This window comes from Cetorhinus maximus, chromosome 4, assembly GCF_964194155.1.
Source record: "Cetorhinus maximus chromosome 4, sCetMax3.hap1.1, whole genome shotgun sequence".
Taxonomy (NCBI): domain Eukaryota; kingdom Metazoa; phylum Chordata; class Chondrichthyes; order Lamniformes; family Cetorhinidae; genus Cetorhinus; species Cetorhinus maximus.
Genome location: NC_135882.1, coordinates 143,455,785 through 143,599,963, shown reverse-complemented (window position 1 = coordinate 143,599,963; position 144,179 = coordinate 143,455,785). Strand labels below are relative to the sequence as shown.

At 44.6% G+C, this 144,179-nt stretch overlaps 1 protein-coding gene across 2 annotated transcripts; it reads left to right on the top strand.

Moving 5' to 3' along the window:
• Positions 1-40,157: 40,157 nt before the first annotated feature.
• LOC144679950 (CMP-N-acetylneuraminate-beta-galactosamide-alpha-2,3-sialyltransferase 1-like) lies at positions 40,158-139,313 on the top strand. Of its 2 annotated transcripts, none has more exons than XM_078540950.1 (7): positions 40,158-40,401; positions 95,057-95,819; positions 123,159-123,352; positions 128,355-128,534; positions 129,127-129,172; positions 135,628-135,747; positions 138,348-139,313. In XM_078540950.1, the coding sequence occupies exons 2-7, from the start codon at positions 95,553-95,555 to the stop codon at positions 138,519-138,521; spliced, it is 981 nt and encodes a 326-aa protein (XP_078397076.1). In that variant the 5' UTR covers positions 40,158-40,401; positions 95,057-95,552; the 3' UTR covers positions 138,522-139,313. The 2 variants fall into 2 exon arrangements, with proteins under 2 accessions (XP_078397076.1, XP_078397077.1); XM_078540951.1 differs by lacking the exon at positions 138,348-139,313 and adding an exon at positions 138,147-138,340.
• Positions 139,314-144,179: the final 4,866 nt, after the last annotated feature.

Below are 144,179 nucleotides of genomic sequence, written 5' to 3'. Positions count from 1 at the left end.
GTGCGGCACCTTGTCAAAGGCCTTCTGGAAGTCCAAGTAGATAACATCCATTGGCTCCCCTTTGTCTAACCTACTCCTTACCTCCTCAAAGAATTCTAACTGATTTGTCAGGAATGACCTCCCCTTGATGAAACCATGCTGACTTTGCCCGAATTTACCATGCACTTCTAAGTATTCTGAAATCTCATCCATATAATGGACTCTAAAATCTTACCAACGACTGAGGTCAGGCTAATCGGCCTGTAATTTCCGTCTTTTGCCTCACTCCCTTCTTAAACAGCGGGGTTACATTAGCGATTTTCCAGTCCTCTGTGACCCTCCCTGACTCCAGTGATTCCTGAAAGATCGCCACTAACGCCTCCACTATCTCTTCAGCTATCTCCTTCAGAACTCTGGGGTGTAATCCATCTGGTCTAGGTGATTTATCCACCCTCAGACCTTTCAGTTTTCCTAGCACCTTCTCCTTGGTAATGGCCACCATACTCACCCCTGCCCCCGACTCTCTTGAACTTTGGGGATGTCACTCGTGTCTTCCACTGTGAAGACTGTCGCAAAGTACCTATTCAGTTCCTCCGTCATTTCTTTGTCCCCACTACTACTTCTCCAGCGTCATTTTCCAACGGCCCAATGTCCACTTTTGCATCTCTCTTACCCTTTATATATCTAAAAAAACTTTTGCAATCTTCTTTTATATTACTGGCTAGTTTACCCTCATATTTAATCTTCTCCCTCCTTATTTCTTTTTTAGTTGTCCTCTGTTGGTCTTTGTAGGCTTCCCAATCCCCTGGTTTCCCACTGCTCTTCGCTGCATTGTATGCTTTCTCTTTAGCTTTTATGCTGTCCCTGACTTCCCTTGTCAGCCATGGTTGCCTCGTCCTCCTTTTAGTATGCTAGACTAGAAAGGGGAAGTCTAGTAGACTAGAAAGGGGAAGTTGGCCAGTGTCTGGCTGGATAAACTTGCATGGCCTGGAAATCATCTCAGCTCCAGGACATCACTGCAGGCTTTCCTCAGAGTAGTGTCCTTAGCCCAACCATCTTCAGCTGCTTCATCAATGACCTTCCCTCCATCATAAGGTCAGAAGTGGGGATGTTCGCTGAGGATTGCACAATGTTCAGCACTATTCACAACTCATCAGATACTGAAGCAGCTCATGTCCAAATGCAGCAAGACCTGGACAATGTCCATGCTTGAGCTGACAAGTGACAAGTAACATGGACACCACACAAGTGCCGTGCAATGACAATTCCAGCAAGAGAGAGTCTAACCATTGCCCCTTGACATTCAATGGCATTAACATTGCTGAATACCCCACTATCAACATCCTGGGGGTTACCATTGACCAGAAACTGAACTGGACCAGCCATATAAATACTGTGACTACAAAAGCAGGTCAGAGGCTAGGAATCCTGTGATGAATAACTCACCTCCTGACTCCCCAAAGCCTGTCCACCATCTACAAAGCACAAGCCATGAGTGTGATGGAATATTCCCCACTTGCCTGGATGAATGCAGCTCCAGCAACACTCAAGAAGCTTGATACCATCCGAGACAAAGCAGCCCGCTTGATTGACACCCCATCCACAAATAGTCACTCCCCTTACCACCAACATTCAGTGGAAGCAATGTGCACCAACTGCAAGATGCACTGCAGGAACTCACCAAGGATCCTTAGACAGCACCTTCCAAACCCACAGCCACTACCACCTGGAAGGGTAAGGGCAGCAGACACACGGGAACACCACCACCTGGAAGTTCTCTTCCAAGCCAGTCACCATCCTGACTTGGAAATATGTCACCGTTCCTTCACTGTCACTGGGTCAAAGTCCTGGAACCCCCTCCCTTACACCACTGTGGGTGTACCTACACCATATGGACTGCAGCAGTTCATGAAGGCAGCTCATCACCACCTTATCAAGGGCAATTAGGGACGGGCAATAAATGCCAGCATTGCCCTCATCCCAGGAATGAATTTTAAAAAACCAGAGAACAGGACTGACTGCCTTAAAAACAAATTCACATCAACTTATTATGACCTGGGACACGTAAGGTAATCGTTGGTTAATAGTGGCGTAGGGCTAGTGTCACTGGACTCATAATCCCAGCACTATCGTTGGTGGAATTTGAATTTGATTAATTAATAAATTTAATTGATTAGTTTCAGTAGTGGTGCCATTAAACTATCATTGCTTGTCATAAAAACCCATCTGGTTTACTGATGTCCTTTGGGGAAGGAAATCTGCTGTCCTTACCTGGTCTGGCCTACATGTGATTCCAGACCCACAGCAAAGTGGATGACTCTTAACTGCCACCCGAAATGACATAGGAAGTCATTCAGTTCAAGGGCAGTTAGGGATGGGCAACAAATACCTTGTCAGTGACAGCCAGATCCCAAGAAAGGAAAAAAGTTGTTTCACTGATTCATTTGCGATATATTATTGTAAAGAAAGGACACTGTCTTAGAAAATGATGTCATCTAAGTACATTTTAAAATTGTAGTAATTTTAGAAATGCAATAGCTTGAGAAATTTAAAAATGTAAACTGCATTTGCACAGACCATGCTGCTAAAACAGGATGGTGGTGTCAGGGAGTAACTAAAACTTGTGAACCACGTCAACAACTTCTAATATCTATAAAAGATCGATGAACTAAGTCAATAAATGTAACAATGGGTGACTGTTGGACCAGACCAAAGAGGGAAGAAAAAGACAACTGGCGGAATTGTCCCAGATTTGTACTAAGTGCGGTAGCGGGTGGGAAAAACAACATTTTACCTGTCGGCCGCAATGTGGCCTTCTCATGCTGTATCCTCCCAATCCCGCAGCATAAATTATGTGTTCCTGGGAGACATGCTGTTTTGATGATGGGCAGCCTGTCGTTCGTCCACCATGTCATACCTCATCGCTCCCTCACGCCAGGCCATATTCAAAATGCAACTGCACATACACCTCTCGGTGTTTCCAGCCCAGGACTACTGCATGGAAGACATGGCCCCGAAAGGCAAGAAAACTGCAGCCCCCAGGTTTAATGATGCGTCCCTCCAACACCTTCCGGAAGCAGTAGAGGCCCGCTGTGATGTCCTCTAACCCCGCTCTGACCAGAGGATGGGCAGCAACATCATTAATGCAACTTGGGAGGCAGTGGCAGCAGTGGTCAGTGCCAATGCCCTGCAAAACAGCACAGGCACCCAGTGCTGCAAGAAGATGAATAGTTTCATCCGTTCTGCCAGGGTAAGTCACTCTTCTCATCACTCTCAACTCACGCACTCACAAACCCATTACATATCCACAGGGATCTCACACCTCAAGGGACTTTCACGCACAACCTCATGCCTTCCTCAGACTCATATCCTCTGGAACTCGTATCCTTATCTCGTCCACCACACAAACATTCCACGTAGTGCCATGTGTCCTGCTCACGCTCTCTCCATCTGTTTTCATGAAGAAGAAGCCTGCTCCCATCAGCAGGGAGAGGTCCTAGACTGGGAGAAGGGTGGCCCACTTAAGACCCCTCACTTACTTTAAGGAGCGTGTCATCGCGCTGACTGGTGATGTGGACTGCGCCTACGACCAGGTTGGTATCGAACACCCTTGTGAGGATCCTGCATGACATCATCCTTCTCTCAACACAAATGGGAGTGCTCTCTCTCTCCTGCTCTTGACTGAGCTGACATGGCACTAATTATCTCTATTTTGGTGCACAGGGAGCTTTGCCAAGGGACTGACAGCCTTATCCAGCCAGTCCCTCAGCTCCATCCACGTCCTCACCTCCAGCCAAGAGGACACCTCCTCCAAAGAAGAGCTGGGAAATAGCCGCCATCACAGCACTTACCCACACCCCCCACCAGCGCAAATCTGGGACCTAGATCTAGAGCTGTGTCACCACACAGACACTTGTCTGCAGCAGGGAAGGCCAAGCTCCCCAGCACTCAGAGGACTGCTGGGGAAGGGGCATCTGTGAGGTCCGAGTCAGATGATGACCTTCTGGATTCCGCCCTCCAGCTCATCCTGGAGAGCAGGCTGAAGGCGAGGGAATGTCACACAGATCTATTGGAAGCCCTCAACAGAGTGGCAATCAAGCTGGAGAAGTGCGTCCGCCTGCTGTCTGATGAAGTGCTTCTGATATCTACGGATACGAAGGTCTCTATGGGAAGAATGGCAGGCATCATGGAGACCTTGGTCCAGCTAAATGTGGAGATGCGTGCAGACCTGCACTCCATCGTGGGAACCATGGGTGAGCTCCTGCAATGACAATGCAAGAGGGAAACGGGGCACCTCAAAGTCCCCTCACGGGGTTCTTCCTCTCAAGGAGTCAGGCCGGGCACCCGAAGGAAGGAAGAGCGGCAGCAGGACAACTCTGTCAACCCTGGGTCATCCGCTCAGGAATCTCAGAGGCTGTCCTCTCCCTTCAAGTCCCTTTTGCCTGTGACCCCCAGAACCTCATCTTCTGTCACCGCAGAGGGAGCAGCTGGTCCACAGGAGGACAGCCAAAGCAAACCAGGGCCTCCAAGGCCTCGGCTTTCCAAAGGACCCATGCCAAAGGCATTGGGGCAACAGGGCCAGCTATTGCACAGGCTGTCTCCACCCCTGCTGCAGATGAAAGGGCAGCAACTAGAAGAAGTGGTAGGCCTAAAAAAGTTAAGAAATTCTGATCACAAGTGGTTGCACGGGTGAACACATTATGTCACTTTGAAATCTGGAAATATATTCACTTTCACTGAATCATGTCTTTCAGCTTCATCGACTGGCATCACGATTCCTCCCATTGCATCCCACAGCAGCATGCAGCTGCCCCACAAGTGGTTGGCAGTGCCTTTTGGAGCCTCAGGCAAGCACTCTCCCACACACATGGAACCTTCATCCATCACATTCATCTCAATGTCCCGAGCATTTTCAATGTTTCCTGCTTGGGTTCTCTTTCAGTTGTCCATCTGGGCTGACCTGCATCTCTGCCCACCCACTGATCACACTCCCAGTACCTAATCTCGCCCACCACGACCCTCATTTCACTTTCGATTTAGCCAGCATGGTAGTAATACAGTTTCTCTTTCGCTCCCCCGTCCTTTCCCCTCCCTCAGTCACCCATTTCCTTTTCCCCACCCCCCTGCCATCACCTTCAAAATCCCCTCTGCCACCTGCCAGCCACAACCTTTTTACTTCTGGGATATCCAGGTGAACGTTCCTTCCCGAAAATCCCACCCCCATTCACATTAACCCCCCACCCGACATCCTCCTTCACACCCACAGGGTCCGGGCCTGCCTCCAAATCCCCACCAACTACCCTCGCTGTTCCTTCTACCAACACCGTCGAACCCTCACTCTCCCACCCTACTACCTCAGTCTACCCTCGGTCATTCCCTCGTACCTTACCCACCCTCAATTTGCTCCCTAGGAGGTAGTCATGGACTCATCAGAGCCCTCTCTTTCATGTTTACCTGGACAACCCCCCTCTAGACTCCTCCCCACCTTGGAACCCCTTCCCTCCTTGGAACTCCTTCCCCCAACACCGGACTTCCCTCCCACCCCTTGGTCCTTCTCCTTTCCTAACTCCTTCAGACACCTTTATTCCTTTCTCCACCCTTATTACTTCTTTCCACCTTTCTCCTTCCCTTCCTGACTCCTTCAGGCATCCTTACTTCTTCATCCAGACCTACTCCTTCCCCTCTCCGCACTCCAACCTCTCTCTCGACTCCTTCCCCTTTCCGCACTCCTTCCCCTCCGGACTCCTGCCTCCCCTTGGACTCCTTCCCCTCTCTGCATTCTTTTCTCAACCCGCCCCCCCGAAATCCTGTCTTCCCCAGACTCCTTCCCCTCTCCACAGTCCTTCCCCCCACCCGAACTCCTTCCCTTTAACCTTCCCTCCGCCTTACATCTACCTCCCCAGTTGCTGTCTTCTCCCCTGTTACCCCCTCCTCTGCTGTAGTCCTTTCCCCCCCCCCAACCTCCCTCTCCTGACACCATTCCCCCCTTCCAACCTCACCCCCCAACAGCTTTGTCCCCCCCAACCTCACCCCACCTGATAGCTTTGTTCACTCCACTCCTGACCTCAGCGCTCCCTACAGCTTTGTCCCCCACCCTCCCAACCTCACCCCCACAACACCTTTTCCTCTCCCAGCCGATCTGGACCTTTGTCTCCCACCCCATGTACATCTTCCTCTCCCAAACACAGCTGGAACTCCCTCTCTACCCCCTTGATCATCATCTGCTGTGAGCAGACCCTCAACGGTGACCTTCCGCGAGCTGCTTCGTGGCGGAGCCATGTCCATGAGAATCCACCCAACTTGCCATGGGTGTTCCTCCAGGGTCCCGTTGCTGTTGGGCTCCAGCATCTTCTGCTCCTCGGATATCTGTGCTGTGAGCAAGGTCCTGGCAATAAGCCCCAACTTCTGCATTTCACACTTGTCAAGACATGTTCTGCACTGGCATGTTTTCCCACCGACGCGGGCGGACGATCCAGCGGTGGGGCGGGAAGAAGAATGATTCCGACGGTTTGGGCTTATAATGATATGCAGATGTATTACAATGAGGTTCCCAGTGCCTGAAGGCGGGGAAAGTGGCCTGTCATTGGCAGGCTGAGCGGATGATCGCAAGCTGGTTTCACGACGACGTGAATGCGATTTTTGGCCATCTCGCCATATTGTCTGCTCATGCCGCCAACACGCCCAACGCCAGCGGGCACGGAAGATTCTGCCTGATATCTCTGCAAGAAGCTGGATAGGAGCAGGAAGTGCTTATGAGTGGGATTAATGGGTAGCCCTTCACTGTACAAATAGAGCTTTTGCTTTTACAGCATTTGTATTAATTTTGTAAGTACAAATACTTCTTTGAAAAGCTCCCACTGTTTGTAAATTTACTCTTAACAGTCAGCCCAGTTTACTGTGATCAATTCATTTCTCATTCTTCTGAAGTTTCTTTTTAACTTAAATTTGAAGTTGTTACTCTTTTCTCCTCCTTTGAAATTTGATATCAGATTCAATCATACTATGGTCATTATATGCAAATGATCCCTTACAATCAGATTGCTACCTAATTCTGAATCATCACTCTTCATTAAATCAGGATGGCTTGTCAGTTCTAAGGCGTGTACACTGTTCCTGTCAGCTGTCATCCTTTCCAGCGATTCATTGCATTGCGCTTCAGCTTGTCTGCTTCTCCCAGCCTGTGAGAAAATTAAAATCGCCACATAATAACCACATTATTTCTGTTACATGCTATCCTGATCTCTGTATTTATACATGCCCCATATACCCTTTACTATTAGGATGCCTGCAGTGGGATCGATTTAAGAGACTGTGGGCGGAATTTTCCTTGCCCGCCGGAGTTGGGTGTGTTCCGTGGTGTGAGCGGACAATATGGCGAGACCGGTTTTACAATGGTGTGAAACCAGTCCGCGATCGTCTCCTCAGCCCACCGATGGTGGGCCACATTTCCCACCATCGGACATCGGGAACCGAATTATAATACATCAGCATATCATAATTCCGCCTAACCGCCAGAATCGTCTCCCCCCCCACCCCCCGGCCAGGTCATCCATCCGCGTCAGCGGAAAACACGCCGACGCGTTTCACAACAGCACATAAGTGATGTGCACTTTGAGGGCAACCTGGAGGTGAGTACACAGTAACGCTGTGCAGATCTCGCCAGGGTCGCTTGTTGGACTTCAAGCTTGAGGGGCACTGAGGGTCCGGGGTTAAGGGCAGCCCTGTTGTTGAGGTGACTTGTTGAGGTGGGGGGCAAGGGCAGCCCTGCTATTGAGGCGACTTGTTGGGGTGGGGGGCAAGGGCAGCTCTGTCGTTGAGGTGACTTGTTGGGGTGGGGGGCAAGGGCAGCTCTGTCGTTGAGGTGACTTGTGGGGTGGGGTGTGCATGGGTCTGCCATTGAATATAGCGCACAAGTATTCGGGGTGGTGGGTGGTGGGTGAGGGACGTGGCCACGCATTAGGGAAACCTGTATAAAGTGACCATTCCTTTGCAACTCAGACAGTTCAGGTGCAGCCACATTGATATGATTGGAGTCGAGCCTCTAGCTTATCTGCCCACTCAAGCAATGCAGAGGCATCAAAGAACCATCAAGTGCTCCAGAGCTTTTAACCCTCCACCCCGCCACCGTGCAGCCCCCCCACACCCCTGGCACAGGCTGCACAGACACATGAGCATTTCAGTAGCCGGCAGAACAGTTGGACTCCTGCACACGTTGTACAATCTCCTCGCTAAAGTGGGCCATGGAGCAGTCACTGCTGGAGGTGCTCACAGCCCCTTGCAAAGTCATCATCCTGGTTTGGACCAGTCTCCCCCAGGGTTCAAGCTAACAGTGCAGCTTTGCAGTGAGGGTTAGGAGAATGCCTGCGCCTGTACTGAAAGTACAGCATGCAGCCCAATGGGCAAAACTGCCGCTAATTGGTCAGGTGGAGTGGGGCGGAGATGGTGGGGTTTTGGGCAGCCATGCAGCGCACTAATCTCTGGCCATCCAAGTGATGGCCAACACTCTCCGGGAATCGCTAAGGGGCCTTCACACATAACTAGGACAGGTTCTTAGTGCACCCATGCTAACCATGTGTCTCTCTCTTTAATCCTGCAGGAGGACTACATCAGGATCATGGAGCCTGGTGAACTAGCTGTTTGCCTGATGGCCTACAGAGAGCAAAGACTACAGAGGGGAGAGCGACTGAGGCACCTGGCTGTGTAAAGGCAGGAGCAGCAAGCTCAGGAAGAAGCTGGGGCTCCCGCACACGCCACCGAAGAGCCACAGCGAGCCATCGTTGGTCAGCTCCTAGCTACACCCAGAGTCCATAGACAGTGCCTGTCATTCCTGCAGGTGACCGAGAACCAGTGTCGCCAAAGGCTGCACATGTCTAGGGAACTGGTTCCACTCATCGCTACTGCAGGATTTGGTGCCACGGGGACATGGAGGGCATCCACTGCCAGTGACTGTGAAAATGACAGCGACGCTCAATTTCTACACCAGTGGCTCCTCTCAGGGCTCCACACGTGACCTCTGTGGGATCTTACAAGCCTCCACCCACAAATAAATCAATGAGGTCACGGATGCCATTTTTGCGAGGGCACACAACATTGTGCATTTCACCCAGGACCAGGACAGTCAGGATGCAAGAGCGATTGGATTCCCCCAGATCTCAGGTTTCCCACAGGTGCAGGGTGCGATCGACTGCACTCATGTGGCACGCTGATCTCCGTCGCAACACACGGTGGACTACATCAAGCGCAAGGAATTCTATTTGCTGAATGTGCAGCTGGTGTGCGACCACCAGAAACGCATCCTGCAGGTGTGTGCACGGTTTCCAGGGAGTGTGCACGATGTCTACATCCTCAGTCGGTCACAGATCCCTTAAGTCTCAAAGGGTCCGCAGAAGCTGCAGGGATGGCTCTTCAGGGACATGGGCTAACTGCAGAGGCCGTGACTGATGACACCCATGCGGCGGCCTCAGACTGCAGCAGAGCGATGGTATAATGAGGCTCACAACTTGGTGGAGCAGACCATCGGGATCTGAAGATGAAATTCTGGTGCCTGGACCGGCCTGGTGGAGACCATAGAGGGTATCACGCATCATCGTCACCTGTTGTGCCCATTACAACCTGGTGCTGAAACGGGGAGACGAGCTGGCTGAGGAGGAGATGGAGGAGCTGGAGGTCTCTTCCATTGAGGAACGCCAATGGGGATGAGAGTGAGGAGATTCTCGGAGGGGATGATGACGGGGATGAGGCCCTCGCACTAGCTAGATGAGGCAGGCCCACTTGGGAGGCCCTCAGAGCTGCTAGATTTGTGGAGGATGATGACTGCATGTAGTGAGGTAACGCCATAGATCCTCGCATTGCACCTGTGAACATTTGACTCCAGTGTGGCTTATGGCAGCGCGGAATCCCTCTGTGAGAATGCTCCTGTCATGGAGACGCAGTGGACGCCCTAATAGTTGCTAGATTGAAGGAGGATGATGACAACATGCAGTGAGGACGCTGAGAAGGCTTGACTCCTGTCTGGCCGAGGACAGATCGCTTGTGCTCTGAGATCAGGGTCATATCATAGAGGCGCAGCCATGAAACTTTAGAAGCATCTGATGCTTTGTCCACCTTCAGCACCTGGGCCCTTCAGGAGCTGGAGCACAGCATCAGTGGCTGAGGTGCAGGCATCAGTAACGTGTCCAGGGAGTGTGAGGCCAGAATATCACTTCAGTCCGGAGGCTGCACAGAGCACAGGGAAGAGGCCCTGGAGAGAGACAACTGCCTTTATCTTGTGTAGAAAGGTTTCACATCTGAGTGACAAGAACACTGCTCATCGTAACAAGGAGCCATAGGCAGAGAGACATTCTTGGGAGTTATTGACAATAGTGAACATTATGTACAAGTGATAGTGCCCAGGCTATGCAACTAATTCTCCTTAACTGCCCTAACCCTGCTGCTACACCTTGGTGCTCCCCGGAAATCCACAGGGCAGGTGGGGGCATCCTGCTGACTGCAATGCCCTGTCTGCGATGACCTTTGTGGGCGTCCTCTAGAGGGCCGAGACTTGGAGGTCCCCAGTCTGCTTTCGGGGTCCTGCTGTGAGGCAGTGGCACCCTCCTTGGCCTGTGGAGCTGGAGCTGCAGAGGTCACAGGAAGAGGGGATTCGGATGGGCCGGACACTCTTGGAATCACTTGTGTGGACGGCCCTGGAATGTTCTCCTACTGGTCCTCCTCCCTGTGGTTGCATGAGGGCACCAGGCTGACTCCTTGAGGAGAAGGGTAGCTGGAGTGAGATCGGGCTGCCTTGCACCCCTCTCACGTACACACTGTTGGAGGCGATGGAGTTCAGCTCGCGCAGCAGTGCAGGAGCGACGCCCTGGACCAAGGTCTACATGGCAGCTGCCATCCTGCCAGTGTTGACCGTGTTGCATTGCAATGCCAGTGCTACCACTTCAGCCTGACGGCGGACTGACTCTTCCATTGTGCGTTACAATCTGAGGAGTGCAGCGGACATCCCTTCCTGATGTTCCCGAGCTTGCCTTTGCAGCCCCAGGAACTGAGCTATGACTGAGTCCAGAGGCTCATCATCTGACTTGGACTCAGCAAATTTCTGGCCTCCAATGCCAGACACCTGGGAATGCCCTGTGCTGCCTGATGTGGATCAGACAGTGTGATGTGCTCACCAGATTGTGATCCTGAGGCTATTCTAAAGCTAGGTCCCACCGAGGTGTGTGTCTCTGCACTGGTGGAGGGTGTGGGTGAGCGCTGTGACGGGACTTCAAGGAGGGTGTCTCCAGATTCCTCTTCCGAGGTGTCTTCGGGGCTTGATCAGAGGCTCTGTGTCGTGGACTCTGTCGACTGTTTGTTAGATGTGCCTGCGAAAGCAAGGGGAGATAATTAGTGCATGGCAGTGGCCTGTGAAACAGGACACATCACTCACAGCATGGTTGTCTGATGGATGTTGCACTGCTGGATCCTCACTTGGTAGGGCACTGCCAACTTCACTGTCAGCACAGGACTGATCCAGATTCTCACTGGACAGCTGGATAGCTCTGTTTTCAAAGTGAAGACCTTGATCTCAGGCTTTCTTCCGCTGGTCTGCGACCTCTCCTGTTGTTGTGTACCAGCTTGTCCTGCATGAATAGAAATGGAGAGAGTGTAAGTAGGATGCCTGGCCTGTGTGGGTGGTTAGTGGTCCCATGGGCGGGATGAGGACAATGAAGGTGTGTGTGAGAGAGTGATTGGTGATTTCCCTTGAACTTGCAGTGAGTGAGGTCCCTGTGGATATGTGATGGGTTTGTGAGTGTGAGTTGAGAGTGATGAGAAGAGTGACTTACCCTGGTGGAACGGAAGAGATCATTCATCTTCTTGCAGCACTGAGTGGCTGTCCTTTTTTGAAGAGCATTGGCACTGATCACTGCCTCCCAACCCGGGTTGGCGCTGTTGCTGCCCATCCTGTGGCCAGAGAGTGGGTGGAGGACATCCCAGTGGGCCTCCATGGCATCCAAAAGGTGTTCAAGGGATGCGTCACTGAAGCTGGAGCTGCAGTCTTCTTCAGTTTCAGAGCCATGTCTTCAGTGCAAGAGTGGTGGTCAGGAAGCACTGAGATGTGTGCTTGCAGCTGGACTTTATATATGGTACCTGGGAGTGCATAAATGATGTGGTGCGTTTGGGACAATGCAGCCTGGTAAAAGTAGGGAAAATCCCAAGATATTCTATAAGTATATCAATGGAAAGAGGATAAACAGGGAAAGAGTAGGGCCAATTAGGGACCAAGGGGGCAATCTATGAGTGGAGCCAGATGACATCGCTAGAGTGTTGAATGAATACTTCACATCCGTCTTCACCCAAGAGAACGAGGATGAAGGCATCAAACTCGGGGAGAGAGACTGCGAGGTTCTTAAGAAAATTGATATAGGGAGTGACAAGGTATTGGAGGTGTCGGCAGGCTTAAAAGTGGACAAATCTCCAGGTCCAGATGATTTGTGTCCCAGACTGCTGAGGGAGGCAAGGGAGAAGATCGCAGGGGCTCTGACCCAAATTTTTAATTCCTCTCTAGCCACGGGGGAGGTGCCAGAGGATTGGAGAACAGCTAATGTGGTTCCACTATTTAAGAAGGGTTGTAGAGATAAGCCAGGAAACTACAGACCAGTGAGTCTCACATCAGTGGTAGGGAAACTATTGGAAAAAATTCTGAAGGAGAGAACCTATCTCCACTTGGAGAGGCAAAGTTTGATCAGGGATAGTCAGCATGGCTTTGCCAGAGGGAGGTCATGCCTAACAAATTTGATTGAATTTTTTGAGGAGGTGACCAGGTGTGTATATGAGGGTAGTGCAGTTGATGTAGTTTATATGGATTTCAGCAAAGCCTTTGAGAAGGTCCCACATGGGAGACTTATAAAAAGGGCAAATGCACATGGGATACAGGGTAATTTGATAAGGTGGATTCAAAATTGGCTTAGTTGGAGGAAACAGAGGGTGATGACAGAAGGCTGCTTTAGTGACTAGAAGCCAGTGTCCAGTGGCGTACCACAGTGACCTGCCCCAAGTCCCCTATTATTTGTCATTTATATAAACAACATAGATGACTATGAGAGGGGTAGGATTTGTAAGTTTGCGGATGACACAAAGATTGGCCGGTTGGCTAACAGTGAGGTTGAGTGTCTTGGGCTACAGGAAGATATAGATGGGATGGTTAAATGGGCAGATAAGTGGCAGATGGAATTTAACCCTGAAAAGTGTGAGGTGATACACTTTGGGAGGAGTAATTTGACAAGGAAGTATTCAATGAACGGCATGACATTAGGAAGTTCTGAGGAACAAAGAGATCTTGGCGTGTGTAGTCCATAGATCTCTGAAGGCGGAGGGGCATGTTAGTGGGGTGGTGAAAAAGGCATATGGGTCACTTGCCTTTATCAATCAAGGCATAGATTACAAAAGTAAGGAGATCATGTTGGAGTTGTATAGAACCTTGGTGAGGCCACAGCTGAAATATTGTGTGCAGTTCTGGTCGCTGCATTATAGGAAGGATGTGATTGCACTGGAGGGGGTGCAGAGGGGATTCACCAGGATGTTGCCTGGGATGAAACATTTAAGTTATGAAGAGAGGGTGGATAGACTTGGGTTGTTTTCGTTGGAACAGAGAAGACTGAGGGGGCGACCTGATTGAGGTGTACAAGATTATGAGGGGCATGGACAGGGTGGGTGGGGAGCATCTGTTCCCCTTAGTTGAAGGGTCAGTCACAAGAGGACATAAGTTCAAGGTGAGGGGCAGGAGGTTTAGGGGGGATGTGAGGAAAAGCTTTTTTACCCAGAGGGTGGTGAGGGCTTGGAATGCACTGCCTGGGAGGGTGGAGGAGGGGGTTGCCTTACAACCTTTAAAAAGTACCTGGATGAGCACTTGGCATGTTATAACATTCAAGGCTATGGGCCAAGTGCTGGTAAATGGGATTAGGTAGGTAGGCCAGCTGTTTCTCACGTGTTGGTGCAGACTCGATGGACCGAAGGGCCTCTTCTGCACTGTGTGATTCTGTGATTCTGTGATTCTGTGAAAACCCGCCACCGCGGCTGGCAGGTAAAACATTGTTTTATTTGGCCGCTACTGCACTTAATACAAATCTGGGATGATTCCACCCTGTAAGTGGAAAATCACTGAAGGAAGCGATGTCACTTCTCCCATGACCTGAGAGTTGCGGGTGTAGACTGACCGAGTATGACATGTATAGAATGTGCTCTTGTACTTGTGGCGTGGAAATATGTTCTAGTTCAAGTTATAATAAAGAACCCACATATTTGTTGCTTATTGTCTGTATTCGTGTGACAGTCATACACTAAAGGAGCAAATAATATAACATAGACAGCTCCTACCGGAGTTTTGAATCCTTTACTGTTCTTTGATTCTACCCGACCTGTTTCTCACACCTTTCACACATTCTGATGTCCTTACTTTCCGCTCCTGTGATTTTGCCTTTTATCAGTATTGCGATTCCATGTCCTTTCCTATTTTCCCTGGGTATTCTGAACATCCTATAGCCTAGAATATTTAGTTTTGCTCATTGCCAGCTTTGTAATCAGATCTCTTTAATGGCTACTACATCATACTCTTTATGTTGAATTTATGCTTCTAGTTCATTCATTTTATTTCACATGTTATGTGCAGCAGTTTATATGGCCTGTAATGACTCAGTAGTTGAATGCCCTGTGGTAAGACATTTTGGGTACAGTGATCTCATGGCATAATGGGTAGTGCCCCTAACTCTAAACCAGAAGCTCCAGGATCAAGTCCCACTTCAGGACTTGATGGTCAAGGAAGTGTATTCTTACAGTTGAGTATCAATCTGCAAATCCTTCCAACATATGCCAATAGCAGGAACTAAGACTGGGAGAAATTCATAGTCAGCCATGTGAAAGAAAATTTGTGCCTCTACCATCCCTATTTATAGCTCTGGACTGCAACATACATGTAAAAATGCATGTTGACACAGCAACTTGGATCCCTTGGGAGGCCAGTTGGCTCAGTTGTCTGGATAGCTAGAGTGGATAAAATTGTGCCAACAGCATGGAGTTCAATTTCCCCCTTCTAGCTGGGGCGGATTTGGGACCTCGCCCTTACCCTACCCATGGTGGAGTCATGGCATTGCAGGTCGGACCTGCCTTCAGGCAGAGAACTGAAGAAGAAGGCATTTGGGCAAAACATTTACTGCAGTAGCGATATGAGCAACCACGGCCATAAGTTAACTAGTTGTGCAGTATGACCCACCAGTGCTGAATTTATGCCAGAGTTAATTGGGGAAATGATCTGAATATCACACAGGACAGTGGTGTGGCAAAGCCAATCATTTATTTTCAATAATTTCTAAAGGGAATTCTACCTGCATGCAGGGTTAATGGTTCAAATAGTCAATATGTATTGTCAGGTATGGCTCAGTTGGTAGCACTTTCACCTCTGAATCAGAAGACTGTGGCTTCAAATCCCTCCCCAGAGACTTGAGCAAGACACTCTGGGCTGGCACTCCAGTGGCATGCTGAGGGTGTGCTGCATTGTGAGAGGTGCTGCCTTTCAGGTGAGACGTTAAGCTGAGGCTCATCATACTCTCTAAAGTGAATGTAGAAGATCTCATGCTACCATCTTCAGCTATTTCATCAATGACCTTCCTTCCATCATAAGAGCAAAAGCGGGGATGTTTGTTGATGATTGCATAATGTTTAACACCATTCACGACTCCTCAGACACTGAAGCAGTCCATGTCGAAATGCAGCAAGACCTGGATAATATCCAGGTTGGGCTGACAAGTGGCAAGTAACATTCGCACCACACAAGTGCCAGCCAATGACCATCTCCAACAAGAGAGAATCTAACCATTGCCCCTTGACATTTGATGGCATTACCATCACTGAATCCCCCATTATCAACATCCTGGGGATGACCATTGGCCAGAAACTGAACTGGACTAGCCATATAAATACTGTAGCTACAAGAGCAGGTCAGAGGCCAGGAATCTTGCGATGAGTAACTCACCCCCTGACTCCCCAAAGCCTGCTCACCATCTACAAGGCATAAGTCAGGAGTGTGATGGAATACTCTCCACTAGCCTGGATGAGTGCAGCTCCCACAATACTCAAGATGCTTGACCCCCATCCCCATGACAAGACAACCTGTTTGAGTGACACCCCATCCACAAACATTCACTCCCTCCACCACCAGCGCACAGTGGCAGCAGTGTGTACCATCCACAAGATACACTGCAGGAACTCACCAAGGTTCCTTAGATAAGATAGCACCTTCCAAACCTACGACCACTACCATCTAGGACAAGGGCAACGGATAGATGGCAACACCACCACCTGGAAGTTCCCCTCCAAGTCACTCACCATCCTGACTTGGAAATATATCACCGTTCCTTCACTGTCACTGGGTCAAAATCCTGGAACTCCCTTCCTAACAGTACTGTGGATGTACCTACATCACAGGAACTGCAGTAGTCCAAGAAGGCAGCTCACCACCACTTTCTCAAGGGCAATTAAGGATGGACAATAAATGCTGGCATAGCCAGCGATGCCCGCATTTCATGAATGAATAAACAATATTTTCTAAAGGGGAGTTATTCTGGATGTCCTGAGCAACAAAAGCAGCATATGATTTAAATGGAGAGAGATTGCAGAACTCTGCAATACAGAGAGATCTGGGTATCCTGGTACATGATTCACAAAAAAATTAGTATGTAGGTACACAGGTGATTAGGAAGGCAAATGCACTAAAACCCAAAAATACACAAAAACAGATACCTGATCATTAACACATAGGATCTTGCCATGTGCAAATTGGCTGCCATATTTCCAGCAATTAGGGATGGGAAATAAAAAATGTTGGCCTATCCAGCGACGCCCATGTCCCATGAAAGAATTAAAATAAAGGTGAGGTGGCTGGAAGGCCATTGAGTTAAATGGTAGCCATTCAATAGTTTGTTTAAAAGGGTGAAAATGCAAATTAATTGCTAGAGACTTTCCACTGAGGCAGTGAGCTCTCAGGTTGCTGGAAGAGAGAGGGGCCATTGGAGTTGTGGTCAGTCTGGTTGACAATAAGGTAATTTCTGCATCTGAGGTGTTTGTTATTGAGCCAGTGTCAACATGCGGAGGCCTCCTGTACTCAGAGGTGGACTGGAGCAGTGTTAGGAGCAGCTTTCTCAATAACGGAGGCAATGCCCTGATGCAGAGGATGCAAATGTGCAGGATGGCCAAGAAGGTGATACTCACAGCATAGTGTGAATCACCAAAGGTTCAGCTTCATGAACGTGTTTCAGCAGCAGTGCCACTGACGGCTGCACCGATTGAGGCAGGTGCTGGATGATCTTTTAGATTCCCTCTAGAGGCAGACCTCAGGGCATGGAGGTTCATCCTCTACCAGCAGTTGTCAAGGTGGCAGTCACCTTGAACCTTTTGGCAACTGGCTCCTTTCAGGGGTCAGCAGGGGACATCCGTGGGATCTCACAATCAGCCACCCACAGCAACATTATTTAGGTAACAAATGCACTTTTTGAGAGGGCATCAGACTTCATCACATTCGCCACAGCTGCGGCCAGTCAGGCACAGAGGGCTGTTGGGTTTGCTTCTATGTCATAATTGACCATATCAGGGTTGCCATCAAGGCCCCATCATCTCAGCCTGGAGCATTCATCAGCAGGAAGGTGTTCCACCCTTTATACATTCAGCTGGTGTGTGACCATGGTAAGCATTTCCTTCAGGTGTGCGCTCAGCTTGCTTGCTGCCACCCTTCCATGACAGCTTGGCATGTTGATACAGTGACCTCTTGCACCCAGTGATGAGACAATCTGGCTACAGCCACATTGATGGCTAATTGGGGCCCTTTAAATGGGGCCCACCATGTCTACTACCCAACTCTTGATTGTGCTTGACATCCTGAATTGGACAGATACCATGAAGGCAATTCACTAAATGATCATCTCCTGCAAATTCAACTGGATGTTATGCAGCAACCTCAAGCAGGGTCAGGACCTGGAAATGTTCCTGACATAGGGCCCTGACGAACTTGGAAAAATCCTCTGAATCAGAAGTATGTGGGTTCATGTCCCACTCCAGGAGCTAGCACAAAATTTCAGCTAACAATCCAGTGCAGTACTGAAGGAATGTGGAATTGCCAGAGGGGCTGTCTTTCATTTGAGAAGTTAAACTGAGGCCCGACCTACCCTTACAGGTGGACATGAAAGACCCTGTGATACTTTTTGAAGAAGAGCAGAGTTCCTTCTGTTGTCCTGACCAATAATTATCTTTTAACATCACTAAAATATAGATAATCTGGGATCATGGTGCTCATTAACTAGTTATTAGGTTTCCTATACTAACAGAATCACAGAATCATAGAATCACACAGTGCAGAAGAGGCCCTTCGGCCCATCGAGTCTGCACCGACACATGAGAAACATCTGACCTACCTACCTAATCTCATTTACCAGCACTTGGCCCATAGCCTTGAATGTTATAACGTGCCAAGTGCTCATCCAGGTACTTTTTAAAGGATGTGAGGCAACCCGCCTCTACCACCATCCCAGGAAGCGCATTCCAGACCGTCACCACCCTCTGGGTAAAAATGTTTTTCCTCACATCCCCCCTAAACCTCCTGCCCCACACCTTGAACTTATAGAACCATAGAACCATAGAAAAGTTACAGCACAGAAGGAGGCCATTTGGCACATCTTGTCCATGCTAGCCCGAGGACACCCAGGTGCCCTTTCTAATCCTACCTTCCTGCACCCGTCCCATAGCCCTGCAGCTTACAGCACTTTAGGTGCAGATCCAGGCACTTTTTAAAGGAGTTTAGAGTTTCTGCCTATATCACCAACTTGGGCAGCGAATTCCAGACACCCACTCCCCTCTGCGTAAAAATGTTCTTCCTCATGTCCCCCCTACACCTTCTGCCACTTATTTTGAATCTATGTCCCCTGGTTCTAGAATTCTCCATCAAGGGAAACAATTTTATCCTGTCCACTCTATCTATTCCCCTCATAATTTTGTACACCTCAATCAAGTCACCTCTCAGCCTTCTTTGTTCTAAGGAAAATAGCCCCAACCTATCCAATCTCTCCTCGTAGCTACACTTTTCTAACCCTGGCAACATTCTTGTAAACCTCCTCTGCACTCTCTCCAGAGCTATTACGTCCTTCCTGTAATGTGGTGACCAGAACTGCACACAATACTCCAGTTGTGGCCTCACCAGTGTTTTATACAATTCCAACATTATATCCTTACTTTTATATTCTATACCTCTGCCAATGAAGGAGAGCATTCCATATGCCTTCTTTACAACCTTGTCTACTTGAACTGCTGCCTTCAGGAACCTGTGTACTTGTACGCCAAGATTTCTCACTTCATCTACCCCTCTTAGTATATTCCCATTTATTTTGTAATTCCTGTAACTGTTTGACCTCCCTAAATGTATGACCTCACACTTCTCTATGTTAAAATCCATCTGCCACTTTACCGCCCACTCTACCAACCTATCTATATCGTTTTGGAGATTATGGCTATCCTCTGCACTATCTACTACTTGGTCAATCTTTGTGTCATCTGCAAATTTCCCAATTGTGCCCCCCACGTTCACGTCCAAATCGTTAATATAGAACACAAACAGCAAGGGTCCCAACACCGAGCCCTGTAGAACACCACTTGAGACAACTTCCCATTCGAAAGGACATCCATTGACCATTACCCTTTGTTTCCTGTTACAAAGCCAACCTTTTTTCCAGTTTGCCACATTACCCTGAATCCCATTGGCTTTTACTTTCCTGACCAATCTGTCATGTGGGACCTTGTCAAATTCCTTGCTAAAATCCATGTACACAACATCCACTACACTACCTTCATCAACCCTTCTTGTCACTTCCTCAAAGAATTCAATCAAATTTGTGAGGCAAGACCTTCCTTTAACAAATCCATGCTGACCATCCCTGACTAGTCCATGCCTTTCCACATGACAGTTAATTCTATCTCTCAGGATTGATTCTACTAATTTGCTCACCACCAGTTAAGACTAACTGGCCTATAATTGTTTGGCATTTCCTTTGATCCTTTTTAAACAATGGAGTTACGTTTGCATTTCTCCAGTCCTCCGGTACCTCCCTTGTATCTAGTGAAGATTGGAAAATCATCCTCAGAGCATCTGCTATCTCCTCCCTGACTTCCTTCAGCAGCCTCAGAAACAATCCATCTGGCCCTAGTGACTTATCAACTTTCAAGGATTTCAACCCTTCGAGTACTTCCTCTCTCTTTATGACTATCCCGTCCAATACCTCGCAATGTTCCTACTGGACTACTATATCTACATCCGCCCTTTCCTTTGTAAACACAGAGACAAAATATTCATTCAAAACTTTTCCCACAGCCTCTGCATCTACACACAAGTTTCCATCTTCATCTCTGATAGGTCCCACTTTTTCCTTAACTAACCTTTTAGCATTAATGTACTGGTAAAACATCTTTGGGTTATCTTTAACGCTAATCTCTTTTCATGCCCTCTCTTTGATTTCCTTATTTCCTTTTTTACTTCGTCCCTGCACTTCCTATATTCGTCTAGGCTATCTGCAGTGCTTAGTTCTTTGTGCCTATCGTACGCTTTCTTTTTCTGTTTGATCTTCCCCTGTATTCCTCTAGACAAACAGGGAAGTCTAGATTTGGCAGTACCACTCTTATTTTTGTGGGGGACATGTCTACTTTGTACAATTAGGATCTCGCTTTTTAGTGCTTCCCACTGGTTTTCCACTGTTTTATCCTCCAGCAGTGCTGTCCAGTCCACCTCAGCCAAGTCCCTTCTCATTTCTGCAAAATTTGCCTTGCCCCAGTTCAAGACTTTCACTCCTGCCTTATCTCTGTCCTTTTCCATGGTAATGCTCAATCTAACTGAATTGTGATCACTGTCCCCGATACGGTCGCCAACTGGCACTTCACCTACTTGCCCTTCTTCGTTCCCCAAGACTAGGTCTAGAATTGAATCTCCTCTCGTTGGGTTTGTCACTAATTGGTTGAAAAAATTTTCCTGGACGCACTGCATAAATTTTTCTCCCTCCAGTGCCCCTTATATTTTTTGAATCCCAGTTGATATTAGGATAGCTGAAGTCTCCTACTATTATTGCCCTCTTGTTCTTACAAGCAGAAATTTGCCAACATATTTGTTCTTATATCTCCCTTTCACTATTTGGGGGTCTGTAGTATACTCCCAGTAGTGTGACTGCCCTTTTTTTATTTCTAAGCTCAATCCATAAAGCCTCGTTTGTTGACCCATTTAGTATATCATCCCTTTTCACAACTGGAATTGATTCTTTAACCATTAGTGCTACCCCCCCTCCTTTTTTATCTCCTACTCTATCGTGTCTGAAGACTCTATAACCAGGGATATTAAGCTGCCTGTTTTGTCCCTCCTTTAGCCAGGTCTCCGTTATAGCAATGACATCCTGCTGCCATGTGTCTACCTGTGCCCTTAACTCATCTACATTGTTTGTAATACTCCTTGCATTGAAGTATAAACAGTTTAACCCCGTCAATTTCCCTTGCTGGACACTTTGTAAACTTTGCTTCTCCTGTAACTCCATGTCTATCACAACATCCCTAATGTCCTACCTTCATTTTTCTGATCTGAAGCTGACCTATCTGATCCTACTCCTGGGATCCCATCCACCTGCCACACTAGTTTAATACTCCCCAACAGAACTAGCAAAAGCCCCCGCAAGGACATTGGTTCCAGTTCTGCCTGGGTGCAGCCTGTCCGGTTTGTACAGGTCCCACCTTCCCCAGAACTGGTCCCAGTGCCTCAAGAATCTGAATCCCTCCCGTCTGCACCATCTCTTCAGCCACGTGTTCATTTGGTCTATCCTCTTATTCCTGCTCTCGCTAGTACATGGAACTGGGAGTAATCCTGAGATTACTACATTTGAGGTCCTGCATTTTAATTTATCTCCTAACTTCCTGTACTAAGCTTGCAGGTCCTTATCCCTTAGTTTACCGATGTCGTTGGTACCAATGTGTACCACGACCACTGGCTGTTTACCTTCCCTGCCCTGAATGTCCTGCAGCCGCTCCATGACATCCTGGACCCTGGCACCAGGGAGGCAACATACCATCTTTGATTCACGTTTGCAGCCACAGAAGCGTCTGTCTGTGCCCCTAACTATTGAATCCCCAATCACTATAGCCCTGCCACTTGTTTTCCTTCCGCCCCTCTGAGCAGCAGAGCCACCCACGGTGCCGTGAACTTGGCTGTTGCTGCTTTCCCCTGAGAGGCCATCACCCCCAACAGTATCCAGAGTGGTATATCTGTTAGAGAGGGGGATGACCACAGGGGACTCCTGCACTATCTTCGTGAAGAGTCAGTCCCCTCGTGACTGACCCTTCAACTATGGGAAACAGCTGCTACCTATCCACCCTGTCCATGCCCCTCATAATCTTGTACGCCTCCATCAGGTCGTCCCTCAGACTTCTCTGCTCCAATGAAAACAACCCAAGTCTATCCAACCTCTCTTCATAAAAAATGTTTCATCCCAGGCAACATCCTGATGAATCTCCTCTGCACCCTCTCCAGTCCAATCACATCCTTCCTATAATGTGGTGAGCAGAACTCCACACATTACTCCAGCTGTGGCCTCTTCAAAGTTCTATACAAGTCCAACATGATCTCCCTACTTTTGTAACCTATGCCTCGATTGATAAAGGCAAGTGTCCCATATTCCTTTTTCACCATCCCACTAACATGCCCCTCCACCTTCAGAGATCTATGGACACACACACCAAGGTCCCTTTGTTCCTCAGAACTTCCTAGTGTCATGCCGTTCATTGAATACTTCCTTGTCAAATCACTCCTTCCAAAGTGTATCAAATCACACTTTTCAGGGTTAAATTCCGTCTGCTACTTATCTGCCTATTTGACCATCCCATCTATATCTTCCTGTAGCACAAGACACTCAACCTCACTTTAACCACCCGACCAATCTTTGAGTCACCTGCAAAGTTACTAATCCTACCCTTCACATAGTCACCTATGATATTTATATAAATGACGAATAATAGGGGACCTATGGTACGCCACTGGATGGACATGGGCTTCCGGTCACTAACGCAGCCTTCTGTCATCACCCTCTGTCTCCTACAACTAAGCCAATTTTGAATCCACCTTATCAAATTACCCTGTATCCCATGTGCATTTGCCTTCTTTATAAGTCTCCCATGTGGGACCTTGTCAAAGGCTTTGCTGAAATCCGTATAAACTACATCAACTGCACTACCCTCATCTACACACCTGGTCACCTCTTCAAAAAATTCAATCAAATTTGTTAGGCATGACCTCCCTCTGACAAAGCCATGCTGACTATTCCTGATCAAACCTTGCCTCTCCAAGTGGAGATAGATTCTCTCCTTCAGAATTTTCTCCAATAGTTTCCCTACCACTGACATGAGACTCACTGGCCTGTAGTTCCTTGGTTTATCTCTACAACCCTTCTTAAATAGCAGAACCACATTAGCTGTTCTCCAGTCCTCTGGCACCTCCCCCGTGGCCAGAGAGGAATTAAAAATTTGGGTCAGAACCCCTGCAATCTCCTCCCTTGCCTCCCTCAGCAGTCTGGGACACAAATCATCTGGACCTGGAGATTTGTCCACTCTTAAGCCTGCCAACATCTTCAAGATCTTGTCACTCCCTATATCAATTTGCTCAAGAACCTCGCAGTCTCTCCCCCTGAGTTCCATACCTTCATCCTCATTCTCTTGGGTGAAGATGGATGTGAAGTATTCATTCAACACCCTACCGATGTCCTCTGGCTCCACCCATAGATTGCCCCCTTGGTCCCTAATGGGCCCTACTCTTTCCCTGTTTATCCTCTTTCCATTGATATACTTATAGAATATCTTGGGATTTTCCCTACTTTTACCATCCGGAGCTTTCTCATATCCCCTCTTTCCTCTCCTAATTGCTTTCTTAAGTTCCATCCTGCACTTTCTGTACTTCACTAATGCCTCTGCTGATTTGCTTCCCTTGTACCTGCTAAAAGCCTCTCTTTTCCTTCTCATCGTATCCTGAATATCTCTGGTCATCCATGATTCTCTGGGCTTGTTACTCCTTCCTATCACCCTAAAGGAAACATGTTGAGCCAGTACCCTCCCCTTTCCATTTCGAATGCCCCCCACTGCTCCTCTGTAGATTTCCCCACAAGTAGCTGTTCCCAGTCTACCTTGGCCAGTTCCTGCCTTATTTTACTAAAATCCGCTCTCCCTCAACCCAAAACATTTTTTTGAAACCTCTCTATTTCTTTGTCCATTACAAGCTTAAATTGTACCATAACAAAAACAGAAACACCTGGAAAAACTCAGCAGGTCTGACAGCATCTGCGGAGAGGAATACAGTTAATGTTTCGAGTCCAAATGACTCTTCATCAAAACTAAGGAAAAATAGAAAAGAGGTGAAATCTAAACTGGTTTAAGGCTGGGGGGGACAGGTAGAGCAGGATCCAGGGCCAGTGAAAGGTGGAGATTGCCAAAAGATGTCATAGACAAAAGGACAAAGGGGTGTTGACGGTGGTGATATTATCTAAGGAATGTGCTAATTAAGGGTAGAAAGGGATGAGCAAGGTACAGATAGCCCTAGTGGGGGTGGGGTGGGGGGAATGGATCGAAATAGGCTAAAAGGTAGACATAAAACAATGGATGGAAATACATTTAAAAATAATGGAAATAGGTGGGAAAAGAAAAATATATATAAATTATTGGAAAAAGGGGGATTGGAAAGGGGGTGGGGATGGAGGAGAGAGTTCATGATCTAAAGTTGTTGAACTCAATATTCAGTCCGGAAGGCTGTAAAATGCCTAGTCGGAAGATGAGGTGCTGATCCTCCAATACGCATTGAGCTTCACTGGAACAATGCAGCAAGCCAAGGATAGGCATGTGGGCAAGAGAGCAGAGTGGTGTGTTGAAATGGCAAGTGATAGGGAGGTCTGGGTCATGCTTGCGGACAGACTGAAGGTGTTCCGCAAAGCGGTCACCCTGTCTGCGTTTGGTCTCTCCAATGTAGAGGAAACCGCATTTGGAGCAGCGAATGTGGTAGACTAAATTGAGGGAAGTGCAAGTGAAATGCTGCTTCACTTGAAAGGAGTGTTTAGACCCTTGGATGGTGAGGAGAGGGGAAGTAAAGGGGCAGGTGTTGCACCTTCTGCAGTTGCATGGGAAGGTGCTGTGGGAGGGGGTTGAGGCGTAGGGGGTGATGGAGGAGTGGACCAGGGTGTCCCGGAGGGAACGATCCCTGTGGAATGCCGCCGGGTGGGTGAAGGGAAGATGTGTTTGGTGGTGGCATCATGCTGGAGTTGGCAGAAATGGCAGAGGATGATCCTTTGAATGCGGATGCTGATAGGGTGATAAGTGAGGACAAGGGGGACCCTATCATGGTTCTGGGAGGGAGAGGAAGGTGTGAGGGCAGATGCGCAGGAGATGGGCCAGACATGGTTGAGGGCTCTGTCAACCACCGTGGGTGGAAAACCTCAGTTATGGAAGAAGGAAGATATGTCAGAGGAACTGTTTTTGAAAGTGGCATCATCAGAACAGATGCAACAGAGGCAAATGAACTGAGAGAATGGGATGGAGTCCTTATAGGAAGTGGGGTGTGAGGAGTTGTAGTCAAAGTAGCTGTGGGAGTCGGTAGGCTTGTAATGAATATTGATGGACAGTCTATCACCAGAAATTGAGACAGAGAGGTCAAGGAAGGGAAGGGAAGTGTCAGAGATGGACCATGTGAAAATGATGGAGGGGTGGAAATCGGAAGCAAAATTAATAAATTTTTCCAGGTCCAGACAAGAGCATGGAGTAGTCATCGATGTACCGGAGAAAGAGATGTGGGAGGGGGCCGGAGTAGGACTGGAACAAGGAATGTTCCACATACCCTATAAAGAGACAGGCATAACTGGGGCCCATGCAGGTACCCATAGCCACACCTTTTATTTGGAGGAAGTGAGAGGAGTTTAAGGAGAAATTGTTAAGTGAGAGAACAAGTTCAGCCAGACGGAGGAGAGTAGTGGTGGATGGGGATTGTTCAGGCCTCTGTTCGAGGAAGAAGCGGAGGGCACTCAGACCATCCTGGTGGGGGATGGAGGTATAGAGGGATTGGACGTCCATGGTGAAGAGGAGGCGGTTGGGGCCAGGGAACTGGAAATTGTTGGTATGATGTAGGGTGTCAGAGGAATCGCGGATGTAGGTGGGAAGAGACTGGACAAGGGGAGAGAGAATGGAGTCAAGATAGCAAGAAATGAGTTCCGTGGGGCAGGAACAGGCTGACACGATCGGTCTGCTGGGACAGTCCTGTTTGTGGATTTTAGGTAGGAGGTAGAAGCGGGCTGTCCGAGGTAGGGAGACTGAGGTTGGAAGCTGTGGAAGGAAGGTCTCCAGAGGAGATGAGGTCAGTGACGGTCCTAGAAACAATGGCTTGATGTTGTGGTCGCTATCATTAAAATGCTCCCCCACCACCGCCTCAGCCACCTGTCCGGCTTCATTGCCCAGAATTAGGTCCAGCACTGCACTGTCCCTTGTTGGACCCTCTACATATTGACCTAAAAAGTTCTCCTGTACACATTTCAAGAAATCCACTCCATCCAAACCCTTAACACTATGTCTATCCCGACTAATGTTGGGAAAGTTGAAATCACCTGATACATTTACCCTATTGTTATTGCTTTTACACACCTTTGCAAATTGTGCACATATTTGCTCCTCAGTTTCCCGCTGACTATCTGGGGGCTCTGTAATAAACACCTAAGTCCTACAGTGACTACACTACATAAGTATTAAATTGTCTGTAAAGTACTTTAGAAGCTCCTGAGGCCATTGAAGGCACTATAGAAGTCGAAAGTCTTTCTTTTGGTGGCTGTACACAGAAAATATGCAATCGAAGGTAATAACAAATACAAACAGCATTGAATATCTTTCGAAGAGTAGAATACTGCAGATGCTGTACATCTGAAATAAAACAGAAAATGGTAGAAATACTCAGCAGGTCTGGCAGCATCTGTGGAGTTAACATTTCAGGCCTGTGCCCTTTCATCACAACTGTAGTATTAGGGCGTTCAGGTGTGTCAGGATTAATGTGGGACCGGGGAAACAGTACCACCCATGTTATGATGTACAGAGTGACATGCGAATAGTAGAGTGTAGAAGAGACTCTGGTAGAAGTCAGCATGGAGATAGCACCTACTCAGGACTGTATCCTATATATATGCATATAGTTATGTGTTGTTAATAAATAATTATTGTTCAACCATATAAATCTCTAGGCCTCTTCATGGAACAACATACAACCTTAAAACATGGTGGCAGCAGGTGAAGGATCCCAAATTCTCTAAGAATGAAGATGTAAAGAAACTGCCGTCTGACCTGAGAGAAGTGTATCTAACTTGGACACCTCACCTATACAGCTGGAGGTTGCCTAAGAAGCTCCATTACAGGCATGGAGGCTGATGGGCAGAAGAAAGGGCCACAGTGTAGTGTAAAAAGACCACTAGAGCATGTGGATGTCCATCGCGAGACCCGATTGAGAGTTCAAAGGACCTGGCCAGATCACAAAAGGGTGAGCAAATTCTAAAAAAAAAGGTTGAAATAAGCTTTAAAATTCGGCACAATAACCAGACAGCAATGGCAGACCGATTGCTTTACCGAACGCGGCTTGAAGTATACTGCTCCAGGATATAGAATCAGCACCATAGCTATACGCAAATGGAAAAAAAAAAATAAAGAGAAGTCAGAGCAAACGAATTGGATTCAATTCAATTCTCCGAGCTTAGAAAGGCAACTAACTGGCCAAAACAATTTGCTCAAAAGATTTTCTGCAGAATCGCTGAAGTTTAAAATGGCTCCTCAACCGCAGCAGGAGCCTACCAAATCCTGACAAGCATGGGGAGGGACAACAAGTGATCATTGCAGCGCCATTTTTAAAAAATATGCTGAAAACAGCCATGGATGGTAAATCAACACTGCCAAACCAATCAAGGCAGGTGGAAGGGCCAGACCAGGTGCAAAATTGGGCGTTATGGGGAAGAAAATTTTAAAGATATATAATGGCATTAGGCTTGAATAAGAAAACAGATGCTGAACAAGTGAATACACTATTAGATTCAATAGGTCCAATAGCCAAGGAATAAATGAACCTGCTGGCAACTTTCCAGGGGTCATGAAGTTCTTTGGCACCTGCTTTAACTGAAGAAGCAATAGAATTTTGGAGCGAGCAAAATTTAACAGGAGAGTCCAAAAGCCCGGGAAACCCATAGGCACTTTCATAAATGAGTTTTACAGATTGCCTAAAGGCTGTGACTATGGTGACTTTAATTCGCAGCTCATAAGAGACTGAATAGTAGTGGGAGTGGCAGATGATACACTTTCGGATGTACTCCAATCTAAAGAAGATCTGACTTTGGAAAAAGACATCCAAATCATTAGACAATTGGAAATCTGCCAGCAGAACCATTTTGTGTGGCAAAGTTAAACCATGATACAGAGCAACCCCAGCAGCCCAGCTCATAAAGCAACAAAAGGGCCCGGAAAACAATACCCAAGCAAAACACAAGATGGTGGCAGACCATGTCAGCGCTGTGCTGCCAAGTGACTTCACAGACGTGAGCAGTGTCCAGCAATCGCTGTGCAGAGCTGTCACTGCAACCACCTGGGACACTTTGGAAAGATGTGTAGGTCCAAAACCTCGAGATGTGCAGAGGATCCTAAACGAGTCCATGAGATAGATGTGCCGCACCAAGAAGAAGTCTAATAATGCTTCTTGGGAGAAATTAGGGATCCCAGAATCACATTTTGGAATGCTGACATATCTGTAAATGGTCACCTCACAAATTTCAAGTTAGACACAGGAGCCAGTGTGATGCTCCTTTCGGGTCAGGAACCATGGTTAAAAGACTTCTGACCATGGGCAACAGACACACCACTGTATGGTCCCAGAGGAATCTAACTACCGGTCATAGGCATGATTCAAGAGCTACTCCAGTATGGCAACATAATCGAAATTCTGTATGTTATCCGCAATCAACCCTTTTCTCTCCTGAGCGAGATGCCTGTGTTGCCCTCAACATCCTCAAAATGGCAGAAGACATCAAAACAACCATTGGAGTCAACTATACTGAACTGGAGACTGCTAAGAGGTCCACCAGTGTTGATGATCTCGACTGGGACTTCAGTTCAGAATTGTCCCCACTCTTTGCAGAGGCAGTTATTCCAGCTTCTTTGCAGATGGCAGAAAATACACTTCTTCAGTCAGACCAGCCAAACCTCCAGATGACACCAACATACTGAAAAGAGAAGATACAGAGGAGAAGGAGCAGCAGCAGCAGGTTGAGCCTCAACTTCAGAGTCAAACAGTTGCTCTCACAGAACCAGGAAAAGCAACAGCAACAAAGCTGGAGCTTTAAACTCACACGCATAACATGAAGTCAATCCTGGAGCAGAAAAGAAGCAACCACCAACTAACCAAGTGTGGTGGCCTAGACAAATAGGGAACCCACTTAGTACTAAAAGGGATAATGGAGAAATTGAATTAAATGCCTAGACCTAAGAGAAAAATACTGCAAACTTGAAGAACAATACCATCTTATCTGATCACAGTAGTAGGATGAGTCCTGAGACGTTCCATGTTGTTCTTTCTCAGGCCGAATGTAATCAAAGTTGTGATAACCAAGTGCGTAGGCACCACACATGTTGTGGTGGGAATGGAAATTAACTAAAACATGGATTGGTCAGTTAACGTATGCAAATAAATGGATTGAGATGTGCAAAATTTACTGATTGGCTGTAAAATGCTTTTAAGCAAGTGTTTCTGTATTCTGCTTTGAGATGGTACAATAGCTCTTGTTGTATTGTTCTCCCTGTGCACAAGTAATAAATGGGGTTTCTATGTATTAATGATGCCTTGGTGTGATTAATCCCTGACACAAGAAAAGAATTTGGGGATGTGCAAGTTTACATGAAGAAACAGTGCACAGCATTAGAAGCCAAACCACAGGTTGACTTCAAGGATGAGGAACATACAAACCTTCAACTTCCAGGAAGAGCATGGCGGACCCAACCAAAGAAAACCCGAGTCCACTCTAAGAATGTTCAGAATTAGAACAATTAGAACATTAGAATTAGGGAATGTAAGGGAATTTTTTTTTTTCTATTTTTAATATTGTTGAAAGTAGAGCCGATCTCCCTGAGGCAGCACTTAGCCTCAGGGAGATGAATGTGCTCTTTCGTGCGCATAGCGCCTCCCTGCAGACATCACGCTGGGCAGGCCTTAATTGGCCCACCCACATAAAATGGTGCTGCGCCTCCGCTCGGGGGCGCCGATCGGAAGTGCGCCCGCAAGCGCCCGCCCATCAACTCCCCCCCCCACCCCCACTGCTGGGGGGAAAATTCTGCCCGTGGTATCTGGCCAAGGAAGACAGATAGTCAACAAAGAAAAATACAACACTAAGGAGCACAAGAAATGAACCAAGTGTTGACACCCGAGTATTGAAACACCAAGTACTTCAACTCCAGGCCAATAAAATCAGCCCAAAACATTTGAGACAACCACTCCTCCAAACTTGAAAACAACGAGATCTGGAATAGTTGTAAAGCCCCCAGACCATCTGAATCTGTAAAGTCAGGGACTTGGGGGGGAAGGGGTAGCATGTAAATATATTTTGGTAATGACTTGGGGGGAGGTGTAGTATTAGGGTGTTCAGGACTGTAAGGAATTGGATGGGACTGGGGAAACAGTACCAGCCACATTGTGCTGTAGAGAATCACGTGGGAGTGGGAGATTGTAGGAGAGACTGCAGTAGAAGTTGGCATGAAGATGGCACCTAGTCAGGACTATATCCAATATATATGTATATTGTTATGTTATTAATAAACAGTTATTGTCCAACCGCACAAGTCTCTAGACCTACTCATGAGACAGCATATAACCTTATAGCAAGAACGATGAATGTTAACGATGAAACATTAACTGTTTTTCTCCCCACAGATGGTCTATAATCATTCCATTAATTATTTTTAAATTGTTTTACCGATCCTTTCGCCCTTCCTACCATGCACACTTAGATTTTGATCAGTGACTTTGATTTTCAAAATTCACCAACTGGACATTTACCCATGCAACTGTACAAACAAATGATTACTCATTTCACCTGAGGTATGATCTGTCAGGAAATCATAACTGTTTAGTGAAAAGTTCATTCATTTCTCTAATAATGATAGCAATCCTCATGGATCATATCTTACAGATGATGTCCCAGGCATCGCCATCACCATCTCTGGGTATGTCCTGTTCCAGCGGCAGGACAGACCCAGCAGAGGTGGCGGAACAGTGGTATACAGTCGGGAGGAAATTGCCCTGGGAATCCTCAACATCAACTCCGGACCCCATGACATTTCATGGCATCAAGGAAACCTCCTGCTGATTACCACGTACTGCCCAACCACAGCTGATGAATCAGTGCTCCTCCATGTTGAACACAAACTGGAGGAAGCACTGAGGGTGGCAAGGGCGCAAAATGTATCCTGGGTTGGGTCTTCAATGTCCATCACCAAGAGTGGCTCAGTAGCACCACTACTCACCAAGCTGGCCAAGTCGTAAAGGACATAGCTGCTCGACTGGGTCTGCAGCAGGTGGTGAGGGAACCAACAAGAGGGAAAACATACTTGACCTCATCCTCACCAACCTGCCTGCTGCAGACACACCTGTCCATGACAGTATCCATAGGAGTGATCACCGCACAGTCATTGCGGAGACAAAGTCCCACCCTCACATTGAGGATACCCTCCATTGTGTTGTGTGGCACAACCAAGTTGCTAAATGGGATAGATTTCGAATAAATCTAGCAACTCAAAACTGGGCATCCATGATGTGTTGTGGGCCATCAGCAGCAGCAGAATTGTACTAAAACACAATCTGTAACCTCATGGCCTGGCATACCCCCCACTCTACCATTACCATCAAGCCAGGGGATCAATCCTGGCTCAATGAAGAATGCAGGAGGGAATGCCAGGAGCAGCACCAGGCATACCTAAAAATGAGATGTCAGCCTGGTGAAGCTATAACACAGGACTACTTGTGTGCCAAACAGCATGAGCAGCAAGTGAGAGACAGAGCTTAAGCGGTCCAACAACCAACAGATCAGATCTAAACCCTGCAGTCCTGCCACACCCAGTCGTGAATGGTGGTGGACAATTAAACAACTCACTAGAGGAGGAGGCCCAACAAATATCCCCATCCTCAATGATGGGGGAGCCCAGCACATCAATGCAAAAGATAAGGCTGAAGTATTTGCTGCAATCCTCAGCCAGAAGTGCCAAGTGGATGATCCATCTTGACCTCCTCCGGAGGTCCCCAGGGTCACAGATGCCAACCTCCAGCCAATTCGATTCACTCCACGTGATATCAAGAAACGGCTGAAGGCTCTGGATAGTGCAGAGGCTATGGGCCCTGACAATATCCTGGTAATAGTACTGAAGACTTGTGCTCCAGAACTTGCTGTGCCCCTAGCCAAGTTGCACCCGTACAGCTACAACACTGACATCTACCCAGCTATGTGGAAAATTACCCAGGTATGTCCTGTACATAAAGCACAGGACAAATCCAACCCAGTCAATTACCACCCCACTATCGATCACCAGTAATGGAAGGGGTCATCAACAGGGCTATCAAGCGGCACTTGCTTAGAAATAACCTGCTCACTAATGCCCAGTTTGGGTTCCGCTAGGGCCACTCAGCTCCTGATCTCATTACAGCCTTGGTTCAAACATGGACAAAAGAGCTGAACTCCGGAGGTGAGGTGAGAGTGACTGCCCTTGACATCAAGGCCGCACTTGACCGAGCGTGGCATCAAGGAGCCCTTGCAAAACTGGAGTTAATGGGAATTAGGGGGAAAGCTCTCCATTGTCTGGAATTATACCTAGCACAAAGGAAGATGGTTGTGGTTGTTGGAGGTCAGTCATCTCAATTCTAGGACATCACTGCAGGAGTTCCTCAGGGTAGTGTCCTCGGTCCAACCATCTCCAGCTACTTCATCAATGACCTTCCTTCCATCATAAGGTCAGAAGTGGGAATGTTCGCTGATGATTGCATAATGTTCAGCACCATTTGCGATTCCTCAGATACTGAAGCAGTCCATGTCCAAATACAGCAAACCTGGACAATATTCAGGCTTGGTTGACAAATGGCAAGTAACATTTGCACCACACAAGTGCCAGCCAATGACCATCTCCAAGAAGAGCGAATTGCCCCTTGACGTTGAATGGCATTACCATCACTGAATCCCCCACTATCAATGTCCTGGGTTTACCATTGACCAGAAACTGAACTGAACTGAACTGAGGCCATGTAAATACTGTGGCTACAAAAGCAGATCAGAGGCCAGGAACCTCACCTCCTTACTCCCGCAAGCCTGTCCATCATATGTAAGGCACAAGTCAGGAGTGTGATGGAATACTCCCCACTTGCCTGGATTAGTGCAGCTCCCACAACACTCATGAAGCTTGACGCCATCCAGGACAAAGCAGTCCACTTGATTGGCGCCACATCTACAAACATTCACTCCCTCCATCACCGATGCACAGTAGCAGCAGATGTGTACCATCTACAAGATGCACTGCAAGAATTCACCAAGGCTCCTTTGACAGAACCTTCTAAACCCATGACCTCTACCATCTAGAAGGATAAGGGCAGCAGATAGATGAGAACACCACCACCTGGAAGTTCCCCTCCAAGTCACTCACCATCCTGACTTGGAAATGTATCACCGTTCCTTCACTGTCGCTGGGTCAAAATCCTGGAACTCCATTCCTAACAGCACTGTGGATGTACCTACATCACATGGACTTTAGCGATTCCAGAAGGCAGTTTAGCACCACCTTTTCAAAGGCAAAAAGGGATGGGCAATAAATGCTGGCCCAGCCAGCGAAGCCCACATCCTGTGAATGAATTTTTTAAAATGAAATGAAGAAATGGCACTTCTCAGACAAGTCTTCACCCTATTGGAAACAGCATGCACCTGAACAACTCTTTGTGCAGTGAACTCACAGTCTCCCAAGAATAGGCTGAATTATAGAGTTACTTAGCTAAAAATTGCATAGTGCAATTTCTTTGGGTACAAAGATGTCAATGTATGTTCCTATGCCCGATCGAGGTGAGGCAGACAGCATGCAAACTTTGTGCTGCATTGTCACCTCAGTGATTGCAGTGTGCTGTCCAGCTGTACTGCTGACTGGCTGCACACTCTGGTGTGTGGGTGGCTAGCATAACTTACAGCTAAAAGTAAAATACTGCGGATGCTGGAAATCTGAAACAAAAACAAAAATTGCTGGAAAAACTCAGCAGGTCTGACAGCATCTGTGGAGAGGAAGCCTGAGTTAACGTTTCGAGTCCATGTGACTCTTCATCAGTGTGTTATAACTTACAGCTAGCCTGAACATCTTAAGGGCAGCTCACACCTCTTGAAGGGAAGGTACATTCTTACTGCAGCAGATCATGCAACAAAAAGCGTTTTGAAGAAGGAATAAGAGTACCAATGAACCAGCAGACCAAAGTGAGGGCTCTTGGGTTCTCTGATGCAGTGCTGGAGAGCTTAGTCCAGTTCGTGAAAAGGAGGAGACTTCATATATCCAAATAGGGGCAGGAGGCTCTCAAGCCACGCATTGTGAAGGGAGGTTGCAGATAGCCACGGAGGTCAATTGAAGGAATGTGACCACAAAGACCTGGCAGAAGTGCAACAAAAAGTGCAGTGATCTGTGAGTTTTGATCATTGAAGTCACAGATTACCCAAAAGTGGTTGAGGAGTCATAAGTAATTTATTGAGAAGTAATAATTCAAATACAACACATAGAACACATAATCAGAGTAGACATTATGAACTGACGACCCATAGCAAGTGAAAATAGTTTGCAGGTCCCATTTCTTACAGACCTCATGCAAGAGGTCAAGGTCAGTGATGCACCTTAAAATACTATCTCCCACCCACCTCAGTCAACCTCACTTGGTGCTCAATGCAACACACCCCCCGTTATTCACCTATTAATAATCCTTAGCGATCAGGCTACTCGACAGAATGCCTCATCAGTAAAACTTTCAAAACAAGCACTATTGGCTGGTGGCAAGAAGGGCCCTCCCTGTAGATTCTGCATGCAAACATAGAGTTTCAGTGCCTCTGCATGGTGCCCTCAAAGTGGCTCTGATGGGGATGAGACCATCTGCCACCTCTTTCTGGAATGTATCTTTGCAAAGGAGGTATGGAAAGAGAGGAAGTGGCTTATGCCAAGGTTCATCCCATATAGCGCCGTAGCACAGGGCTCTACGGGTGTTTCCAGTGAAGCGCATCGAAAGCATTGGAGGACTATCAACTCGATGAAAGATGCTCTTTAGTCTGCCTGCTTCTTGCTCGTCTTCTAGTGCAAGAAGCCATCCAAAACCGAGCGTTGGAAACTAGGACTTTCCAAGGCCCAGGACTACGTGCTGAGGGATGCACTAAAGCTTGGGGCAACCGCTGCAAGGGCTCAACGGAGAAAGGGCACAGTCTAAGGCCCTCCCTCTGTTGCATACTGCAGGGCTGGGAACAGTACAAAATCCCTTGGGCTATATGCACCAGAGAATGTTTGACATGAAATATAAATGTGTACTATTATATGACCTGTAGTGAGGCACCACATTTACTGTATTGAAAGAAATTGACCTGTATGCACTTTGTGTAATATCAAATTTGAACTGTTATGTAATGTACCTTCACAAATTTTATGCATAACGTATATTTTTTGGCAAAAAAGAGACCTGGCACCACAGAGCCCTATTTCTCGTCCCACAATTTTTAGCCATTCCTCTGCATTCTTACCATTTTATAGTCAATGCACCAGTTACATTATGACATGAAAGTAACTAGTATCTATTTCCGGCCACTGTGCAGCATGTGGTGAGCAGCTCACTTCCCCAAGTCAGAAATGTGTGGGTACTTCCTGCCTCCCAGATTGGGAGGTTTAGCCAGCCCACTACTTCCTGAAAACAGATGTTGTCAGGCCAAATGTGTAGGTCACAGGGTGGCTTGCAATATGCTTTGTATATCTAATAAAACAAAGCTGACAACATGCACTTCTGGGCCAACCCTAAACACCCAATGCAGACATTTTTGTGCTCAGAGTTTCCTGTATTTATTAATTTAATTTAAAAGCAATACTGTATCACATTTTTCAAAAACAAAATCTCCGGAATTTGTAAGTTTAAAAGCATTGAGTTCTGTAAAGGTAAGATACATTCAAAAAAAGATATTTGATGTGCAGATATATTTTGCTCTTACACCAGATACGTATTACTGCTTGAAAAGATAATTCCAGGTGGAAGATTTGGTAAACCCCTGATAATTTAGGAGGAGCCAGTAAAAATACTTAACATTAATTAAAGAATGCTGTTTTTAAATTCCTCTATTAACAACATCTCTCTAAAGTTTTCAAAACCCTGTTTGATTATCACTGATCTTTACCATCAATCAATTTTTTCTCTAGAAAATTCCATAAAGGTTTGATTCTGTCTCTCCCTCAAGTTTCTAAATTTTTGTCTAAAAGCTTCTAGAACTAGCCCACATACATTGAGCATAGAAGTCTTAACTGCATCATAATCTGCAAACTGTTCATCAGAAAGAGTCAAATGAACTTCCAACGCTTTTCCTACAAACACACTTTGTAATAAGATCATCCAAATTTCTTGTGGCCACTGTAACTTCGTAGCAATTTTCTAAAAAGAGACATAAAACATTTCAACTCCTTCCTCACTAGATTTGGGCACTAGGTGAACATTCTTCGCCAAACCAAAATGGACAGTTTACAGTACAACTGTTTACAGCTCAGTACCTTCAAAACTTTTCTGTGACTTTGAGAGACTCTGTCTTTGTATTGTAAACTCAGCCTTTGCTGCCATTGTCTCCAAGTGTAAATATCTTGCATCTTCTTCTAAGCTTTCTTTTGATCTCTAACAATCAAACCACCCAGACTTACTGTCAGGCAGGCTGCAGGCCAGGTCACATGACCTCCTTTATTTACCCTAAATTTAAAGTTACAGTCACAAAATATAATACATGTACAAATCTCATAATTGTAACAATGGAGGCACAAGGGTTTAGAAACAAAGAACTTCTATAAAACACTGATTTGGCCTCATTACATCCAATTCTAGGTACCATATTTTATGAAGGATACGAAGGCATTGGAGTGGGTGAGGAAAAGATTTACAAGAATGGTTCCAGGGATGAGAGACTTCAATTACGAGGATAGATTAGAGAAGCTGGGACTATTCTCCCTAGAGAAGAGAAAGTTGAGAGGAGATTTAACAGAGGTGTTCAAAAGCATGAGAGATCCTGCCAGAATAGATCAGAGAAACTGTTTCTATCGGTGGAAAGATTGAGAACTGGAGGACACCAATTTAAGGTGAATGGCAAAGGAACCAAAGGTGGCATGAAGAGTAACTTTTTCATGCCGTGAGTGGATAGGATCTGAATTGCACTGCAGGATCTGGTGCATGCAGATTCAATTATGACTTTCAATGTGGTGTTGGGTAATTAACTGAAGAGAAAAAAATGCAGGTCTATGTGGAAAGGGCGGGGGAGAGGGATTAGCTGAGTTGCTGTGGCAGAGAGCCGACCTAAACTTGATGAGCTGAAGTGCCTCTTTCTGTGCTGCAATCATTCTATGATTATAAATCTAAATTATATATAGCCCTGCAGAACCCCATTGGAAACAGCCTTCTTATCACAAAACGCACATTGGATTACTACCCTTTGCTTCCTGCCACTGAGCCAATTTTGGATCCAACTGCACCTTCCCCTCCGATCCCATAAGCTTTTAATTTTTTTGAACAGCCTACCATGTAAAACCTTGTCAAAAGCCTTGCTAATCTATGCAGAGTACATCAAATGCACTAGCCTCATCAATCCTCCTTATTGCATTTGATAAAAAATCAATCCATGCTGCCCCTGATTAACTGTGCCTTTTCACATGATGATTTATACTGCCTCTCAGAATTTTTTCCAATAATTGTCCCACCACTGAGGTTAGGCTGACTGACCTGTAATTACTCAGGTTATCGCTTCCTCCCTTTTTAAACAGCAGTACAATGTTAGCAGTCTTTCAGTCTTCTGGCACCATGCCTATAGCCAGAGAAGATGGGAAAATGGTGGTCAGGTCATCTGCTATTGCTTCCCTTAGCAACCTGGGATACATGTCATCTGCGTCTAGTGATTTATCTACTTTCAAGGATGCTAAACACCTAAAGGTTTCCTCCTTCATTATGTTTACCCCATTCATGTTGCACTCCTCCTCCTTGACTACAATGCTTGCTTCATCACTCTCTTTTGTGAAAACAGAGGATAGGAATTAATTAAGAACCATGCCCACATCTTCCATCTATAAATACAAGTTACTCTTTTGGATACTGATTTGTCCTACTCTTTCCTTATTTGCATCCTGCTCTTTATGCATTGATGAATATCTTATGGTTTTCCTTGATATTGTTTGCCAATATTCTTTACTTTCCAAATTTTCTGTTTACTTTTACCCCTGCACTTTCTTTGATCTTCTGACTTTCTGCAGCATTGAGTGCTTAGCATCTGGCATAAGCTTTCTTGTTTGCCCTGTCCTTATCTGTGGGAGATCTTGTAGTGCAGTGATAGTGTCCGCACTTGTAGGGTAGCTTCAAATTGTACTTCGGAACTTGATCTGAACACAGTAACAAGGGGAGCGTGGTGCTTCTTGTCTCCATGCTGAGGAACGATCCTGCTATTTGCTTTTAATGAAATGGCCCGCCTTTTGCTGTAAGGTGTATACATAATGTGGCTAAGCAGGTTGATTAGCAGAAGTACCTGGAGGCAATAAAAACAAAAAACTATCGCGGATGCTGGAAATCCAAAACAAAAACAGAATTACCTGGAAAAACTCAGTGTTCAGATCAAGTTCCGAAGTACAATTTGAAGCTACCTTACAAGTGCGGACACTATCACTGCACTACAAGATCTCCCACAGATAAGGAGTAGGACAGGGCAAACAAGAAAGCTTATGCCAGATGCTAAGCACTCAATGCTGCCACTATGCCTGATGGCAGGCAGTAAGAGTGGGAGAGTTTCCTGGTCAGCTATGCTGCAGAAGGCAACAGTGAACCACTATAGTACTTTGCCAAGCATAGTCATGGACCAGTCCAATGGAAGTCCATGGTTGCCAATGCCCTCTTAGGCACCTGACAGACAGCTCTTTGTCATCCAGCAGGGGTCTAGATTTGGGAGCCCCATGCTTTTTCTTTGTGGAAATGTGGGCTTGGAGACGCTTCAGCACTTAAGATATTTGGTGAAAATTGCCTCCAGGTACAAAAACAGAATTACCTGGAAAAACTCAGCAGGTCTGGCAGCATCGGCGGAGAAGAAAAGAGTTGACGTTTCGAGTCCTCATGACCCTTCAGCAGAGGTCATGAGGACTCGAAACGTCAACTCTTTTTTTCTCCGCTGATGCTGCCAGACCTGCTGAGTTTTTCCAGGTAATTCTGTTTTTGTTTTGGATTTCCAGCATCCGCAGTAGTTTTTTGTTTTTATTGTCTCCAGGTACTTCTGTTATTTAGAGAGGCTACAAATGTTGGGATTATTCCCATTAGATCAGAAAAATATAAGGAGAGATTTATTAGAGAGGTTCAAAATTATGAAGTGTTTTGAGAGAGCAGGTAGGAAGAAACTGTTTCACTGGGAGGAGCGTGAGTAACCAGAGGACACTGATTTAAGGTAATTAGCAAAGAACCCAGGGGAGATGTGAGGAGAATTTTTTGTAACACAGACCATTGCTGCAAATCTGGAATGAAAAGAGTGATGGAAACAGATTCAATAGCAACTGTCAACATGGAATTGGATAAATAATTGAAGGGGAAAACTGTATTGTGGGGAAAGAGCAGGGGCATGTTCTTTGAAAGGGCTAGCTGGCAAAGTAAATAGCCCAGAAGGTTTCCTTGTGTGCTGCATTAACCCTTGATTCGCTGCTTCCCATGTGCAAAGATTTATTGTTTGCTACTTTATGACTTTGCCAACCGGCGAAAAAAAGAACAGGTATGGGTCTGGGTGGGGCTTGACTGAATGGTCCATTTCTACCCTTCCTACTGGTTGTGCTGCCTATTATGCAGCTGTATAGGTGGAGCTTGTATTTGGGGCGAGTGGTTTGAAGTCCATTCCCTATCGGAGCACAGTAATGAGAGGAGCGCTTCGCTTCTTATCTCCATGCTGAGGATCGACCCTGCTATTTGCCTTTAATGAAACTGCCCGCCTTTTGCTGCAAGATTTTCTTTGTTTTACTTACGGCTCCTTTGCCCTGAACTGGAAAGACGGAGGGTCTTAAAAAAAAAAGTCGAAACTTGAGACGTGCATCATCACATCGGTGGGGGTAAGTACATTCATTTTTTCAAGAGATAAAAGGCTCTTCTTTCAGAAGTGGTTCGCCCTTGTAAAATAAAAAGACGAAATATATCTTTCGTACCCAGAATGTTTTAATTGCCAACACATTTCTATCTTTGCAAATTGTTGTAAACTTTTGGCGGCTTGGGGGTGGTGGTGTTCGGTTAATGTAAGGTCTTTATCCGTTTTATTTTGTTAATCAGCGATAGTTTCTTTTTTAAAAGGCATTGATTCTTGATATTAAACAGCGACAAACTTCTCAACCCCGCAATGCTTCCCGTCTCCTTTTAAACCAGAGAAGTGGGGAAGAATGAGGAGGTGAGAGAGAGAGGGGGGACGGGGTTTTCCCTTTTTAAAACAAGCACAGGCTTTTTTACAGCACCAGATGAAGAAATCATTTGGGCCATGATTCTACATTCCGCACCAATTTGCTTGATTAATCCGTTAATTTCTTTGAATGTCTTGGCATTTGTGATTCAACATTCTGTTCGGAAGCCATCCCTTGAATATATAGACATTGTGCTCAAATTTATTACCAATCCCGATCCGGATGCGCATGGCAGAGTAGGACCTTTTCCACTCTTAACTTTCCATCAGGAATTGTGCCCCCAGCACATCTAGCCATGAATACTTAAGGATGAGCTGGCATTTATATACGTCTTTCTTAACCTCAGGATGTGCGTTTGCAGCCAATGAAATACATTTTTTGATCTATATTCACTGTCTATAATGTCGGAAACATGGTAACCAATACAGTTCAGCTACAACGCTGCCATCTACCCAGCAATCTGGAAAGTTGCTCAGGTATGTCCTGTACACAAAAAGCAGGACAAATCCAACCCGGCCAATTATCACCCCATCAGCCTACTCTCGATCATCAGTAAAGTGATGGAAGGGGTCACCAACAGTGCTATCAAGTGGCACTTGCTTAGCAATAACCTGCTCACTGATGCTCAGTTTGGGTTCCACCAGGGTCACTCAGCTCCTGACCTCATTACAGCCTTGGTTCAAACATGGGCAGAAGGGCTGAACTCCCGAGGTGAGGTGAGAGTGACTGCCTTTGACATCAAGGCCGCATTTGACTGAGTGCGGCATCAAGGAGCCCTCGCAAACCTGGAGTCAATAGGAATCAGGGGGAAAACTCTCTGCTAGTTGGAGTCATACCTAGCACAAAGGAAGATGGTTTTGGTTGTTGGAGGTCAATCATCTCAGCTCCAGGGCATCACTGCAGGAGTTCCTCAGGGTAGTGTCCTTGGCCCAACTGTCTTCAGCTGCTTCATCAATGACCTTCCCTCCATCATGAGGTCAGAAGTGGGGGTGTTCGCTGATGATTGCACAATGTTCAGCACCATTCGCGACTCTTCATAAACTGAAGCAGTCCATGTCCAAATGCAGCAAGACCTGGACAATATCTAGATTTGGGCTGATAAGTGGCAAGTAACATTTGCCCACACAAGTGCCAGGCAATGACCATATCCAACAAGAGAGATTCTAACCATCGGCCCTTGGCATTCAATGGATTTACCATCACTGAATTCCCCACTGTCAACATCATGGGGGTTACCATTGACCAGAAACAGAACTGGACCAGCCATATAAATATTGTGGCTACAAGAGCAGGTTAGGGGCTAGGAATCCTGCGGCAAGTAACTCACCGGCTGACTCCCCAAAGCCTGTCCATCATCTACAAGGCACAAGTCAGGAGTGTGATGGAATACTCTCCACTTGCCTGGACAAGTGCAGCTCCAACAGCACTTAAGAAGCTCGACACCATCCAGGAGAAAGCAGCCCGCTTGATTGGCATCCTATCCGCAAACATTCAGTCCCTCCACCACTGACAAACAGTGCCAGCAGTGGATAGCATCTACAAGATGCACTGCAGGAACTCACCAAGTCCCCTTAGACAGCATCTTTCAAACCCACAACTGCTACAATCTAGAAAGACAAGGGCAACAGACACATGGGAACACCACCACCTGGAAGTTCCCCTCCAAGCCACTCACCATCCTGACTTGGAAATATATCGCTGTTCGTTCACTGTCACTGGGTCAAAATCCTGGAACTCCCTCCCTAACAACACTGTGGGTGTACCTACACCACCAGGACTGTAGCAGTTTAAGAAGGCAGCTCACCACCACCTTCTCAAGGCAATTGGGGATGGACAATAAATACTGACCCAGCCAGTGACACCGCATCCGAGGAATGAATGTAAAAAAAGGTGCACCACATGACCCTCCCTCAAGTAACAACAAAATAAGTGACCAGGCCATGTGTGTCCATATTAGTTGATGGATAAATATTGGTCAGAATATTAGGGATTTCTTATCACTTAAGATCTATGCCATCATGGTCAAGAGACTCTAACATGCTTATTAGTTCTTCATGTTTCACCTTATCAAATGCCTTACTATAATCAGTAAAACACATGAGTACATCTTTTTTTCATCTCTATGGCTGTTTCTGATAGCTTGGGTAACATAATGATGGATCTCAGAGTGAAAAGAAATCTTTATTGGGAACAAACTACGGCCGCAGAAGTTGAGAATGATCTCAGCAATTTTGTGAAGATTTAAAAAGGGTTGTACTTTCTCCCCAGATTTACTCAATTTGTATAGTGAAAATATTCTTAGAGAAATTGAAGACCTTTCTGGATTATTGGTTGGAGGTTATAATCTTAATAATGTAAGATATGCCAATGACACCATTCTTACTGCTGACCCTGAAGAGAAACTGCAAAAGATTTTGGATAGAGTGTGAAGGAATAAGGGTCAAATAATATAGGAATATTAGATTGAAAGTTACTTTGGGTAAACTCGCAGTAGAACCGTATAAAACTGGACTGCAGCGGTTCAAGAAGGCAGCTCACCACTACCTTCTCAAGGGCATTTGGGGTGGGCAAAAAATGCTGACCTAGCTTACGATGCCCACATTCCATGAATGAATAAAGAAAAAATATTTTATTAGTAGTAAAATCTAGCTTGCAAGAACAGCAAGGTTAAATTCCTTCACAACAATGTGAATTCATCAACAAAAAATGCATCTGAAAAACAGTATTCTATGGCTCTTGACATAACAGAAGCACGTATGCATGCAATTAACGCCGCAATCAGATAAAAGAATGCTGGGCTTCAAGTCTTATTATCTTGCTGGACATTGTACCTTGACTAAGAAACATTGACCAACATGAGTGTTATGTAAAGTCCAGTTTTCAAGAATAAATTCAAAATAACATTTCTTAGAAATTGAACGGGCACCTTTATTATAAGAGGTGGTCCTTTCACCAAATATGGGATATTAATTAGGGGTGGCCTTTAACTGATAAAATGAACATCTTCTGTGTAACCATTAATTATACAACCCCAAAATTCATTATAAATATCTCAACCCCAACTTGAATTTTCATATTCGTTAGATTCTCGTAAATGGACTTCTCACCTGTTCTGAACCTAGCAAATCTCACATTCTCAGGGTCATATTACTTTAATATTTAATGGACATTCTTACTTTCTTTTGACCAATGCTATATCTGTAACAAGTAAAGTCTAAACTTAGGATTCTCTTATAGAAGTAAGAACTAGCTATCATTTCTTTTCAGGATTTATCTAGCATGCGATTTGTATAACCACCACAATTGCATGCTTTCATATCATAAGAAATTTGGGTGTGTTTAAAACTTTAATCATCTCATTTAGACTTCCGTATCAAAGAATCACAAATCCCCACTCCAGTTCTCTTGTGGTGAGAGAACGTTTACTGGGGAGTTTCATATAATAACTGGGAAATTAAAATCTATCTAAGAAATAATTGTTAAAAAGTCTACCAAAGAGTAGGATAATAATTCTGGTTCATTTCAATTCTTTATTCGAGGTCAAGCAGGGCTCATAGCCCAGTTATGTGTCCTTGGGTCTAGCTCCCTCTGGGCGAAGTTGAAGGGAATTAAACATTGGATCTTGAATAGACTTCAAATATTAATAAACTTTGGAATACACCACAAGGGTAGTGAGTGGAAGTGAGAAGAAAGGGTTGAGCATAAATTGTAAGAAAACCAAATGTCCCGTAGTGTCCAAAAGGAAAATCATAATTGAATGTAAGATCATAGAGAAGAATGGAAGGATCAAATGGGTAAACAAATTTTGTTACTGAGGAAATATGTTAGTATCGGACAGAAAATGTGACCAAGAAATAAGCTGAAGGATTGGAATGGCCAAAGATATATTTCAAAAAATGAAAAAGGTTATGATCAATGCAAAATTAGATGTGAAAACAAAAATGCGAATCCTGGAATGCTGCATCACACCAATTTTGACATGCTGAAGCAAGGGTAGGATGATCAATGAAGCAATGCAGAATAGAATTGAGGTTGCAGACTTGTGGTTTTTGAAGCGAATATTGAAGATATCTTGGACAAGTCACACTATCAATGAAGAGGTGCTAGTGAATTCTGAGACCAAAAGAACTCAGCTGACCAAAATCAGGAAGAGACAATTGGAATTTCTTGGGCAGGTAATATACCACCTTCAGCTGCTTCATCAATGACCTTCCTTCCATCATAAGGTTAGAAGTGGGGATGTTCGCTGATGATTGCACAATGTTCAGCACCATTTACGATTCTTCATCTACTGGAGCAGTCCGTGTCCATATGCAACAAGACCTGGACAACATTCAGGCTTGGGCTGACAAGTGGCAAGTAATATTCACGCCGCACAAGTGCCAGGCAATGGCCATCACCAACAAGAGAGAATCTAACCATCTCCCCTTGACAATCAATGGCGTAACCATCACTGAATCCCTCACTATCAACTTCATGGGGGTTACCATTGACCAGAAACTGAACCGGACCAGCCTTATAAATACTGAGGCGATATCACAGGTCAGAGGCTAGGAGTTCTGTAGTAAGTAACTCACTTCCTGACACCCCAGAGCCTGTCCACCATCTACAAGGCACAAGTGAGGAGTGTGATGGAATACTGTCAACTTGCTTGGATGAGTGCAGCTCCTGGACATTGTTCAGGTCGTGCTGCATATGGATAGGGACTGCTTCAGTATCTGATGAGTCATGAATGGTGCTGAACATTGTGTAATCATCAGCAAACACCCCCATTTCTGACCTTATGATGGAGGGAAGCTCATTGATGAAGCAGCTGAAGATGGAATATCCCATATCAAGAAGCTCAACACCATCTAGGACAAAGCAGCCCGCTTGACTGGCACCCCATCCAACAGCCATTCCCTCCACCATTTATGCACAGTGGCAGCAGTGCGTACTATCCACAAGATACACTGCAGCATCTCACCAAGGCACCTTTGACAGCACCTTCTAAATCTGTGAACTCTTACCACCTAGAAGGACAAGGGTAGTAGATGCATGGGAACACAACCACCTGGAAGTTCCCCTCCAAACCACTCACCATCCTGACTTGAAACTATATTGCTGTTCCTTCACTGTCACTGGGTCAAAACCTTGGAACTCCCTTCCTAACAGCAGCATGGGTGTACCGACAACACTGCAGCAGTTCAAGAAGGTGGCTCACCACCTCGTTCTCAAGGGCAATTAGGGATGGGCAATAAATGCTGACTTAGCCAGCAATGCCGGCGTCTCATGAATGAATATAAAAATAACTTATGAGTTAGAATGCATGATGCTGATGGGAAAGAGCAGTGGAAAGAGCCTCACAAATTGGATGAATGCACCAACGAGGATGATTCATATCTCTAGAGCAAGATTAACATGGAAGTTCATGGTCTTTTAGGGCATAGTACCTGAAGAAAGAGAGAGAGATAAAGGAGCACTATTCTACTCTTAAATAAAAGCAAATTACTGCAGATGCTGAAGATCTGAAATAAAAAACAGAAAGTGCCTGTAAAGCTCAGCACATCTAGCAGCATCTGTGGAAAGAGAAACAGAGTTAATGTTTCGAGTCCAATATGACTCCTTCGGAATCCTCTTTCTTTGTTCTAATAGTACCGTGGGGTTTATTACATGCGCCTGAAAGAGCAAATGGGGCTTTGGTTTAATGTTCACGTGAAAGGTGGCTCCTGTGAGAGAGCAAGACTCCACTCCACTGGGAGTGTCAGACTAGATTATGTGCTCAAGAAACCAGAACTGGAGTTGAAGGTGAGGGTGCTACATACGGAGGCAAGGCTGCCCAGTAAAATGCCATGGAGACACAAACTGAAGCCTTGCACAGGGACTTAGCAAGGCAATCGCCACTTCTGGTGATCACTGTTGGTTATATTAGTAGACAATAGTAGTTACATTTGTGTGGAGTTGATTCTTCCAACAGAGTCATAAACCTGCTTAAACCCCTCAAAGGGGAACTAGGGATGGGCAATATGCGCCTTCCAGTGACGATCACATCCCATAAATTAATTTTAAAAAAGGTTCATGCTGAAGGAGGAATTTCATTACAATGTGTCAAGTATTTGTATCAGCTCTGCTAATAATGATTGCTACGCTCTGTGCATCAAAGCTGTGAACTGGTGGTTGGAGAGGGTTTAAACTTAATTGGCAGGAGAGTGGGCTCCAGCATATTGAAGTAGTAAAGAGGAATAAGGTGCATAAAGGATTGAGTATGTTGGATAGCACTGGAGAAAGAAGTAGTACTAAGCAGGCTAAGAAGGACTATGAGGAATATAAAGAGTTTTTTTTATTCGTTTGTGGAAATAAAGTGTCACTGCAAAGTGAGTATTGCCCACCCCAGATTCCCTTGAGGTTTAAGCAGGTTTACAACTCCATAAAAAGAATTGGCTCTGCACAAATCTAATAACCAGTTGTCCACTCATATAAGCTACAAGCCTGGTAACTGCCATACTGAGTGCCCATGCAAGGCTTCAGTTTGGGTCCACACGATATTTCACTGAACAGCCTTGTCTCATTTTGTTTCTCTCTCACCTTACTCAGAGGTTATGGATTCAAGCTCTTTTCCAGTTTCTGGAGCTCATAGTGACTGATGCCCCCAGTGCAGTATTGAAAGAGTCTTGCACAATGCAAGTGTGTAAAAACACAGAACGTGGCAAATGAGGTTGATGTGGTAAAAGCACAAAAAGCCATGTGGGAATATGATGTAGTGGCAATGCCAGAAACGTGGCTTAAAAATGGCGAGGACAGGGCATTTAATGTTCAAGAATACAAAGTATACGGAAAAGATAGGAAAGGAAAAAAAGAGAAGTGGGTGGCAGTACTGATTAGAGAAGACATTGTAGTGTTAGAGAAGGAGGGTGTTCTTGAGGGCACGAAAACAGAATCCATTTGGTTATAGTTGAGAGGCATAAAGTGTATGATCATGCTACTAGGGATATTCTATAAGCCTCCAAGAGAGAGAAAGGTAGAGGAGCAAATCTGCAGGGTAATCACAGAGATGTGCAAGAACTATACCGGGGTTCTGATGAAGGGTCATCGACTTGAAATGTTAACTCTGTTTCTCTCCACAGATGCTGCCTGACCTGTTGAGTATTTCCAGCATTTACTGTTTTTTTATTGTAGAAATTCTAGTACATCCATTCTTGGGAACAAGGAGAAATGCAGGTTACAATCCTTGCTCCTAAAAGGTAAGGCTCAGTGCCTGATAGCGGACCTCAGACTTCATTTCCATGAAGCGGGTGTTCTATTTAGAGCAAAATGCAACCTGCCTTCGAAGCATTGCTGAAAATTAGGCTGTGTTAACGGCAGTTTTACAAGATTTCAACTTTCCAAGGAGGCTGTAACTAGCAGTACTACGGACTCGAAACATAAACTCTGTTTCTCTCTCCACAGATGCTGTCAGACCTGCTGAGTGTTTCCAGCATTTTTTGTTTTTATTTCAGATTTCCAGCATCCACAGTATTTTGCTTGTAACTAGTAGTGATCAGTGCTGGGGCCTCATCTATTTACAGTCTACATTAATGACTTAGATGAAGAGGCTGAGAATAATGTGAGAAGGACACAAATAGGCTCCAAAGAGAAACAGACAGATTAATTGGGTGGACAACAAGGTGTTAGGTGGAGTGTAATGGTGGGGAAATATCATGTTAATGACTTTGCTAGCAGGAATAATAAAGTAGAATATTTTTAAAAGACATGAAACTTTTACAGTTCAGAGTAACTTGGGTGTTCTAACACAAGGAACAAAGAAAGTTAGCACGTAGGTACAGCAAGCAATTAGGAAGGCAATGTTTGTGTTGGTTTTCATTGCAAAGTGATTGGAGTACAAGAATAAGGAAGCCTTGCTGGAATTGTATAGGGTTATGGTGAGTCCACACTTGGTCAATCATTTAAAATTGATACAAGGAAAAAATTCTTCACCCAAAGGATTGTAAAGCCCGCCGAACTGAAGATCGGAATGACATGCGTCATTTTACGCGTCGGTGTGTGGGGCCTGCCCCCGCACGCCGGATAAAAGTTTCTGTCCTTGGAATTCCCTATCCCAATAGGGTGTGGATGCTTCGTTGTTGAATATATTTAATGTTTTTGGCCCCTCAGTTAATCAAGAGATATGAAGTAGGCAGGAAAGTAGATTTGAGATATAGACTGCGTGAGGTGGCAGGGGGTAACTGTGGTAAATCAATCGGTGATAAGTTTGGTGAGGGAGCAGGAGAACATGGGGGTAACTTGGTGGCCAGGTTAGTGTCTGGGTTGGAGGGGTCGATGTCTCTGGGTTGGGAGGGTGGGGGCGGGTTGGTGTTTGGGTCAGGAGGGCGGTGTCTGTTGCGGGTACAGCAGTGCCTGTGCCAATGGGTCGATGTCTGGGTCGGAGTGGTTCTGGATCGGTGGGGGGCAGGTTTCAATGTCCGGGTGTTGGGCTGGTCACTGTCCTGGTGGAGGGGTTGTGGATCTGGGGGGGCTGGGTTCAATGTCTGGGTGGGGGGGATCAATGCCTGGGTCGGGGGGGTCAGTGTTTGGGTTTGGGGGAGTGGGTCAATGTCTGGGATTCGGGGGTCAATGCCTAGACCTGGAGGGGACAATGTGGGTCTGGGGTGTCAATATCTGAATCAGTGGGTCAATATCTGAGTCTGGGGGGGGTCAATATCTGGCTCGGGTCGGTGGGGGGGGGTCAATGTCTCAGCCTGGGGATAACAATGTCTAGGCCGGGTGGTTCAATGTTGGGTTTGTAGGGTTATTGCCTGGGTCAGGGAGGTCAATACCTGGGCCTGAAGGGTCAATGCCTAGGTCTGGAGTGGTCAGTGTCTGGGTCGGGGGTGGGCCAATGTGTGGGTCAGGGAATAAGGCTGATGTCCAGATTGGTGGGGGTATCTCGGTCAGGGAGGGTCTGGGCCAGCGGGGGTTGATGTCCAGATCAGGATTCGATTTCTGGGTCGAGGTTGCAGTCGGGGGGGTGTTGGTTTCTGGATTGGGGGGTCGATGACTGCATCTGGGAGTTCAATGTCTAGTTTGGGGATTGGGGTTGATGCCTGGGTCAGGAAGGGTCTAGGTTGGGGGGATCGATGCCTGGGTCGTTGAGGGTGGTGGTGGTCAATGTCTGGGGCGGGGAGTGGGGTCAATGTCTGGGTGAGGGGGTCTGGGTTGGGGGATCGATATCTGGGTCATTGTTGAGGGGGTGTCAATGTCTGGGGCAGGGAGTGGGGTCAATGTCTGGGTGAGAGGGTCTGGGTTGGGGGATCGATGTCCGGGTCGTTGTTGAGGGGGTGTCAATGTCTGGGTCGGGGAGTGGGGTTGATGTCCGGGTCAGGGGGTCTGGATCAATGGGGGGTGGTCTAGGATGGAGGGAATCGATGTCTAGGTCGTTTTGGGGAGTGGGGTCAATGCCCGGGTCAGAGTGTCTGGGTCAGGGAGGGCCTAGGTTGGGGGGCGGGGGCTGTCATTGTCCAGATTGGTGGGGTGGTCCTGGGTCAGGGGCGTTAATTTATGAATAATACAGCGCAGGAGGAGGCTGTTCAGCCCATCAAGCCCACACTGGCTCTTTTGAAGAGCAATCTTGTTATTCCCATTCCAACTGCCCTTTCCCAAATCCTTTTGCAAAGAATTTTTTTCTCCTTCAAGTATTTATCCATTTCCCTTTTGAAAGCTTCTATTAAGTCTGTATCCAACACCCCATCAGGCAGTGCATTCCTAATCCTGACCACTCAATGTAAAAAAAATGTTTTTCCTAATGTCGCCTCTGGTTCTTTTGCCACAATCGTCTTAAATCTGTGTCCTATTATTTTTGACCATCGTAAACAATTTCTCTTTATTTACTCTACCTACTTGATTTTGAACACCTCCTTTAAATCTGCTCTAAGAACAACAACCTAAAAGAATATAGTTGCACACACATGATTGAAATGTATAGGTCTGGGGGGACAAAAATAAACTAAGGGCAGAATCATCTCAGGTTTGCAGCAAGTGCGGTACCAGGCGTAAAAAGGACGTTTTACCTACTGGCTGCACTGGCAGCTTTTCGTGCTGTACCGTTCCATTCTCGGTATGTCCCACCTCACTAACAATGTTTTCCCAGGTGGTCTCTGATTTTCCCGCCCCGCTGTCACCTCAGGCCTTCAGTAATCCGGGCCCCATATTTAAAGGGTGCCCCTGCACAGAGCTAGCTCTCTCTAAGGGATCGGAAGCTGCTGGAAAGTCATGGCTGCCAAAGGGAAGAAATATACTGCCCTCAATTTTAGTGACGTCTCCCTTGGACGCCTTTTAGACACAGTGGAGGCCTGCAATGAAGTCCTCTATCCCCCGCTCTGGGCAAGGGCCCACCAATCCAGCATGGGAGGTGGTGGCAGTGGTGGTCAGCACCAATGCCCTGCAAAAGAGGATAGCCACCCAGTGCGGAAAGAGGATGAATGATCATCTGCTGCACAGGCTGAACTCCATCGCTGACACCATAGTTCGCCTCCAACGGTGTCAACTGAGGGGTACAGGACAGCTCGTTCTCACTCCAGTTTCCCCTTCTCCTCAAGGAGTCAGCCTCGGGCACCCATAGGGAGGAGGATCAGCAGGTGCACACCCCGGGCCATCCACCCAGGTGACTCCTGGAGTGTCCGGCCCATCCGAATCCTCTCTTCCTGTGACCCCAGCAGCTCCAGCTGCACAGGCCGAGGAGGGTGCCACTGCCGCACAACAGGATCCCGAAAGCAGGCTGGGGCCCTCCAAGCTTTGGCCCTCCAGAGGATGCCTGCCAAAGCCATCACAGTTGGGGCGTAGCAGTCAGCAGACTGCCTCCGCCTCCACTGTGCATATCGGGGAGCACCAAGATGTAGTGGCAGGGTTAGGAAGGTTAAGAAGATGTAACTCTTTAGAGTTATCAACAGATCGCATGTAACTCTTTCGAGTACATTCACAGTTCTTGGTTTCCGGGAGTGGGACATGAACCCACAACCTTCTGATAGAAGGCGAGGGTGCTATGAACTGAGCCACAGCTGACACCTCTTAAGAAGATGTACTGAAACTCTTTCGAGTTATCAACAGTCACAGATTGCAACTCTTTCGACTACAATCATAGTTCTTGGTTTCCGGGAGTGGGACATGAACCCACAACCCTCTGATTCAAAGGTGAGGGTGCTATGAACTGAGCCACAGCTGACACCTCGTTGGTTAAGAAGATGTAACTCTTTTGAGTCAAAACAATAAACTAAATTAACAAAAACAAGGGAGAAATCAAGCACAGCCCCTAAGTCAGGTCAGCTGTAAAATCAAGGAAAAACTTTAAAGGAACCTTACAAACATCAAACTAAGATGTGATTAAAGGGGTCAACAAAACACCCCAGACCCCGCGGTGCCCACCGGGCACGGAAGGCCTCGATGGTGCCGGCAGACACCGCGTGCTCCCTTTCCAGGGACATCCGGCCGCGAACGTAGCCGCGGAAGAGGGACAAACAATCGGGCGGGACTCCCCCGTCGATCGCCCGCTGCCTGGACCTGTTGATCGCCAACTTGGCCAGGCCCAGGAGCAGGTTCACGAGGAGGTCCTCCTCCTTCCCCACCCCCTTCCGCACCGGGTGTCCATAGATCAGGAGCGTGGGACTGAAGTGCAACCAAAACAGTAACAAAAGATTTTTTAAATAACTAAAAAGGGAGTGCAGCCTAAGACACCCTATATACACGTGGTCCACGGACTCCACAAGACCACAAAAAGAGCAGGTGTCTTGGGAGTCCGTGAACCTACACATTTTACGATTATAGGGGACTGCTGCATGCAACACCCTCCAACCCAGGTCCCCGATAGAAAGAGGGAGAACACCTCCGTAGAGGGCCTCCCATCGGGGGCCTCCACCGCCGGACGGCAACAAGGCACACCAGGGCGTGTCCGGGCGGCGGACCAGGGCGAGAAAATGGAAGGTGTGCAGCAGCAGTCCATACAGAAAACCCCTCCGCACCGTGCCAAATGGCACGGAGGGCATGTCCCCGAGGCGGCTCATATTATTGCGGGGCACCGGCACCCGAGGGAGGGTTCGGGGCTTGGGGCCAATGTGAAATTCCGTCCGAACAGGGGAACGTTCAGCCGGGAGATCACCGCGCACCTGGGCCACCTCGAGACCTAAAATGACATCGGGTCCGAGCACGACCGTCCTTAGGTCTTGGATGGCATCAGCTGCGACCTGGACACTCACTGACGCAAGAAGATGTAACTATTTAGAGTTATCAACAGATCGCATGTAACTCTTTCGAGTACATTCACAGTTCTTGGTTTCCGGGAGTGGGACATGAACCCACAACCTTCTGATTCAAAGGCGAGGGTGCTATGAACTGAGCCACAGCTGACACCTCTTAAGAAGATGTACTGAAACTCTTTCGAGTTATCAACAGTCACAGATTGCAACTCTTTCGACTACAATCATAGTTCTTGGTTTCCGGGAGTGGGACATGAACCCACAACCCTCTGATTCAAAGGTGAGGGTGCTATGAACTGAGCCACAGCTGACACCTCGTTGGTTAAGAAGATGTAACTCTTTTGAGTCAAAACAATAAACTAATTTAACAAAAACAAGGGAGAAATCAAGCACAGCCCCTAAGTCAGGTCAGCTGTAAAATCAAGGAAAAACTTTTAAAGGAACCTTACAAACATCAAACTAAGATGTGATTAAAGGGGTCAACAAAACACCCCAGTCCCCGCGGTGCCCACCGGGCATGGAAGGCCTCGATGGTGCCGGCAGACACCGCGTGCTCCCTTTCCAGGGACATCCGGCCGCGAACGTAGCCGTGGAAGAGGGACAAACAATCGGGCGGGACACCCCCGTCGATCGCCCACTGCCTGGACCTGTTGATGGCCAACTTGGCCAGACCCAGGAGCAGGTTCACGAGGAGGTCCTCCTCCTTCCCAACCCCCTTCCGCACCGGGTGTCCGTAGATCAGGAGCGTGGGACTGAAGTGCAAACAAAATAGTAATAAAAGATTTTTTAAATAACTAAAAAGGGAGTGCAGCCTAAGACACCCTATATACGCATGGTCCACGGACTCCACAAGACCACAAAAAGGGCATGTGTCCTGGGAGTCCGTGAACCTAAACATCCTCCTATTGTAGGGGACTGCTGCATGCAACACCCTCCGACCCAGGTCCCCGATAGAAAGGGGGAGAACTCCTCCGTAGAGGGCCTCCCATCGGGGGACACCGCCGCCGGACGGCAACAAGGCACGCCAGGGCGTGTCCGGGCGGCGGACCAGGGCGAGAAAATGGAAGGTGTGCAGCAGCAGTCCATACAGAAAACCCCTCCGCACCGTGCCAAATGGCACGGAGGGCATGTCCCCGAGGCGGCTCATATTATTGCGGGGCACCGGCACCCGAGGGAGGGTTCGGGGCTTGGGGCCAATGTGGAATTCCGTCCGAACAGGGGAACGTTCAGCCGGAAGATCACCGCGCACCTGGGCCACCTCGAGACCTAAAATGACTTCGGGTCCGAGCACGACCGTTTTTAGGTCTTGGATGGCATCGGCTGCGACCTGGACACTCACTGACGCGCGACGCGCCAACTCCTGCGGGAGCATCCAGCCCAGTCCTCCGCCACCCAGCACGTCCCCGACCCTGGTCACCCCGGCAGCCACAGCCCTCCTCTCCGCCAGCCACTGAAAGGGACGGAGGGGCGGATTCCTGAGCAGCGGCTCTCTGACGATAGCCGCTACTCCTGACGGGGGAGAGCTGCGTCGCGTGGCGACCACGTTCCAGACTTTGATCAGGTCCTGGTAAAAGACGGGCAACACCTGGAAGGAGCCGAGGCCCCTCTGATCTACAAACAGGAGCTGCACGTCATAATTCAGGCCGTGCACCTGGCGGAAGAAATACGTCGCCAGGGCACACCATCTCGGAGGAGGCTCGACGTAAAGGTATCGCTGCAGGGTCTGAAGACGGAAAATCGCCACCTGCATGCGTAGGCACACCAGCGCCTGACCGCCCTCCCTAAGCGGGAGACTCAGAACCTCAGCAGCGACCCAGTGCAATCTTTTGTCCCAGAAGAAGTCGACTAGCATTCTCTGGATTTTCACGACAAAGTCCGGGGGAGGGGTCAAAGTGACCAGCCGATACCACAACATGGCGGCGATCAGCTGGTTTATGACGAGAACTCGACCCCGGTAAGACAGCACTCGGAGCAGTCCTGTCCAGCGCCGCAGGCGAAAATTCTTTCGAGTTATCAACAGTCACAGATTGCAACTCTTTCGAGTACAATCACAGTTCTTAGTTTTTCCGGGAGTGGGACATGAACCCACAACCCTCTGATTCAAAGGCGAGGGTGCTATGAACTGAGCCACAGCTGACACCTCGTTGGTTAAGAAGATGTAACTCTTTTGAGTCAAAACAATAAACTAAATGAGCAAAAAGGAACAAGGGAGAAAACAAGCACAGCCCCTAAGTCAGGTCAGCTGTAAAATCAAGGAAAAACTTTAAAGGAACCTTACAAACATCAAACTAAGATGTGATTAAAGGGGTCAACAAAACACCCCAGACCCCGCGGTGCCCACCGAGCACGGAAGGCCTCGATGGTGCCGGCAGACACCGCGTGCTCCCTTTCCAGGGACATCCGGCCGCGAACGTAGCCGCGGAAGAGGGACAAACAATCGGGCGGGACTCCCCCGTCGATCGCCCGCTGCCTGGACCTGTTGATGGCCAACTTGGCCAGGCCCAGGAGCAGGTTCACGAGGAGGTCCTCCTCCTTCCCGACCCCCTTCCGCACCGGGTGCCCGTAGATCAGGAGCGTGGGACTGAAGTGCAACCAAAACAGTAACAAAAGATTTTTTAAATAACTAAAAAGGGAGTGCAGCCTAAGACACCCTATATACACGTGGTCCACGGACTCCACAAGACCGCAAAAAGGGCAGGTGTCTTGGGAGTCCGTGAACCTACACATTTTACGATTATAGGGGACTGCTGCATGCAACACCCTCCAACCCAGGTCCCCGATAGAAAGAGGGAGAACACCTCCGTAGAGGGCCTCCCATCGGGGGCCTCCGCCGCCGGACGGCAACAAGGCACGCCAGGGCGTGTCCGGGCGGCGGACCAGGGCGAGAAAATGGAAGGTGTGCAGCAGCAGTCCGTACAGAAAACCCCTCCGCGCCGTGCCAAATGGCACGGAGGGCATGTCCCCGAGGCGGCTCATATTATTGCGGGGCACCGGCACCCGAGGGAGGGTTCGGGGCTTGGGGCCAATGTGGAATTCCGTCCGAACAGGGGAACGTTCAGCCGGAAGATCACCGCGCACCTGAGCCACCTCCAGACCTAAAATGACTTCGGGTCCGAGCACGACCGTTTTTAGGTCTTGGATGGCATCGGCTGCGACCTGGACACTCACTGACGCGCGACGCGCCAACTCCTGCGGGAGCATCCAGCCCAGTCCTCCGCCACCCAGCACGTCCCCGACCCTGGTCACCCCGGCAGCCACAGCCCTCCTCTCCGCCAGCCACTGAAAGGGACGGAGGGGCGGATTCCTGAGCAGCGGCTCTCTGACGATAGCCGCTACTCCTGACGGGGGAGAGCTGCGTCGCGTGGCGACCACGTTCCAGACTTTGATCAGGTCCTGGTAAAAGACGGGCAACACCTGGAAGGAGCCGAGGCCCCTCTGACCTACAAACAGGAGCTGCACGTCATAATTCAGGCCGTGCACCTGGCGGAAGAAATACGTCGCCAGGGCACACCATCTCGGAGGAGGCTCGACGTAAAGGTATCGCTGCAGGGTCTGAAGACGGAAAATCGCCACCTGCATGCGTAGGCACACCAGCGCCTGACCGCCCTCCCTAAGCGGGAGACTCAGAACCTCAGCAGCGACCCAGTGCAATCTTTTGTCCCAGAAGAAGTCGACTAGCATTCTCTGGATTTTCACGACAAAGTCCGGGGGAGGGGTCAAAGTGACCAGCCGATACCACAACATGGCGGCGATCAGCTGGTTTATGACGAGAACTCGACCCCGGTAAGACAGCACTCGGAGCAGTCCTGTCCAGCGCCGCAGGCGAAAATTCTTTCGAGTTATCAACAGTCACAGATTGCAACTCTTTCGAGTACAATCACAGTTCTTAGTTTTTCCGGGAGTGGGACATGAACCCACAACCCTCTGATTCAAAGGCGAGGGTGCTATGAACTGAGCCACAGCTGACACCTCGTTGGTTAAGAAGATGTAGTTGCACAGCCTGGGCACGTGTGTTAATCACTTGTACGTTCTATTCACTATTGTCAATAAACTTTCAAGAAAGTCTCCCTGCCTATGGATCCTTGTTCTGATGAGCAGTGTTTGTATCATTCAGATGTGAAACTTTGGTTCCTGCACAAGATATCTGAGGTCAGTGCCTATGTGATGGCTTGCAGTTCCGAGCGCAACCCCAGGAACTTCTGATTCTGTTCCTGGAGCTGCCTCTCCATGAGGGTCGCCACTCTCTCATTGGAGGAGGCAGTGTGCTCGGCCATGAGGGTCAACACAGTTCTCATGCTACACATGGACTGCTCCATACAGGAGACCATGGCACGCATACACTCATGGATCTCCACCAGATTGTCCCGCACATCTCGCTGGACATCTAGCACCTGCTGACTAATGGATAACTCCAGAGGCTTCATCCCCTGCCTTCAACTGAGCATTGTCCTGGCCTCCAGAAGTCCTTTGACTGCTGGTGCCCTGGGTACTCTCTGCCTCCGCCTACACCTCCAGTGAGTGTGAAGTGCCCTCACCACTGTGCACTGACATTCTAGCTGAAGATCAAATGCCCACCAAGTTGTTGGCATCTGCGCTGGTGCCTGGTTCAGAGAGCAGGTGTGACGCAGGTGCATCTGGAGCCTGGTGGTTCTCTGGCATCAGGGGTGGGTCTTCGGGATCCTGCATTTGGGTGCGTGGTGGCAAACCTAAATGTGTTGCCTTATTGAAGATGTATCACCCACATTTACATCATGTGTAGCTAAACTTGTTCTCCCCAGCTTATTCCATAAGTGGCTTTGTGTGACTGAAATAGCTTCTCCAACTCACTTTGATTCTTGTCTGGAAGGTAACTCAATATTACATTTACATTTTTAAGTATCCCCTCAATATTCAATTTGATTAGAGGAAAATCAATTTCAGAATCCTTCATTTCTACCTCTTTTTCCTTATCTACTGCCACTAATATCACCTTTTGGTCCTCTTCCCTGTCAAAGTACTTTTTAAGCATATTTACATGACACATCCTCTGCTTCTTTTTTCTATCTGGAGTATTTATGAAATAATCTACTTCACTCAGTTTCTTTTCAATCTTGTAAGGTCCACTAAACGTTGCCTGTAATGATTCACCCAATATTGGTTATTAAAACTAACACTTTTTCCCCAGTAACACAACTATGAGCTGTGGCTCTCCTATCTGCCTCGCTTTCATCACCTGCTGTGATATCTTTAAACGTTCTTTAGCTAACTCACATGCTGTGTTCAATATTTCCCTGGAATTTGTCACATAATCCAGGAGAGTAGTTTCTGAATTTTGACCCGCTAATTTCTCCCAAAACAATTTCAGTGGTCCCCTTACCTCATGACCATAGACTAATTCAAAAGTATTAAATCCTGTCTCTGCATTAGGAGCATCCCTAAGAGCAAATAACAAGAATGAAATTCTCCCATCTCAATCCTGTGGATAGTCTTGACTAGACGCCCTCATCATGGTGTTTAAAGTTTGATACCATCTTTCAAAAGCCCCTTGTGATTCAGGATGGTAAGCTGTTTTATCCTCAAACTATTCATTACTTGCTTAAACATTTGTGACATGAAATTTGAACACTGATCCGATTTGATTTCTTTTGGCAAATCATATCTTGTAAAACATTTGGTCCACCCTTCCACAATTCTCTTTGTTATAATATTTCACAAAGGTATTACTTCTGGAAACCTTGTAGGTACACCCATCATTACTGATTTCTACTTTTAGTCTTAGGGAGGGGCCCGACACAATCAATTAAGACCCTAGTAAAAGATTCTTCGAATGCTGGGATCGGAATTAAAGGTGCCAGTTTAATCATCAATTGAGGTTTCCCTGTCACCTGACATGTGTGACATGTTCTACAGAATTTGACTACATCTCTATGTAATCCTGGCCAATAGAAATATTTGTGTATTTTCTCCTGAATCTCCCTAATTCCTAAATGTCCCCCTATTGGAATTTCATGAGCTACTCTCAATATCTCATTTCTGTATCGAGATGGTATAACATTCTTATGCACTTCCATCCATTTTTCATCTGCTGAAACATGGGACGGCCTCCACTTCCTCATTAGCACATTACCTTTAAGGTAATAACATTCTGGAATACATTCTGCCTGTTTTCGAGTAAGCCATTTGACATAACTGCTTTATTCATGGATCCTTTTGTCGTAGCTTTACCAACTGAACTGAACTAAACATTTCAGCTTCATTCTCCTCCATTATCCCCCACTGAACAATCTTATCAAAGATAGTATCAGCTAATTGAACTTCACCTTTTCCCTGGCTTTGAACTTCTTCCACTTCCTGTTTTAACCTGTGAGTTTGTGATCTCATTACTACACAATTTGGAAACTATTCAGGATGCTCTTTCTATGACACCTCTGTTGAATGCACCTCCAAAGGCTGTTCGATTACTGTTGGCATCACCCACATCTATGACCCAGCTATAACATTACCTAAAATAAATTGAACCCCTGCAATGGGCAATTGTTCCACTACTCTAACAATCACCTCTCCTTTTTTCCACATACTCTCTAAATTTACCTTCCACAACGGAATAGGTTTAGCATCTCTATGAATCCCACTTATTATCACTTTTACCTCAATGCTCCATCTGAACAACAAATATCACTATCCCATAATATTAAGGATTGACTAGCCGCTGTGTCTCTTAAAATTTTAATATCTTTACCTGCTCCACCCTTTATACATGGAAAGACTTTCCCTTCACATACAAAATCTTTAAACATCTCTGCAACCTGTCCTTCAGAACTCCCGTGGGTAAATTGTGAATACATTCCCACTTCTTTACCGATCACTGATTCTTCCTGCATTACCTATGCACAAATCACTGTTTTTTCCTGTGCCTGGACCTCAGAACCCACAGTACTCCTATTTCCAGAGCTTTTCTGCACTCCAATTACTGTAACAGATTTTTCCCTGTAACTTTCAACACATTTATTTCGTGTGCCCAACCTTATTGCAATGAAAACACCTCCGTTTTTGAGTGTTGCTTCTACCCTTAGTACCTTTCTTTTTGGTCTGAAAAAAAAACTTACTGAGAATTTCCAATGACTCCTTCTTTTCCGTGACTACCTACCTTCCTTTGTTCTTCCCACTTTCTATCCTTCTCTGATTTAAAAGGGTGACAAAAAAAGGCTTAGATCTATGAACTAACTCATAATCATCAGCTATCTCTGCTGCTTGTCTTGCCATTTTAACCATCTGTGCCTCCAAATGAGTTCTCACTACCGAAGGAATTGAATCTGTAAATTCTTCCAAAAGAATTACTTCTCTAAGAACTGCATATGTTGTCTCTACATTTAATGCCCGTATCCACCAGTCAAAATTACTTTGTTTTACTTTCTCAAACTCATTGTAAGTTTGCCCAGGCTGCTGCCTTATATTCCTAAATTCCTGCCTGTACGCCTCAAGAACCATCTCATATGCAATCAATATAGCCTTTTTACTGTATCATAATCCGCCGATACGTCTTCTGACAGTGAAGCATAAACCTCATGAGCTCTACCTACTAACCCAGATTGTAAAGGCAATGTGCCCATTTCACCTGCTTATCTTCTCAAATGAAATAAAGAATGACTCCACATCCCTTTCTTCAAACTTCAGAAGAGCTTGCACAAACTTAAGCATCTCCCCGCTGGGCTTTAGACTGGAAGTGGTTGTTTCCACATCAGAACCTTCCTCAACATCTGAGATCTCTCTTTTAACTTCAAGCTTCTTAAGATGATATTCTCTCTCCCTCTCCTCTCATTCCTGTCTTGCTAATTTCTCCAGAGCAAGTTCAGGGGGCTCAATGACCCACTCCTTGTTGTTAGTCCTGAGGGAAACACAAGAAAAGATGATGAGGACTAGCCTAGGAGAGTAGGAACCTCTACAGGGCTGCGGGTACCCAACATTACTCAGCATGTGTCACGCTACCAGAGAGGGTGCAGTGTACTGCACTCCCTGAATGACCACATTCTCTCTGCAGTCACCAGGTGCACTAGAAGCTCCCAATTTCACCAGGCCTAATTGCTTTCTCTGCCACTACCCTGGCTGTGTCCAAAGTCTCCTCCTTCATGGGGATAATTCAAGAGAGGAATGGCACTCCTGCTTCTCCTGTAAAAATGAAAGAGAGTGAGATAAGGCACTGATATATTTTAAGCCCAATGTCATCTGCCCCATCCATTAGGAGTTGTGCATTTCAGTGGTGACAGGCCCTCAGCAGTACGATGGCTGTGAACCATTCTAAGGGGTAAGTAAGTGTCCTGAGCATGCACTCCTCCAATGTTCAGGAGCAGCATGCACCCTGAGTCTCTTCAGGTGCTGTATCTGCTGGAGGATGAAAGCATTGATACCTGTCTGAGGGGCTGTGGGTTACACTCACCTTGCCAGAATCTTATCAGGTAATTGAACCAAGTTTTCCTTGTCTCATTTCTGTCACTCAAGTTGGCAGCACTCTGAATCCAGGTTGGCTTGATCTCAGTTGGTGGCCTCCTCTGGTCATGCTCTGGAAAAAAGGACCTTCCTCCTCTCCCTGACCCCCCATCATGACATTCAGGTCCATGTCAATGAATTGAAGGGCCAGTCCTTTGGCTCTCTTGAGACATCTCACCTTCCTTTGGATCAGTTGAAGATTTGACATGATCCACAGTTTTCTTCTTCTGGACAACCTATAGCCTCAGCAATGGCTGGTGTGGTTGATCGCTCACTTGATCTGACCCACCTCTGTCACCATGACAAAAAGAGGACTTCTGACTATCCAATAGAGAGCTCTAACTTTTGCAGCTAACAGGTTCTACTCTTACAATATTCTGCCAGCTTGGGTGACACCTACACATCAACAATATTCCACTATCTCCGGCCATGTTTGAGATGTTTACCACATATTTTAATCTTATCAGCCTCCAACTCTGCCCTACAAGATTTGTTTATTGTCCTATAATGCTTAGGTCAATATTTATCTTTTATTGTGGTATGTTGTGTCTTAGCAACTAGTCCCTTAGCAGTGGGTCCTTTCTTTATCTGGGTACTCCTCAATCTCTGTTTTTAGATTTCCAAAATGCTCTTTTGTTCATACACTGAAACAAGATTCAATTTCTCCTTTTCTCCACATTCTGTCTCTGACTGAAATGCAAAGGCAAAGCACATTTGGATACTTTGACCATTTAAACCACTTCTAACAATATGTTAATATACAGGCCATATATATGGTGCGCTAAGCTGTCTGTTATGTTCTTCTGTTGGGTCGCTTTACTCACGAACACGGTTGCACGCCTATCTCACGTGGGTGAGTTGGCACCAATATACTGCAGATGCAGAGGCCAATAAAAGATGAAGCACATGCTTATTACACAGTGTTGTTGTTTATTTACACAAGTAACAGAGCATGAACATAATGTGTGCTTCCCCACCCAGATCCTGCTATAAACTACTGATTAAGATTGTAGCCCATGCTACACAGCAATTGGGTAGTACATTCACATGGTCAATCTGCTCATGTTCTCTTAAAGGTGTATTGCACCTCAGATTACCACACGTTAGCATGAGTAGTGTCCACTGCCAGTACTGCACTTGAGTGAGGAGGAGATGAGCTGGGATTGATTGTGTTGTAAGTGTTTGGGGAGTCTTGCTACGTGCCAAGCTGACAGGTCCTGATGAGGTGGGCTGGGGGTCGGAGTTTGAGAGGCCTTGAGGGGAGCGAAACTTGAGGGAGTGGGGTAACACCTTGTGAGGGCTTTCCAATAGGCTCAGGTGCTCCATTAAGGAGGGATCCTCACCAGCCCATCTCCAGACTGCCTGCTGATCTAGCCTCTTGTGGTGGCCTCTCCCACTGCTAGTTAAACCTCAGCAGCAGTGGGATGAAGCCCTAATTGCCCACTTAAGGGATTCAATTGGCCCACTGGAGGGCAAGCCACCTGATGCCAACCCTGTTACTGATAAAACTGCAGTGGGATGGGCTGGTGGGCAGTGGGCACACCACCTTCCATACCTTCCACCCCTACCTTCAAACCCACCGGTGGGGGAGTGTAAATCCAGCCCCTGAGCACAAAATCTCGGTTGATAGTTCAACTGCTGCACTGGTTCTGGTCCAGGTGCATCCCGTCCAACTTGTACCAGTTCCACCTTCGCCAGAAACAGACCCAGTGATCCAGGAAACTAAAGCGCCCCCCTCCTGCACCATCTCTTCAGCCACGTATTCATCCTCTCTATCCTCCTAATCCTATGCTCACAGTGAGCAATCCAGAGATTAGAACCTGCTTTTTAACCTGCTACCTAGCTCCTTAAATTCTTTTTACAGGACCTCATCCTTTTTTCTACCAATGTCGTTGGTACCAATGAGAGCCACGAGCTCTGATTGTTCACCCATCCACTTCAGAATGCCCTGCGGCCGTTCTATGACATCCTTGACCCTGGAACCAGGGAGGCAACACACCATCCTGGAGGCACGTCTACCACCACAGAAGTGCCTGTCTGCACCCCTCACCATTGAGTTTCCTACTACTATTGCTTTGCACTCTTACTCCTCCTGCCTTGTGCAGCTGAGCCACCCACAGTGCCGTGAACTTGGCTCTGGCTACTGTCTCCAGAGGAACCTTCACCCTCACTGTTTTCCAACACGGAAAAACAGTTCTTGCGTAAGATGCACTCTGGGGCTTTCCTGACTACCTGTCTGCCTCCCTCCTTCTGACTGGTGGCCACCCATTCCCTCTCTGACTGCACTTCCTTAAGCTGAGGAGTGACCACATCTGAAAACGTGTTATCCACGTAACCCTCAGCCTCGCGGATCCACCGCTGTGTCTCCAGCTGACGCTCAAGCTCCAAAACCCTTTGCTGAAGCTGGTCCAGCTGGTGGTTCCTGCACTTTTGGTCATTGAGACTGCAGGGAGTGTCTAAGAATTCCCACATGCTGCACAACACACGGGACTGAGCTCCCTTGCCATACTTTTTGTTTGTTTTCAATTAGAAGACTATTTCCTTAAATGTAAGCCCTGCTCCGCTCACTGAAGTCTCCCACTTTACAGCTCCGTTCTGCTCACTAAGGTTTCGCTCTTTACAGCCCCGCTCTGCTCACTGAAGTCTCGCTCATAAGTAGATGTCCTTTTGTTCTGCTAATGGGAATAGTTCCCCTTATCTCCTCTATACAGACCGCTCATGATTTAGAACATTTCTACCAAATCTCCGCTCAAACTTCTCTAAGGAGAACAGCCCAGCTTTACCAAATTATCCTCGCAACAGAAGTCTCTCCTCCCTGGAACCATTTTCAATAATCTTTCTGCACCTTCCTAAGGTGTGGTGCTCAGAATTCAACACAATACCTCAGTAGAGGCCAAACCATTGTTATATAAATGTTCACTGTGACTTCCTTGCTTTTGTACTCTATTTATAAAGTGCCTCTATATATAAAGCCCAGGATCCATATGCCTTATTAACCTCTTTCTCAACCTGCCCTACCACCTTCATCGATGTGTGCGCATATACCCACAGGTCCCTCTACGCCTGCACCCACTTTAACATTGTATCCTTTATTTTATATTGCCTCTCCTCATTCTTCATACCAACATGCCTCACTTCACACTTCTCTGCATTAAATTTCATCTGCCACGATGTCTGCGGCCTCTTGAAATCTATCAGTATCTCCTCACCATTCACAGTCCTTTCATTTGTAAATTTTGAAATTGTGCCTTGCTCATCCAAATCTAGGTCATTAGAATTGACGAAGAAAGCAGTGATCCTAGTGTCAACTGCTGGGGAACCCCACTACATACCTTCCTCCAGTAGGAAAAGCAACAGTTACTACTCTCTGTTTCCTGTCACTCAGCCAGCTTCATATCCATGCTGCCATTGTGCCTTTTATTCCAAGGGCTTCTACTTTATTGACAAGCCTGTTATGTGGCTTTTTATCAAATGCCTTTTGGAAATCCAAGTGCACCACATCAATCACATTACTCTCATCAACTCTCTCAGCTCATCAAAAAATTCAGTCAAATTCATTAAACACAATCCACCCTTACAAATCCATGCTGGTTTTCCTTTATTTATTTACTTTTCTCCAAGTGACTAAATTTTGTCACGGATCAGTTTCTAAAAGCCTTCCCACCACTGAGGTTAAAATGACTGGCCGGCAGTTGAACAAGAATGTAACATTTGCAATTCTCCAGATCTCTGGCATCAATGCTGCTTCTGTGGAGCATTGAAAGGTTATGACCAGTGTCTCAGCAATTTCCATCCTTACCTCATTCAGTATCTTTGGATGCATCTGATCCAGTCCTGGTGACTTATCAACTTTCTGTACAGCCAGCCTTTTTGATACCTCCTCTTTATCACTGTTTGTCTTATCCAGTATCTCAGCTACCTCCTTGTTCATGGTGACTTTGTCAGCATCTTCTTTCATAGGGACAGTTTGGAAGAATTCATTTGGTATCTCAGCCATGCCCCCTAGCTCAATGCATAAATGCCCTTTTTGGACCCTAGCTGGTGATACTTCCACTTTTACCACCTTTTATTATTTATATGACTATAGAAAACTTTGGGATTGCCTTTTACGTTAGCTTCCAGTTTCTTCTCATACATTGCTGCTCATTTCTTTTTCCGCTTCCTCTCTGAATTTTCTATATTCTGCCTGCTTCTCACTCGCATTATCAAGTTGATGTCTGTCATATGCACCCTTTCTCTGCTTTATTTTACTCTCTATCTCTTTCGCCATCCAGGAACTCCAGCCTTGATTACCTTAGCTTTCCCACTCATGGGAATGCACCCCAACTGTATCTGAACTATCACCTCTTCAAAGGCAGCAAGGACTTTGTTTAATTACATTTTTGCGTGTCAACCTTTGATTCCAGCTTACTTTGACCGATCCATTCTCAGCCTATTGAATTTGGCCTACTTACAATTAATTATTTTTACTCCGATTGTTCCTTGCCCTTTTACATAGCTAACCTAAACCTTGTGATACTGTGATCACAGTCACCTAAATGTTCTTGTATTGGCACTTTATCTGCTTGTCCCACAGTGTCTCTTTCTCCTGATGTAGAAAATTTTCGAGAACACATTTTAGAAATCCTTCCCTCTCTCTGGCCTTTACACTACTACTATACCAGTCTATATTAGGATAATTAATGCTCACACTCTACAGTTTTTGTACCTCTCTTAACATTTCCTTGTAAATTTGTTCCTCTGTGCCTTTTCCCACCAGTTGGTGAACTATGGAATGCACCCAGTAGTGTAATATTTCATAACTCTAACCAAATAGATTCTGCCTTTGACCCCTGTAGGACATCCCCTCTCTCCAGTGCTGTGATATTATCCTTAATCAATACTGTCATGCCCTCCCCTGTCTTTCCTTCCCTATCTTTCCTGAACATCTTGGGCAGGATTTACGTCTCCCACTGGACGTGTGAATTGGGTCAAAAAGCACAACTTAGTTCTTTTCTCAGCATAAAAACAATTTTCCTGGTCCCTCCTGACCCCACATTGAGTAAAAAGCCGGGGGGGAGCCTGCTTAGGTGAAGAATGTCTGCCCCGCAGCAGTATATGGATAATTGTATTATTGTGGTTGTTAATAAACTGGAGGTGGTATTTCCTCCCCTTAGGGACAGGAAGCCCCACCTCAAAGAGTGGCTGACTGCTGTCCGTTACAGCAACATGACTATGATTGGTGGCCACTGCCAGTACTGCACTTGGGCAAGGAGGAGATGAGCTGCGAATGATTGTGTTGTAAGTGTTTAGGGGGTCTTGCTGCATGCCAAGCTGACAGGCCCTGATGAGTTGGAGTGGGGGTCAGAGTTTGAGAGGCCTTGAGGGGAGAGAAACTTGGATGTGCGGGGTAACAAAATGTGGGGGTTTTTTGATGGGCTCAGGTGCTCCGTTAAGGAGGGACCCCCCCCAGCCCACCAGCAGCCTGCCTGCTGATCTGGCCTCTTGTGGTGGGCCGTTCCCACTACCGGTTAAATCTCAGCAGCAGAGGGATGAAGCCCTAATTGCCCACTTAAGAGACTCAATTGGCCCACTTTAGGGTGAGCCACCCGATGCCAACCCCGTTACTGGTAAAACAGCAGTGGGATGGGCGGGTGGGCAGCGGGCACACCGCCCATTGGATTTTACATACCCCCCACCCCTACTTTCAAACCCATCGGTGGGGGACTGTAAAATCCAGCCCTTGAGTACAAAATCTCGGATGATACTCCAATTTAAGATTAATGCAATGCTGCACTGTCAGGGGTGCCATTTAGTGGGTAGGACTTTGGTCCAGTCATTCACCAGCCCTGCCGTGCTGTTATCAGATCACATTTGCAGTACAAAGTGAAGACAAACGTCTGAAACGAAGAAGCAATTCCAGGGAATTCTGTGCAGCATGCTATAAGCTAAGTATAAAGAAAGGATGATCAGGATCACTGGTGGCCACATCATGGTGTTATGGTGTTACAGAGGCAGAGGTTCGGGTCTCTTGGTCAGTCAGGGTGGATTCTCCCTGATATGCCCCATATATTGTCTCCCAGGTTTTAATGCTGTTCTTCACGCTGCATAACTTGGCATTACACAGTGGCCTGCATTTGGTGATCTGACATATTGATAAAGCATGCTCATCAACTCTGACTAAACCAGGTATCAGACCAAAGTTCTCAATGTGATAAAGTTATTACGTTAATGGCAAACTTAAATCCTGTTCCACTTATTTCGCAGCCAAGTGATTAGCGCACTTTTCTTAATAGAAGGATTCCTAACTCGGTTTCACCCATTATGTGATATGAGTATGGAACTTGTTACCACATGGAGTAGCTAAAGCAAGTGGCATGAGAATAATAGTCATAAAATATTTACACCACAGGAGGCCATTTGTGTCCATGCTGGCTCTCTGCAAGAACAACGTAGCTAGCCCCACTCACCCACCTCTTCCCCACAGCCGTGAATTATTGTTCTTTTCCGGTAGTTATCCAATTCCTGTTTGAAAGCCAGAATTGACTCACCCTCCACCACGCTGTCAAGCAACTCGTGCCAAATCCCCTACTGTATGCTAAGGCATTTCAAGTGCTCATCTAAATACTTCTCAAATGTTGTGAGGGTTCCTGCCTCTACCACCCCCTCAGGCCGTGTGTCTCAGATTCCAACCACCCACTGGGTGAAAAGATTTTTCCTCAAATCCCTTCTCAACCTCCTGCCCCTTAACTTAAATCTATGCCCCCTGGTTATTGACACCTCCGCTAAGGGGAAATGTTTCATCCTCTCTATCCTATCTATGCCCCTTATAATTTTGTATACCTCTATCAGATCCCCTCCTCAGCCTTCTCAATCTAAGGAAAACAACCTTAGCCTATCCAGTCTCTCTTCATAGCTGAAATGCTCCAGCCCAGGCAACATCCTGGTGAATCTCTTCTGCACCCTCTGCAGTGCAATCACATCCAAGACTGACCAAAATGGCACACAGTACTCCAGCTGTGCCCTAACTAGCGTTTTATACAGCTCCAACATAACCTCCCTGCTCTTATATTCTATGCCTCGGCTAATAATGGCAAGTATCCCATATGCCTCCTTAACCACCTTATCTACCTGTGCTGCTGCCTTCAAGGATCTATGGACATGTACACCAAGGTCCCTCTGATCCCCTGTACTTCCAAGGGTCCTAATATTCATTGTGTATTCCCTTGCCATGTTAGTCCTCCCAAAATGCATCACCTCACACTTCTCAGGACTAAATTCCATTTGCCACTGCTCTACCCATCTTACCAGCTCATCCATATCGTCCTGTAATCCAAGGCTTTCCTCCTCATTATTTACAACACCACCAATTTTCATGTCATTTGCAAACTTACTGATCATACCTCCTATATTCATTTCTAAGTCATTAATATACTCTACAAACAGAAAGGGTCCCAGCACTGATCCCTGAAGTACACCACTCATCACAAGCTTCTAATCGCAAAAACAACCTGTGACCATCACCCACTGCCTTCTGCCACGATGCCAATTTTGGATTCAATTTGCCAAATTGCCCTGGATCTCATGGACTCTTACCTTCTTGACCATACTCCCATACAGGACCTTGTCAAAAACCTTACTGAAGTCCATGTAGACTGCATCAACTGCACTACCCTCTCCAATTGGAGATTAATCCTGTCCCTCAGAATTTTTCCCTACCGCTGATGTTAGACTCACTGGCCTGTAATAACCTGGTTTATCCCTACTACCCTTCTAGAATAATGGTTCCACATTCGCTGTCCTCCAGTCCTCTAGCACCTTTCCTGTGGCCAGAGAGGATTTGAAAGTTAGTGTCAGAGCCCCTGCAGTCTCCTCCCTTGCCTCATATAGCAGCCTGGGATAAATCTCACATGGGCCTGGGGAATTATCCACTTTTAAGCCTGTTAAAACCATTAATACCTCATCTCTTTCAATGCTAATTTGTTCAAGTATATCACAGTCCCCCTCCCTGATTTCTACACTTAAGTCGTCCTACTCCATAGTGAACACAGATGAAAAGTAATCATTTAAAACCTCACCTACATCCTCTGGCTACATGCACAGATTGCCACTTTGGTCCCTAATGGATCCTACAGTTTCCCTGGTTATCCTCTTGCCCTTAATATCTTTATAAAATGCCTTGGGATTTTCCTTTATCTTGCCCGTCAGTGTTTTTTCATGTCCCCTCTTCGCTCTCCTATTTATTTTTTTAAGTACCCCCTACATTTTCTATTCTCCTCCAGGGCCTCCGCTGTCTTGAGCCCTCTGTATCTGCCATAAGCCTCCTTTTTTTTCCTTATCCGATCCTCTATATGCCTTGACATCCAGGGTTCCCTGGACTTGTTGTTCCTACCCTTAACCTTTATAGGAACATGTTGGCCCTGCACTCTCACTATTTCATTTTCAATGACTCCCACTGGTCTGATGTAAACTTTCCTACAAGTAGCTGCTCTCATTCCACTTTGGCCAGATCCTTTCTTACCATATCGAAATCAGCTTTCCCCCAAATCAGAACCTTTATTTCCGGTCCATCTTTGTCCTTTTCCATGACCACCTTAAATCTTACAGAGTTATGGTCACTATCCCCGAAATGTTCCACCACTGACACTTCTACCACTTGCCTGGCTTCATTCCCCAAGATTAGGTCCAGTCCGCCCCTTCTCTTGTAGGACTTTCTAAATGCTGGATCAAAAAGCTCTCCTGGATGCACTTTTAAGAATTCGGCCTCCTCTAAGCCTTTCACACTAAGACTATCCCGGTTAATATTGGAAAAGTTGAAATCCCCTACTATTATTACCCTATTATTTTTACATTTCTCTGAGATTTGCCTATCTGTTACTCTATCACTGTTTGGAAGCCTATAGTACATTCCCAGCAAAGTGATTGCCCCCCTTTTTGCTTTCAAGTTCTACCTATATGGCCTCATCTGAGGAACCTTCTAAGATACCATCCCTCCTTACTGCAGTAATTGACTCACTGATCAATAATGCAATGCCACGTCTTCTTTTACACCTCCCCATGTCACACCTGAAGACTGTATACCCTGGAATGTTGAGCTACCAGTTCTGCCCTTCCCTCAACCATGTCTTTGTGATAGCAACAATATCATATTCCCATGTGTTAATCAACACCCTCAATTCATCTGCCTTACTTGTAAGACTCCTTACGTTAAAACAGATGCATTCCAGCCTTGCATTACTCCCTTGTGCCTTAACAGGTCTATATTTGCTCTGCCTTCTAGAATGATTTAGTTTCTCTTATATATCTGGCTATGCATCATCCTCTACTGTTCCTCCGCTCTGTATCCCACCCCCCTGCCAAATTAGTTTAAATCACACCCCCCACTCTCACCCCAACAGCACTAGCAAACCTCCCTGCAAGGGTGTTGGTCCCTTTCTGGTTCAGTTGCATGCTGTCCAACTTGTACTGGCCTCACCTTCGCCAGAAACAGACCCAGTGATTCAGGAAACTAAAGCCCTCCCTCCTGCACCATCTCTTCAGCCACGCATTCATCCCCTATCCTCCTGTTCCTATGCTCACAGTGAGCAATCCAGAGATTACAACCTTTGAGGTCCTGCTTTTTAATCTGCTACCTAGCTCCCTAAATTCTTGTTACAGGACCTCATCCATCTTTCTACCAATGTCGTTGGTACCAATGTGAACCACGACATCTGACTGTTCGCTCTTCCGCTTCAGGATGCCCTGCAGCCGTTCTGTGACATCCTTGACCCTGGCACCGGGGAGGCAACACACCATCCTGGAGGCACGTCTACGGCCAGGCCTGTCTGCACCCCTCACTATTGAGCATCCTACCTCTATTGCTTTTGCCCTCTTACCCCTCACGCCTTGCGCAGCTGAGCCACCCACAGTGCCGGGAACCTGGCTCTGGCTGCAGTCTCCAGAGGAACATCCACCCTCACCATTTTCCAACACGTAAAAACTGTTCTTGCGTGAGATGCACTCTGGGGCTTTCCTGACTACCTGTCTGCCTCCCTTCCGCTGACTGGTGGCCACCCATTCCCTCTCTGACTGCACTTCCTTAAGCTGAGGAGTGACCACATCTAAAAACGTGTTATCCATGTAACCCTCAGCCTCGCGGATCCACCGCTGTGTCTCCAGCTGACGCTCAAGCTCCAAAACCCTTTGCTGAAGCTGGTCCAGCCGGTGGTTCCTGCACTTTTGGTCATTGAGACTGCAGGGATTGTCTAAGAATTCCCATATGCTGCAGGCCGTACAACACACATACTTTTTGTTTGTTTTTAATTAAAAGACAATTTCCTTAAATTTAAGTCCAGCTCTGCTCACTGAAATTTCGCTCTTTACAGCCCCGCTCTGCTCACTGAAGTCTCGCTCATAAGTAGATGTCCTTTGGCTCTGATAATGGGAATAGTTCCCCCTTATCTCCTCTATACAGACCCCTCATGATTTAGAACATCTCTACCTAATCTCCGCTCAAACTTCTCTAAGGAGAACAGCCCAGCTTTGCCAAACTATCCTCGCAACAGAAGTCTCTCCTCCCTGGAACCATTCTCAATAATCTTTTCTGCACATTCCTAAGGTGTGGTGCTCAGAATTGAACACAATACTCCAGTAGAGGCCAAACCATTGTTATATAAATGTTCACTGTGCCTTCCTTGCTTTTGTACTCTATTTATAAAGTGCCTCTATATATAATGCCCAGGATCCCATATGCCTTATTAACCACTTTCTCAACCTGACCTACCACCTTCATCGATGTATGCGCATATACCCACAGGTCCCTCTACTCCTGCACCCACTTTAACATTGTATCCTTTATTTTATATTGCTTCTCCTCATTCTTCATACCAAAATGCCTCACTTCACACTTCTCTGCATTAAATTACATCTGCCACAATGTCTGCCCATTCCACCAACCTGTCTAGGGCCTCTTGAAATCTATCAGTATCTCCTCACCATTCACAATACTTTCAAGTTTATGTCATTTGTAAATTTTGAAATTGTGTGTTGCTCATCCAAATCTAGGTCATTAGAATTGATGAAGAAAACATATTAGTATCAACTGCTGGGGAACCCCACTATATACCTTCCTCCAGTAGGAAAAGCAACAGTTACTACTCTCTGTTTCCTGTCACTCAGTCAACTTCATATCCATGCTGCCATTGTGCCTTTTATTCCAAGGGCTTCTACTTTATTGACAAGCCTGTTATGTGGCTTTTTATCAAATGCCTTTTGGAAATCCAAGTGCACCACATCAATCACATTACTCTCATCAACTCTCTCAGCTCATCAAAAAATTCAGTCAAATTCATTAAACGCGATCCACCCTTACAAATCCATGCTGGTTTATTCGCTTGTCCCACCTCATTGCTCAGAACCAGATCCCACAGTGTTTCCTTCTCTTCATGTTGAAAATTCTCCAGAGCACATTTTAGAAATTCTTCCGTCTCCCTGATCTTTGCACTACTACTGTACCAGTCTATGTTAGGATACTCAAAGTCCTTCACTGTATAATTTTTGTTCCTCTCCAACATTTCTTTGCAAATTTGTTTCTCTATACCTTATCAACACCCAGTAGTGTAATGGTATCGCTACTGTTTCAAAACTCTAACCAAATAGATTCTGCCTTTGACCCCTGTAGGACATCCCCTCTCTCCAGTGCTGTGATATTATCCTTAATCAATACTGTCATGCCCTCCTCTATCTTGCCTTCCCTATCTTTCCTGAACATCTTGGGCCAGATTAACGTCTCCCAGTGGAGGTATGAATTGGGTCGCAAATCAGAGCTTAACTTTTTTTGCTGTAAAACCAATGTTCCTGAGTCTCCCCGACCCCATGTCATTTTGTGTAACCTTCAGGCAGGTCGGGAAGGCCTTGGGTGCAAAACACACATGCACCTCTTCTGAGATCAGGGTCCCATTGTGAAGACCCACAGGAAAATTGTATTTCCTCCCACACACTATTTTCATGTGCACTTGTGGGTTTTGGAAGATGCACCTCCTGCCGGAGCTTGTGACCAGTTGGGGAAGCCTGCTGCGGAGTCGGGAACATTCTGGAAAATAAGCGTAAAAAGTTTTGACTCCTTCAAATGTCACCATTAGATGTTGTATTGTAATGTAGAGATGTTTTAATGCAGCAACTCATCATAGGGATTTGTTCTGCAAATCCTCGGCTTCGGGGGCGGGGTTCGCTCTCCGAGGCGTAAAATGACACGTGGTGACGTTGGGTTTGTGTCCCGACATCACCACACGTCATTTAGATTTTCAGTTCGGCCTATTAAGGCCATTTAAAAAGCCAATAAAGCAATTAGCTGAACTGCCCGTCCATCCTTAAGGTTGGCGGGCAGGCGAAGAGCCCAGGCGGCCTTCGCATTTTTCTTGGAACCTCATCCACAGGCGGGGTGAGGTTTCAATGAACGTTTTCAAAGTGTTTGAAAAATTTTTAATAAAATTAATGGACATGTCCTAGCTCATGTGACAGTTTCGCATGAGGGGACATGTCCTTAAATTTTTTTTTACCTTTCTTCAATGTTTTATAAGTGAAAGGAATCCCCCTGAGGTACCTCTGTGCCTTAGGGAGATTTCTGTGTTCTTTCGCGCGCATGCGCTCCCCGACTCAGACAACCCCTCCCCGCCTGCACAGGGAGCGCTCAGTGCCTCTGGGTGCGTGTCACGGTGGACGGGCCTTAATTGGCCTGCCCACGTAAAATGGTGATACCCAGCCGGCCGGGGGCACCAATCGGCTGCGCGCCTGCCCCTGCACAACCTCCCCCCGCCATGGGGAGAAAATTCTCCCTCAAAGATATTGTATAATTGTTGTCATGAATTACAGCACTTTTTCAATTGTCAGAAGTGCCATTAGTAAAATAACAAATGCCTTGTCAGCCTCTGTTGCCATGTTTTGTGCTGTGATTTAAATCAACTGATGGTTCCGGCTGTTCAGAAAGCCCTGATTTTGAGAGTTGAAAAAAATCACTGCATCTGTTCTCCTCCATTGATTGACAGGCACCCTGCTGTGAAATAGAAAAGGGACCTGATTCTGTTCTGTCAGTTTTCAGGTTATGTAGCTAGAAGCTTTTGTTAAGGCAGACTTATCTGGTTTCAAAAGCTTGTAATAACTTCAGCTCAGCAGGTGGCCTATTTATCTAAGAACTATTGAAACTTTTAAGAAGCTGCATTAACAGAATATGCCTTGGATGTGCTTCCTTGTCTGTTTACAAATCTGACAAGCACTTAAAGGATTAACTTTTTTTGCATTGGAGTTTTTTTTCTTTTCAGCGCCAATGATAGTGTATTTGAATTCATGATTTGATTAGATTATTAGAGGTTTAATTTTTTTTCCAATGGTTTTAAAATAATTCTCATTGCCATTGCATGACTCCTGAGGACTGTACATAGTGCATAATGGGTGAGTGGTTATGGGGGATACATAGAGAATAGCTGGAGAACATAGAGGTGGCATGGGGTATCAGAGGGGGAATGGAGGTGGCATGGGAGATCTGAGGGGGCATGGGGTAGCATGAGAAGTGGTTGGGGGGGCTTGGAGGTGGCCTGGGGTAGCTGAGGGGCATGGAGGTGGCATGGGGGAATCACAGGGTCATGGGGTAGCATGAAGAGTGGATGGGTGGGTTTGAGGAGGCATGGAGGTGGTATGGGTGATCTGCAGGGGCACGGGTGGCATGGGTGATCTGAGGGGGAATGGGGTGGCATGGGGGTAGGTAGGCGGCGAGGGGTGAAGTTTAGGCAGCTGTGAACCCGACCCTTATGTGAAGACAAAAGTCCTGGGCAGACTCACACATGGGTTGGGTGTGCATTTCGGAAGGTTTAAAAGTGTACAGGTCAGGTTTTCCCATGCCTACACAAAAATCCAGGCCCTTGTGTCCAGGAATGTTTAATACCTGTTCTTGCCCTATTATAGAGACAAGTCTCTGTTACTGCTAAAACATCGTCCTCCCATGTATTTAACTGCACCTGCCCCGGGTTTAAAGCTCCCATGTGTTTAACTGCGCATGCAGCTCACCATCCTCCCTTACCGCACTAGGAACTGAATCTTCGGGTCGGCGTGCGGGGGCAGGCCCGACACATAAAATGATGCATAATGATGTCAAGCATGCGTCCCGACATCATCGCGCGTCATCTCGATATTTCGTTCAGCAGGTGTGTGCCGGAGGCGGCTGCGCGCCCGCCGAAATGTCAACGGCCTATTAAAGCCATTGAGAAAGTAATTGAACTAGTTAAGAACGCTGCCCGTCCAACCTTCAGGTTAGCGGGCAGGGGAAGAGCCCAAGTGGCCTTCGCATTCTTCAGGGAACCTCATCAAGGGCGGGATGAGGTTTCCTGAAGCTCTTATAAAATAAATAAATTAATTTCCCAAACATATCCCAGCTCATGTCACACTGTCACATGAGGGGATATGTTTAAATAAATTTTTACTTCATTTATTTAAATGTTTTTTAATCTATCCAAACTCCCCGAGGCAGCTCCGTGCCTTAGGGAGGTTGCTGCACTCTATTGCGCGCATGCGTGAAAGCCCCATCTCTCCCTCCTCCCCCCGCCCGCACAGGCAGCACTGAGCGCTACCGGCTGCACCTTTTGCTGGGCAGGCCTTAATTGGCCCACCCGCATAAAATGGTGGCGCGCAGCTGGTCGCGGGCGGTGATCGACTCCGCGCCTGCCCTCGCCCGCTCCTGCCCAGCCCACCTGCCATAGGAAACATTCTCCCCCATGTATTCACACACATGCACAGTAAACCCAATTTAGGCCTGATTGCATTCCCTCTTCCTCTAGCGCCTAATTAATTACTATTTCTTCCTCCAGTGCTATCTGCCTCTCTCAATTCTTTGTTTTTCCTTCCCAATATGATTAAAACAGGTTTCAGATTTCCAGTATCTGCAGTAATTTGTTTCTGTTTTCCTCGCTAATGTTACCTCCTGGTTCTTGTCCTCTAGCTAACTGCTAAGCAAGGGCATTAGCCCCAGCTCTGTTCAGATGCAACCCATTGGGCCTGTATAGGCCCCATCTTTCCCGAAACTGACCCAATATTTCAGGAATCTAAGGCCCTCCCTCCTGCGCCATATCTCCAGCCATGTGTTCATCTGCTCTACCCTCCTATTTTTACACTCATTTGAATGTGGCACTGGAAGTAATCTGGGCATTACTACCTTTGAGGTAGTAAGGATTAAGTACAAAGGGGGAAAAGAATAGGAGGTTATGCCATTAGGGCTAGATGAAGAAGGGAAGAAGGAGGCTCATGTAGAGTCACAAATACTGGCATAGACCAGTTGGGCCTTATAACTTGTTTCTATGTAAATTTTATGCAATTCTATGTAAGATTAGGAGGGTCCAAGATTCAATTCTTGGAAAGTGCTGATCTTCATGAGTGGATGTAGGAGTGCTATTAGGCGATCCTATTGTGGCCTCAGTAAAGGCATTTAAGGCTGCTGTTCCTCATCCTGAGATGCTCACTGGCTCAAGCTGGCCCAGAAGTCACCAGCCATGAAGGCCCCTGCTGCAGACTACAGCACTACAGCTGCTGCCAGGGCAGTCTTGCCCAGCTAGTTTTCTGGTGGGAAATGGATCAGAGAATGGTGAAGAAACATATGTGATGGCGTTCTGAGAGAAAGAGAAAGACACTCTCATCATGCCTCTGCCACTTTCCTGGGGCTTATCATTTCCATTGATTTGTCAGGGAACAGACAGCAGAAGATGAGTGACTTCTTGAAAGCCCTTAACTGTTTGATCCCCTCAATCTGTACAAGGTGGACAACTATCTATACAGTGTTGGAGCCCAGAGCTTACATGCAGCTAATTAAACTTCCACTAAAGCCCTAAAGGCTGTTGACACTAATTCCCCAGAGATGTTCACACTTTCCAGGATAGACTGCAGAGTACCAGTGCTGTTTGGGATCGCATTACACATGGACTCTTCAACACTCTCAGCTGAGGTGGTGATACTCCTTGATGGATCTTCCAATAGAAGTTCAGCCGGTGTCAGCCATGCCTTAATGGATATGCGCACGCTCATGCCTGAATTGGAAGGTTGTGGGTTCAAGTGTTAATTCACAGACTTGAGCACATAATTTAGGCTTACAGACCGAGTCCAGCACTGAGGGGTTGCTGCACTGTCTGAGGTGCTGTTTTTTGGATGACACATTAAACCAATGTCCCATCTACTCTCTCAGATGGAGTTAAATGGTCCCATGGCAATTTTCAAAGGAGGAGCAGGGTGTCCCAGTGAATATTTGTCCCTCAAACTACATCACCAAAAAACAAGTACCTGGTCCATTTATCTTATTGCTATTTGTGGGGCTTTGCATAAATTTGGCTGCCCTGTTTCCTTTATCACAACAGGTGTAACACTTCAAAAGTGTTTCTTCCTCACTTCCTTCCTCTCTCCCTCCATCCCTCCCTCCCTCTTTACCTTCTGTTGTGTAGGTAAACATGGCAGTTAATCAGCACCCAACAAGGTCCTGAAAGAACAATAAGATATGACCAGTTTATGCCTTTTCCGTCTACTCTGTGGTCCCTATGCTTGGAGGCATAACACTGAGCCTTCTTATCTGTTCATAAAGGCTCCTCTTAGGAGTCCGCACTGGAGTACACATGAAACAGGTGATTCAAAACCAAAATGTGTTTGTGACTAAGCACTGGATGTATATACTTAAAGGGACCTCTGGAGGCTGCCAACAGTTCCTTAAAGGGACCTCTAGAGGCTGCCAACAGGCCCTTAAAGGGACCTCTAGAGGCTGCCACCAGATCCTTAAAGGGACCTCTGGAGGCTGCCAACAGACCCTTAAAGGGACCTCTGGAGGCTGCCAACAGATCCTTAAAGGGATCTCTGGAAGCTGCCACCAGAAAAGTAAGTTTGATTTTTTTCACTGCAGTGCTTCTCCCAGCTCTGCGGACTATTGCCAACAATCATTTGCCTCTTCCCAATTTACTACCCTCACCATCAGACTCTCCTGACAAGAGGTCAACTAATCTCAGTGCTTCTTAAGACTAGCGAGCTTCCTCTGGAATTGAGATTGACCAAATCACCATAGTCTTGCCGCCAGCCTCACTGGGTCTGTATGGTGTGTGCTGCACCAGGATTAAACTCCAGTTGTGCCAGGATCTAATGTCTAGCCCCATGTGTGTCACTGTTAAAGTTAAGTGCAAATCCATATGCTTAAATAGAAATGTATAACATGTGTTTATATGTGTTTTACACTGGATCCTTGGAACCTTCAAATGGCTTCAGAATCAATGCATTGTTTTTTTTAAAAATGCGGCTGCTGTTTTTAAGTCAGGATACACAACAGTCAATTTGCACACACTAAAGGCCCATAAATAGAAAATAAATGGAAGACTAGTCTGTTACTGGTGGTATTGGTTAAGGTAGGAATGTTGGCCAGAGCACCCAAGAAAACTGCTTGCTCTTTTTTTGAACACTGATCTCTTACACTTAAATGAGCAAATTGCTCAGTTTAATGTCTTATCTGAAAATAAAACTGTTCATTTGTCAATGCAGCACGTTCCTTGAAAATCGTCAGTGTGTCAAACAGCTGGGTGCAAGTGGGAAATCTGCACAGGCTGTGCAGATTCCCCACTTGAAGGTTGGTTAAAATGATTCCCCTCAGTGTTCCACATAAGCCAACAGCCTGAATCTTGAACCCATAATCTACTGAATCAGAAATAGAACACTCTGAGCCAAGCAGACATGTCAGTTTGTGTTGGTGATGCTGATGGCTGTTCTGAAAATTGATAGTTGTCTACCCAATTAGTGCTTCTCTGGAGAAAACAGCCTCATTAGATTGCATTATTGCAGATTATGGGTTCTAAAAATTGAAACAACAATTATGCACAAAAATTGACCTGCCACGTTCTTTAAAAAAACCTTTTCTAACTGGAAATGTGATCTTAAATGCAAAGACCAATCCTGTAAATATGGATATCTCATGATTTAAATTACAGTCTAGTTTGCAGTATTTACATGGCAATCTACACAAAATGGCAGCCAGCCTGGTTTATTGGCCTGGAAGTTTCCTTAGAGATTCACATGCTTTGCTGTCATAACTTCATTGGCTTTGCAGCCGAAACCCTGTTTACTTCGGGAGGTTGTGGAACTGGGCGTATATGCATCACTCCTAGTGAAGTCACCCTGCTGGAGAGGGATCAGCTCAAGGGAAGGTTATTGCTGTTTATTTTTGAATCTATTTATTTGTTCCTCATCTTCTATCCTAATGTTCATGTCCTCCAATATCTTTATGCATCATGCGCATATTAAGTCCAGACAGTGAGCGCTGGTGATTTATTGACTAAGGCAGGGCATCGCAATTGGACCATACCCTATATCTATGTCCACATCAGCTCATTTTCCAGCAGGGCTCAGCAGAGAGTGGCAAAATGGAAACCTCTAGTTGATGTTAATCCCTAAAACCTCAGGGATATGTAGGCCAACTGTAATGTTCTCCTGATCAAATTCTGCTTACTCAGCTGGGAGCAGGGCTCAAAGCTGAGACTCTTGTGGCTAGTACAAATCAATGAAGCGCCAGTGGAGGTTTTTGAGGCCCGCTTTGTTTGGTTTAATAGCATAAGGAATAGGAGTAGACTGTAAACCCCTTCGAGGCTGCTCTGCTGCTTAATAAGATCATGGCTGAACCTCGACCGCAATTCCATTTTACCAACACATTCCCATATCCCTTGATCCCTTTATAATCCAACACTCTGTGGATTTAAGCCTTGAGTATACTCAGTTACTGAGCATCCATAGCCCCCTGGAGTAGAGAATCATCAAACAAAATGCCCAGTTTGCACTGGAGCTCTGAATGGCGTTTAATTTAAATGAGAAACAGTAGGGGTCTCAGCAAAAACCCTGCGGCATTCTGTTCATTCTTGCTCTCCCAGAATCTGCACTCCAGCAGCAATCTTTAATGAGCACCGGCTGTTTTTTTTCCTTCAGCCAGTTTCTTGTTTATAATACTGTTAAGCAGTGAGTTGAGGAGTTATGAACTGTATTGGGAAGGGAGCAAGGGAGGTGGTAAATCTCATGGAACATGGCACAGGAGTAGACCACCAAGCCTGAACCCCCATTCAGTTAGATCATAGCTAATCCCTATCTTAACCTGCCTTGGTTCTGTAACCCTTAATACCGCTGCCTGCAAAAACCTATCAATCTCAGTTTTGAAATGTTCGATTTAACTAGCCTCAGTAGAGGGTAGAGTTCCACATTTCCACTAGTCATTGTGGGAAACTCTTTCGAGTTATCAACAGTCACAGATTGCAACTCTTTCGAGTACAATCACAGTTCTTGGTTTCCGGGAGTGGGACATGAACCCACAACCCTCTGATTCAAAGGCGAGGGTGCTATGAACTGAGCCACTAGTCATTGTGGGAAGAGGTACTCCTTGTTATCACCTCTTAATGGCCTAGCTCTAATTTTAGCTGGGAGACAGCCACTGATAGCCATGACCTCAAGAGGCTGGCTGTTTGGAGGGCATTGGAAGAGGTGAGCAGAAACAAGAAGCTCAGCTGACCGAGAGGAGGGCCCATAGAAAACAGAGACTACCTAATCATGCAACTTCTCAGCCCAATGTTTTCTTCTGATGCAAATGCGGCAGAGACTGCCATGCCAGAGTGAGCTCCTGAGCCATACTAGGTGATGCTTAACAGAGTTGACCACAACGGCACAAACCACTGTCTTACAAGATGCAAGGCTGCCATTGTAACTAATCTTAAGGTTAAGCATCCTTGTTCTGAACTCCTCACCAAAGTAAATGGCACCTTTCTATTCATTCTATCAACTTTTTAAAATTATCTTTAGTACCACAATTAGATTATCCTGTAATCTTCTATGTCCGAGAGAATAGAAGTCTAGTCTTTGCAACCTGCCCTCGCTTTAAGCCCCAGTTTCATTCTGGTGAATCTGCACTGCATCCCCTCCAAGGCCAGTATGCCCTTTAATGTTGGTGTACTGCCCAGAACTGAGCAGAGTACTCTTAAATGGAATCTATCTAGAGCTTTATATAACTTTATATGCTTTTGATAAGATGGTGCTAGGTCTTCTTGAACTGTTCAGTCTCTGGGGTGAAGACATTCCTCAATGCTGTTACATAAGGAGTTACGTTTAGTAGCATTTTAGTGCTTCCCGCTTCTTGCACATGGGGGTCACATAACCAACGATGACACCAAGGATAGATTTGGTGGATTTTCTGAAATAGCTGTCCAGGAAGAGACATTTTTTTTTAAATCCCCAGGATATTGGCACCAGCAAATCTGGCTCAAATTGCATGGAAAGTCGTATTTCTTAATCTTCACAATTGATAAAAACAATCATGTTGAATTTCCGTGGGAGCAGTCTAGGCTTCCAGAGGTTCCCATCAAAGTTGGTGATTCAGCCAGCCCCAGTTGAAATTCAGGTCCGTTTGAACAATCCATCATACTCTAGCTTAAACAACATTGTCGGCTGCCTGCACCTCATGATGAACCAAGTTGCTTTGGTTGTCTATATCAGCTAAAGAATTACCCCTTCTCTCCTTGACTAGTTGAAATGGGTGCCATGTTTGGTATACTAATACATAAGTGGTGATTTTAGCCTCTGGCTTCATTTACCAAGTTTTCTGAGTGGACAGTGTGCTACAGCTCACCAGGTATAGGAGGCCAAGCAATCGACTAACTCCATGTTGAGCTGGCTGACAGTTGACAATTGGTGCTGGGGGTTGGGGGTCTGAGGGAGCGGGTGGCGTGGGGGGATGGATCTCAGACCTGCGACATGTTAGAATTTTTTTCTGGGAGTGCAGGAGGAGCATTAGCATTCCTTTTAAGGACATTTGAAAGGCCATTCAAAGCTTGGCATTTATGTCATAAAAAGTGTAGGTCATTACCCATCGGTATGTCAGAATGAAAACCAGGGATCTATCTAGGTCACTGGACCCTGATTTGCATATTACAGGGGGCCTACTGACTGAAACAGGCTGGTACTCTGGCTGCCTACCTCAGGACCCTTAGAAAGATGATCAGAGCCAGAGGCCAGAGTAATATGGATGGTAAGTGCCCCTGCACCATTTTAATGAGCTATCATAGGCATTTTGGCTTCTACAGCTTAATGTCGAATATAAAATATAGGAGTTAGTCAAATTATGAGAACTCCCAGTGTTTGCTACATTGTTACACAGCTTTGCTTAATTCACATGTAATCCTGCGGACTTAATTGTGTTTCTTCTGTTCCAATAAATAACAGGTTAGATATTCGACCACTCAGCTTGTTACTAGTTCACAAGGGTGGAACCGAGAGCTACTCATTTGGGAGCCGCACCTTCAGGTTAGGGAAGATCATTTTGACTATTGGACTGGCTTCTGATCACTACCCTCAGCAAACAAATACTGGAATTCATGTACATTATAGAGCTAGATAAAAAGCCAAGCACAAACATAACAGTTGGGATTATTTGAAGGCAGGAAGATCATTTTGAATTGCAGTGGCGCTGTCGAGCTTCCTGATTTTCAGGCTTCATGTAACCAGTTGCAAGTTAAATGTAAAACCTGCAAGACTCTCTTACCAATGTCCCAAAAGATCTCCTAAAAATGAGCTTGAGAGATCCAGCAGTTAGAATCCCTTCCGTTGCTAGTTACTTGAAGTGGAGGTGGGGTTGGTGAATAATGCTTTGGTGGATACAAAGCAAGAACTTGCATTTATGCAGCATCTTTTGTTCATTGGGATCAAGCTAGTTGGTGAAGTCAAAACCATGACACAGAGCTTTATTGACTTTATTGAGGGATTTATTGAATTTGCTCAGTATCACAGCTCTCCTCACACCCAGTGTCCCAGCTATCCCCTATTTATGCCTGCTCAAAGTACTTAATTAAACAATGCCATTCACCTGTGTATCCTAACAATACAGTTAACATACCATTAACATTTTATACCACCTCAGGAGGTCCCAAAGTGCTTAACAGGCAATGAAGTACTTTTGAAGTGTAGTCACTGTTGTAATGTAGGAAATATGGCAACAATTTATCTCACAGTAAGATCTCCAAAACAACAATGAGATAGTGACTAAATAGCCAAGCACAATTTTTTTTAGTTACATTGGTTTTGGGATGAATATTGGCGAACACAATCTTCCTTCCTTCTTTGAATAGTTCAGTAAGGTAATTTATGCCCATTTGAAAGGACAGACTCAGAGATGAGGTTGCTGAGTCCAGCACAACTGAGCTATTTTGAAATCAAAATTGGAAACATGGAACTGATTTATGAAAAGTGGTCACTTGGGTGAAGAACCGAAAAGGCAGTCTATGTTCGAGGAATTGTACTCCAGCAGAGAGCAGACCTTTTTAGGAGTGGAGAAGTAGGTTGCAGAGGAATGTAGAACAAAACAACAAAAATGAGGTTTTTTAACCAGGATATGTAAAAAAAAAATGACAGTTTGCAACAGAAAAGGAAGTTGCTTGAGCAATGGTAAAATTTGCACAGAAGCAGTTTAGTCAGTACAATGAACATACACACATGCTAAAAAACATCACCCACAAAAAATAGACACTTATTGATGGTCCAAAATAACTCACATTATAATAGATACAAGCTGAAAATTGAAACTATGGACACTGGCAAATTATGAATTACGGACAGCCTTCAATGCATCAAGTCTGTTTACAGCTTTACATCAGACATGCAGGTAAGTGTGGGGCAGTAATTAGCATATGAAAAAAGTGGCTTTTGTCAAAGAAAGAGCTCAGCATCCACGGTGGCAATTTCTGTAGGGCGCAAGGATTGGGACAGATGTGGTTGGGGGATCAGGGGAGAATAGGAGGTTGGGAAGAGAGGTAAGCTGGAGAGTGTGGCTTGGGAAGAGAAGAGGAGCTAATGGGAGCGTAGGGAGAGAGGGAGCCTGGGGAATGGGGATTTGGAGGGAGAGGGAGACTAGGAACTGGGGATTTTGGGGAGAGACAGGCTGGGAAATGGGGATTTAGGGGAGAGGGAGACAGAGGAATGGGGATTTGGGGGAGAGGGAAAGACTGGAGAATAGGGGCTTGAGGGGAAATGAAGACAGGGGAAATTGGGTTTGAGACCAAAGATGGAGGAAATGGTTTTTGTTCTTCCCCCACCCTCAGTTTTCCCTATTCACCTAATTATGGGTGGCTTCTTACTTCTTGAAAGTTCTCACATAACAGATGCTAACAAGAAACTTATATTGTTCTCTTTGTCTCAAACATACCAGTCATACACAAAGGATTGATTTAAAAAAATGTGATTCTTTAATTGAAGACTATGTTAACTGGGAGGCGATGGAGACACATCTGACCTGTGGGACTGCTGCTCTATTGTGCCTACAGATTTGTGGGATTATACATCAAACCCTGTAGGACAGCAATTTAAGATATACCTCCTTTAAATGTACATATACATCATATCAGAGCATCCCCTTTCTTCCTAAATTAAAAGTTTTCCCTTAAAGAATCAAAAATTATTTGCATCAAAAAAAAATTACATTATCCTTGAATAAACTCTTAATACAAAGCAATAAATTTATAAGTCTCTGAATTTTATTGGCGGTTTACCTACAAATCCAGATTTAGTTATGGTGATTTTGGTTGGAGATAGCCGTATATTTTCACAATACTGGTTGTTGATAGGAGTGCCGTGTTTGGGCTGCATTTCAGTCCATTTTTGGCTGTGGTATTGGTCTGCTTTGGCATCTTTTCATCGCATTGTCATGCCATTTGGTGTTCATACTGGATACAATCTCGGCTCTGGGCATAAGCTGATGATTTCCACTGGATTCTTTGTGCCATTGCAACATAAACATCGGACAAAATGTTTGCGTATGGGTGTTATACACAAACATTTTGTCCGCAGTTTATGTTGGGTAATTCATTACCCACATGCCGGTCAAGAGCTTCTTTCATCTACCGTTTATCGATCAATGCATCTCGTACTCTTGGGAGTATCGATGATGAATGATGACCAGGGAGGGTAGTCTGCACTTGTCTGTTGAATAGTAATTTCACAGTGGTTCTGCAATAAAATGAAGTTTGTAAGTTCGAAATGGTTATACATTTTCATTTCAGACCATGCCACATAGCCTATCGGCTGGTGATCTGCTTGGCAGAGTTAGGTGGTCTTCTCCCAGCGTCAGCACAGGGTTTCCAAGGGTGCTCCTTGTGCTCTGTGCTCCTCGTCATTGTCTTGATACTGTGAATGATGACAGCTCCCTTCATGTTGGTAGGCCTGCAATGACTGGGACCCGTGGTTCCACTATGTTAAATATCTGGGGTGACCAGATTGCCTTGTTGTAGCAACTCTTAAGTGTAATGGATCCCAGGCATGGAATTTCCGAGCCATTGTACTTGGTGAGTTTGGCAGTGGTCGGTTGAGGCATCACTTGACACTTCTGTGGGTACATACATTTCAGTATGCAAAGTGGAAGGATGTTTGCACCTGCACAGGTATCTAGTTTTGCATATCACTTATGTTGTCCCTACATCTGTATGGCTTCTTTTGGTACCACCATGCCAATTCTTATAAAGCCAAGCTTTATATCAAAAACGACTTTATTTATTTATTGGGCTGGAACTACTGTTTGAATTTTAAAAGACTGAACAACAGCAATTCAGTAACTTAAAACAGCAGCTTCTAAATGGCTGAACATTATCATAGCAAATTAAAAACATATTAAAAATTGAATCGGGATGTCCAGTGGAACCTATCAAAATCACCTTAGAGGAATGTGAATAGCCACATCCCCTGAACCAATCATAAAATATCCAGACAGCATCTGTGTATTCAGCTGGATGGAGAACAAACCATTAGACGCAATCACTTTGGACAATGGACACTGGCTGAGAAATGAACTTGTCCAGCCATAATCTAATCATGTCTAAACCATGGACCTGGAATCAACTTGTTATGACCATGTTTGAGTAACTGATCAGTTGGTGAGAGGGCATCATGTGATGAGCCAACTAGCCCTCTTTGTGTTTAAGAAATTGTTTTGCTCCAAGCCAGAGAACAGAAGATAAGAAGCAGGACCCTAAGTGGGTACTGTCTCTCTCTCTCTCTTTCTCCATCCAGCCTGCAAGTTTGAGCCCTGCTGTTTTTTGACCATCCACATGCCACAGGCAGTGTTTTAGGAATCAATGCAGAAAATAATCTCCAGAAGAAAATATATAAACTATTTGTCAACAACTTTAGATTGTCCCATCGCAGAATTTTGTAAGAACCCCAGGCCCAGTCTGAAATCATCCAAGGCATCAATCTACTAAATCTACACAACTAACTATTTTTGGACTTTTAAAGGCTGCTTAAACGTGTGTGTGTGTGTGTGTGAACTTTTCAATGCATGTGTATGTGAGAGTTGGAGCAGCTTTATTAAAATTGTTATTTATATCAATAAACACTATTCTCTTTTTTAAAACTTAAATGAAAATCTGTCTGTGTGTGCCTTTTACAGTCACAGCACTTAAATGGTTAAACATTCACTGAATTGGCAAGCATATTCTTAATAAAAAAAATATTGTGGTCAAACGTCAAATGATGAGTGGAACAAGAAGAAAGCCAATCTACCCCTCCTCAACCTATTGTAACAAAATATATTCTTCGATGTTTACCATATCATTCACTTGGTGTATTGATGCTCTGGTGGCTTCCTACTTCTTAGAAGTTCTCACATAACAGATGCTGGCAAGAAACTGTTGCATTCTTCTCTGTTGCATTCTTCACTTTGTCTCAGACATACCAATCATACACTAAGGATTGATAAAAAAACTGGATTCTTTATTTGAAGACAGTGTTAACTGGGAGGCTATGTAGACACATTTGACCTGTAGGACTGCTGCAGTATTCCATCTACAGAGCCATGAGATTATACATCCCATTCTATCTTGTATTGGATAGTGATGGACAGCAGTTTAAGGTACCCTTAAAGATACATATACATCACATCACAACAGAAGTCAATTACAGGGCCCCAATCTTCAAAAGGTAAATCCAGTAACATTAGTAGAAGTCATGTGACCTGATGTCATGTAATTATAATGTCACATAATCCAGAGTCACATGGTCAGACCTTCACATGATCAAATGCCCAGAGATGTCCCCGGTTACCAACCCTACTCCATCAGTTGATAACAGGTCCCTATCCATACCAAGCACTTTAAACGTTAGCAGCTGCAGAACTCATGGAGGGAGGTGCCCCCAGACAGGAGCCTACAGGTCATGAATCCTCCCTGCACAGATTTAGCTGGGTTCTCCCTGATACCCCAGCCCTGCAGAAGCCAACTCACCCTGTGCAAACTGCGAACTTGGCAGATCTCAGTATCATTGGATCCTTCCTTGCATGGGAAAAAACCTCCAGACAGCAATAAACTGGGGAAAAAACAAACAAAATAAAATAAATTCACATCCTCCTGGCAGGGCTCTGGAATTAAGTACAATGCCAGGTAAGAGTGAGAAAAAGAACACTGCATCTATAGCTAGGGCTACTATATCGCTATAGGGACTCACTTTGTGTCTGTGCATTTTTGACTCATTTGAATTTGATACTTTGTTTGTAAGGCAGAAATATCTAGCTAGTAAACAGGATAATAGAATACAGTGATTTTTAATTAGTAAAGAAAAATCTTTACAGCAAACGCAAAGATAATAGTGACCAAAATGGCAACAGGCTAAAGGGAGAGGGAGCCTAAATTAAACCATTGATTCTACAAGTAATTGGCTCACAGGTAGCACCCTTGCCTCTGAGCCAGGAGTTATGGGTTCAAGTTTCACTCCAGAGACTTAAGTGCAAAAATCCAGACTGGCACAGTGCGGTACTGAGGGAGGGCTGCACTGTGGGAGGTGCTATCTTTTGGATGAGACATGAAGCTGGGACCTGTGTGCCTCTCAGACTGATGTAAATGGTTTCATGACACTATTTTGAAGAGGAGAAGGGGACTTCTCCCCAGTATCCTGGGCAATATTTACCCTTCTTTTGGCATTTGAGCTTACTAATTATCATGGTCCTCTTTCTGTTGTTTAGCAATAATCTTTTTACAATCCCAGTTCTCAAATATTAATTACAGATGTGATGAGAGTGGAGAAGGTTACTGATAGCCTTTGTTCTGTTTACTGGATAGACTTATATTTTAAACATAATTTCTTTTTGCTGCTAAAAGTTCCCTCATGACTACTGAGAAGATCACCATTTATTTAAAGCTGAACTCCACTGTTTGGAGTCATACCTAGCAGAAAGGAAATTGGTTGTGGCTGTTGGAAGTCAATCATCTTAGTTCCAGGACATCACTGCAGGAGCTCCGCAGGGTATTGTCCTTGGCCCAACCATCTTCAGCTGCTCCATCATAAGGTCAGAAGTGGGAATGTTTAGCGATGATTGCACAATGTTCAGCGTCTTTTGCAACTCCTCAAATACCGAAGCAGTCCGTATACAGAAAGATCTAGACAACATTGAGCCTTAGGCTGATAAGTGGCAAATAATATTTGTGTCATGAAATTGCCAGGCAATGACCATCTCCAACAAGAGAGAATCTAATCATCGCCTCTTGATGTTCAATGGCATTACTATCACTGAATCCCCCACTATCAACATACTAGTGGTTACCATTGACCAGAAATTGGACGGGACTAGCCATACAAACACTGTGGCTACAGGTACAGGTCAGAGGCTAGAAATTCTGAGGAAAGTAACTCTGCTCCTGATTCCCCCAAGCCTATTCAGCATCCGGAAGGCACAAGTCAGGAGTGTAATGGAATACTGTCTACTTGCCTGGAAGAGTGCAGCTCCAACAATACTCAAAAAGTTCGACTTCACCTGAAACATTCACTCCCTTCACTGCTAGCGAACAGTGGCAGCAGTGTGTACCATCTACAAGATGCACTGCAGAAACTCACCAAGGCTCCTCCGACAGTACCTTCCAAGCTCACGACCTCAACCACCTAGAAGGACAAGTGAGGCAGTCGAATGGGAACACCACCACCTGGAAGTACGCCTCCAAGCCACTCAACATCCTGACTTGGAAATATATCACCGTTCCTTCGCTGTCACTGGGTCAAAACCCTGGAACTCCCTCCCTAACAGCACTGTGGGTGTACCTACACTAAAGGGACTGCAGCGGCTCAAGATGGCAGCTCACCACCACCTTCTCAATGGCAATTAGGGATGGGCAATAAATGCTGGCCTAGCTGGACTGGCATGTGGTGCATAGTTGTTGCACAGCTTTACTTATGCCCAGTAACTTTTGGCTTAGGCTGGAAACAATGAATTAAGCAACTTAAATTCAGTGAATTAATGTTGAGCAGAACTGATGAGCACCACATGTGCAGAAGACATGCCTCATAATTTATGAATCTCCAAACCAAGCAACTCAGTAAAACCATACAAACCGTCGAGACATACTTCACTTATCAAAGTCTGAGGGCTGAGGTACAGGTTGATAGAGCCAAGACTTGGGGACACTTCATCCACCCTACATGTATGCAGAAGTACACGGGGTAGTAAAACTGCATTGACGAAGCAGGGAGAATTGGAAAGCTCTCCACTACATGTCCAATAAGCCAACACCCTACTTCATAGGGCTTGAGCTTGGCAAGCCTAGGTTTCAGTGGGAATATTTCAGTCTAAAATGGAATTAGTTGAACTGATTAACTCCCAAGTTTAGAGTTTAGGAACAAATTTAGTGAGCAGTAAGCGCTTGCATTTCTGTGTTGAGCTTAACTGCTCGTGTTCTATTATTACCTGTATTGTCTATCAAAGTCAATTTCCTCCAAGTGAGTTGGATTAAATGGTCTGTGATATGTGTTAAGTCATTTAAGATTATTATTATGACTCAAAATTGCTCACATTTCACTTATTACCTCCATGAGACATTAATGTTTTATAACCAGTAAAAAACAAGACTTACGTGTCACATTCTTATATTTTGAAGAAGAGGTTTTACTGAGGGATCTGAGAAAAGATTCAAACAAATTGTACAGCTCTTCACTAAGGATGGGGTTGCTATAAGGCCAGGGCTATAGGCAGTGATAGGCAGCTGTCTAGTATCATAGAGAGCCAATCAGCAACATTGTTTTGTCCTGAGTTAACACTGTTTGACTTTGCTGTGTGGAAGCATGGGAAGTTTTGTCTCCCAGGTTAGAGCAGGCAGTATTTTGCCCCAGTTAAAGCTTGACTTCAGCTTTGGCTCTGGAAGTGGCATTATAATTGGACCCAGCGCTCTTGAGTTAGATAGGTAACGCAAATAAACCATTGTTCCTACTCCGGAACATTATGTGATGAGCCCTGCCAGAGAGAACTTGTCTAACACCTTCCCCGGTCAATAATCACACCTACATTTTTGTGTTCAGCATTATTGCTGAGCTGGGCTAAACCTACTCACATAGATAGAAGTTACCACACAGAAAAAGGCCATTAGGTTCAACCAGTCCATGTTGGCATTTGCCTTCTATGCAAGCAAATCATTCCGATCACAGTTGCCCATAACCTTTTGGTCCCTTTATCTTCATCCGCCTATCCTATCTAAACTTGGAGATCAGACCAGTGTGTGGCCAGGATCATTAGAACTACACATGGACAGGAGCCTGTAGGGGTGAGATGGTCTTCAACAGTTGCACAATACAATTGATATAGCCTCTTTTTCAAAATTGCCCTTTTACAAAAAAACTAGTCCTCTCAGTGCTTCCTATAGGTGCCTAATCCATATCATTGAATCACACGGAACTGCAACCTGGTCTTGGCAGTTGTGCAATTCCATATTCTCATGCTGTGCAGATGGAAGACCAAAATTGCATCAGGATCATATGTCTTATGTCTATGGTTTATGTCTGTGGTCTTATGGCATATGTCTTAGGTCTATGATTTAAATATACTCCTTGCCTGTTTTGGACAGGGGTGTTAGCTGCTTAATACATAGAAATGCATAGACATTACAACACTTCACCGTGAATCTTAATTGAAGGCATTGAATTTAATACATTTGGTGTGAGTTGGTAGTGGACTTTGGTCTTCCTAATATTAAGGGCAAGTCCCAAGCTTGCGTAGGCTTTGGAGAATACATGAACCATCGGTTGTAGCTCTTTTTCAGATTGAGCACTAACTTATACATCATCAGCAAACTGTACTTCTGTTACAGAAGCGGTTGTTGTTTTGGTTTTGACCTTCAGCCAATTGAGTTTGAAGAGTTTACCATCAGTGTGATAAGTTATTATCACACCTGGTGGAGTCTGTCAGTTAGTTGCAGTGTTGTTGCGAGAAAGATTGAGTAAGTGTTGGTGCAATCGCACATCTGTTTGACACCTGCCTTTACAGGGGAGGCGTCTGTAGTGGAGCCATTGCGTAATGTTTTTATTTGCAAATTGTCATGTAGGACACGGATGGTGTTTGTGAACTTAGCTGGGCATCCAAATTGCAGTGGAACCTTCCACAAGGCAGCTTGATTCAATCAGTTGAATGCTTTTATGAGATCGAATAAAGTCATGCACAAATGGATGTTCTCTATGCACATTTCCCGTGCTGTGAAAAACATGGCTGTTCAGCTAGTGAGTAGGAAGCCACACTGGCACTCTGGATGGCCTCCACTGCAATTGGTGAGAGATGATTAAGAAGTAACCTAGCCAAGATTTTGTCAACAGTTGACAGCACTGTTATGCCTTGTAGTTGCTACAGTTCAGCTTGTCTCCTTTCTTGAAAACATGATCATTATGGCATCTCTAAGGTCACTTGGAATTTCTTCATTCTGCCAGAGCTTCACAAATGGGGCATTTATCTTGCACGATTGAATAATTACCAACCTTGCACCTATTCAGGGTAGTATGTGAAGGATTGATAGGATAGTGTTGTGCTATTGTTACTGTGCTAATTAATCCAGCAAACACAAGCTCAAATCCCACCTTGGCAACTTGATCGTAGCTTTTTTAAAAATCTGGAAATAAAAGTTACCATGAATCTTTAAGAGATAAATGAACGGGAAAGCAATATTAAAGAGAATAAATCGAATTGGAGACAGTTGCCTGCTTGGCACTGAACAGAAGAAGCTCGCAATCACTTCACTGGCTTTCTCCAGAGAAAGCTGCTCACTCAAGTTTACAGAATAGGACAGGGGCTGTTACTATTACAGAGTTCTGAAGAAGAGTCATACGGACTTGAAACATTAACTCTGTTTCTCTCTCCACAGATGTTGCCAGACTCTGCATGTTTCCAGCATTTCCTGTTTTTGTATCACATTGTTCTGATTGTTTGACAGAACATTTTACATATTAAATTTTGCAATTGGGGTTGATTTGAAGCATGTGGCATGCACTCATTTTGGCATAGATGTGGAATTCAGAAGCAAAAAGGTGTCATCTCAGTCGCTTGCCAAGAACACAAGCTCAGTACACGACAGGGAAAGGAAGCTAATTGTCCACATACTAACCTGCGCTTAAGCTGGTTCAACTGCTTAAGCTGCTTGCTGACATTCCTGTGAATCAAGCCCTGGAGTGTGTAGGACTGCCTTGTGGTGCAGTGGATTGTGTTCTTGCCTCTTTGCTGGAAGTTCTGGGTTCAAGTCCCACTCTAAGACTTTGTGGCCATGGAAGGTGTGTCCATAAAATGGCTAAACAGGTTATTTATCAACCTGTAAATTCTTTTAACATGCCCATGGTGAGCAGAAAGAGTCTCCTGGTTAGCCATACTTGATGCAGCATGGTGTTCTAGGAAAAAACTAGCTACAGAAACAGACATAAGCATGTGCTTTATCTGTTCATGTGTCACTGGACATAGTGGGGGCTGTAGGGTGTAGGGCATCCTCAAATGCATCGATAACAGATTTTCTGAATTTCCATAGCAACTGGGTTGGTGAATACACTATCCACTTAGGAAATACACTGAGCAATACTGTTTTTGATCACCGCTCCTTAATAAATTTGTTAATTCAATATAGTCGGATCGCTAACTTCATTTGCAGGTGTCTAATATTGACCTAAAGTAGAAAGAGTTTATGCTGTAACAGTGGCCCAAGATATCATTGGCACCCTTTATTTAATATCATACTCCCGTACTGCCAGGGAAGGGTCCACTTACAAAGTGTGTGGGTTGAAGATGGACCCAATTCTATGGCCTGAATTCCCTAGGAGTACAGTTCTTGTGCACCCTACAGTCCCCACTATAGTGAGTTTTAATGTTTTGCTAATTGCATATTACCATCTACAATTGAGTATTGCTAATGGGCTTCCCCACTGTGAATACTCACTTACCAGGAGCACATACTGGGAAATCTTGTACACATTCCCCAAAATCAAGCACCCATGATTTACCCTGCAGTGTCACAACATCAGAAGTGCATCAGCTGCAACTAGGTTGAGGGGCAACTTGTCCAAGTTGGATACCTCTGATCCCTTCTGTCAGTGGTGGCCTAATTACAATGTCAAATCAGCATTCAGTTTACTGGATATTTGGCCGTGTTCCCAGGCCAAATGATGAAATTCTCCTAACTCAAGGAGCTGGGCTTGTGGCTAAGTTGATCATTCACAACTTTATGCCATTCATATTCCTTCTGGATGTGAGGGGGAGGTATAACGCTGATTAACCCTGCCTGGTACCTCAGCCCACATGACCATTCCGTTATTGAAGTTTGAGCAAGCAAATGAACTGAGGAGGAAACCACATCTAAATCTATCATTGGTTAGAAGTCATGAGCAGGAACGTTAGCTGATGTTTTCCCCCTCTAAATATGCCTACAGACTTGTGCCCCACTTGGTGCGGGCATCAGTTTTTTGGGCCCACCCAAAGTGGAGACCCAGGAAAATAGGGCGGGAAGTGTGATGTCATCAGTCCCACTTAATTTCCGTAACATTTAAATGTGTTACTAGCTCCAACACTATTCAATTCAAAGTAACCAAATTGGGCCTATAGTCTCTGGAGTTTAGAAGAATGAGAGGTGATCTCTTTGAAACTTAGAAAATTCTAATGGGGCTTGACAGAGTAGACACTGAGAGGTTGTTTCCCCTGGTTGGGGGTCTATAACTAGGGAGCATAGACTCAGGATAAGGGGTTGATCATTTAGGACTAAGATGAGGAGAAATTTCTTCACGCAAAGGGTTATGAATCTTAGGAATTCTCTACACCAGAGGGTTGTGGTTGCTCTATCATTGAGTAAATTCAAGTCTGTGATAGATATACTTTTAGACTGTAGGTGAAACAATGGATATGGTAATAGGGTGTGAAAGTGGAGTTAAGCCAAAAGATTAGCCAAGATCTTACTGAACACCGGGACAAACTCAAGGGACCATCTGGCCTACTCTTGTCCCTATTTCTTAATTTCTTAAAAGAGGCGTTAGGGAATCTCAACTCAGTTTTTTCCTTTGTTAAGTAAAAGAAAACCGCAACTAATAAGTAATTGAAATTATAAATAGTTACAAGTACAGCAGAGGTGGCAGAATTTCAGGCAGGTGATGTTATCCCGCCAGGGTCATCTCTATCTTTGATGTTGAGCTGTAAGGGTTCAGATACAAGAACTGCCTCTTCTTCTTCCCATCCCAGAAACACTAACAGGCCCACTAGAGATAGGGAATTCTGCCCTCACTTCTTTCAGTAGCACCCTGAATCTTAGACATCTACATGAGGTTATTGTCTCAGAAAATGCCCCTTTATTCCTTGCAGTGGATTAATTAAATGTGGTTTTTCACCTTTTTCTCTTCTTTTGATTTAGGAGGAAGCTTTATTCAGCCATTCTGAGCTCAAGTGTAGTCAAGAGATTGCCAAATCAAAATGGCGTAAAGGTAAATTCTAAAAGTGAAACGAACCATATCATTGGAATCCAAGCCATCAACATGATAGAAATCAGACCTCCTGGTTTGAAGGCAACTCCCAAATGCATCCTGATTACTCTTAAGATTCCAAAAATTGGCTCAACTCCACATTAACGTTATCTGGATTGATGTTCAGGAAAATTTGGTGTAATTTGTTTTCTTTCTGAAAACTTTGGTTATTCTGACCAGAAGATTCCTTTTTGTGGAAGTATGCTTAAAACTGTTGCTGTTCTTGTTCAACAACCAACTGCTTAAGACTGGAGTCACAAACAGAGACCTCTTTGAAGAGCACACATACAGGATTCATCCACATGGTTCACTGACACTATCTGTTTTCCTCCCCTCTATTTTTATTGCCTAAGTGGAGAGGAGTATTATCATCATCAAGAAGGTTTCACAATGTTTGTTCACAAGCTGCAGAAGATGCAATGGTTTTTGTATTTGGTGATTTTTGCAGTGCTGCTGCTATCTGTTTTTTTCACTTACACCGACAAAATTAACTTAACACTTCACAAATTCTTCAGTGTGAGAAAATGCAAATGCGACCACTGTGTTTCTGAATTAGGGGAATCGGAGTGGTTTGACAAGCGATACATTCCGACTATGTATCCCATCCTGACCAAAAGTAACTACATGATTCCTGAAGAGTCCTACAAATGGTGGCTGGTAAGTACTCTTCACAAAAGATGCACTTAATTAAAATGAAGGAAATGTTTCTTTATTGAAAAAAATGTTACTGAGAAAATACTTGAGAAACTGAAGCTCCTGGTGACTGAATATTCTCCATGTCCATATTGAATATATTCTAGTATTTGAAACAAACTAGGGGGGACATTTGTGCAGCACTTGGCAAAGGCGTTCAGTAGAGATTGGGGAAGCTGTGCAGGTCAGGAACAGGCAAACATAGTGCCAATGATTAGAGGTCAAAAAGTTCTTGAAGGTTGCTATTTAAAATTTAATCAGGCTTAAAGTAACGATTAACTGGGAACTGATGGTTTATATCGGAATATAATGTCCTTCGAGGAAACAAATCTGCTGTTCTTACCCATCTGGCCTATCCGTGACAATAGATCCACACCACTGTAGTTGGCTCTTAACTGCCCTCTGAAATGACATAGTGAGCCACTAAGTTGCATCACCTCAGGGCAATAAGGGGTGGGGCAATGGATTTCTGCTTTGCTGGCGGCTCCCACTTCCTGACCTTTTTTTAAAAATCCTATAGAAAGCTGGGGGAAAAAATTCATGGAAGCTCTAGCTGAAATTTCCCAAAATTCGTTTGATAGGAAAATTGTACCAGAGGGGCGGAGAGAGATAAATGTGACTGAAAAAGGAGAAAGAGATAAGTTAGGAAATGATATATCATTTTGTGTTACTTGTTTTTCACTTTAGTAGATAGCAATACAAGATGTGCTTAAATAAACATGAGTTAATATGGGCCAGTGAGCATACAATGCTAAGGCACGTCACATTTGGTCAACATTGTAGAATTCTTTGAAGAAGTAATATATAATAGGTAAAGGGAATTTCTACCAAAGAGATCTATATGGATTTTCAAAAAGCATTTGATGAGGTACCACATGAAAGACTTATGACAAAGATAAGGTTGCATGGAATTTGGGGAACATGGCAACAAGTATGCAGAAAAGACTGGAGGGCTGAAAGCAAAGGGTAAGGGTAAAAGGAAATAACTGGTGAGCGGTGCTCTATTGTGGTCTGAGTTGGGGTTCCTCCTACAACAAATATATATGTAAATGATGAGGAATTGATGGAGAATTATTAATGTTTGCTGATATTAGGGGATGTGGCAAACTGTGATAAGAATTGTGAAAGATTACAGGAGGATCTGGTTAGGCTAGAATGGGCAAAGTGGAAACAGACCTAACTGAATATAAAGAAAGAATCTTCATTTATATCACATCTTTCACTACCTCAGAATGTCCCAAGGCATTTTACAGCCAATGATGTGCAGTCACTTTTGTAGTACACGGAAAGCGGCACCAATTTGTGGCCTGCAAGATGCCATTCATCTCTCTTGTCCTCCTGAGCTCCTTGAACCAATTGAGGCATTGCTTGCAGGTTTGAGGGACTGCACACTCTTGCTGCTTTCTTCCTTGGTCACTTGCGTCCACGCCGGCTTGGTTGGAGAGGCTGGCCTCTTCCATCTTTGGTAAACATCATCCCACTTCAGTCTCTCAGAGGTAACAATGCAAGACTGATGTGGGGGTGGGGAACAAGATCTGGGGGCAAGGGACAGTCTTCCTAGGACCTCTTTTCATTCCTGTGGTTACTGAATCCACAGGAATTAATGCATAGTTCTGCCATTCTGACCCTTGCCAGGGTCCTTTTAACTAGTTGACAGAGTCAGCGCGCATCCTGTCCACCCTCTCTGATTGGCTGGGAAACCCGAAAGCAGGGTGCTAATTCTGTGGTTGAGTTAAAGAGCCATGGCAATACCCACATCCGTTACAAATGGGTTCCTCACCCAATACTGGTGTTTCTGCTGCGTGTGGGTCCATTCAGTTGAGATTCCACCCCAAGTCTCTGGAGTGGGGCTTTTAAACCCACAATCATCTGACTCAGAGGCAAAACTCACAGGCAACTGAGCCTTTGTAATTAGGTAAGAATAGGAACAGGAGATATGCAGTTACAAATAGATACTAATAGACATTAAATGAAAATATATCAAATGAAGAAGAGTTAATTCAGGTAAATGAATCATTGATTGCAGCATCACAAGTAGATAAGTCATTTAAAGAGGCAAATTGAATCCTTGCTTTGGTATCCAGACATAAATGCAAATGTGTAGAGGTGACATTGAACTTGTACATTTATTTGAACTATTTTGTGTGCTGTTTGAGGTGCTGCATTTTAGAAAGGATGTAACAATAAAAGTCCAGTGTATACACACTAGGATATACAGTTACTTAGAGCAATTTGAGAAGTTAACATGCCTTTGGAAAATTGGATCCTCAGGGCCAGCATCTCAAACTTCCTGGAGTATTAATCTAGGGAGGACAACAAAACCAGAGGATGCAGTGAAATGTCTAAAGAAGTAGTTAGCCTAGATTTGTAATTGGGCAGACGTATGGCAAATGAAATTCAGCATGAGGAAATGGTTTGGTATTTGGTGCAAAGAATGTGTATTGCATATAGTTAATGAGATTTAGTTTGCAGTGGAAAATTTAGAAAAGGACCGCCCACCCCCGACACCCAGGGATCGCAGTGAACATTAATTTTAACATCTGGACGAAATGTCAAATCAGTTAAAAAAACAAATAGAATTCTGGGAAATCTAACAAGAAAATATTGCAGTCTCTTAGGACACTAAAGCCCTGATTTTAACTCTGTATACTCAACAAGAATAGAGCACATGGGAGGGAGATTGCTAAAATTGCAGCAATGACCTTATCTCTGTATTCACGTCACAACCTGACCTGCAGCTATTTTAACTCCCAAGTTTAGGGAGGTATCACAGGCAACAGAGTCAGGTGAGGGCCTCGTTATTCAAGTCCTATGACGTAGTTAGGATCCAAACACAATTGTAATTCGGAGTTGGACTGAGTGCCAGCAGCTTAAGTAGCTTCAGTGAAATCTGCCAGCAAACAGCCATTGTGTTTCATTCAGTAAAAGTCCTATAACTTTTAAATAAAATGATCACTATCAGCCAACTTTGCTGCTTCTTCTCCTGGTTCCACCCTGCAGTGTGACCTGAAGCCACCTAAACTCAGCATGATAGCAGTACAGTGAAAGAAACAAAAACTCAGAGGGAAGAATTTTCCCACCGTCGGGGGGGAGGTGCAGGAGTGGGCACGCCTCCGATCGGGTCGCCATTTTACGTAGGCGGGCCAATTAAGGCCCGCCCAGCATGACATCAGCCAGGAAGCGCTCCTTGTGCGGGCTGGGGGGGGGTGGGAATCCTTCAGCCGAGAGTGTGCTCTTTCGCGCATGCACATGAAACAGCGCACTCATCTCCCTGAAGCTAAGTGCTGCCTTAGGGAGATTGGTGCCAAATTTAAAAATGGTCAAGGAGCAGAAACAAAATTTCCCTGACATGTCCCCTCATGTGACACTGTCACATGAGTTGGGACATGTCCATCACTTTAATGCTAACCTTTATTAAATTTTTAAAAACACTCATGAAACTGCATCCCGCCCGTTGATGAGGTTTCATGCTTTTTCTGAAGCCCGCCAGGGCTCCCAGCCTATCTGCCAACCTTAAAGCTGGACGGGCAGGTCCATTAATTATTTCAATTGCTTTTTAAAATGGCCTCAATTGGCTGTTGACAGGTCAGCGGGCGCACAGCTGATTCGGCTGCGCCCCGCCGACCTGAAAATTGAGATGACGCGGGGTGACATTGGGAGTTCCCCCCGACATCATCCCGCATCATTTTATGCGTCGGCAAGCGGGCCCCGCCCCTTCTCACCGACCTAAAGATCCTGGCCAGGGTTTTGATGTCTGAGCAAGTGTAGTCTGTTTTGAAAGGGTCTTATTTTCATTGCAGCTGCAGTTTCAGGATACACTTAAAACAATGTTTTGGAATGCGATGGAGGGCTTGGAATTGTGTGCCAAATCATAGGTTTGGAAGTTACAGAAAATGCATATCATTAGAACATTGATTTACAAAGTAAAAGTGGCCTCCCACCTGAAACGGGCCATCCATCTTGAACACTACCTAAGGTGACAACGGCCATAGCACCAGCATACACAGGTGCTAAGTGACCCAGTACCGTTCATGAGTCACAACTGTCCCATTTACATCAGGCAGAGTTAAAATTAGCCCTTTCACGTTCTTTTACAGTTCATTAAACATTGCAGTTTTTAGGGAATAATGTCATTTATAAGCTTCCTAATTTGACGTTTGTATGTGAATGACTGTCCCCCAGTGTCAATGACAAAAAACTTGGGCAGTATTGAAAACTGAATTCTGAACACTAAACAAGAGAGTGCATCATAATGGCAGGTTTCTTTTAGAATAAATGCACTCTCCTGCCACAGATATTAAACTTAAAACATTAACTCTGTTCCTATTGAGATGGCTAATTGAGCCAGATCAGGGATAAAGGATTTGTCCAGTTTACACAATCTGCAAATGTGTGTATATTGATACTTCAAACAGACACTGTCTAGCTATCAAATAGCCTTCTGCTACAACTAATTTTTGACAATATCAACGAGGGAATCTACCCAGGAAAGACAATTTCTATTGCACGTAAATCAAAGGAATTACATTGACTGCTTTTGATACAGTCATTTACAAAATATGTAACCCAGCATATTTCGTAATTGACACAGAAGCTATGTTTTTGTCACAATTGCTATGAGGCAGCATGAGAAAAGGAAATTGAGGGGAATCTTGAATGAGGGGAACATTGATGGAACTTTGAAGGAGTGGGCAGTGATGGAAGTGATGGGGGCAAAAATAGAAAATTGATGGGGGGAATGATGGGTCTTTAATGGGGAGAATGGTGGAACCTTGAAGGAGGCAAGTGGTAGTGAAACTTTGATCTATTGAGCAGATGATTGTGGGTGTGGGAGGTGAAGCCATTTCAGATATTCTGACTACTTAGAATGGATAAGAATAGAACCAGGAGAGGTCAGAACCCAGGGAGAAGGAGAATGGAGTGATCAACCACACTGAAGAGCACAAAAGTAGATATTAAATCCTTGTAATCAAAAGGATGTGGTTATTAAATCAAATAACTCCTTTCTGTTTCTTTCAGCTGCACTTGCCTCATGCCTTTCACACAGAGAACAGTAACATTGTTGATGTTGTTTCAGCTGAATTAGCAGTGAACCAACTGAAGTGGATTAAAGGAGAATTCCACATTGTAGTAATTATAGAGTACAAACAAGGAATCTTTTCATCTAACTATAAACCCACATGCTGAAAATGGCACTCAAATTGAAACCTAACTCATTTGTTAGGCATGTCAGTGTGAGCATCTTACCAGAGAATCTATTTATCCCTGTGTAATGATTCCCACACAGAGGATAATTCTGGTATTTATAAAATTATCGTTTTACCTCATGTATAGACTGCAACTCTGATTTCACATTCTTCAGTTTGAAAAACTTAGAAGTAAACTCTGAAAGTGGATAATATTGTAACTGCAGTGCAGAAATGAATCATTCAAATTGCAAGGCCCCAGGTGTGATGGTATGATGGTCTCGCCCAGGGATTTCAGGGCATTTGTATTAGGGCAGGTTGAAATCAGTCATTGTCTCTCCTTCCAATCATTATTCATTAACACCATTCAGAAGTATGTGTACACATGGGTTAAAAGTATGAGCGAGCTGTGATTTCCTCTCCTCCACAATCAAATAGACTCACTGTCTAGACTCTTACATAAAGTATAGTTTTTTTGGATGTGTTTATTGGTGGAAAAGAAGCCCATGAATCATATGGTAGTCACACTTCGAAAATGGAAAGAATTATTCTAAAAGCTGAATGGCCTTTTCTCACTGAAAGTTACTTCATTGCCTTTTGATGTACCAGAAGGCAACTATAAAACTGTGCTGCAAGCCTTTGAATGCCAATGATGGGCTGGGCTAGTTGAGTTCTCAAATTGGCTTGATTTCACTAAACTTTGATACCCAATAAAGCAATAGCGGCTTTATAAACCCGGCCACATAGCTCAGCTTGTAATATGAAACATAGCCACATGTAAAAGCATCACACAGGTGTTATTGCTTTTGAAATTATCACACTTATTCACCATAATTAAAGGTGCACCACATGAATATCTGTGCCTGTTACCTCATAAAACAGAGGGCACCACTTTGAAAGGAGCAGTAGGCATCCCTCTGGACTTACTTGTCTATTTACTAATTCTGCACCAGAAGGGGAAGTGTTACAAGTGGTGTGAAAACCCATGTCAAACAAAACTTGTGTGCAGAGACTATGGCCAGGATTTTCACCAAGTTGGGTTGACTTGGGAGACTATTAAAAGTGGCGGACAGGTGCCAATTGTGGGATTCCGAACCTGATTCCTGGACTGTCTAACTTTCGGAGTGCCTTTAATGGGTGTGGCCTGCTTCCTGTCAGGAGCCTACATCTGGCACTCCCCACCTGGCCGACTTCATTGCGGAGATAGATATCACCAACTCTCCGCAGTTTTCATGACGTCAGGCCAGGTTTTAAAGAGTCATGGTTCACAGCCCCTCAGAGGAGTCGTGAACCCTAATGTACATGAGGGACCTTTTCAAAAGGTAAGTTCAAAATGTACCCCTTGTGTCCCCTATGCCAAGTCACCCACCCCCTCAGGCCCCTCATATCCTCTATGCCAGGCTCTGCCCTTCCACCCACCCCATATGCCAGGCTCTGGCACTTCCAAGCCCATTGACCCACTGTACACTGTCTAGAACCAACAAATACCATAGCTTAAAAACAAAAATACCTGGAAAAATTCAGCAGGTCTGACAGCACCTGCGGAGAGGGATACAGTTGACGTTTCGAGTCTGTATGACCCTTCATCAGAACTAAGACATATAGAAATGAGATGAAATATAAGCTGGTAGAGGGGGGTGGGTGGGACAGGTAGAGCTCGATAAGGGGGCCAGTGATAGGTGGAGGCCAAGAAGAGACTGCTAAAGATGTCATAGACAAAAGGACAAAGAGGTGTTGACGGTGGTGATACTAGCTAAAGGATGTGCGAATGGGGACATTAAGGGTAGAATGCAGGACGAGCAAGTGGCAGATGGCCCTAATGGGGGTGAAGTGGGAGGGAAGGGATCGAAATGGGCTAAAAGGTGGAGGTGAAACAATAGTTCGAAATAAGTTTAAACATAGGAAGGAAAAGAAAAATATGTTTGTAAAAAATTTTTTAAAAGTTATTGGAAAAAGGGGGATCGGAAAGGGGGTGTGGATGGAGGAGAGAGTTCATGATCTAAAATTGTTGAACTCAATATTAAGTCCGGAAGGCTGTAAAGTGCCTAGTCGGAAGATGAGGTGCTGTCATCTTCCCGACTAGGCATTTTACAGCCTGCTGAGTTTTTCCAGGTATTTTTGTTTTTGTTCTAGATTTACAGCAGCCGCAGTATTTTGCTTTTAAATACCATAGTTTATACTGGGATCTTTAAAAAATAGCTTTGATAAGATCCAATCCATTTATAAATTTCTCCCTTGGGAAAAAAAGTCTGGATGGCAAGCTAGTAAAAGTGTCAGTCATTCAGGCCCTTCAAAGCTTCAAAACCCAGAAACATGTGAAACTACTTGACTTATGTCAAAAAACATTGTGAAATTGACCACAGAGATTAAAGAGTCTAAACTGTCAATCAAACAATGTCACCTCCAGGGACCACATGTTCTTGTAATTTAATAGCTATCTGCTCTCTCAGCCAAGCAGAAATCTGCACAAGAACCCACAGGTCCCTGTATTCACAGAATCACAGAGTGCAGACGAGGCCCTTCGGCCCAGCGAGACTGCACCGACACGTGAGAAACACCTGACCTACCTACCTAATCCCATTTACCAGCACTTGGCCCATGGCCTTGAATGTTATGATGTGTCAAGTGCTCATCCAGGTACTTTTTAAAGGATGTGAGGCAACCCGCCTCCATCACCCTCCCAGGCAGCACATTCCAGACCGTCACCACCCCCTGGGTAAAAAAGTTTTTCCTCACATCCCCCCTAAACCTCCTGTCCCTTACCTTGAACTTATATCCCCTTGTGACTGACCCTTCAACTAAGGGGAACAGCTGCTCCCTATCCACCCTGTCCATGCCCCTCAGAATCTTGTACACCTCGATCAGGCCGCCCTTCAATCTTCTCTGCTCCAACAAAAACAACCCAAGTCTATCCAACCTCTTTTCATAACTTAAATGTTTCATCCCAGGCAACATCCTGGCAAATCTCCTCCGCACCCCCTCCAGTGCAAACACATCCTTCCTATAATGTGGCGACCAGAACAGCACACAGTACTCCAGCTGTGGCCTCACCAAGGTTCTATACAACTCCAACATGATTACTTTCGTAATCTATGCCTTGATTGATAAAGGCAAGTGTCCCATATGCCTTTTTCACTACCTCACTAACATGCCCCTCCGCCTTCAGAGATCTATGGACACACACGCTAAGGTCCCTTTGTTCCTCAGAACTTCCTAGTGTCATGCCGTTCATTGAATACTTCCTTGTCAAATTACTCCTTCCAAAGTGTATCACCTCACACTTTTCAGGGTTAAATTCCATCTGCCACTTATCTGCCCATTTGACCATCCAGTCTATATCTTCCTGTTGCTCAAGACACTCAACCTCACTGTTAACCACCCGGCCAATCTTTGTGTCATCTGCAAACTTACTAATCCTACCCCCCACATTGTCATCTATGTCGTTTATATCAATGACAAATAATAGGGGACCCAGCACAGATCCCTGTGGTATGCCACTGGACACTGGCTTCCAGTCACTAAAGCATCCTTCTGTCATCACCCTCTGTCTCCTACAACTAAGCCAATTTTGAATCCACCTTATCAAATTACCCTGTGTCCCATGTGCATTTGCCTTCTTTATAAGTCTCCCATGTGGGACCTTGTCAAAGGCTTTGCTGAAATCCATATAAACTACATCAACTGCACTACTCTCAACCACACACCTAGTCACCTCCTCAAAAAATTCAATCAAATTTGTTAGGCATGACCTCCCTCTGACAAAGCCAGGCTGACTATCCCTGATCAAACCTTGCCTCTCCACACCACACACCATGCACACTCTTTAGAACTGTGCCAATAAGTCTACATTCCTCTCCCTATTTCTATTGCCAAAATATATCACCTCACACTCTGTATTAAATTCCACCTGCTATTTGTGTGCCCATTCTGGTAACCCATTTATGTCCTGTTATATATAAAAAGAGGTAATGGGTATGATCTTATAGCCATTACAGAGATGTGATTGCAAGGAGATCAAAGCTGGGAACTAAATATTCAGGGGGTATGGGACTTTTCAAAAGGACAGGCAGGAAGGAAAAAGTGGTGGTGTAGCTTTGTTAGTATGAGATGGACTAACTACGATAGCAAAAAAGGATCTTGGATCAGAAGATGTGGAATCCATATGGGTGGAGGTAAGAAATAACAAGGGGAAGAAGAACTGATGGGAGTAGTCTATAGGCCCCCTGACAGTAGCTATACTGTAGGACAGTGAATAAATCAGGAGATAATGAGGGCATGTAAGAAAAGCAGTACACTAATCATGGGTGACTTTCATCTTCATGCAGATTGGGAAAATCAAATTGGTAGAGGTGGACATGAGCAAGAATTCATAGAGTGTATTCGGGACAGTTTCTTAAAACAATATGTTGTGAACCCAACCAGGGATCAGGCTATTTTGGATCTGGTAATAGGTAATGAGGCAGGTTTACTAAATGATCTCAGAGCAAAGGATCCCCTAAGAAACATTGACATATGGCAGAATATAGCATTCAGTTTGAGAGTGAGAAACTTGGGTCGGAAACAACTGTGCTAAACTTAAATGAGGGTAATTAAAGTGGAATGAGGGCCAAGTTGGCCGGAGTGGACTGGCAAAGCGGTTTAGCAGAAAAAAACGGTTGATGAACAATGGCAAGTGTTTAAGAAAATAGTTCATGACTCTCAACAAAGTGAGGAAGAAGCATTCAAGGAAGGGGATAAACCAACCATGGTTAAACAAGGAAGTTGAGGACAGCATCAAATTGAAAGAAAAAACATACAGTGTGGCAAATATTAGTGGCACGCCAGAGGATTGGGAAAGTTTTAAAAACCAACAAAAGATGACCAAAAAAATGAAGAGGAAGAAAATAAACTTTTTAGGGTAAGCTAGCAAGTAATATAAAAATGGACAGTATGAGCTTCTTTAAATATATGAAAAGGAAGAGAGAGGCCAAAGTGAACATAGGCCTCTTAGAGAATGAGGCTGGGGAAATAAGAATGGGGAACCAAGAAATGGCAGAGGAGTTGAATAAATACTTTGCTTCAGTCTTCATAGTAGAAGATACTAATAGCATTCCAAAAATACTAAATGGTCAAGGGGTAAAAGTGGGGGAGGAAATAAATACCATAACTATCATTAGAGAAAAAGTACTAGGGAAACTAATGGGGCTAAAGGCCGATAATTCAACTGGACCTGATGGGTTGTATCTTAGGATATTAAAGGAAGCAGCTACAGAGATACTGGATGCACTGGTAATAATCTTCCAAGAATCCTTAGATTCTGGGAAAGTCCCAGAGGATTGGAGAACAACTTATGTGACATCCTTATTCAAAAAGGGAGGGAGACAAAAAACAGGTAACTATTGGCCAGTTAGCTTAACATCTGTCATTGGGAAAATGTTGGAGTCCATTATAAAGGATGTAATAGCAGAGCATTTAGAAATACATAATCTAATCAAGCAGAGTCAGCATGGCTTCATGAAGGGGAAATCATGCCACACAAGTTTATTAGAATTCTTTGAGGAGCTAACAGGCAGGATAGATAAAGGGGAACCAGTTGATGAAATATATTTGGATTTCCAAAAGGCGTTCGATAAGGTACTACACATAAGGCGACTTAGTAAGATAAGAGCCCTTGGTGTTAGGGGTAGCGTATTAGCATGGATAGAGGATTGGCTAACTAATAGAAGACCGAGAGTTGGGATAAGGGGGGCATTTTTGGGATGGCAATCTGTAACTAGTGGAGTGCCACAGGGATCAGTGCTGGGGCCTCAATTATTTACAATATATATTAATGACTTAGATGAGGGAAGTGAATGCACTATCGCCAAGTTTGCAGATGACACAAAAATAGGTGGGAAGGCAAGTGGTGAGGATGACACAAAGAGTCTACAGAGGGATATAGACAGGTTAAGTAAGTGGGCAAAAACTTGGCAGATGGAATATAATGTGGGAAAATGTGAGGTTATGCACTTTGACAGGAAGAATAGAGGAGCTGAATAGTATTTAAATGGAGAAAGACTGCAGAAGGCTGCAGCACAGGGATTTGGGGGTCCTTGTGCGTGAATCCCAAAAAGCTAACATACAAGTTCAACAGGTAATAGGGAAGGCAAAAGGAATGTTGGCCTTAATTTCAATGGGGATCGAGTATAAAAATAGGGAAATCTTGCTAAAACTATATAAGGCACTAGTTAGACCACACCTAGAATACTGTGAACAGTTTTCGTCCCCTTATCTAAGGTAAGATATACTGGCATTGGAGGCAGTCCAGAGAAGGTTCACTAGGTTGATCCCGGGTATGGAGGGATTTTCTTCCGAGAAGGGGTTGAGTAGGTTGTGCCTGTACTCATTGGAGTTTAGAAGAATGAGAGATGACCTTATTGAAACATATAAGATTCTTAGGGGGCTTGACAGGGCAGATGCTGAGAGGTTTTTTCCCCTTGTGGCAGAGTCCAGGACCAGAGGGCATAATCTCAGAGTCAGGGGGCGACAATTTAAAACAGAGATGAGGAGGAATTTTTTCTCTCAGACGGTAGTCAATCTGTGGAATTCTTTATCACAGAGGGCTGTAGAGGCTGGGTCGTTAAGTATATTCAAAGCCGAGATAGACAGATTTTTAATCAGTAAGGGAATCAGGGGTTATGGGGAAAAGGCAGGAAAATGGAGCTGAGGATTATCAGATCAGTCATAATCTCATTTAATGGCGGAGCAGACTCAATGGCCCAAATGGCCTACTCCTGCTCCAACGTCTTATGGCCTTACAGTCAATTGGTATCATCCTCACTGTTTGCCACATCTCAAGTTTGGCATCATTGGCAAATGTTGAAATTTTACTCTGTATTCCAATATCCAAGTCTTTGGAGGAAATTTCTGCTTCTGCAGTACTGGATGTTCGACAAGCAGTCTGACAATTTAGAGGCAGTGGAACAGTTAAGAGAGGAGGTGGTGAGGTAAAGCTGGATGTCCTCAGGGTATTTGTAAAACTGTCGTGTTTACAGATGATGTCACCGAGGGGCAGCATGCTGATGTGAAATAAGAGGGGGAGAAGGATAAATCCTTTGGGGACACTAGAGGTAACTGCAGGAATGGGAAGACATGCCATTGATGGCAATTCTATGGTTATGACTGGGTAGATAAGAATAGGGCCAGGGAAATGCAGCTACACCTAATGTTGGAGGAGGATGGTGTGGGCAACAGTGTCAAAAGCTGCAGACAGGTCGAGAATAATGAGGAGGAAAAGTTTACCTTTATCACAGTCACCTAAGATGTCATTTGTGACTTTGATAAGAACTATTTTGGTACTGCAGTTGTGATGGAAGGGATTCAACATGGAGGTTCAAGAAAGATGGGTATGGATTTTGGAGGCAGCAGTTTGAGGACTGTGGAAAGGAAAGGGACGTTGCACATGGGCAGTAGTTTGCAAGGATTGTGGGGTCAAGGGTTGGTCTTTTGAGGAGAAGGAGTGACAACAGTGGATTTGAAGGAAAAAGTTTAGATCCTGAGGAAAAGAAACTGTAGAACCATTAACAATGTTAGCTAACATGGAAACCAGGAAGGGAATTTGGGTGTCATTCCTTCACTGAGAAAAAGATCGAGAGAGTACGAGCTGGGTCTCATGGACAAGATAAATTCAAGAGGGCATGAGGGGAGAGAGGAGAGAAAGAGACAAGCTCAGGGTTAGAGCAGGGGAGAGCCTTAGAGGATGTTTGCCCAGTGGGCTAGGGAAAGGGAGTGAAGTAGCAGAGGCAACTGATCGGATGGCCTCAAATTTGGCAACAAAGAAATCCATGAGCCCCTTGTACTTCTTGTTGGAGTTGAGAGTGGAGGAGATAGCTGAGAGGAGTTTAAGAAGACAGCTTTCAGTAGAGAAAAGGAGCCTGGGGTTAACTTTGCATTCCAGGATGATCTTGTTACACAAGAGAGTTGAAAGCAGAATCGGTGACAGACAGGGTACTGAAGAAAGTAAATTGTACTTAAAAATTGAGAGGCCTCGTGAAATAGAGGAAGAACTGATCCTACACCACAGAGTACGCAATGAGCTTGTATTGTTTGATGACAATTGTATTGCGTGTAGAACTTGAGTGGTTATCCTGAAAATGCTACAGCTACATATATTACATGTTGTCCATAAAGGATATTCAGGTATTGTTAAAATGAAACAGCAATCTCGTTAAACAGCCTGGTAGCCAGCAATAGTTCACCACAAAGTTCATGAGAAACTACATAGTATGGCCACTCAGCGCCATTCATGACTCCTCAGATACTGAAGCAGTCCATGCCCAAATGCAGGAAGACCTGGGCAATATCCAGGCTTGGGCTGACAAGTGGCAAGTAACATTCATGCCACACAAGTGCCAGGCAATGACCATCTCCAACAAGAGAGAATCTAACCATCACCCCTTGACATTCAATGGCGTTATCACCGCTGAATCCCCCACTATCAACATCCTGGGGGTTACCATTGACCAGAAACTGAACTGAACTAGCCATATAAATACTGTGGCTACAAGAGCAGGTCAGAGGCTAGGAATTGTATGACTAGTAACTCACCTTCTGGCTCCCCAAAGCCTGTCCACCATCTACAAGGTACAAGTCAGGAGTGTGATGGAATACTTCCCACTTGCCTGGATGAGTACAGCTCCCACAACTCTCAAGAAGCTTGACACCATCCAGGACAAAGCAGCCCACTTAATTGGAACCATATCCACAAACATTCACTCCCTCCATCACCGATGCACAGTAGCAGCAGTGTGTACCTTCTACAAGATGCATTACAGGAATTCACCAAGGCTCCTTCAACAGCACCTTCCAAGCCCACAACCACTACCACCTAGAAGGACAAGGGCAGCAGATAGATGGGAACACCACCGCCTGGAAGTTCCCCTCCAAGTCACTCATCATCCTGACTTGGATATATATCGCCGTTCCTTCACTGTCGCTGGGTCAAAATCCTGGAACTCCCTCCCTAACAGCACTGTGGGTGTACCTACACCACATGGACTGCAGCAGTTCAAGAAGGCAGCTCACCACCACCTTCTCGAGGGCAACTAAGGATGGGCAATAAATGCTGGCCCAGCCAACGAAGCCCACATCCCATGAGTGGATAATAAAAACAAATCATGATTACTGCTTGGCTTTTATATTCAACATCTCTGGTGATAAAACGTAGGATTCCATTAACTTTCTTTTTTACAACCTTATCAACTTTTAATGCCCTTTAAACCAAATTCCCTCTACTGTTCCACAACACAAATGCTCCTTCCATTCATAATAGAATTACTGTTTTTTTTTGCTATAATGAAATGTCACACTGTCATTGAATTCCATCTGTCATTTTCCTGATATATATTAATGATCTGGATCTTGGTGTGCAGGGGACAATTTCAAAGTTTGCAGATGATACGAAACTTGGAAGCATTGTAAACTGTGAGGAGGACAGTCTAGAGCTTCAAAAGGACTTAGACAAGCTGGTGAAGTGGGCAGATAGGTGGCAGATGAAGTTCAATGCAGAGATGTGTGAGGTGATTCAATTTGGTAGGAAGAATATTGAAAGACAATGTAAAATAAGGAGTACAATTCTTAAAGATGTGTAGGAGCAGAGGGACCCGGGTGTATATGTGCATTGATCATGGAAGGTTGCAGGACAGGTGGAGAGAGCAGTTAATAAAGCATAGAGTATCCTGGGCTTTATTAATAGTGGCATAGAGTACAAGAGCAGGGAGGTTTTTCTGAGTTTATATAAGGCACTAGTTAAACCTTAGCTGGATTATTGTGTATAGTTCTGGGTGCCACACTTTAGGAAGGATGACAAGGATTGGCGAGAGTGGAGAAGAGGTTTACAAGATTGGTTCCAGGGATGAGAAACTTGAGTTATAACTACAAACCTTCCTGCAGCCTGAAAAATATCCACTGACCGTTACCCTCTGTTTTCTATTACTCAGCCAATTTTGTATCCACGTTGCTATTGTCCTTTTCATTCCATGAGCTATAACTTTTCTCACAAGTCTGTTGTGTGGCACTGTATTAAATGCCTTTTGAAAGTCCATGTACACCACATCAACAGCATTTTCCTCATCAACCATCTTCAAAAAACTCCAGCAAGTTTCTGCTTTAGAAATCCATGCTGGCTCTTCCTAATTAACCCATATTTTTCTATGTGACCACTAATTCTATCCCAAATAATTGTCCCTCGAAGAAACATTTCCCCTTAGTGGAGGGAACAATAACCAGGGGGAATAGATTTAAGGTAAGGGGCAGGAGGTTTATAGGGGATTTGAGGAAAAGAATTTTCACCCAGAGGGTTAGGGGGGTGTCTGGAACTCACTGCCTGAAAGCGTGGTAGAGGTGGGAATCCTCACAACATTTAAGAAGTATTTAGATGAACACTTGAAACGCCATAGCATACAGGGCTATGACCCAAGTGCTGGAAAAAGGGATTAGAGTAGATTGGGGCTTGATGTCTGGTGCAGACACGATCATGTCTATGCCGGTCATCAAGCCCCTATCTATTCTAATCCCATTTTCTGTGCTGTAAAACTCTATGAATCTAAACTTCCCCACCACTGAAGTTAAACTGATTGGTCTGCAATTGCTGGGCCTATCTTTACAACCTTTTTTGAGTAAGGGCATAATGTTTGCAATTCTCCAGTCCCCTGGCACCTCCCCTGAGTCTAGGGAAGGCTACAAGATTATGGTCAATGCCCCTGCAATTTCCACTCTTACTTCCTTCAATATCCTTGATGCATCTCATTCAGTCCCGGAGACTTGTCAACCTTAAGTACTGACAGTTTATCCAACACTTCCCCCTTATCAATTTTGTGAGTTTCCTCCTCTGTCACCATGGCCTCAGTAGCATCTGCTTTCTTGGTAAAGACAGATGCTAAAGTATTCATTTAACACCTTAGCCATGCCCCCTGCCTCCATGTGTAAATCCTCTTTTTGGTCCTTAATCGGCCCTACTCCTCCTTTTACCACCCTCTTACTATTTATGTGCCAGTAGAAGACTTTGGAAGCCCTTTATGCTGGCTGCCAGTCTTTTCTCATCATCTCCTTTTGCTTCTCTTATTTGCTTTTTCACCTCCCCTTTGTATTCCACTTGGTTCTCAGCTGTATTTTCTACCTGACACCTGTCAAACCCTTTTTCTTCTTTATCTTAATTTCTATATCCTGGATTCTATTTCTAGCTCTGGATTTGTTTGCCCTGCCTTTCCCTTTTGAGAGAATATACCTTGACTGTGCCCGAACCATTTCTTCTTTGAAGGTAGGCCATTGTTCGGCTACAGTTTTTCCCACCAACCTTCAGTTCCAGTCTATCCGGCCCAGCTGTGTTCTTGCTCCATTGAAATCCACTCTCCTTCAGTTAATTATTCTTACTCTGGATTTCACATTGTCCTCCTTTTCTACCATCATGCTAAACCTTACGATACAATGATCACTGTCTCTTAAATGTTCCCCCACTGACACTTGATCTACTTGGCCCACCTCATTTCCAAGGATTAGGTCCAACAGTTCATCCTTTCGTCTTGGGCTGGACACATACTGTTGTAGAAAATTTTCCTGAACACAATCTAGCAACTTTTGCCTCTCGCCACCCTTTACACTACCACTGTCCCAGTCTACATTCGGGTAATTAAAGTTCCCCATTATAACTACTCTATAATGTTTGCATCTCTCTGTCATTTCCCTGCAGATTTGTTCCTCTACATCCTTCCCACTATTTGGCGGTCTGTAGACTACTCCAAGCAATGTAATTGCATCCTTTTTGTTCCTTAGCTCTAGCCAACTTGATTCTGTCCTTGAACCCTCTCGGACATCCCCTTTCTCCAGCACTGCAATGTTCTCCTTAACCAATACAGCCACCCCTCCTTCTTTCCTTCCTTTCCTACCTCTTCTGAACATCTTGTACATGGGAATATTTAACATCCGGTCCTGCCCTTCCTTGAGCCAGGTCTCTGTTTTCGCCACAACATCATAATTTCACATGGCAATCTGCGCCTGGAACTCCCCAATCTTATTTACTATACTCCGTGCATTCACATACATGCACAGTAACCCTGATTTAGACCTCATGACTTTCTCCCTTACTCCTATTACTATATGTCTCTCCCAGTATTTTGTGCACCCTGTTATTCCTGTCTAATACTCTCTCCTGGTTCCCACACCCCTGCTGAATTAGTTTAAAGCCCTCCCAACAGCACTAGCAAAACACCCCGCAAGGAACTCAGTCCCAGCTCTGTTCAGGTGCAACCCGTCTGGCTTGTACAGGTGCCATCTTCCTCAGAGCCAGCCCCAGTGTCCCAGAAATCTAAACCTCTCCCTCCTGCACCATCTTTCCAGCCATGCATTCATCTGCCTTATCCTCCTGTTTCTGTACTCACTTCCATGTGGCACTGGGAGTAATCTGGAGATTACTAGATTACGGTCCTGCTTGCTAATTTGTGACCTAGCTCCCAAAATTCTGATTGCAGGACTACATCCCCCTTCCTACCTAAATCATTAGTACCAATGTGGACCATGACCTCTGGCTGATCACCCTCTCCCAGAAGAATGTCCTGCAGCCACTTGGTGACATCCTTGACCCTGGCACCAGGGAGGCAACATATCATCCTGGAGTCACCTCTACAGTCACAGAAATGCCTGTTTGTTCCCCTAGCTAATGAATCCCCTAACACTATTCCTCTTCCTCTCTTCTTCCTCACCTCCTGTACAGCTGAGTTGCTTGTGGTGCCACAAACCTGGCTCTGACAGCACTCCTCTGAGGAACCAATGCCCTCACCAGTATCCAAACAGAAAACCGATTAGCAAGCGGGACCCCAGGGGCCTCCTGCACTACCTGCCTAGTTCTCTTGGACTACCTGGCGGTCACCCATTCCCTTTCTGCCTGCATGCTCCTAGCCTGTGGTATGACCACTTCTCTAAACATGCTATCGTTGTAGCTTTCAGCCTCGCGGACATGCCACAATGACTCCAGCCACCGCTCGAGCTCTGAAACCTAGAGTTCAAGTTTCTGCAGCTGACAGCACTTCCTGCACATGTGGTCGTCTAGGACACCAGCAGTGTCATGACTTCCCACATATTACAGACAATACATCCCAACAACCGAGCTGTCCTGTCATGTCTTAACTTTACTTCCCTCACATTAGCTTTAATGTACTTTGGTTTACTTATATTACTTCATTTTACTGGCCCTGTCTTAAATTTACTCCCCTATTCCTAGGGCAGAATTTTGCCCTTAGCGGGGTGCTCGGTGGAGACGGGGCGGGGGGTGGGGGGCGCGGTCGGGAAGCTGACCGCCACCCATGATCGGCACCGCACCACGATTTTACGCGGGCGGGCCAGTCAAGGCCTGGCTGGCATGGAACGTGAGCGGCAGTGCTCAGCGCTGCCTGTGTGAGCGGAGGGAGGAGGGCTAGTGGGCCTAGTGTGAATTTTGCACATGCATGCGAAAGAGCGCTTCAATCTCCCTGAGGCACGGAGCTGCCTCAGAGAGATGAAGCGCTGTTTAAAAAAACTAATGCACAAAATAAAAATGTCATAAAACATGTCCCCTCGTGTGACTCATGAGCATGGACATGTTTTAATTCAAGTGTTAAAATTTTTGTTTTATTTTTATTTGCTTTAGGAAACCTCACCCTGCCCGTGGGTGAGGTTTCCTAAAAAATGCAAAGACCGCTTGGCCTTTTGGCCTGCCTGCCAACCGTTAGGTTGAACAGGCAGTGAAAAATTCAGGACAATTGTTAACTTAATGGCCTTAATAGGCCATTTATTAGGCTCCAGCTCGTGCCCGCCGACCTAACTATTGCAAGCGTGCGTGTTGACATTGGGAGGCGTGTCTGATGTCAACGCGCTTTATTTCACAGACGGGTGTGTCAGGCGCGCGCCTGCACTCCAAGGGTAAAATTCTGCCCCTAGTGTTTCTTACTTTAATCCAAGTAGCTACTTCTTTAAAGATAATATGCTTTTCTAATTTAAAGCTATTTAAAGACACTCCCTAACAGCAGTTTCTCACCACCAATGAACTTACAGTTTTCCTGTGATATCACTCTTTGTTTTTTTCAAACCCGGTGTTCTCGAGCTGAAGCTGAAGCAGCTGTTTCCTGTGCATTCACCAACCACGTACGCTCTCTGCTTCTCTCCTGGGTAAATGTAGGCCCCGAGCCCTGCCCTCTCTTTATATCCTCACTGTCTCCTGTGCGTTCTCGAACCAGGTTCGCTCTCTGCCTCTCTCCCGGGTAAATGTAGGCCCCGAGCCCTGCGCTCTCTTTATATCCTCACTGTCCCCTGTGCATTCTTCAACCAGGTTCACTCTCTGCCTCTCTCCTGGGTTAAAAAAAAATCCTGCCCTTACTTCCTTCAGCACCCTGGGATGAATCCCATCCAGTCCTGATGACTTTTCAACTTTAATAAGTACAGCCAGCCTTTCTAATACCTCCTCTTCATCAATTTTTAGCCCATCCATTATCTCAGTTACCTCCTGCTTTTCGCTAAGACTTTGGCAGAATCTTCTTCCTTGGTAAAGGTAGATGCTAGGTGCTCATTTAATATCTCAGCCATGCCTTTACCTCCAAGCATAGATCCCCTTTTTTCGGTCAATAATTAACCCCACCCATCCTCTTCTACCCTTTTACTTTTGCTACTTTTATCCAAATACTTCTGGATTCCATTTTATGTTATCTGTCAGTCCCTCATGATACACTTTCTTTACCTTTCTTATTTCCTTTCTCACTTCTGCTCTGAACTTTGCATATTGGGCCTAATTCTTACTTGTATTATCTGACATCTGTATAGCATCTTGTATTATTTACAACATCAGTCATACACACCCTTTTTCTGCTTTATCTTAACTCTTTATCTTTTTTGTCATTTCGGGAGCTCTAGCTTTAGTTGCCATACCTTTCCCTCTCATGGAATATATCTCAACTGTACCCAACCACCTTCCGTTGAATGGAAACATACTGATCAAGAAAATTGTCCTCAGCAGACTTCAGAAACCCTTCTCCCTCTGTACCCTCTATACCATTACTATCTCAGCCTATTTTAAGATTATTCAAGTCCCTCATTAGCGTAATTCTATAGTTCTTACATCTCTCCGTAATTTCCCTGCAAATTTGCTCCTCTATATCTTTCTCACTAGTTGGTGGCCTATAGAATACACCCAGTGGTGCAGCTCTAACCAAATAGCTTGACCTTGACTCCTCCAGGACATCCTCTCCCTCCAGCATTGTTAATATTATCTTAATCAAAACTGCCACTCCTCCCTCTCTCTTTCCTTAACACCTTGTATCCAGGAATATTTAGTACCCAGTCCTGCCCTATTTTTGAGCCAGGTCTCCATTATCACCACATCATCATATTCCCTAAAATATATTATACAAATGTGTGGTTATTTGTGCCTGCAGCTCACCGACCTATTGACCATGCTTCATACTTTTAGATACATGGCAAACCTGAATTACATCTTGCTGTATTCCTTTCAAGTCTGACCTCATTTACTACTTTACTACTCTTTACTCTAATGCTATCTATGCCTTCCAATCCTCTATGCACCTTGTTTCTGCTTTCTAATGGTACATCCTTGTTCCACACCTGCCTCCCAAATGAATTTAAACACTCTCCCACAGCATTAGCAAATCACCTCTTGGTTTTCCTGAAAAGGAAAACGTTAACGCTTAATGTACTTATTACATTATTTTTGATAGTTTACTTTCTCAAAGTTTATTCATTATTTTCTGCTTTAAGCTTTCTATTTAATTGTTAATAAATACATGTATTTAGTCAATGAAAATAACGTCTGTCTGTTCAAAAAGATTATGTAGCACACGACTACATTTTATCTTACATAGAAACTAGGAGCAGGCCATTCGGCCCTTTGAGCCTGCTCCGCCATTCAATATGATCATGGCTGATCCTCTATCTCAACGCCACATTCCCGCTTTCTCTCCATACCCCTTGATGCCTCTAATATCCAAACAATTATCAAATTCTTTTTTGAATATACTCAGTGACCCAGCCTCCACAGTCTTCTGTGGTGGAGAATTCCACAGGTTGACCACCCTCTGGGTGAAGAAATGCTTCCTCATCTCAGTCCTAAATGGCCTGCCCCGTATCCTGAGGCTGTGGCCCCTGGTTCTAGATTCCCCAGCATCCTCCCTGCATCTAGTCTGTCTAGCCCTGTTAGAATTATATACGTTTCAATCAGATCGCCTCTCATTCTTCTAAACTCTAGTGAATACAGGCCCAGTCGAACCAATCTCTCCTCATATGACAGTCCTGCCATCCCTGGTATCAGCCTAGTGAACCTTCGCTGTACTCCCTCTATGGCAAGAATATCCTTTCTTAGGCAGGGAGACCAAAACTGCACGCAATACTCCAGGTGTGGTCTCACCAAGGCCTTGTATAACTGCAGTAAGACATCCCTACTTCTGAACTCAAATCCTCTTGCAATAAAGGCCAACATACCATTTGCCTTCCTAATTGCTTACTGCACTTGCCTGTTTACTTTCATTGACTGGTGTACAAGGACACCCAGATCCCTTTGTACATCCACATTTCCCAATATATCACCATTTAAATAATAATCTGCCTTTCTGTTTTTCACACCTAAATGTATAACTTCACATGTTATACTTTACACCTTGTTATACTGTATCTGCCATGTGTTTGCCCACATAGACAACTTGTTTAAATCGCCCTGAAGCCTCCATGCATCCTCCTCACAACTCACAACCCCGCCCAGTTTTGTGTCATCAGCAAACTTGGAAATATTGAGGATGAAGTTTCCTCATCCAAGTCATTTATTTATATCGTGAATAGCTGGGGCCCAAGCACTGATCCCTGCGGTACACCACTAGTTACCGCCGCCATCCAGAAAAAGACCCATTTATTCCCACTCTCTGGTTCCGGTCTGTCAACCAATTCTCAATCCATGCCAGTATATTACCCAGGATCCCATGTGTTTTAATTTTGTCCATTAGCCTCTTATGTGGGACTTTATCAAAGGCCTTCTTGAAATCCAAATACACCACATCCACTGGTTCTCCCTCATCTATTCTATTAGTTACATCCTCAAAAAACTCCAGTAGATTAGTTAAGCATGATTTCTCTTTCAGAAACTGATGCTGACTTTGTCTAATCCTGTTAATGCTTTCCAAATGTTCTGTTACCACCTGCAGGATTTTCTGCACCCGCCCACCCCTGCGATCTTCCAGTCTCGCCGCAAGTCAATGGACTTCTGGCTGGGGCGCCGCCTCACCCGTTGCGGGTCCCACCCACAATGGGGCCGGAAAATCCCGGCCCATGTTGTTTATAATAGAGTCTAGCATTTTTCCCGCTACTGATGTTAGGCTAACTGGTCTGTAGTTCTCTTTTTTCTCTCCCTTTTTTAAATAGTGGGGTTACATTTGGCACTGTCCAACCCGTAAGAACTGCTCCAAAGTCTATAGAATTTTGGAAGATGACCACCAATGCTTCCAATATTTCCATGGCCACTTCCTTTAGTACTCTGGGATGTAGACTATCAGGACCTGGGGATTTTTCAACCTTTAATTCCATTAATTTCTCTAGCACCATTTTTTTACTAATACTGATTTTCTTCAATTCCCCTCTCTCACTAGACCCTTGATTCCCTAACATTTCTGGTAAATTATTTGTGTCCTCTTTTGTGAAGACAGAACCAAAATATGCGTTCAATTCTTCTGCCATTTCTCTGTTCCCTATTATAATTTCCATAACTCTCCATCTTAATGGACAATTCTGTCATTTTATGGTTGCTCTTCCCCAAGGGACTCCACACAATAAGATTGTTAATTAATCCTTTCTCATTGCACAATACCCAGTCTAGGATAGCCTGCTCTCTAGTCAGTTCCTCAACATGTGGTCTAAAAAACCATCATGTTCACACTCCAGGAAATCCTCCTCCACAGTATTATAAGACCATAAGACATAGGAGCAGAAATTAGGCCATTCGGCCCATAGAGTCTGCTCCACCATTCAATCATGGCTGATAGGTTTCTCAACCCCATTCTCCTGCCTTCTCCCCATAACCTTTGATCCCCTTACCAATCAAGAACCTATCTATCTCGGTCTTAAATACACTCAATGACCTGGCCTCTACAGCCTTCTGTGGCAATGAATTCCATAGATTCACCACTCTCTGGCTAAAGAAGTTTCTCCTCACCTCTGTTCTAAAAGATCTTCCCTTTACTCTGAGGCTGTGCCCTCGGGTCCTAGTCTCTCCTACTAATGGAAACATCTTCCCCACGTCCACTCTATCCAGGCCTTTCATTATTCTGTAAGTTTCAATCAGATCAAATTATTGCTAGTTTGGTTTGTCCAATCTATGTGTAGATTAAAGTCACCCATGATTACTGTTGGACCCTTATTGCATACATCTCTAATTTCCTGTTTAATGCCTTACCTTACATCTCAGTTACTGTTTGGAGGTCTATAGACAACCCCCACCAATGTTTTCTGCCCCTTGGTGTTTCTTATCTCCACCCAAACAGATTCCACATCATGATTTTCTGAGCCAATATCCTTCCTCACTATTGCATTGATTTTCTCCTTTATTAACAATGCTACCCCACCTTCTTTCCCTATTTGTCTGTCCTTCCTAAATATTGAATACCCCTGGATGTTCAGTTCCCATCCTTGGTCACCCTGCAGCCATGTCTCCGTAATGCAACAATATCATATCTATTTGCACTGTTAATTTGTCTACCTTATTGAGAATGCTCTGCACATTAAGATACAATGCCTTTAAACTTGTATTTTTAACCTTGTTAGTCATCTTCGCTTTATTTTGCACTTTAACCCCATTTGTTTCTCGTCCTTGTTTTTTCTGCCCTCCACTTTTGCTTCTTACTTTTCGTTTCTATCCTTGTTTCCCCCTCCTCTGTCTCCCTGCTTAGGTTTCCATCCCCCCTGCCATTCTAGTTTAAACCCTCCCTGACAGCACTAGCAAACATCCCTCCCGAGGACATTGGTCCCGGTCCTGCCCAGATGCAACCCATCCTGTTTGTACTGGTCCCACCTTCCCCAGAACCGGTCCCAGTGTCCCAGAAATCTTAATCCCTCCCCTCTACACCATTTCTTCAGCCACGTATTCATCTGATATATCCTGTTATTTCTACTCTTCCTAGCATGTGGCATTGGTATAATCCTGAGATTACTACCTTTGAGGTCGTACTTTTTAATTTACGTCTGAACTCCCTATATTCAACTTGTAGGACCTCATCCCTTTTTTATTACCTATGTCATAGAGACATAAAGGTCTACAGCATAGAAAAAGGCCCTTCGGCCCATCAAGTCTGCGCCAGTCAAACAAGCACCTAACTATTCTAATCCCATTTTCCAGCACAGGGCCTATAGCCTTGTATGCCATGGCATCGCAAGTGCATATCCAAATACTTCTTAAATGTTATGAGGGTTTCTGCCTCTACCATCCTTTCAGGCAATGAGTTCCAGATTCACACCACCCTCTGGGTGAAAATATTTTTCCTCACATCCCCTTTAAACCTTCTGCCCTTTACCTTAAATCTATGCTCCCTGGTTATTGACAATGCCACCAAGGGGAAAAGTTCCTTCCTCTCTACCCTATCTATGCCCCTCATAATTTTGTACACCTCAATCATGTCCCCCCTCAATCTCCTCTGCTCCAGTGAAAATAACCCCAGTCTATCCAATCTCTGCTCATAACTAAAACTCTCCAGCCCAGGCAACATCCTGGTGAATCTCCTCTGCACTCTCTCTAGTGCAATCACACCCTTCCTATAATGCGGATTCCAGAACTGCACACAATATTCTAGCGTTTTATAAAGTTCCAGCAAAACCTCCCTGTTCTTATATTCTATTGCCTCGGCTAATAAAGACAAGTATCCCATATGCCTTCTTAACCGCCTTATCTACCTGTCCCGTTACCTTAAGGGACCGTTGGACATGCACACCAAGGTCCCTCTGATCCTCAGTACTTCCCAGGGTCCTACCATTCACCATGTATTCCCGTGCCTTGTTTGTCCTGCCCAAGTGCATCACCTCACACTTATCCGGATTAAATTCCATTTGCCACTGATCAGCCCATCTGACCTGCCCGTCTATATCCTCCTGTAATCTAAGGCTATCCTCCTCACTATCGTTGGTACCTATATGTACCACGACCACTGGTTGTTCGCCCTCCCCCTTCAGAATGCCCTGCAGCCTCTCTGAGACATCCTTGACCCTGGCACCAGGGAGGCAACATACTATCCTGGAGTCTCTTTTGCAGCTGCAGAAACAGGTTGGTGTTTACCTGCATAACAACACTGATTGCACTTCAAAAGTAACTTATTAGCGGTGAAGCACTTTAGACACCTGAAGAAGTGTAAGATGCAACTTAATGGCTATGTAAAATGAGCTGTATAAATTCAACCACCCATTATATATCACTCCTGACTTACATTTCCATTGATTTCAATTAATCCCAAAGTCAAAATTACCCCCAGTGCTATAAGTTAACAAAATATTTACATCTCAATGTGAGCCAGCCATCAGGAAGACATTCGTTATGCACAATGGGCTAATGCATAGTAAGATTATTGCATCTTCATTGATTTCTATTGGACCTTGCTCCATTAAATCCTTATTGGACACCAAACAGTGTTATAATAAAGTTAATCTATCTGTGTTTCTATAAATGCTAAAAGGCAGGAGCATTGCAAATGTTACACCCTTGTTAAAAAAAGAAGAGGATAGACTTGGCGATTTCGGGCCAGTCCATTTAACATTAATGTTGGATGAGCTTTTAAAAACAATACTCGAGAAAATTAGCAGCCACTTGGACAAGCATTGACTAATGAAGGAAAATCTAACATGGATTTGTTAAAGGTAAATTGGGCTTGACTAACTTGATTGAGTGTTTTGGCAAGGTAACAGAGAGTTGTGAATGGGCTTTCAAAAGACATTCGATAATGAAGTACCACATATTAGGCTTGTTGGCAAAAATTGAAGCCCATGGCAAAATGGGCAGCATGGGTACAAAATTGTCTAAGAGAGAGAAAACAATGAGCTGGGGTGAATGATTGTTTATCAGACCAGAGGGATACATACAGGGGAGTTCCCAAGGTTCATTACCAGGGTTACTGCTGTTTTTAATAATATATTAATGACTAGGCCTTGGAGGTACATGGCACAATTTTGAAACTTGCAGGTTGCATGAAGCTTGCAAGTGCAGTAAATAGTGAGGAAGATATTATTAGACTTTGAAAGGACAGACAGCTGGTGGAATGGGCACCATGGCAGGTGCAATTCACTGCAGAGTATTTGGTTCTATTTTAGTATGAAGATTGAGGTTGGAATAAAAGCAAAAATGGTACAATTTTTTAAAGGAAGTGGAAGAACAGAGGGATGTGGGGGTGTTTTGTGCACAAATTTCTGAAGGTGGCAGGATAAATCAACAAAGCAGTAAATAAAGCATGTGTGGATCCTGGACCTTATAAATAGAAGAATACAGTACAAAAGTCAGCAAGTTAGGTAGCTTGGGCCAACTGGAGTATTTTGTCTAATACTAGGTATGGCGTTTTAGGTGGTCATGAAGGCTTTGGAGAGTGTACAGGAGATTTAATAGAATGGATCCAGGGATGAGGGATCACAATTGGGTGGATAGATTAGAGAAGCTGGAGTGTTCTCCACGAAGTAGAGAAGGTTAAGAGGAGATTTAATTCAGATGTTTAAAATCATGAAGGATAAAGAGAAGCTGCTTTCAATGTCTGAAGGGTACATAACAAGATCACGATTTAAGGTGATTGGCAAAAGTATCAGAGGCGACATGAGAAAAACTTTTTTATGTAACAAAGTGGTGAGGATTTGGAATCCACTACTTGATAGGATGGTGGGAAACAGATTCAATTGTGGCCTTCAAAATGGAGTTGGATAAATACTTGAAGAAAAAGAATTACAGGATATAGAGAATGAAGGTGTAGGATTAACTGGATTGCTGTTCAGAAGAGCTGGTGCAGACTCAATGGGCCAAATGGCCTCCCTGAGTTCTGTACAATTTATGATTTGGTGAAATATTGTTGGGTATAAACTAATGAATCACTGTTTTTTTTTAAATATTACCTTCCCATAGAGGCTTCAACATGAAAATAACCCATCCAATATTAGCAGCTTAATGGAAGAACTATTTAATCTGTTTCCGGGGGACAACATGTTCATGGACCAGGGACCAAACAGATGTAGGACATGCGCTGTTGTAGGAAATTCTGGCAATTTAAAAGGATCCAAATATGGACCATCAATTGACTCTAATAATGTAGTCATGAGGTAAGTCACTTGGTGCTAACATTAGCATGTTGCCCACTTATTCAAGTTGTAAAATGCAAGTTCAGGATTCAAATAAAATATTGCTCATGATGCCATGCCTGCAGAAAGAACTTTTAAAACCGCTGTGTAATACCTTTTATTTCTTCAATATAAGTAGCTAGAGGAGAGGAGGAAAGAAATTGGAAGGATGACAAAAAGAAAGTACACAAACCTCTTTGTAAGTTGAACACAGCTCAACTTCTATGCAAAGGGAACATACTTAATACAATGTTTCTCTTGTGTGGTTCTCTGATGTTTGTTCACTTACCCTAGATTGGGCTTGTCAACTACTGGTGATTGGAATCTGAGACAAACTTGGTTCAGTTGGCACTCTCGCCTCTGGATCAGAATGTTATAGTGTTGAGCCACATTCCAAGACATGGAGCTCAACATTGTAAGATGACACTCCAGTGCACCACTGAGAGAGTGTTGCATTAGCAGAGAACCTGTCCTTCTGATGATACTAAATAGGGATCTTCAATACCCACCTGAAACAGGCACCCAGTTCAGGTAAACAGTCAAGACCCCAATGCACTGTTTGTCGACAAGCAGGGAGTTCTGTGTCCTGGCCAACAATCCTTTCTCCAGCAAAGGAACCAAGATAGTTAACTGTTTAGTCATCTTGTTATTGCTTGTGGGATTGTGCTTTTTGTAAAATAGTTCATGTGTTCTCCTGCATAACTGTCACTGCAATTCCAAGTAATTATTTTTATGTGAAATGCGTTACAATATTCCAGTAATGCTCTAGCTGAAATCAGGTAAAACAGCAGTTTGTGACAGTGGTTCACTGGATAATGTGTTGTGCAGTGAAGCTGTACATCAAGAGGTTCCAGATTTTGTTTGCACCATTGCAAGAGCTTATTTTGTGCACCCTGCAATATGGATGATTTGTAAATATGTGTGTCATACTTGCATGGGGAACATGTAGCCTTCCAATTTCAGCACAAATCAAGAATTGAATTTAGAACCTTCCTAATCTGCATGGTTTAGCACTCAAGGTGCATTTATTACTCAACGTGGCATTGTCGGAGCCGAGTATTTTGTTTACCCCTAATTCCTGCCCCTCTTCTCCTAAAGCATTGATTCTCACTGAGGTACAGTTCCATCAATGCCAGTTATCCTCGAGTACCTCAACTAAGTGGTCATTTTTCATCTATGAACTTCAGCAGGCTAATCTGGGCAAATAAAACCCTCAGCATCGAGCCTGTCAAGCCCCCTAAGAAGGTTTCAGCCACAAAGGAGCCAAGACTCGCAAAGTTGGACAATGTTACAGAGGTGGAAAGAGTCTTAGTGATTGCACGAACCAGGAGCTCATCCTGTGAGACCACAAAACCACAAAAATGTTACACTAGCTAAAAGTTAACTAACTGAGCATAGCCCACAGATAAAAATCTCTAAATCAGATGAGCTGTCGTCACTGAATGATAAGAATGTTGAGACCAGTCATAAGGAGAAGAGAGAATGCCTTGTAGTTATATGGATTCCTTTAAGGGAAGTAGGTGAGAACATTGCGGATGCCCTAACTATAATCTTTCAAAATTCTCTCAATTCGGGTAACTTGATTGAAAAATTGTGCTATTTAAGAAAAGTGAGAGAGGGAAACAGGCAAATTACATTGAAAACAGAAAATGCTGGGAATACTCAGTTAATCTGACAGCATCTGTGAAGAGAGAAACAGAGTTAACATTTCAGGTCAATGGGAATCAGAATGGGGAATTTACAAACACTTAACCTAATATCTGTTATTGGGAAATTTCTAGAGTCTATAGGGTTAGGCTACCTGAAAACCTTAAATTTTCAACTGATTATTGTCAGCATGGAATTGTGATGGGTAGGTCATGCCTGGCAACAACAACTTTTATAGTGCCTTTGAAGGAATAAAATATTCAAAGGTACTTCACAGGAACATTATAAAACAAAAATAAAACTGAGCAGCAAAAATAGAGTCATTGGGAATCAAGGGGAAAACTCTCCACTGGTTGGAGTCATACCTAGCACAAAGGAAGATGGTTGTGTTTGTTGGAGGACAATCATCTCAGTTCCAGAACATCACTACAGGAGTTCCTCAGGATAGTGTCCTAGGCCCAACCATCTTCAGCTGCTTCATCAATGACCTTCCTTCCATCATAAGGTCAGAAGTGGGGATGTTCGCTGATGATTGCACAATGTTCAGCACCATTCACAACACCTCAAATACTGAAGCTGTCCAGTAAGATCTGGACAATATGCCGGCTTGGGCTGACAAGTGGCAAGTAACATTCATGCCACACAAGTGTCAGGCAATGACCATCTCCAACAAGAGGGAATCTAACCATCACCCCTTGACATTCAATGGCATTACCGTTGCTGAATCCCCCACTGTTAACATCCTGGGGCTGCCATTGATCAGAAACTGAACTGGACTAGTCATATAAATACTGTGGCTATAAGAGCAGGTCAGAGGCTAGGAATCCTGAGGCGAGTAACTCACTTCCTGACTCCCCAAAGCCTGTCCAACATCTACAAGGCACAAGTCAGGAGTGTGATGGAATACTCGCCACTTGCCTGGATGAGTGCAGCTCCAACAACACTCAAGAACCTTGACACCATTCAGGGCAAAACAGCCCTCTTGATTGGCACCTCTTCCACAAACATTCACTTGCTGCACCACCAATGCATAGTGGCAGCAGTGTGTACCATCTACAAGATGCACTGCAGGAGCACACCATGGCTCCTTAGCACCTTCCAAACCCTCGATCGCTGACATCTAGAAGGACAAGGACAGCAAATGTCTGGGAACATGACCACCTGCAAGTTTCCCTCCAAGCCACTCACCATCCTGACTTGGAAATATATCGATTCTCCTTCATCATCGCATGGTCAAAATCTTGGAACTCCCTCCCTAACAGCACAGTGGGTGTACCTACACCATATGGGCTGCAATGTTTCAAGAAGGCAACTCACCACCACCTTCTCAAGGGCAACTAGGGATGGGCAATAAATGCTGGCCTAGCTAGCAATGTACACATCCTGTGAAAGATTAGGAAAATGTGGGAGATGTTTGTGAGGTAGAGCTGGGTTTTGTCTTTGTACATATGATAGCTAATGCTGTGCTTTTGGATGATGTCGCCAAGGGGAAATGTGTAGATGAGAAGTAGGAAGGGGCCGAGGATAGATCCTTGGGAGACACCAAAGATATTGATGCAGAAGCAGGGAGAAAAGCCATTGAAGTGATACACTAGCTACAATTAGGCATGCATGGAACTCAGCAAGTGCAGTCCCATCAAGCTGCACAAAAGTGGAGAGATGTTGGAGGAGAATCGTATGGTCAACTACATCAAAGGCTGTAGACAGATTGAGAAGGATGAGGAAGGATAGTTTATCTTTGTCACAGTCACATAAGATAACATTTGTGACTTTGATAAGCCACATTTCAATGCTGTGGCATGGGTAGAAACCTGATTGGGGCAATTCAAGCAGATGGAAAGATAGTCATGGATTTAGACTAAACCAGTTTTCGGCCATATCCTTTGAAGTCTGCGTCCCTTGAGTTTGAGAGAGAGGAGATGAGGGCTATACTAGGGGAAATGGCCAGTGTGAGAGAAAGTAGTGGTTTTATAAGGGACTAGGGCATCAAAGATGGAGGTGAGGGTGCAGTTGAGCAAATCAGTAGATGCAAAAAGACAGTTGGGGCTTTGAAAGTGCTGTTGTAAGTGCATTTTTTAGAGCATAATTTTTCTCCCAGCGGTTGATACAGGAGGCAGATTTGGTATGTGGAAGGGGGTTGTTGGTAGAGAGCAAGACAAAGAAGTGCTCAAAGGTAGCCATATCTGTGATAGATGTCATAATATTAGCAAGACCACATGAGGTGGCAAGGTCAAGGAGGTAGCTGTGGATATATATTGGGGAGTTATATTGAAGGAGAGAGGATAAGAGGATGGTGAACTCCGAGGAGAAGAAACATAATGAGTTGAAACTGAATTAATTTTTTGAAGAGGCGACTAAAATAGTGGACAGGAGAGTGTTTATGGTCATTATTTAGATTTCCAGAAGGTTTTGATAAAATTCCTAATAAAAGACTGTTGGAAAAGTTGAAACTCATGGAATTGAAGGCAATTGACCTGGTTAGGAAATTGGCTGAGTGGAAGGAGACAGAAATTAGAGATAATGGGCAGCATCTCTCTAACTGGCAGCATATGGTATTCTGCAAGGATCTGTATTGGATCCTTAACAATCTCTGTATTCATTAATGACTTAGGTGATTGGATAGAAAGCTGCACATCTAAATTTGCTGGTGAAACAAAAATAGGTAGTAATGTAAGCAGTGTGGATGGAATATACAATTGGAAAGGGATATTGATAGATTTAGTAACTGGACAAAACTGTGGCAAATGGATTTCAATGCAGGCAAGTGTGAGGTCATCCACTTTGGACCTAAAAGGATAGAACAGGAGACTTTCTAAATGATGAAAAGCTGAAAGCAGTGGAGGTCCAAGGAAACATGGTGGTCAAAATAGACATCATTTAAATGGCATGAACGGGTGCAGAAAATAATCAAATGGCCTTTGTATCTAGAGGAATAGAATATAATGGCGTACAAGTCACATTTCAGCTATACAAAGTCCTGGATAAACCATACCTTAAGTACCGCGAGAAAATCACATATTAGGAAGGATATATTGACCTTGGATGGAGGGCAGTGTAGATTTACTAGAATGATATATGGACTCCACACAGCAACCACTTTCTGTGCAGTAGGCTCCCACAAAGAGCACTATGATAATGGCTGTTTTAGTGATGTTGTTTGAGAGATAAGCATTGGCCAGGACACCATAGATAATTTCCATGCTCTTCTTTGAAATTGTAGTGTCCCAACCACTATCAACTACCTTAACACAGAGCTGGAATCATTTTAGCACTTGCTTAATGTCTTATTGTCTTCTGACATCATCATTTTTCCTTTCCTTGTCTCCTGTTCACATAGGATGAATCGGGCAAAAACAGCTGGCTACGAGGCAGATGTGGGCACTAAAACCACGCATCACTTCATGTACCCTGAAAGTGCTCAGAACCTTGCAAATAATGTGTCCTTGGTTCTGATCCCATTTAAAGTATTGGACATAAAGTGGCTAATCAGTGCTTTCACAACTGGCCATATCACTCGGTGAGTCAATAGCTAAATGTTGTCAAAGGAACAACAGCAAACAGCCTTGTATCTCCATGATGATCAACTTCCCTCCATGTTATTTTTACATTTCTTTTGCTTTCCAGTTCTCCTGAATGGAAGGCAACGACATATCCTGGGGTAGAGCTTCAAATGGGCTGTGACCCTCCTACACCCACCCAATTACCCATCCTCCATGCATGAGCCTTGACAAGGGGCATCTAGACATTTTTTCCACATGGGCTGTAGGGAGGTGTATAATATTGGTCAATGAAAACCCTAATGTAGAACATACTCAGCAAAGTCACATAAAACTTGGTCATTCGTTGTCTCTCCTTAAGTATCCATAGGACACAAACATTCAATGGAGGATAAAGTGAGATGTTCATTAATAATATGTTGATCAATGAGTACTAAAGATTCTAGATGCATTATAGGTCAGCAATTAATAATTGCATTTTCAAGTTGGTCAGTAAGACACAATTAGATATCAGATTGTTTAAATAAATGGTTGTATTTCTCTTTAATTGTGTGCTCAGAATGAGATGAATTAATGACATTTTCTACATTTTATTTATTCTTTTATGAACAGCACTTATGTATCGGTGCTACGTAAGATCAATGCAAATAAAGACAAGGTGAGTTGGAATTTTGTTATCTGTATTTAGTTGGGAAGGCACAGGTGGAAGATCTTTGGTGACTGGTTGAGGCTGTGTTTACATTATAGTTGCAACATTTCCACTCACACTGGAGTTCTAATGCCCAACTCTAGAGCAAAACAAAGTGAGACATTTTGAAATAAGTCATATCAAACACTAATATTGAATGTATTTTTGGTGCAAAGAATAAAATGTGTCTTACAGACCATACAGTAATAGTGATTATGGCTGGATTTTTATTCCAGAGGCGGGTAGCTGGGGTCAGGAAATTTCCTGGTTAGGCATGCCCCCCCCTCCCCCTTGGGAGGAAGTACCTGCAGAGGCAGGACTTTTGTTCTGGGGTTGAGGGGGACTACATGCTGGAGTTGGGCTTGCTGCCCCTGGAAACAGCGTGGAGGCAGCCAAAGAGGCTGCCAGTTTCCGAGGTGCGCTGTTGAAAAGGCACGCCTCGGTGCTGGGGGACTTCATCGCAATTACAATCAAATGAATAAAGCAAAAAACAGCCCTCTATCCCTCACACCCACTTGCCCCTCTCACACACCCACCTTACCCGCTCTATGCCAACTCATGCCACATTATGCCCCTCCATCCACCCACCATGACTCCTCATACCCTCCATGCCAACCAATGGCCCTCATACCCTCCATACCAATCTATGGCACTTCCATGCCCATCACCCAGTATACACTCTGTACAGGACCAATTAACCTTATAGTAACAATAGCATGTGTGAAAAAGCTTTAAAAAGTCATTCATTCATAACTTTTTACTAGAGCCCTATAAAAGTGTCAACCATCCAGACCATTTAAAATATCAATAGCAGAAACTGAAAGCACTTGACACCTCTATATCTTGTGTAAATAAACACTGTGCAATTGACAAAAGAAATCACAAAGAAAGAGCTGTAAATCAAGCATTGCTTTCCCTGGAGTGCAGCTGTTTCAACAGACTATAGATATCTAGGCTCTCAGTCAAGCCCCATTATACATCAATGCATTATCCATATCATTCTGTTAGTCACCATCAAAATGAATTTGTCCGCAGACTGACGATGAGGGCATCTGTGGTATCATCCAGCTTGTTGTGCACAGAAGTATAAAGGAACTCAAAATGCATTATTCAGCTGCACCAAAACTTCATCACTTTTATGGCTGACCAGCAGCATCAGCAAGTTAAGGAAACACAATTCTACTGGCTCTCCCAGGCTTCAGAGTCAATGATTGCATCCCTGTTGTTATCCTGTTCTGTGCCCTGCATAAACCATAAGGAATTTGATTCATTATCCAGCTGGTTTACAACCAGCACCACAGAATAATACTGTTTCATTGAGAATTCTCACATTGCCTCATTTTAAGACATATTGCATTTTTAGAGTAAGGAAGAGAGGAAATGACCAAAGCTTCCCTCTTCAATAATGGCTCCTGATACTCTTGTATCAAGCATAAGAACGTAGATACATAGGAGCAGGAGTAGGCCATTCAGCCTCTCGAGCCTGCTCTGCCATTTAACTAGATCATGGCTGATCTTCTACCTCACATCATCTTCCCGCATTATCCCTGTGACCCTTCATGTCATCTAGAAATCTATCAACCTCTACTTTGAGCGTACTCAATGACTGAGCCTCCACAGCCCTCTGGAGTAGAGAATTCTGAAGATTTACCACCCACTAGCTGAAGAAATTCCATCTCATCCCAGTCCTAAATGGCCTGCCTCTTATTCTAAGACTGTGTCCCCTAGTTCTTGACCTCTCCCCCCAAACAGGGAAAACATTCCTCCTGCATCTACCCTATTAAGCCCTGTAAGAATTTTGTGCACTTCAGTGAGATCACCTCTCATTCTTCTAAACTCTAGAGAATACAGGCCCAGATAGTCTCCTTAGTCTTACCTCACAGGACAATCCTGCCATTCCTAGGATCAACCTGGTGAACCTTCTTTGCACTCCCTCTATGGCCAGTATATCCATCCTTGGGTAAAGAGACCAAAACTGCACAAAATACTCCAGAGCATGTTGGACCGCTGTCCCTGCAGTGTAGGTCCACCCACAGTGCTGTTAGGGAGGAAGTCCCACGATTTTTATCCAGCAACAGTGAAGGAGCGGCGATATATTTCCAAGTCAGGATATGGTCTCACCAAGGCACTATACAGCTGCAGCAACACTTCCTTATTCCTGTACTCTAGCAATAAAGGCTAACATGCCATTTGTCTTCCTAATTGCTTGTTGCACCTGCATGTTAGCTTTCAGTGACTTATGAACAAGGATGCCCAAGTCTCTTTGGACATCAATATTTCCCAATCCCTAATCATTTAAGAAATACTCTGCGTTTCAGTTTTTTCTACCAAAGTGGATAGCTTCACATTTTTCCACATTATTTTCCATCTGCCATGTTCTTGCCCACTCGTTTAGTCTGTCTAAATCTTCTTGAAGCCTCTTTGCATCCTCCTCATAACTCATATTCCCACCAAATTTTGTGTCATCAGCAAACTTGGAAATATTACATTTGGTCCCCACATCCAAATCATGAAATAGATTGTGAACAGCTGAGGCCCAAATACTGATTCTTGTGATGCTACCCCACTAGTCACAGGGTATCAACTTGAGAATGATTCATTTATCCCTACTCTGTTTTCTGTCCGTTAACTAATCCTCACTCCATGCCAGTATTTTCCCCCCCCAATCCTGTGTGGGACCCTTCCAAAGAATTCTGAAAATCCAAATATATCACATCCACTGGTTTCCCTTATCTATCCTGCTAGTAACCTCCTCAAAAAACTCCAACAGGTTTGTCAAACATGATTTCCTTTTCATAAATTCATGTTGACCCTGTCCAATCTCATCATTATTTTCTAAATGCCCAGTTATCACATCTTTTATAATGGATTATAGCATTTTCCTTACTACTGATGACAGGCTAACAGGTCTGTAGTTTCCCACATTTGCTACCTTGCAATCTGCAGGCACCATTCAAGAATCTTAAGGATTTTGAAATATGATCACCAATGCCTCCACTATCTCTACAGCCACCTCTTTCAACAGATGTAGATCATCAGGTCCATAGAATTTATCAACCTTTAGCCCCATTAATTTCTCCAGCACTACTTTTTTACTAATACTAATTTCTTTCAGATCCTCAATCTTACTAGACCCTTGGTTCCCCAATATTTCAGGGAGGCTTCTGGTATTTTTTTAATTCATTAGTGGGATGTGTGCATCACTGGCTAGGCCAGCATTTATTGCCCATCCCTAATTGCACTTGAGAAGGTGGTGGTGAGCTGCCTTGTTGAACCGCTGCAGTCCCTGTGGTGTAGGTCCAACCACAGTGCTGTTAGGGAGGGAGTCCCAGGATTTTGACCCAGCAACAGTGAAGGAACGGTAATATATTCCCAAGTCAGGATGGTGAGTGGCTTGGAGGGGAACTTATAGGCGGTGGTGTTCCTATCTTTCTGCGGCCCTTGTCAATCAAGATGGAAGGTGCTGTCTAAGGAGGCTGTCTTCCTCTGTGAAGACATGCACCAGTGTATTTGTTTAGTTTCTCTGTGATTTCTTTATTACCCATTGTAAATTCTCCATATTGTGCCTGTAATGGGCCCACATTTGTCTTTACTAACCTTTTCCTTTTTATATACCTATAGAAGCTTTTACAGTCTGTTTTAATGTTCCTTCCTAGTTTAATTTCATATTCAATTTTCTCTTTATTAATTTCTTGGTTCTCTTTTGCTGAATTTTAAAATGCTCAATCCTCAGGCTTTCTACTTGTTTTGGCAACTTTATATATTTATTCCCTTGATCAGATAGAATCCTTAACTTCTCTTGTTAGCCAAGGTTGGATCACTTTTCCTACTGGCTTTTTGTACCTTAAATGAATGTAAATTTGTTGCAAACCATGTATTAATTCGTTAAATGCTAGCCATTGCCTGTCTACCATCATACCTGTTAATGTTTCCCCTGGTTGGGGGTATCTAGAACCAGGGGATACAGTGTCAGAATAAGAAAGAATACATTTAAGACCGAGATGAGGAGGAATTTCTTCAGTTAGAAGGTGGTGAATCTTTGGAATTCTCTACCTCAGAGGGCTGTGGAGGCTCAGTCATTGAGTATGTTCAAAGCAGAGGTCGATTGATTTCTAGATACCAGTGACATTAAGGGATACAGGGACAGTGTGGGAAAATGGCGTTGAGGCAGATGATCAGCCATGATCTAGTTAAATGATGGAGCAGGCTTGAGGGGCCGAATAGTCTACTACTGTTCCTATGTCCTATGTTCCTATGAGGGTTTCAACACAGAGGGGCTGAGGCTGAGATGCAGGCAGTTAATATAATGGAGGTGGAAATAAGCTTTCTCTATGTTGGTGAGGATATGGGATTGGAAGCTTAGCTACCCATCACATAGTATGCTGAGATTGCAACTTGACTGGTTCAGCCAAAAATATTTGCTAGGAAATGGGGATGGAGTCAATGATGAAGGTAGAGATTGAGGAGGAGGTTGAAGGAGATGGTTGAAACAAGAACAAAAATTGCTGGATAAACTCAGCTGGTCTGACAGCATCTGTGGAGAGAAAGACAGAGTCAATGTTTCAAGTCCAGATGACTCTTCTACAGAACTGTCATTTGGACTCAAAACGTTGACTCTGTCTTTCTCTTCACAGATGCTGTCAGACCTGCTGAGTTTTTCCAGCAATTTTTGTTCTTGTTTCAGATTTCCAGCATCCGCAGTATTTTGTTTTTAACTTAGTGATGGTTGAACATTGGACGAGCGGAAGAATCTAATGGAATCGGATGTTATTATCTTACATGTACAGCTGACCCCATATATATCTGTAGATTGTGTTTCCAGAGGGCTACGTGCAGAGGATAGGGCCAAGGTTATTATTTGTCATTTATATAAACGATATAGATGACTATGTGGGGGGTAGGATTAGTAAGTTTGCGGATGACACAAAGATTGGCCGGGTGGTTAACAGTGAGGTTGAGTGTCTTGGGCTACAGGAAAATATAGACGGGATGGTCAAATGGGCAGATAAGTGGCAGATGGAATTTAACCCTGAAAAGTGTGAGGTGATACACTTTGGAAGGAGTAATTTGACGAGGAAGTATTCAATGAACGGCATGACACTAGGAAGTTCTGAGGAACAAAGGGACCTTGGCATGTGTGTCCATACATCTCTGAAGACAGAGGGGCATGTTAGTGGGGTGGTGAAAAAGGCACATGGGACAGTTGCCTTTATCAATCAAGGCATAGATTACAAAATTAGGGAGGTCATGTTGGAGTTGTATAGAACCTTGGTGAGGCCACAGCTGGAGTACTGCATGCAGTTCTGTTCGCCACATTATAGGAAGGATGAGATTGCACTGGAGGGGGTGCAGAGGAGATTCACCAGGATGTTGCCTGGGATTAAACATTTAAGTTATGAAGAGAGGTTGGATAGACTTGGGTTGTTTTCGTTGGAGCAGAGAAGACTGAGGGGCGACCTGATCAAGGTGTACAGGATTATGAGGGGCATGGACAGGGTGGATAGGCAGCAGCTGTTCCCCTTAGTTGAAGGGTCAGTCACAAGGGGACATAAGTTCAAGGTGAGGGGCAGGAGGTTTAGGGGGGATGTGAGGAAAAACTTTTTTACCCAGAGGGTGGCGACGGTCTGGAATGCACTGCCTGGGAGAGTGGTGGAGGTGGGTTGCCTCACATCCTTTAAAAAGTACCTGGATGAGCACTTGGCATGTCATAACATTCAAGGCTATGGGCCAAGTGCTGATAAATGGGATTAGGTAGGTAGGTCAGGTGTTTCTCACGTGTTGGTGCTGACTCGATGGGCCGAAAGGCCTCTTCTGCACTCTGTGATTCTGTGAAGGTTAGGCACGGGGGTAATGTTGCAGAGGTGATAGTGTGGATTTGGGAAGACTATGGAGGTAACAGTGCCAATTGGTAGGTATACTTGGTAATTCTAAATAAAGATTGGGAGAGATATAAAACAAGCTACTGACTTGCCCGTACTCATTTTACACCATGCAACAAAGTTCTCATCTACTGCTTTGAATGCATGTACACTCCGTTTCATTATCTTTCCTTGGTCATTTTTCAAGCCTACTTAGTCAAAAAAAGGCTCTTCTAACTTCCCATCTCTCTCCCTAAATTACTGATATTGTCAGTGGCATTTAAGCCCACTATTTTCATTGAGGAAAGTTAGAGAAGGACCAAGGAGCGACAGCGTTTTAAGTGCACGACCAAAGTTGGCAAGTGTAAGAAAGAGGTGAGCAAAATCAAGTAGTAGCTAGGTAGCACCAAGTTCCATTTCAAATTTGGTTAAAAGCTGATTCTTCCTATAAGTAGATCAGGAAAATATTTAGCCAGTTCTGAAAACATGTACCTGATGTTAGACTTACTACTTACCTGATAATTTATCTTTGTTCTAAATCCAATTTCTTCTTCTCGAGATTTTCAGGTATTGGTCTACAGCCCGCGTTTTTTTAAGTATGTTCATGACAACTGGAACGAGCATCACGGAAGATACTGCTCGACTGGAATGCTGGTCATAGCTTTTGCACTTCATATCTGTGATGAGGTAAATGTAACTTCTGGTGCATCTTAATTATTGAAAAGAGAAGTATAAGCCCTTTTATTGCTCATTTGGTAAATACACCACCAAATGCTGGACAGCCACATAGGTTTGAATAAGACATAGGACCATAAGACATAGGAGCAAAAATCAGGCCATTCGGCCTATCGAGTCTGCTCCGCCATTCAATCATGGTTGATAAGTTTCTCAACCCCATTCTCCCGCCTCCTCCCCATAACCTATGATCCCCTTACCAATCAAGAACCTATCTATCTCGATCTTAAATACACTCAATGACCTGGCCTCCAAATCCTTCTGTGGCAATGAATTCCATAGATTCACCACTCTCTGGCTAAAGAAGTTTCTCCTCATCTCTGCTCTAAAAGGTCTTCCCTTTACTCTGAGGCTGTGCCCTCAGGTCCTAGTCTCTCCTACTATTGGAAACATCTTCCCCACGTCCACTCTATCCAGGCCTTTCAGTATTCTGTAAGTTCCAATCAGATCCCCCCCTCATCCTTCTAAACTCCATCGAGTATAGACCCAGAGTCCTCAAACGTTCCTCATATGTTAAGCCTTTCATTCCTGGGATCGTTCTCGTGAACCTGCTCTGGACCCTCTCCAGGGCCAGCACATCCTTCCTGAGATACGGGGCCCAAAATTGCTCACAATATTCTAAATGCGGTCTGACCAGAGCCTTATAAAGCCTCAGCAGCACATCCCTGCTTTTATATTCTAATCCTCTCGAAATAAATGCCAACATTGCATTTGCCTTCTTAACTACCGACTCAACCTGCAAGTTAACCTTAAGAGAATCCTGGACTAGGACTCCCAAGTCCCTTTGCACTCCAGATTTCTGAATTCTCTCCCCATTTAGAAAATAGTCTATGCCTCTATTCTTCCGACCAAAGTGCATGACCTCACACTTCCCCACATTGTATTCCATCTGCCGCTTCTTTGCCCATTCTCCTAACCTGTCCAAATCCTTCTGCAGACTCCCCGCCTCCTCAATACTACCTGTCCCTCAACCTATCTTTGTATCATCTGCAAACTTAGCCAGAATGCCCTCAGTTTCTTCATCTAGATCATTAATGTATAAAGTGAAAAGTTGTGGTCCCAACACTGACCCCTGCGGAACTCCACTAGTCACCGGCCGCCATCCTGAGAAGGACCCCCTTATCCGCACTCTCTGCCTCCTGCCAGACAGCCAATCTTCTATCCATGCTAGTACCTTGCCTCTAACACCATGGGCTCTTATCTTACTGAGCAGCCTCCTGTGCAGCACCTTGTCAAAGGCCTTCTGGAAGTCCAAGTAGATAACATCCATTGGCTCCCCTTTGTCTAACCTACTCGTTACCTCCTCAAAGAATTCTGACAGATTTGTCAGGCATGACCTCCCCTTGATGAAACCATGCTGACTTTGCCCTATTTAGGCTAATCGGCTGTAATTTCCCATCTTTTTCCTCACTCCCTTCTTAAACAGTGGGGTTACATTAGCGATTTTCTAGTCCTCTGGGACCCTCCCTGACTCCAGTGATTTTTGAAAGATCACCACTAATGCCTCCACTATCTCTTCAGCTATCTCCTTCAGAACGCTGGGGTGTAATCCATCTGGTCCAGGTGATTTATCTACCTTCAGACGTTTCAGTTTTCCTAGCACCTTCTCCTTTGTAATGGCCACCATACTCACCTCTGCCCCCCGACTCTCTTGAACTTTGGGGATGTTACTCGTGTCTTCCACCGTGAAGACTGACGCAAAGTACCTATTCAGTTCCTCCACCATTTCTTTGTTCCCCACTACTACTTCTCCAGCGTCATTTTCCAGCGGCCCAATGTCCACTTTTGCCTCTAATGGTCTTATAGTCTTATGGTCTAAGACATAGGAATCTAGAAGAAGGAGGGGTGATCTAATCACGGTGTTTGAAATGTTGAAGGTAATTGGCAGGGTAGATTCAGAGAAGCTATATCCTCTGATGAGAGAATCAAGAACAAAGGGATGCAATCTTAAAATTGGAGTCAGGCCATTAGGAATGAAATCAGGAAACACTTATTCACATAATGCATTATAGAAATCTGGAATTCTGTCCCCCAAAAGGTTCTTGTTGCTGTGGAAAATAGGGCTTCAAAGACTGATATTTATTAGGCAAAGGAATCAAGAGATTTGGAAGCATTATGGGTAAATGGAATTTAGGTACAGATCAGCCATGATCTAATTGAATGGCAGAGTAGGCTCAAGGGGCTGAATGGCCTAGTCCTGTTCCTATGTTCCTAGATGAACAATGCTCAATCCAAGGTCTATATACTCAAGGCTGCTTATCTCAGTGCAGTAATTGGTCTCATTCCCGGTAGGTAAGAGAGTTGAAAAATTAGCAGGACTCATTCTCCAATGATTTGTCTGTTTTTTTTAGCTGGTAAGGGCTTGTATGGATATCACACCAATTCAGGATCAAGCAGCGTAACCCAAGCCAGCCCTCTGCAATCTGCGAGGGTAGTCTCACCCATGCAACCAAATGAGTCACTGCCAAAAGGGGGACAAAATGGGAAAAAACTTGGGACTTCCTTCTCTTGTGCAGCTTTACTCTAACAGATGTGCTGCCTCTGCTGTGCAGGTGAATGTTTATGGATTTGGAGCCGACAGCTCAGGAAATTGGCACCATTACTGGGAGAAGAATGCTGGCGCAGGAGCCTTCAGAGGGACAGGAGTTCATAACGGAGATTTCGAAGCCAATGTCACTCAGTCGCTTGCCAGTATTGGTAAAATCAATTTCTTTAAAGGCATTTGACCCTGAAAGACTGTGAGAACTCCAGACAAAGATTATACATATTATAAATGTCTTAAGCTTTATTGAGTTGATGAATGGTTCAACTAGGAAATTTAGCACTGCTCTGGAAACTCAGAAGATCAGCTCCTAATCATCTATAGTTATGCAAATGAAAAGTCAAATTGTTTCTACTCTCTTCCAATAATGTGCCTTAATTCCAACCTTAGAAAAACATGCCTTACTGAAACACTGAATTTTTTGTCCCTAATTTGACAATTATCTTTGATCTGTCTGAGTGCGTTTCTGAATCCAGGCTAATTCATACCAAATTGTCAGCAGTCTCACACTGTGCACCTACATTGATCACTGACTCGGCTGAAACCAACCTAGACTCATTTTGTGTCTCCCTAATTTTAGTCTGAAGAACATTTCTCCAGTTAGGGAGCGAGTTGGGGCGGAGAGAATTTGTCTGTCGTGCACTGTATTAAAATATTATCTATAGGAATCGTCAGTTTGAGTTCAGCAGGTGTGATCATCTAGTCAGCTTTCCATAAGAGCCTAGCTTCATCCAGGTTACTATCACAAGCGAGACTGGCACAGCCAATAACCCGTGGTAAACTCATTAATATTCAAAAGATTCTTGGAACATGAACAAATGAGTTTTTAGAGAGGAGGAGCTGGGCAATTTACTGAATTAGTGAAGGCTTTAAATGGATTATGAGGATTCAAGAATGCTAATTGACAATGGAGTTGATTGAATTTCTTCCTACAATGCCACGTTATATTAAAAAAAGATAATCTTTACTTTATAAAGAGGCTGACGTCAGAAGTGGTGTTGTCAGCACGACACTCAATACAACACTAATTTAGCTAAACACATGCCCAGGAGCTCCTCAGAAATGGCAGTGTATATAAAAAATGTCATCATTTGTGCCTTTTACTCAGCAAAATTAGAAAGATTCCAAGTTCTATTGCTTGGCCTGCGGTCAGAATAATGGGCATCAGCTTCCCAGGCAACAGAAGAGAACCAACAGTCTGGGAATGTCTTTCAGTGTCCAAATACCCCTAATTCAATATTCCCCATTGCAGACATTGAGTAAGGATAGAATCAGGGCTTGGCTGTGATTCCAGTACAGGTGTATAGCCTGCTATGCACACTGTCCAGACTCTGTACTTGGACGAGCATTCAGCATCATAGAATTATATCCAGGGTGCCCATACCATTCAGGAGAGAGAGGGGGAAGAAACGGGTGGATGTGAAGTGGAAGAAAACAACACCCGTCCTCACGTGTAGCTCCTCTCTGCCAATACCTTTTTTAAAAAATTACTGCCTTCATGAGGAGATGAATGTTAAACATTTTCTCATTTGTTACAAACCATGCTAAAAGTCGCTATTCTATCTTACATCCATTGCAATAAGCCACCTCCGCCATCAAAATAAAATGTTCAAGTGTTCTTATTTTTCACTAAACCCCGTGGTCCTTTGAGTCCCATTATATTAGCACCCTGAAAGAACACTGATCCAGTTATGATATTAACCAACGAGGTACTTAATTGGAATTAGAATTTATACAGAATTATACTTATTTGGGGCGACAGGGATATAATTGGTTATCTGTTCGCAAGGCTGAAATGAATTGGTCAAACAACCTATTTCCATTCAGATTGATGGTTGAGTGTGTATATGCATGGTGAGGTATATAGCCAGGAAGACAAGAGATTCAATCCCCATGCTGACCTTGTCTCAGGCAACATTCTGGTTGCTACTGTTGGCCTTGGTGCCTCTAACTATGAATAAATCATCCAAGCTTCCTGCTCCTGGTCATTAAACCACTGGAAAGTGGGCTCATGTGGCTGTTGGCTGAAGATAGGAACATATGAACAGGAATAGGCCAATCAGCCCATCAAGCCCGCTCTACCATTCAGCACGATCATGGCTGATCATCCACTTCAATGCCTTTTTCCCACACTATCCCATATCTCTTATCTCATTGGTATTTAGAAATCTGTCATGTACTGGAAAATGAATTGGAAAGAAGTGACTATAGTGGTGTCTTAGCGAGATCTATAGCTGGGGCCTCAACTATTCAGCATATTTATTACTTGGATAACACAGTAGAGAGCCACATATCCAATTTGGCTGATGACACAAAAAATTGGTGGTAAGCACTGTGGATGAAAGCTTAAAATTATAGAAGCCAGTGATAGATTAAGTGAGTGGGAAAAACTGTGGGGGATGGATTTCAACAAATAATTACAAGGTCAACCATTTTGGACGCAATAGAATAGATCGGAACATTATTTCAATAGCAAAAAGCTAGGAACAGAGCAGGGCAAAAAGATTTAGCGATCCATGTACATTGATCATTAAAATGTTGCAGTCAGGTACATTAAAAAAAGGCTAAGGAATGTAGGATTTTGAGAAAGGGTCATTAGGCTGTGATGTCCCCCACCTCACCCCACCACCATGGTCGAAGTAGCTTGTCTGCACTTGCTATTGAGGCTCACACATGAAGAATGGCTATTTGAATCCTGTGAAAACCACACTCCAGAAGTCACCACACCTCTCCTGAAAAATTGTCAGTTGACTGTTCCACCAACATACTGATCAGTCTTTCTCTCTTGCTGATAGATAGTAATGTGGGAGCTGTCTAAATAATCATATCAGACATTTAGTAGAACTGAAATTGAGGCAGGGGAATGTTCCACACCGACAGAATGAAGGTTGAAAAACACTACCTCTTAGACTGAAACCTGGACTCCTGAAAAGAGACAAATCCAAGTGATAATTTGAAGAGACCAAATTGCCTCAAACAGGTCATACAACACACTCAATGACTGGTGTTGTAGAGCAACAGCCAACCAGAGAGGGGAAGGAATGTATTAATGTATCACAGTTTTAGCAGTCGTTGTGCAGTTATGTAAGTAGCTAAGCTAAAGTACTAGAAAAAGGTGTTTGAGGATGGTTAAGTTTAAATTGATGGACATCAGTGATTTTGTGTTTGTGCGTCTGTGTATACATGAAGTATAAAAATGATTTACTGTATATTAGCTCATCTCAGGAATGACAAGTACATGACAATGGGCCTCAACTAAAATGAACTGTTCTCACATTATTGTGAGGTCAGCACATTTATGCATTGGATTAGCAGATACATGGAGAGTATTATTACTGGCCCCTCACTGTCACTTGAGAAGTGCGTTAGGGGGGCAGATGATACCTCTGGAACTCTGCCCCAGCATATGTCATATAATGGAAGATGAACATTGCAGTGAGGATATAAGGGATAAATCCAGCGATCCCACTCCTCCTTACAGGGCTCCTCCTTAAAGGGCTCCCCCTTGCAAGACGCCCATGGGAGTCCAAATCAAATTTAGATCTACAGTAAGGTTGGCCTTGTTTTCCAAACCTCTCTCCTCTCCAATGGGTGTCATGAGGAGTTTGGAGTTAGCCCTACAGATCTAGGAAGTGGGAAGTTATTAACTGTATGTAACAAAATTAATTGTTAAAATGGAAGGGTGTTGCCAGCTTATTAGTTCTTGAGTAAATATAGGGCTCTATTGATGCACAAAATTTTTCAATGAAATGTATGTTGCTGGTAACCAGCTAATAACATGACTTTAGTGGTTCCAATTATTAGTACTGAATTGAAGGCTTTTAAGGAATATCTTTCCAGCCTAAACTAACGCTAAATTAAAAGCAAAGCACTGCAGATGCTAGAGATCGGAAATAAAAACAGAAAAACTAACATTAAGTTTGTTGAAGGGGCCCTTGCCTCAAGGGTCCAGATTTTTGAAGAGTTGAAAAAGTTGAAGGAGGATAAAGTTCTGAATTCTCGTTTGCATAGTTCCCAACTTTTTAAAAATCTCAAAATTGTCACGTGAAAGTGGAATCACATTATCTGTGGTCCAGGTATCACCTTGGACTCCTACCTGGTCTTAGTTTCTTTAGATAATAAGTCTGGTCTAAGTGAATGTGATACTTAATTTAAGACCAAAGCAGTTAACTCTCCCGGGTGGCTCACTTAGTAAATGGGCTGTAGCACTGAGCTGTACAGACCATGACAGCTCCATCTTTTATCTTTGTTCTGTGCTGAATAAAGATAATCTCAGCAGTACGGTGGCAGACACACTGGAAGCGGCCTCATTGCCCCTCAGGCAGATAAAGGATCAGTAAGGGTTCTGATTGTAATCAATGTCCAGTTAGACCCTGCTGCAATTAACTGAAGTACTGTGTACTACCGGCAATGCAGTAAGTAACCTGCTGACACACATATAAAGAATATGAGTGAGTCAGTGTACAGCAATTGACTATCATCTATGGAGATGTGCCCAAGTAAGAGTCAGTGGGCTCATTTTGACTGGATGATGGTGTAGGACAGGTGATATCAGTTCAGCCACCCATCACTTCTACTGATTTTCATTTCCACTGAAGTCAACGGAAGAGAAATTTGGGACATTTGTGTAATGGGAGGCTGAAACTATAACGTCTGTTATATAACTCAGTTCAAATTTGCCCCAGTGCCTTTTGTGGGAGGAAAATGGGAAAGTATAGCTTGTATTTTTATCGTGTTTATTTTACTTGTGTGATAGGTGAATAGGATGATAACTTAAGAGAAGTACTTCTGAAATCATGTGATGTATTGGAAAAATAATTGTGCCTTTTGGTTAATTCGATGCCTTTCTATGGCAATGCTAGATGCAAAATTGTAAATGTAAGCTTTAAAATTAGGAGGTTGGAGGGAAAAAAGGAGAGATGAAGAATACAAAATTTCATTTTCTTTAAGACCCCTCTTGAAAGTTATTTTTCTACTCTTTAATCCTTACCTTGGGTTTCCTCTTACTCTTCCCCACCAGTAGGTTTGACAAATGCTGCTCTGAAATTGGTCCTTGAGACCCGGCTGGGATTAAAAAAACTGGTCAGCCTGCCTACAGAAACGCCTATAAACCACACCCTGGTGTGGAAGTGTTCTCACGGTACCATCAGTGTGAGCTTCCCCTTCCCTGGCAGAGCATTTCATTGCAAGTTTGAAACTGAGTTATACTGACCAGAAAGATCCTACATTGAATGTCCATGTCCACAGCACTGCTGTTTACTAATGACTGAATAATCCAAATTTGGTTTTAATTACTTGAGAATGTTATTGTACTTCACATTTCCACCCGCTCATAATTAAGGTCATTGGTTTACATTGACATTTGAAATCGAATTCCATCTGAGTTATGAGATAATGAGATGTTCAGGAATGTTTTGGGAGTCAAAATATGAAAACCGTAGATCAATGTCATAGAATCAGGGAACAGTTGAGTCTGTGTCAGCTGTCTGTAAGAGCGATTCAGCTAGTCCCACCACACACCGCCCCCACCCCCACCCACTGCCTTTCCCCATAACCCTGCAAATATTTTGTCTTCAAGTGCTCATCCAATTTCCCTTTGAAGGATACAATTGAATCTGCCTCTGCCCCATTCTCAGCCAGTATATTCCAGATTCCAACCACTCACTGCATAATTTTTTTTCCCTCATGTCCCCATTGGTTATTTTGCCATTCACATTAAATCTGTGCCCTCTGGGTCTCAACCCTTCTAGCAATGGGATCAGTTTCCCTCTATCTACTCCGTCCAGACCCCTCATGATCTTGAACACCACTATCAAATCTCCTCTCAACCTTCCCTTCTCAA

Coding starts and splice junctions, on each gene's coding strand:
- LOC144679950 (XM_078540950.1), top strand. CDS start 95,553: ATGTTTGTTCACAAGCTGCAGAAGATGCAATGGTTTTTGTATTTGGTG. Junction 128,535..129,126: donor ACAACTGGCCATATCACTCG/GTGAGTCAATAG, acceptor TTTTATGAACAG/CACTTATGTATCGGTGCTAC. Junction 135,748..138,347: donor CACTTCATATCTGTGATGAG/GTAAATGTAACT, acceptor TCTGCTGTGCAG/GTGAATGTTTATGGATTTGG.